This window comes from Gossypium arboreum, chromosome 5 (assembly GCF_025698485.1).
Source record: "Gossypium arboreum isolate Shixiya-1 chromosome 5, ASM2569848v2, whole genome shotgun sequence".
NCBI classification, from domain to species: Eukaryota; Viridiplantae; Streptophyta; class Magnoliopsida; order Malvales; family Malvaceae; genus Gossypium; species Gossypium arboreum.
The window spans coordinates 7,632,153-7,740,749 of NC_069074.1; the positions used below are offsets into that span (position 1 = coordinate 7,632,153).

The following is a 108,597-nucleotide window of genomic DNA, read 5'->3' on the forward strand; positions in this document are numbered from 1 at the left end:
TGGACACCTCGTAAAGAAAACTCCATGGTTAATGCGTCCCACGTGGCGAATACCAATTGGTAAGCCTCCAGTTCCTCGAGAAATGGGATTATTGCAGCTTTTGATCCAATAAGAAATATGCGGGTGATCAACATGGAGCTTCTGCGTAGGCTAAAAAAAAAAAAATTATGATTATATCGAAATTTATTATAATATCTCTTTAATTTATAAATAAAAATAATATATTTTAACATAATAAAACTCACATATTATTATATTGATGATAATATTTATATTAATTGAGTTATGATTTAATTAAATTTTTTATTAAATTAATTGATTATAAGTTATTTTGTGTGTGAATCAATAAAGTAATTATATAAATAGGCTTAGTAGTATATATTGCAGATTTTAATGATTTTTTTATATATTATAAATTTTGTTATCAATATAAAATATGAAAATTATTAAAAAGTTATATAAAATTATTTTTGGTAATATAAATTATAATTTTTTAATTAACAAATTTAATTTACAATCTTCTAATAACATTTTGAGTATTTTATTATAATAATGTTTCCTTTAGAAATTAGATTAAATAATTGATGGTTTTGTAATTGTTATTTAAGTAGATATTTTATTATCTATTATATAAATAATTTTGAACCAGTGACATCACATAATTAGTTTAAAATCTATTTATAGAATACATAAAATATTTTCTTAAATAACAATAACAATTATAAAATCATCAACTATTTACTTAAATTTTCCTTACGAATTTGTAATTAAATTTCAAAGTTTGTAAAATTATTAAAATTTTATAAAATGAGAATTATACAAATATTTATTTTACAATTTTTATAAAGTTGAGTTTTGATTATGTACAAATTTGTGTTTTTATTAAAAGTTTGAGTAAATATAGTAATTAGAAATTTATAGCAATAATCAGTGCTTTCAACTCATGTACAGAAGCAGACACAAGAATTTAATCTTCCCCCCAGAGTATTCACACTGTATTGCAGGTATTTTCCTTTGTTTTTAAAATTTTGGGGATAATAATTGAATCGACCAAAACACCCTGCATGCCGTTTCTATCCTATGCGGCCGTTGTAGTGAAACCTGCCATTCAGAACTTGAAATCTTTTTATTGATTTTTCTTAAAAACATTACACCATTAATAAATCAGCATGGGAGATATAAGATGATCGAAAAACAACTATCTAACTAAAGACTTTGTATACATATATATAAAAAAAAAATCTATGCAACTAAACCTTCGATGAATACCAAAACCTTAAAACATTTGATTTTTTTTATCTTTTGAGAAACTTTTGCAGATGAATTATACTTTGTATTTAATTTACATTTTCTATTTCACACTCGTGCTTTTGATGTTTTTAATTACCAGGATAACACTAAATTGGAATTGTAAATCGTAATTTGTACCAAATTTAAATTAAATTAAATTAAATTATATATATGGTGAGAAATAAGGGATTCCATGCTTTCGACCCAAAGATTTTATGTCAATTAATACTTAAACTTAAGATTAATTTTTTTACTATCACGCCACAAGTTTAGTTAATTAATAATTTTCTAACTTAATATAAACACAAAAACAGGCTATTTAATTATGTTAATTTAAAAATTAAAATCCATCTCGCTTTAATTTTAAAACAATAGAGATACATCAACTTTAGTTCAAATGAGTTAGCGATATATTGTTTTTCGATATCAATTGAAGATTTTGAAACCAGTATTGGGTCTAATTGATGGTTCGATTGATTTGATTATTTAAATATCTATTAAAACTGTAAAAATTTTAACTTTACCATTCAGTTGAAACGATATCTTTGTATACATTATATCTTTAAATTACTGAATGATATTTTTAAATTACTCATGCAGTTGACATTATATCTTTGTATACATGTTTTGATTTACTATCCTTTACCTATGCTGTTTGAAACGATAAGGAAGTTATCTATTATATCAAATAGATTATTTTTCTATAACAGAAGATTTAAAAACTCTAGTGCAAATTGGACATTTATTACAATAGGATTGCCATTGTTGAAAGTAACATTAACCATTAAGTATTAAAGATAGCGCAATTATTTAGTACGCAGGGGACTCAAGTTTTTTATTTAACAAATAGATTGAGATTTTTTATCCTAAAAAATGTTAGGACAATTTTAATTTTGAGGATATCAAAGAACGTCGGAAAAATACGTAACTCATACTTAAGGAGGGTGTACATAATCCGCAGCCGCAACAAATCCCATCTCCTTTCCTCGTTGTAGGGCAAATCTGTCATTTCAAAATTCCACATATTCACTTTTCCCCGACGTTCCGACAAATTTTGACTATTTTATTTTCTTAAAATAAAAAGCACAATTAACTTCTTTTAATTTGCTCACCAACCCCAAAAGCACAACCGCACATCATAGGTTTTCAACCCAAATCAGAGTTGTCAATTCCTAAAAGAAACACCAGCCACAAGATCATAAATTAATCCAACGGTTATTAATAATATACTAGAAGTCTAGAACCTTCCCCCCCTTACCTCTCGTTTATATCCCCCCTTCCATTCGAAGTGTGCTTGTGCTCAGCTCGTGCCATTTCGTGGTTTAAGGGATTTTTTTCATTCGTTTCTTCTCACGCTCGATTACCTTACGAAAAGGTTATTTTCGATTTGAGTTCGGATCTGAATTTTGAAACTTTTTAGATTTGATTTCAATGTTCTTCTGTTAATACGAATTTACTTTCATTTTAAAAAAACCCAGAGAAAATGACCAAGTGTTACCCAACTGTGAGCGAGGAATACCAGAAGTCAGTTGAAAAGGCCAAGAGGAAGCTCAGAGGTCTCATCGCTGAGAAGAACTGTGCTCCACTCATGCTCCGTTTAGCGTAAGCTTTTCTTTTCTAATCTGTCGTCTGATCTGCTTTTCTTATTCGAAGTTCTGAGATCGATTGTGTTGATGGATCGAACGTTAATGGTGGAGGACAGGTGGCACTCAGCTGGAACTTTTGATGTTAAGACCAAGACCGGAGGTCCATTCGGAACCATGAAGCATCCTGATGAGCTCGCACATGCTGCTAACAACGGCCTAGATATCGCCGTCAGACTTCTCGAGCCGATCAAGGAGCAGTTCCCTAACCTCACCTACGCTGACTTCTATCAGGTTTTAATTTTTGTCCATATTTTTCCTGATTTATTTATTTTATGTATGATTTGACTGATTTTGACTGGATTGTTTTTCGCGTGTTCGAATTATTTGTAGCTTGCTGGTGTCGTTGCCGTTGAGATTACTGGTGGACCTGAAATTCCCTTCCATCCCGGAAGAGAGGTCAGTCAACTTCTACAGTTCTACTGCGTCTTTATTTCTGTGACTGTTAAATTTAAGAAATGTTTATGCAAATTTTATATGCTTACGACTTGACCATGGAATCTGGCTTGACTCTTGAATGGAATTTTAAGTTAACAGTAATTGATCTAATTGAAATTATGTGTCTATTTTGCTTTTACAGAGGGGAATTGATATTTACATCTGAAAACTTGTGGGTTTACTTTGTAAAATCTTTTTAGACAGTTTCACTTTGTGAAATGGTTAGATGTATAGAAACAGATATAGACACAGTTGTTAGCTTCCATTGTTTCGAGCAAAAACTTAAGTAAAATTCAATCCTTGATGTTGTCGATGCTGCTACTCTATTTACCTACTATTTTTTTTTTTTGGTGACAAATTCCAGGACAAGCCTCACCCACCCCCTGAGGGCCGTCTTCCTGATGCTACCAAGGGTTTGTTGATACTTTTATTCTGAAATGCCTTCGTTACTATTGAGTATAAGATCAGTGGCTTTCATTTAGCGATGATTTTGGTTTAAACTCCATATAAATATCACGCAGGTTCTGATCACTTGAGGCAGGTGTTTAGTGCTCAAATGGGTCTCAGTGACCGGGACATTGTTGCTCTTTCTGGTGGCCACACTCTGGTATGTTGTTAACTTAAAACTCCCATGTTTCCTTCAGCTTGATATGTTATTTGTGTATTCCGTTAATGATATATATGTTTCTTCCTTGTCTTTGATATAGGGAAGGTGCCACAAGGAGAGGTCCGGGTTTGAGGGACCATGGACTACCAACCCTCTCATCTTTGACAACTCTTACTTCAAGTGAGTTTTAGAATTAATGGGTTATGCATTTTTCTCCATCCTTTTTGCAAATACAATCCCATTGAGTTGGTGCTAATTGGGATACACTTTGTAGGGAGCTTTTGTCGGGAGAGAAGGAAGGCCTTCTTCAGCTACCAACTGACAAAGTTCTCCTGTCAGATCCTGTTTTCCGTCCATTGGTTGAAAAATATGCTGCCGTATGCAACCCTTTGCTTCAGTCATCTCTTTCTGTCCACATCAATGGCTTGAGAATTTGATACAATCCCTTGCTGAGAAGTTGGATTTTATTTATTTATTTGGATGAATCTCCTGTGTTTGCAGGATGAGGATGCCTTCTTTGCTGACTACACCGAAGCTCACCTGAAGCTCTCTGAGCTAGGGTAATGTTTGAATTAAATTCATTTTAAACTTAAATTATGTTATACATGGTTTCAGTTTTCTCGTTACAGTACTGATGTTTACCGTTTTATGTTGCAGATTTGCTGATGCATAAGCTGATGGTTGCGGAATAGAATGAAGCCAACAACATTTGCCTTCACAAAATGAATGTATTGGGTTTTGTCATCTCTCAGTAGTTTATGGGCAGTTGTTGCTTGATGAATATGGGTATTTGCAGTTTTATTTTGTTGAACATGTTGAATTGAGTTTGTGGGAGATTTCGATGGACTAAAAAGCTCTTTCGTAATAAATAATATACAATTTATTCCATATAAGATTACCTATTTTGCCTCTTAATATTTTGCCTTTCGAGAGGTTGATGCTCGTATATGAATTGCTAAATTCATTGCTGCAGCCATGTAACCCTTCAGCAAATTCTCTGTTACTGCTTGACAATGCTGTTCTGTATGTAATGTTTGACCGAAAATGGATATTTAGTATTGATTAATCATCGCTCTCTTACTAATTTAAAGTGGTTTGGTCATGTATTGCAAAAAAAATTAGTTCGAGTTTGAACAACAAAAGAAAAAGATTCTAGCTCATGGTTGCACTTACTAGGATTGAGCCCTTCGGGAAAATACAGCTGGATTGACTTGATACTTGTAGTCGTAGATCTTTCTCATGCTATGTATACATAGATAATAACAAAACAATAAACAATTTAAAGGAAATTAACAAAACATTCTATTCTCTTCTCTCTTTTTTTCTTAAAATTATAAAAAAATTTATCCAAATAAGGAAAAAGGAAATTATTTTCCTTGCTTTCCTCCCTTTCCGTTCCTTATCCAAACATGGTATGCCAGGCAGGCTCAGCGGTAATCGGTCTGAGTTTGGACATCCTAAAATACTTGATTGATAACAGTGGCTTAGGTTTAATTTAGGCAATTACTACCCAGATGGCTAGACAGCAGGTCACCAATGAGATTGGTGTTTGTTTCACTCACAATTAAGGGAAGAACACGTGACCAAAATGTTGGTACTAATAGTTTAGTATTGGTTTGGATTTGAAAACAAACAATGTGAAGTTTAGTTACTACTCAAAACAATTACTTACTGTTTTTTTATTGAATACAATAATATTAGCTTGTAAATGTAAATTTTTTTCAATTTGGTCTCGAAATTTAGATTTGGTTAAAAATATTAAGATATAGCACTTTGATATTATTACCAACAATTTTTTTAAAAAAAATTGGAAAAAAAACTGCTAAACTTCAAAATTAATGTGGAAAAAATTTGAAGACAAAAATGGAAAAAATTGTTAAATTTCAGAATTAGTTTTAATCTTTCACAAGTTTTGACAAAAAGAAAAGAGTTGTCTGAGGGAAGGGAAGGAAGTAATAATATTTTGTAAATTCCGTACATCTCTTTGCTGCGTGGCACGGAAGGGATAGATTCGGGGTCAAAATTTGGGGCACTGTGTAATGTGTATCACCATTGAGGCGAGATATGAGACGTGTAGAAAAGTCTTTTTTTCCGAAAAGGTTATCATGCATGCATTGTAGCTACCTTTGATTTTTCTTGTTTAAACGTAGCTTTTTTTAAACTCCACAAAGTCTTCAAGGTAGGTGTAGTTATCAGGCGAGTAAGAGACCATTCACGCTACTCCATCAAATCTCAACCATAGATCTAGTGGCGGCTACAATCTCAGTCCTCTCGCGCTTTCCTTCCTCTTTCCTCCTAATACACGCCACCCTCCTTACTCTCTCACTCCAACACATCATTAACTTTTCTTCTCTCTCTTTTCTTTTTAATTTATAAAAAGCCCTTGCGTTTCTTTCAATTCCTCAACACATTAAAAAAAAGCAAGTCAACAGAATACAAAATGGCCAACGTTGCTCCGGGAAATGCCGGCGGTCACTTCGGAGATTTTCCGGCGTTTCATACCTACGGCGGTCAATTTATTCAGTACAGTATTTTTGGAAACTTATTTGAGATCACGTCTAAATATCGGCCTCCCATCATGCCAATCGGTCGTGGAGCCTACGGCATCGTCTGGTATGTTGCGAAATTAATTCTACTTTTTCTTTTACTTCATTCTTTTTCCTTTCGGTTTGATTATAGAACTTCTTTTTGTTTGTTTATATTTTTGGAATTTAAAGCTCGGTGTTGAATTCGGAGACGAATGAAATGGTAGCGGTAAAGAAAATCGCCAACGCTTTCGATAATCACATGGACGCTAAGCGTACGCTTCGTGAAATTAAGCTTCTCCGACATTTGGATCACGAGAATGTAAGCTTTTATCTGTTGTTTGAATCATATTACTTGTTAAGATGCTCTTGAGCTTCATAGGAAAAAAATCGATACCTTAATTCAAAAATCGATACCTTAATTCAAAATTTGACTAAGTCCTTTAAAGTGAAGTTGGAATCATATACAAGAATATTGAGCTTTAGTAGATTCAAAAGTGGCTAATGGTTTTGTGCACGATAACAGGTTATCGCAATTAGAGATGTCATTCCTCCGCCTTTGCGGAGAGATTTTAATGATGTCTACATTGCCCTGGAGCTCATGGATACCGATCTTCACCAAATAATTCGCTCCAATCAGAGTTTATCTGAGGAGCATTGTCAGGTATTACTCAAAGATGTAATGATGGCGTATAACTAAGTCTATTTTGATTGGATTTTGATTTTATTGTACGGTATGCAGTATTTCTTATATCAGCTTCTTCGAGGACTCAAGTACATTCATTCTGCAAATGTGATTCATAGAGATTTGAAACCCAGCAACCTCTTGCTGAATGCTAATTGTGATCTTAAGATTTGTGACTTTGGTCTCGCTCGACCTGCCTCCGAGAATGAGTTTATGACGGAATATGTTGTCACGAGATGGTATAGGGCACCAGAGATATTGCTGAACTCTTCGGACTACACGGCCGCCATAGATGTCTGGTCTGTTGGTTGCATTTTTATGGAGCTCATGAATAGAAAACCTTTGTTTCCTGGAAATGATCATGTACATCAAATGCGTTTGTTGACAGAGGTAAATTGAGATTTGAACAAGTATTGAATAGAGCTAGATATGCATAATTATGTGACCTTTATTTACAAGAATTGCAACAAGGGGAAAGGTTAATCAATGGAGAATCCATGAAATAATCTCCAACGCAAGATACATTTTACAGCTAATTGTCTAATTTGGATCCTATGCTGACTATACCTTTAATTGAAGTAGCATTTTACACTTCAGACAAAATACACTTATAGCTGAGGGTATCTAAGTTAGTATAGGTGGTATAGAATTTAAATTTGTGCTGCTTTCTTTCCATGTTATCTTTTTTGTTGTTTGGATGACTACTTACCATTGAACTTTTTGCTTTATAGCTGCTTGGCACTCCAACTGAATCTGATCTTGGGTTTCTTCAAAATGAGGACGCGAGAAGATACATCAGGCAGCTACCTGCATACCCTCGTCAACAGCTAGCTAATGTTTTCCCACATGTTAATCGGATGGCTCTTGATCTGATTGATAGAATGTTGACATTTGATCCAACCAGAAGAATTACTGGTGAGCGGCATTTACCGTCATGCTCTTTTGGGTTGTTGAATATAATGTATTAGCTAAAATTATATGATATTATTGGAGAATAATGTGAACCTGTTTGGTAATCATCATGGAAAAAAAATCACCTTCCTGTTTTGTGGTACTTTAATTTAGATTAGATATTGTACCGACTAAATTAAGCAGTTCCTTCATTTTTCTTACCTGGAAGTAATTTGTGTGTGGACAGTTGAAGAAGCATTGGCCCATCCTTATCTTGAAAGGTTACACGACATAGCTGATGAACCAGTTTGCCCTGAGCCATTTAATTTCGATTTTGAACAGCAACCATTGGGAGAAGAGCAGATGAAGGACATGATTTACCGGGAAGCCTTAGCTCTGAATCCAGATTATGCTCGATAACAAAATGGAGTTATCTTCTAAGTGCGCCACTCCAAGTAATCTTTGATGTAAGAGTGTGGTGGCTGATGATACATACCGACCAGAATATGCGGATGGGTTGACCGCCTTGATTTTAGCTTTCACGAGGTCAGTCCCTTGCAAGCCACAAGACTCTGTGCTTTCGCCATTTCTGATGTGTTGATATGTTATTTCTTTGACCTTGATTTTCTGAATGTATCACATGCATTATTTATTTGTTATTATTATTATTTTCTGATTGACTGTAACACGGGAAAAAGATCAATCCTGTTGTAAGAAATATAAAGTGGAAGTTTACATTATTTTGTATAAATTTGTCAATCAAATAGTATTTTGTAGTCAAATTGAATCCATGTTAAAGTCGAGTCATAGTTGAATATCATTGCCAATTGCCATCCAACATCCTCCGCTGTTTGTGGATGTAGTAAAAGAACAAGGCGGCCTTTAATTTAGTCTTTTGATTATTGATAGAACATCAACATCTGAATATACAAATATAGAACAGCTAAAAAGCACTGGAATCTAATTTGAAATTGGTGTATAATTTAATGAACTCAAAGTGTGAAACCACAAATATATGACTCTGTTTGCTAGCTTACAAAGCGTTTTCTCAGGTGCAGCAGATGACGTCATTGCTTGTGATTCGCGGCATGCATCATAGATTCATGAGTATGCTCCACATTTGATTGTCTTGGTAATTTTAACCGCAGGAAAGAGCATTTATATGATTGACTGATAAACGCCGTGGTTGGATTAGTATTAAAAAAAAGTGCTAAATTGCATCCAAGGTCACTAAATTATTAGTAAGATTACTTTTTGGTCACTCAACTTAAAAGTGTTACAAATGGTTCTTAAACTATTCAATAGTTTTCATCTAAGTCAATGGGCTATTAAAACTATTGTTGTATGGTATTCTCTATTTGCATCGGTTGCACCAATTCATAAAACAACTTTGAACGCCATGAATTTGTAAACTAAAATCCAAATAGCTTACTTCTCTAATCTCTGACATTAATTGTTAGATCGACTTGGATTTAAAGCATGTTCTTCTACTCACCAATGAGTACTAATCCACCATATTAATCATTGAAACATCACTTTGAGCTTGCTAGTAGGACTTTTAAAAAAACTTAACAATTCAGTAACTTAAATGAAAACTTTTGAATAGTCTAATGATAATTTTGTAATTTTTTAAAGTTGAGTGACTAAAATATAAACTTATTAATAGATTAGTAATCTTGGATGTAGTTTACCCTAAAAAAATTCCATTCTTTCGCCTTTACCAAACATTTAGGCTCCCTTCTATAAATAGTCAAATTGGCTCCTTTGAGATTAAAACTAACAACGATAGTGAAATTAACTATTGTAGTGATTGGTGAGATATGTTTGAACTCAAACGCAATGGTGACAGTAAAATGATAATAAAATTTACTATTAAATACATTAAATGAATATATATAATAAATTATCAAAATTTTAATTAAACGATAATAATTGAAATTTATTAATTTTTATATTAAAATTTTAAATTATTAAAAGAATTTGTATTACATTTATACTAAATATTATATAATCAAATCATATTATATTAAATTATATTAATATTAAAAATAAAACAAATAATATAAGAAAAACTAAAGAGTAAAAATAATTACTTCATTTATTGGATTTTCATGGATTCACTTGAGGGTATGTTAAAATAAATAGACAAAAACAAATTTTTTTGGGGGTTGGAGATAGAGGGGCTTGAACCCTCACGATTTTTTAAGTTGACGAATTTTACTTTTTACTTTCTATCTTTATTTTATTTGATTAATTAATTTTTCAAAAGATTTTTAGATTACGGAGTGTATAATTCGATTAATATTATTCAATTCGATTCTTTTTCAACTTAAAATCGATTTAAAATAATTTTTTATTTTTCATATAAATTAGTTTTGCATATAATATAAATAAAAAACGAGTTCAATTCATTTTTTGAGATAGTTTTTCATTAATATAACTAATTTTGTTTTATAAGTATATGTTAGAGCTTCAATATAAAAATTCCTTTACAAACAATCAACCATATTTTCCATTAAATCTCGCATTTTATCGGGTGGATATTTACATATAGTGAAATTTCACTACTAGATTGTTGATATGTAAACACTTTCATTTACCACTTCATTTCGGTTAAAAAAATAATTTCACATTTCAACACCTTACCAGTGCATTTTACATCCAGGAAGCCTAACTATTAAAAATTCTTGATTTCATATTTCGATCCCATTTTGTTATTAGACTTGTACTTTACGTAAGTTATAGATTTAGTATATGCACTTTAATTTGATCATTTTCAGTCCATAATTTTTAAATTTATTAAATTAAGATCTATTATTTTTAAAGTTTGATGTGTCAAACATATTATCACTTGTGTAATGCTATGTTTGCTTATTATTTTCATATATTACTCATAAAAAACCAGTTAATAAATTTAATGACGATTGTTTGCATTAAGATTAAAATTTGAAATTTAAAAATATAGCCACTAAAAATGATCCAGTTGATGAAACGTAGACTAAATCTATAACTTTAGCATAATACATTATTAATGATATAATTTAATCAAAAGAAATTTAACTGTTATCATTAAGTCATGATTAAAATTTCAAAACTGAAAAATACAAAAATAAAATTAATTAAATTAAAATATATATACTAAATCTGTAAATTACAAAAGTATAAATTCTAATGGTAGAATTTGACCTAATATTTCCAAATTCTTTTTATTTTGATAAACAAGTTGCATTGTGCTAATACTTAATAGTCAACCCTATTTGTTAGCAACAATTATTTCAGCTGCCATCACACGTGAACCAAAAAACAAATGAACCAATCACATCTGGATTAAGAATCTAAATATTAAATAAAGTATATAAGACACAAGGAAATGTTGTCTTTCATATGTCTTCATGTTTCATATTAAATTGTGATTAAATTTATTTTTCAATAAAATATTTCTAACACTTATTATGGACATATGCTGTTTATCTATTTTATGAATTCAACGATTATTTCAATTAAGAGTAAATTATATGATTAATTATAATTTTATAATTTTTATTGAAATAATAATATATTTAATCTTCAATATTTAATTTAATCTTAATTTTAAATAATTTAATAAATTTAATCTTCCGGATAATTTTACCTTTAAACGTGTATAATTAAATGAAACGAAAATTTGATTATTCATCCTAAAAACAGTTTACAACTAAACAAAACGAACAGTTTACAACTAAACAAAACGAAAAGCTCTAGAGAGAAATATTGTGTCTCCAAAATTCTAAATTGTTCTTTGTTATTGTTGGTTTCTGGTTTAATTTTTCCATTTTGTTATTGCTGTTTTCTAGCAAATTTTCCGAGGAAAAACAATTGGTAGTGGCAGCAAGGGTATGGTACATTTTTTTTTTTTAAAAATTTTGAAGCTATTCCTTAAAGCATAGAATAGTCATTCTTAAGTGGGATTTTTTTACAAAAATAATCCAAAAAAAATAATTAATTATTTAAATCGCTTATTTTTCTGATAAAATATGAAAATAACTCAAAATCTATAGTAAAAGTTGGTGGAGCTAAAGTGTTTGGCGCTACCAACATGCCATGTCAGCAATCTGCATTAAAAAAAAATCAATTTCTTGGTGGAACCATATAGAATGACGAACTTGTATAAATAATAATAAAATATTGTGATTTTTGAAAGTATGGGACTTAAACAATTTTACTTTTTTCTGGTGGAGCCAAATATATTGGCTCAACTAGATTCCAAGACACTAACCTGTTCTGCTTATTTGCCTATTGAAACAGCCTAAATTTTTTATTTTTATTTCATTCGTTACTTTTTCTTATTCTTTGTACTTTTTCATTTTTTGTTTTTCTTTTTAAGTTTTTTTATTTGTCCTTTATTTATTTATTTGTTTATTATTGTTTTTATAAAATTTGAAATGTACATTTTAAATGTTTTATAATATTATTTTTAAAATTTAAAATATTATTTTTTAACTATTAAGTTAAAAGGCAAAACTATTTCTTTTATAAATATTTACCCATTAAGTTAAAAGGCAAAACTATTATATTGTTTATTTAGCTAAATAATCTCGTACTTGCTCGCTAGTTAAATAACCAGTCCATGTAAAAGCAACATTGAGTATAAATAATAGGATTCGTTAATTTAACTAGAAATTTTTTAACTCGATTCTACTCAAACCGGTCGAATGCTCACCCCTAAGTGGGAGTATATATAAACGTTTTCTAGATAAGTGTTTTTCTATTAGCACTTGAGAACTAGGTCACATAGGTTTACTTGCATGTGTTGAAGTTCGATTCTTAGTCTATGTGTTGCTTCACAAAAGTGTAAAATAAGGGTAAAAAGATCTTTTTAGTTCTTTTCAAATTTGATATTAAAAAAATTCATCTCTTTAAGAAAAATAAAATGATTGAGTTTTTATCAATTTCAAAAGTGAACAGTTATGGACAATTAATATCAATACTTTTTTGGTCAATTTATTCTACTTTTGTTTGGAAAATAATAAATTTAGCCTTTAATCTTTATACATTCATCAATTTTTATAACTTTTAGATTTAAAAAAAATCATTGAATTTTTAGATTTAGGATCTAATAGACAAGATATGTAACCATTGAGGGCTAAATTTATTATTATACCAATCAAAAGTAAGAAAAATTGAGGAGACAATGAACATTGTTATTAATCCATGCTTAGTTGCTCACTTTCGAAATTGAAAGAAACTAAATTATCCCATTTTTTTTAGAGTGACCAATTTACTCAATGAGAAGGGATTATATGAAAATAGAATGTCACGTCATTGATATCCATTTCCAATAGTTTAATGTCACATCAACTTTTTTTTCTCTTGAATTTTAGCATTTCCCTCTTAAAAAAATCAAATCCAACTGAAAATATTGAAATTCAGGAGGAAAAAATTAATGTGACATTAAACTATTGAAAATGAATACAAATAATGTATCCTTTCTCTTTAATCAAGAGCAAATCAAATTTGAAAAAGATGGAAAAAATAATTTTATCAAAAAAAATAAAAGATGAAGAAACGAAATTCTCAAAATAAGATATATTCATATAGGAATTATTGAAATGGAAATAAAATCATTATTTTGTAAAGGAGTAGACACCCTATATAATAGTAACACTACTAAATATAAGGAACGCAATCTAATTTAATTATTGAAGTAAACCTAATTATCAATAATATTGATGTGAATATAAAAGAAAGTTTAATATTAAGGCTTCAAATCAAAACATTTGAACGAATGAAACCAATAATGGTTTAGCAATCAAATGGAAAATAATTCATGAATTTTCTGCAAATAAGTGTATTTAAAGTTAATACAAAATTTTCAACCACTAAAATTTAAAACCTCAAGTTGAAATTCATCAATGGTGGGTAGCATAGAATTTTGGAGTCCAAATTGATGTTATGGTTTTTATGTATTCTTTTTTATACTCATGTACATTGATTTTTTCCTTTTTGTTCTCCGCTTATATGTTTACTTTATTATTGTTGGTGTGTGGGGATAAAAATAAATTTATGAGAAATTAATGAAAGTTTTAAAATGTGTATTAATGTCATTTTTTTTAAGATTCTATTCGCCTCACCTATATTATGATGTGCAAAAGAGTTATTGGCAAATGAAGCCCAATGATTGCCTACGTTTTGCTATGATGAAAGCAGTCCACTAATCATTAAGCGGAGCATAATAAGGATATCAATTTATATATAGAATTTTTACCATGATCTTTTATAGAACAATTTAAGAATATAAAAGATGATGAAAAAATAAGAATTAGTAGTCATATATTTGATTTTGATAATCAATATGTTAGTAACAAATTAATAGAAGGCAATGTACTCTCTAAGTAGTTTGCCCAGTAGTATTATTCAAGATATTTAAAACAAATAAAAGTTCGGTTGGATCGATAAAATTAAAATTTTAGAAATTATGATAGTTTGTATTTAAATTTTATCATACATAGATTTAAATGGATTTTTATAGATTTTGTATAACATATAAAATGATATAAACAACTTTAATATAATATTGATTATTTTATAAATTTTTTTAATTATTTTCAACTGATTTGTTGTTGAATTAACTCGTAACACTTATCCAATCAAATTTACTTTTTTAGAAAAAAAAAACTCACAAAATGTAAAAGTTAAAAATTATTTAAAAAAAAAAAACCAACTTTAGATTCAAATATATAAATAGACTGCCAAACACAAAAGCATCTCAGATCCAAAACTCCAATGCCAAAATGTCATCCATGGAGTTGCAGCAGCCAACAGCTAGTGGTAGCAACAAGAATGGTGACCATGAATCACAGTCACAGATGTTAAGTCCTGGCCATAAACGTGGTGGTTGGTTCACCTTTTTCTTTGTTTCAGGTTTCTTTCTCTCTCTCTCTTAATTTCTCAATTTCAGACATGTCTAAAACAACCTTGTAATGAAAACGTGATCGTGTTGTGTCATGTCGTGTGTGTGTGTTTCTCTCTCTGTCACCAGCAACTTTGACAGGATTGATGATAGCTGGTTGGGGATGGCTGACGAATTTGATTGTGTATCTGATCGAGGAATTCAATGTTAAGAGCATTGATGCTACTCAGATAAGCAATGTAGTCAACGGTTCCATCAACTTGATACCAATTATCGGTGCTGTTTTGGCTGACTCTTTCCTCGGCTCTTTCCATGTCGTTTCAATCTCTTCACTCTTCTCTCTACTGGTCTGTATACCTCACTCATCCTTAACTCACAGATCTTAATCCCCTGTTCACTAAATTCGATTTCTAACGTCCATTTTAAACTTTTCCAGGGAATAATTGCTCTAACCTTAACAGCGACACTTAGTCACTTGAGACCACAACACTGTGGAACTGGTTCAACCTTGTGCCACACTCCATCGAAACTCCAATTAGCTGTTTTATACACGGGTATTGCTTTGGCATCAATAGGCCTGGGGGTGGTTCGTTTTACTTTAGCATCCTTGGGAGCCAATCAATTTGATAGTCCTGAAGATCAAGGAGTTTTCTTCAACTGGTTTTTCTTTATATTTTATTCTGCCTGTGTCGTAAGTTCTTTAGGCATCGTCTATGTTGAGGATAGTATTAGTTGGGGACTGGGATTTGGCATGTGTGCAGCTTTTAATTTTCTGGGCTTGGTTATCTTCTTCCTGGGAAACCGTTTCTACCGCCATGATAAGCCTCAAGGTAGCCCTTACACGAGTTTGGCTCGTGTGATTGTTGCTGCAATACGAAAGAGGAACGTCTTGGTTTCATCTGAAAGCAAGTATTATTATCATAAGATTAATGATGGAGCTAGTAAAGCCATCGCTGCAACACCTAAACGCAGCTTCAGGTGTGAACTTGATTATTCTTTTGATATAAGCATATAAAATTGCAGTATTTTTCCTGCCGATCGACAAATCATATTATTGCTTTTGTCAGAAGTATGCTCTTTTTCTTTGAATTGGACTCGGAAACTTAAATAGCAGGGCAACCTGATATTACGATAATGCACGATAACAGTCGGCGCCGTATCAAAAACACTTTCACCTACCACCCACAGTAACTTGAGGATTTGGAATCTTAGAAATTTCCTAACTTTTTATTTTCTTTGCATAAAGAAAACACAAAAATTGACTTTGGTATACTACTTTAACACTTAAAATAGCTTTTTGGATTTGAACCTCTAAAAATCCACCAAAAAGAAGACAATTATCATTTACTTAACCTAATTAAAATCCCTTAATTTCATTTCTGTAGGTTCTTGAACCGTGCAGCACTGATAACTGAAGGAGACATTAGTTCAGATGGATCCATAGCCAAGCCGTGGAATATAAGCTCAGTTCAACAAGTTGAAGACTTGAAAACTCTGATTAGGATTCTCCCATTATGGGCAAGCACAGTATTTTTAGCCACCCCTATTGTAATTCAGACCAACATGACAATTCTTCAAGCTCTAGCAATGGATCGTCACCTCGGCCCAAATTTCAAGATCCCCGCCGGTTCAATCACGGTCGTGGTTTTAATCTCCTCAGCCATCTTTATCGCCCTGTTTGACCGGTTTCTTTACTCCACCTGGCAGTCCCTGACCGGCCGCTCATTAACACCCTTACAAAGAATCGGAGCAGGCCATGTTTTCAACATCCTAAGCATGGCAATCTCCGCCCTGGTGGAGTCAAAGAGGCTAAATGTAGCCCATGATAACCACCTCCAAGACCACCAGGGCGGCGCCGCCGCCGTGGTGCCAATGCTCGCCTTATGGCTGTTTCCACAACTCATCGTAGTTGGGATGGGTGAAGCTTTCCACTTTCCGGGCAATGTTTCACTGTACTATCAAGAATTCCCTGTCTCAATGAAAAGCACAGCAACTTCCATGATTTCCATAGTCATCGGCGTCGCTTTCTATGTCAGCACTGCTGTGGTTGATCTGATAAGGAACGTTACCGGATGGTTGCCGGACGATATAAACGATGGAAGAGTAGACAATGTTTATTGGACTTTCGTTGTGTTGGGATTGCTTAATTATGGCTACTTTTTACTGTGTGCTAAGTTTTACAAGTATCAAAATCTCGAACAGGAAGCGGAAGCGAACACCCAGATTTGATCAGAACCTTTAATTCAATTTAAGTTTACTGTAGTTATAGGTGAATGTATGATTACGGATAAAATGAAAGGTTTAATTAATATAAGAAGAGGATAAAGATTTAATAACAAGGTGATTATTATGACTTAACTTCATATTGTACGTAAAACAGTGAATATTCATGTAAAAGTAAATTTTATTATATAATTTAATAATTTATAATAATTTAATAAATTTATTTTTATTTACATTTCATTTTTTATATAAATTTAATGAAACAACCATTAAATATTAAAATTATGATAAATGATATCTCTTTGCTTTATAAAAAAATTTATGTGCCCAATTAATAAATACTATTTAATAAAATAAACAAACATTAGAGTGTAAATTAAATTGAGATTATAATATAAGGCAATAATAGAAGAAATTATCTTAAAAGGTTTCGGTCATCCCACGCGTAATGTTTTCGTTCAATTTTTATATAATATGCTGAATATGATTGAAATTTTTCAACGAACAAATTATTTGAACTAAGAAATCTATATTATATTTAAATTACGTTTTAGTTACATATAATTATTTAACTATTAAAGTTTTTATTTTAAATATTTAAAATCAAAATTTTATAATTTATTACGTTATATTAAATAGTGATAAGCTAAACTGATAATTTTAAAAATTAGTATAATAATAAATTTAACTCTCAATTTTTACATATTATCAATTTAGTCATAATTATAAAATAAATAAATCTCAAAATTTAAAAATAATATTAATTTATCCTAATTTTAAAAATATATAAATATTTTAAAAATATAATAATAAATTTAAAATATATAATAATAATATTAAATAAAATAAAATCCCTCCCCCCACCGTCCCGTCTCCGTCCCCTAATTATATATCTCTCCTTTTCACGCGAAAACACCGCAGGTCTCTCATTTTCCCCCATTTTATTTTTCTTATCTTTCATTTAGCTTTCAAATTCTTCTATTTCTCAAATTGCATGCATTACTTTCCCATCTTCGAATATCTGTTTATGTTTTTAGAGCTCTTTACTCTGCCTTTCTGTTTTGCGTATTAAATGTGTTTATAACTCTTTGAAGTCAATTTGAGTTTAAGTTAGTTTGTGTTTAGAATTTGAATTTCTCATTTCTTGTGTTGCATGTCATTTTCTTTGAGTAGCATTTATTTATAAACCCATTTTCCAGTCTGGGTTTATGTCATATTTTTGTTATTTACTGGGAATTAATTCTTTTTTTTAAAAAAAAGAGTATTTGTTTTCCTGGGAATTCTATGGCATTCTCTCTTTGTTTGGTAGGTTTTGATTATATTAATGTTGTTTGAAAAACAAAACCCTGATGTGTATGGGTGTTTTTGGTGTGGGGTGGTGATTTTTATTTTATTTAATATTAATATTATTATACAATTTAAATTATTATTATATTTTTAAAAATATTTATATATATTTTTGAATTTTTAGAGTTAGAATTAAATTGAGGTTATATATAAATTTTGAGAGTTAATTTTAAAATTATGACTAAATTAATATAATATTTAAAAATTAAAAAAGGCTAAATTTGTTATATATCTATTTTTATTTTCATACCAATTTATAAATTATAATTTTAATGGGAGTAATTAAAATAAATGATCGAATATAAATATTTAAATTACAACTTTTTTTCTTATTTTAAAAGTTTAAAATGGATTTTTTTAATAATTAGATAAGTTTAGCCAAGATATTTTTGGTAAAATAGAATTATCTTCATTAATGGTGATGGATGCCAGCTGCTTTACTTGAAAGTTAAAAGACTTGATTCCTCCCCAAAATAAATTTTCGAGTTTTGAAAGCCTATGTCCACATCCTTTCTTTTATTTGCAAAAACCTTTTCAATTTCTCCTCTTTAGTGTCTCTTCAAAAAGATCTTTTCATAATCACTTTTAATTAAATTCCAAATATAAGCTAACAACAAAAATAAATGTAGCTAAAAAATAATAATTCACCTTTCACCAACCGGATCTCATTTTGGCGGCGACTGTGGCAGGAGAGGACTGTCAGCACAGAGGCTAAAGAGGAAAGAGCAACAACAACAAATCCTTAAATTACATTAGTGGTAATTTTTTTTTGTGTTATTGAAAAATTATAAAATAATTATTTAATTATTTGATTTTATCCTTTTATTTATCAGATATTAAATGGCTAGCAGGAGAATGATGTTTTAACTTTTAAAATTAATATAATATTAATTTTAATTCTCTAATATTATAAATTGTGTGAATTTAATCTTAATATTAAATTATTTAACTTACAATATTTACACATAGTATAATTTAATTTTTTGTTTTTGTTTTTGTTTTAGTGACTCTTTTACTTAAAAAGGTAAAAAAAGTTATATTTTTTTATTTTTTAAAATAACCCTTAATGCCAAAAACATAAAATAAAATTGTAAAAGAAAAATTAAATTATACAATGTGTAAATTTTGAGATTAATATTTTAGAATTAAGACTGAATTGACACAATATATATATGTTGAGAGTTAAAATTGTTATTATGTCATTTAAAAACTATCAAGTCATTTTTCTGTTGGTAATTTAATGTTTGATAAAAAATATTTTAAATAGTTAAGTAATATTTTATAAGATTAAATAATCAGAAAAATAATAATTATAATTAGATAATTAATATTTTTGTTTTGATATTTTAGTTTGGTCTCACTTTTAACTTTATTTTTAATTCATTTGGGGTAGGTGCTTCTTAAATGTTATTCGGCCGAAGGGCTTCCTCTTTATTATTATTATTATTTATTTTGAGCTAGCAAAATTAGTCTAAAAAGTATTTTAGACTAACTGATTTAATCTAATTTTAACAATTATAATATATATTTGTTATTTTACAATTAAATTATATTTGAATTATCATTTACTTATTAAATTTTAGTTTTCAAAATTGATAGAATATGAAAAGGAAAACATATATTTTTGTTTATAATTACAATTAAATTTTTAGTGTGTGAAGAAAAGGTTATACTAATTAATATAATAAAATAAATGATAATTTTGTTATAAAATTTTAATCCCATTCGAAACCTTTGATAATTTAAGAAAGGAATGATAATGACATTACATTTTATATAACAATATCTTGAGGATGTTTAAAATGTCGAGAATCTAAATATTAAAATAGGCGATAATGTAAAATTTCATCATAGTTGAACCATACCATTAATTATGTTATGAAATGGACATAAGAGTTGACAAGTACACATAGATAAAGCTGTTGAACATATTGATATTTATTTATTGTTTTATGAGATTTATTATTATTGATTTCTTCTTTAAATAAATTAAAAAATGGGTGTGAATGAAGGGCATAAAGATGGGCAAACTAAGACACCAGTTTAAGACAAAACAATGCTATTATAAGCTCCACCCAATTAAATAAATAAACAAAAAAATATTTTATATAGTGTCAGTTATTAGAACTCGATTACGAGGATTAGGTATAGATATTAAAATTTTTTTAAATTGAATATATTTAAAAATATTTGAAAAACCAATCATAATTGAGTAATTATGGCATAAAAATAAGAATAATATAAATTATATGTATTGGGAACCATAACAAAATTTTTAAAAATAAAAATAAAAATTGAGTTAATGGCATGAAAAACCTTTATATGTAAGAGTTTGTTGTAATGTGGTATATGTATTTTTAAAATGATTAATTTAAGACCTTTACTTTGTTTTCATTAACAATTCTGATTTAGAATCCTAACGTTATCTTTTCTTACTGACATGCCATTTCGTTCAATGAGGGGCCACCGCGTGGTTGTTTCTTGACTTTTGACCACCTAATTGAGATCTTTTTTAACAATTTTTCCTTCTTTTTTTTTCATACAAAATAAAACCTCAAGTTGAGATTAAGGGTTTTTTTTTTCTTTTTTTCTTTTTACTTCGATAATACAAAAAAAAAAAAAAAGATTTTAAGGGTAAATTGCACTAACAGTCGCTTAATTTTGATATAATTGACAAAACAGTCACTCTAATTTAATTCAGTCACTTAACTTTTAAAAAATAACAAATTAGTTCCTAACGTTATTGAAAAGTGACAAATCAATCACCCATTAATATCGTTCTGCATCCGACACATTGCAATTAATTTTTACAGGGATTTTAAGAAATGACATTTTCTACAATGTCCAAAATTGTAGCAATAACAGATAACTATTTATATCTTGTGCATCATGCTTGTCGCCTAATAAAGCTTACAATATAACATTGCTAATACTGTTGAATCCCAACTATACGAGCGGGCAACTGAAAATCTACCAATTTAGGCAAGTACATCATGTGGACGTTGTTGTTACATGAGTCTTGTGTGAGTACCCCCTATTATATACGTCTAAGCAACAGACATTTTCTCTCACTTAGAGACAGTATTGAGCCAAGAAAATTTTAAATTGGTAAATTTAACAGCATAATCACCCGGTGATCGTCCAAGCAACTGATAACAAAGCGACACAGGTTTGATTAGTTTACCTAAACCCATAACCGTAACACCATCAACCGAGAGTTCAGGTTACAATGCAATATCTTTTAAAATAATGGTGCACTCCCCATATGGTAAATGAAATGTGTGGGTCTTCGGACGCCACCTCTCAACTAAAGTTGATATCAAGTCGGCCTTGATGCGGACTTGAGCTGGTGTATTTTGTTGTACTGTAATTATTTTAACTGCTACATGCTGCTACCTTAATTTTCGGGCTTGATCCTAGGAGGGTTGACACAAGCACAAGCAATTTATGAGGCACGTTCAAAAGTTATAACAGCACCATATCTCTCTGCCTATAAATTGAAAGCCTGATAACAGCTCTTTAGCAATAGCCGTTAATGGCAAAAACCACCGAGTCCAAGCTAGTCCCTGCTGATATTGAAGCTCCTGAAATGCCAGATTCCATGACCAAAAAGGGTGGTTTCATCACCTTATTCTTCATTGCAGGTCTCTCTCTCTCTCTCTCTCTCTCACTCACTCTCTTAAGATATTCTAAGCTCCAGCCTACAGTTATGCATGTTACTTAAGATATTCTCAGACTTGAAATAGCATGTTACAGATTGGGACTAACATTTGTGTATTGTCGGGCACGCAATAAGCAGGGACACTATCGGGAGTGATGTTGTCTGGTTTCGGATGGTTAGCAAACCTGATCGTTTATCTGGTTCAGGAATTCAATGTGGAGAGCATTAATGCTTCTCAAATTGCCAACGTTGTTCATGGTTGCATAAACTTGCTTCCAATACTTGGAGCAATCATTGCTGATTCATTTTTGGGAAGTTTTCAGGTTGCTGCAATTTCTAGCTTTATCTCTTTGCTGGTAAACTTAATCTTGCTTTACATTTCATTCTTCTTAATCCTTGCCGGTCAAGTAACTTCATTGATCAAATTTAAACTTTTCTTTTTCAGGGGATGATTCTGCTGATTTTAACAGCAAAGCTTAGCTCTTTGAAACCTCCACCATGTGAGATTGGTTCAAGCTTCTGCAGAGCTCCATCTAAACTACAATATGTAATCCTGTATTTAAGTATAGCAACGGCGTCTGCAGGGTTAGGAGGAAGTCGATATACGCTAGCAACATTGGGAGCAAACCAACTTGATAAGCCTAAAGATAAAGAAACTTTCTTCAATTGGTTCTTTTTCACTGTTAATGTATCTAGCATAATAAGTTCCACTGCAATTGTCTACGTCGAGGACAGCATTAGCTGGGCTCTTGGATATACCATATGTTTTGCCGCTAATTTCATTGCTTTAGCTGTTTTCTTGGCCGGACAACGATTCTATCGATGTGACAAGCCTCAAGGGAGCCAGTTTACTGGTCCGCTTCGTGTTGTTGTCGCTGCTGTAAGGAAAAGGAAGGTCGCGCTCTCGTCAAGAAGTGAAGATTATTACCATGAACACTGTGAAACGAGTAAGGTTATGCCTGTAACAGCAAATCGGTGGTTCAGGTAAAAACTCATAATTTACAAATTCACATTTTTCATACGCAATTATTAGATCCATTAAAGCCTATACTTTCATGTAAGAAAAAAGTGAATAAAGGACAAATACTCCAATTAAAGCATTATCCCATGATATCGATGTCAACCTTAGGCTACTAAGACATTAATTGGCATGGTTTAGGAAGATTCTTCCATGATAATTTACAGAGTATGGGCATAAAAATCATGGTCGATCCTTATCCAAGATCATCTTTTTAAGTGTAACATCAATATGGGTAAGGAGGGTTTCCCATAACTCATTGTTTGATCACATGAAATACAATATGATTCGAAGGTCATGCACAAGAGGTATGATGATCTACCTTATTTTCTTCATATCACACGTAGAGATTTCAACATTGGGCCTTTTAAGTTGTAATCATTAGATGCATGACATATTAATATAGTGGTGAGCTTATGGCATGTGCTCTGGTCAACCCTTGTTCAAGAACTTGAACTCTTACTTTTAGTGAGTTTTGACACCACTTTTCAAAGAACTGCAGAAAGGACAAAAAACATTTCTTTTGAAGAAATAAGACATGAAATGAGTGGCTTAGAATGGCATTCAATAAGTTTTTTGAATTCAAATCTCAACTTGAAACTAATTAAGCTTTGGATGTAGGTTTTTGAACCGAGCAGCGATGAAAACCGAAGGAGACATCGATTCAGATGGATTAATTGCAAGACCATGGAAGCTATGCAGTTTAGAGCAAGTAGAAAATCTGAGAACTGTAATAAGACTTGTCCCAATATGGTCAAGTGGTATATTTCTTATAACCCCGGTAGCAATCCAATCCAGCATTGCAGTTACCCAAGCTCTATCTATGGATCGTCACCTTGGTTCCAATTTCAAGATCCCTGCAGCGTCAATTATAGTTGTGATCCTAGTATCCTCATCCTTCTTCGTAGCCCTGTTTGATCGTTTCGTATTTCCCACGTGGCAGAAGCTGACTGGCCGGCCTCTGACGTTGCTACAACGAATAGGAATAGGCCACGTGATCATTGTCATAAGCATGGCAATTTCAGCAATGGTGGAGTCAAAACGGCTCAAAACAATCCATGATAACAAGCTTGAAGCACTTCCTGGTGCCATAGTGCCTATGCCAGTCTGGTGGTTATTTCCTCAGCTTGTTGTGATTGGTATCGGTGATGCATTCCATTTTCCAGGACAAACTGCATTGTATTACCATGAATTCCCAGCCTCTTTGCGAAGCATCGCGACCGCCATGGTTTCTTTAGTTGTCGGCATTGCTTTCTATGTCAGTACAGCTCTTGTTGAACTAATCAGAAAACTTACAGGATGGTTGCCTGGAAACATAAATAGTGGAAGGCTAGATAATCTGTATTGGATCTTAGTTACAGCAGGGGCACTGAATTTTATGTACTTTTTGGTTTGTGCCAAGCTGTACAAGTGTCGAAATATTGAAAAGGAAGTGGAAACTAATTCCGGATTTGATATATAGTGGTGATGAAGAAACAAAGCTGGAAGGCCTAGTGTGTCTTATCCCCAAATCAACCTGTTAGAAATTTAAGACTTTCAATTCAAAAAAATCTCATGGTCATGGGAATATTGGAAGGTTTGGTTTAATAGATTAGAAAGATCTATGTAGAGCCAAATACCCTTTCATTTAGTGATGTTACATATTCAAAAAGAAGAAAATGACAAAAAGTCACCATTAAACTCAATTGGTTCATGTAATAATTGTAGCTAGCTTTAAGAGGTAACATCTTAATCCGGATTACTAACATATTTGCAATCTGTCCCTTTCTATCAGAAAAAAGAATAGGACAAAATTCCTTCATTTTATTAAAAATAACTTTTATGAAATATTTTTAAGAAATTTACCAAACAACAGAAAATATTTTATGGAGATTCATCTAAATACAAAAAATTAAATCATTTTCTAGAAATCATTTTCAGTGAAACAAACAGAGGATAAGACTAAAAGCATTTTCCTAATTCTGGAAGAAAGATGATGATTAATTTTGCACTAGAAATCTGTAAAGAGTGGTTCACCATCCGCTAGTCAAAATGAACAAAGAAAGATGGAAAAGTACCCATGGTTGACTGGCTGGAATCACTTGATAAAGTACCCACTTTCTTAATGCATTCTGATGCAATGTACCATTATTACGATTAAAAATGGGCTGTCCTAAGTTCATTATTGGCAAAGCCTAAGTTCATTATTGGCAAATGCTTTATTCTGTAGTTTAACTGTTTTGGGATATGTAGATAAATACTGACACTACTTTGAAATCATAATGGGATTGAAATATGGTAGGACCTTTTTTCTGCTGCTGTTTCCTCGTGTTTTCCACAATAACTCTATCGAAGTCCAATATCTTAAAGTCTACATATCAAAGTATTGCTTTGAAATTTAAGGGTGGAAAAAGTCATTTTCAGTCACCCCATTTGAATATTGCTTGTTAAAATTCACCTGTCAATCTACATACATACATACATACATACATGTATATAGGAGCACACTATCCCAGTAGTTCTAATCTTTACCATAGCTGAAAATGAGATTATATTGTTCCACCTAAGAACAAAAACAAAAGGGAACTCTAAAAGCCTTATCATTTATTGAATCGTGTTTTTCCCTGTTCATCCAACTTCCAATTTTGTAAAGCTCTGGAATTTCCAAGGCTGAACCACAAGCAGAGACTTTAAACATCAAAGAAGCGAAGGGAATGAGGGCTTTGATGTTGGGATGAGTAGCTTCCTTTCTCTGTTGATGGCAAGCCATCTTTCATTGATTGGAGATCCTAACTTAATCCTCCACCACTGCCGGTTGATGGTCAAAACAAAGTACCAACTATATGAAAAGTCTATCCACTCAAAAGTCCATGTTACAGATTTTTTTAACCATGTATGCCCCATCCCATGTTCATAAAAATCTCTTGTCAGGTGGGTTAACTAGGACAAGAATAACAGAAGACAGTTCCCAGCAAACGACACACTACTTGGTTAAATCACAACATCAGAATACTCTTAATTACAAAGGTAAACAGCTAGCATGCTTATAGCAAGATTTAAGAATTTTTCATGTTTTAACAAAATCGAATAAGGTCGATGCTTTTCTAGTTAGATAATCAAAAAATAACAGCATTTTGACCTTGGACTGCTTGATGAATAGCTTTCTGCCTCAGTAGGATAGATTTTAGTCTTTGCCAATGTACCTACATTTCTAATACCTATAAGCTCCTGTAGTCTATAACGGTGACTTCATCCTCAGGTGCATCTAGGTCTTGATAACTGCATAAATAAAACAAGGCAAGCTTTACAAACCTGACTGTGGAAGAGATAAAGAGAAACACTATAATACTAAAATAACATAGGAAATCTTCATCCAATTAATAGTAAATTGTTAAAACATAATGTAGTGTTCTCACGGCTTGGACTTCACACTCACATACTACTATACGGAAAGAAGCAAAGTAAATGAAAAATCGAAATACAGAAAATTGCATCTATTTTCTATCTTCCAAAACCATAAGTAACAGGAAACTGCTCAGAAATTGTGAATTCAAAGTAAAGCGGGGCAAGGAAAGGAACTTGTGAGCATATTTCAATGTCAATATAGATTTCAGAAGGTGAGGAACGGTGTTTTATATTTTGATTAGTTACAAGGAAACTAGAGTCATTTAGATATAAGCAAGTTCCCAACTACCATATTTTGGAAAAAAAAAAAAAAAAAACATTATAGGAAAAATATAGATGCCAACACTATATATAATTAAAATATATTTTGAACTAAAGAAATCACAACATTTAGAAACATGAACTGCACTCTCTAGTTCTGTATTCAAGTAGACAAGTATTAAGGCTACGAACTGCAAATAAAGCAGCTGCAATACATCCCAATTGCTTTCAAACAGTCTCAAGCAAGCTTACCTTCTTAAACGACGAGGATCCTGTTGAAAGCCAGGAGGCAAAAGAAAGGGGGCTGGTCCACTTAAATTAGGTCCAGGACGTCCCCCTCTAGTATTGCCTTCGTAAGAAGGACCACCCCGCTCTCTGAAGACCTGCATTGCAAGTTCAGGTGGAGCTGGAACAAAGGGGCCCAAAGGACTGCAATTACACACATATGAGACCTCAAGAAAATAATAAGCTCATTACAGCTACTTGTAGAACAGCATGAGACCTACCCAGCACCAGGAACAGGCATCAATACTGGCGGAGGTGCAATATCTGAAGAAAATGGAGCTGCAACATGCATCCCTTGACCACCAAAAGCATCAAACATTGGATCATCACGATTGCCCTCATCAGCACCATCCTTGTTGGATGGAAATTCACTTGATTGAGGGTTCTCAGATCTATCATATCTATCGCTACCATTTGCTCGATTATCACGTCCTCTACGAAAGCCACGTTCATCTTTCAAGCGATTTTCTAGCATTCTACGTCTTGGGGGCTTGTCCTTCTACAACAAGAAAAAAAGAAAGGTGAACAAATGAGGTTATAAAAGCAGAAACAGAGAACATAACATCAAAACAACAACAATTGTAGGATACCGGTAGAGATTGCTGCATAACAGGTGTCCCCCCAGGTGCATCTGGATCACTGTGAATGGAAACAGTGCATATTATACAGGGATCATTAAGATTAAAACAACAACAATAATATGTTGCATGTAAGACCACTTACTTCATGTAATTTTGGTAATAAAGCTCTTCACGAACTTTAGACGTTAGCTCCATCACAAGCTCTGGATGTTTAAGTTTAAGATGCTTGTGCACGAATTCTGCAGCATGGAAGAGCTTTGTGCAACCCTTAGCACCACATCCATACTTCCAACCATACTTTTCATCCCTAATCTTACGGACAAAAGGATTCAAAGCTTCAACAGCAGCAGCTTCTATTTTGTCTTTGGCAGTCATTAATTCCAAAGGATCTTGACCCCTCAATCTCTCTTGCCAGCGTGAGTCAAATTTCTTTTCCCACTCAGATCCGCTATTAGTAACATCAGAACTCTTTCCCTCTGGTCTCACATGCCTAAGACCCTTAGCTTCACTTGTTTCAATCATTCCATAATAATCCAAACCATGGACACGCCACAAGTAAGTTATAAGAGTATCAAGAAGCTCAACACCCTCCAGGCCTTTCACAGAATTCGAGCCACGTATAATAACCACCGGACCAGTCAAACTACCACGAGATTTATCTCTATTTACTTTGTCATTGTCGAACCCCCTTAATATGTTTTCCTCAATTCCTTTTTCAGAATCCAGTTTTCGTACAAGGCCCTGTGCTTGTTCAATGTCAATATGAATTCTTCTGGGATCAGAACTGATCGGGTGAGCCTTAGGAGCAACAGAAAGTATATCAGTTTCTTTTGCAGGTTCCTTACCATGCCGCCTTCTTTTGTCACCGATGTCAGTTTCATCTTCGGAAATAGGATCACTAGTTTGGCCTGATTTACTTGATGACAAGGGATTTACACCAGGATTTCTGCATCACAAATATAAATTAAAGGTTAGCTGGTGGAAATAAAATGCAGGGAGCCAGGTTGAATACACAACTAAAGTCAGTGAGCATGAATTTCCATCTTACAAGTCCAGTGTTCCACTCTGCAGATCAAGCAAAAAGTCCTTTGCAACTCTGCATACAAGTTCGTTCCTCCTAAAAAGATAAGACCAAAAGCATAACATAAAAAATAAAGAAGAAATCCAACAATCCCATGATAAATTGACACCAAATCATCAACACCACCACACAACAAAATGCAGGGCGGAGGGAGACCATTGGCTTACTAACAAATTCATGAACTGAAAAATATCATGAAATATGTAAGTACAACTAACCTTTCAATAACAGTGACCAAGTTTGTTGGATGATATTTGTCTCTCAACCTACATGCATAAGCAAGTTAAATTAGAACGATGAAGTGCACAAATAGGCAGGAATTCAGTAACCAATGTGAAGTACCATTCCTCGTCTTTGTGAGCATCAAAAAATGCTTGTTTTTGGGTTGATATATACTCTGACTTGTATTCTTGGTACCTTCACAGTAATAAATCAGAGTAACTTAATATTCCAATTTGTTTAAGCCACAAGTCACAAACAAGACAAACCAAACAGATGATATTACTTCTCATTCGTACCTACGCTCAGCTTCAGCTGGTAGTATATCATCCTCAAGCTCTTGAATGAATTGCTTGTATGACATCAATCCTTCTCTGAAAATATTACTTATCACGTCATGTTATCGTATAAGATAAATAAAGATCCAGCAATGAACTGATAAGAACAACTTTTGAAAGTCCCCTCAATTAAAAGAGAACGTGAATGGTGTCAACACTGCAACAAAAAGTACATGTCTGTAAAGAAGACAAAAAGCTAACCTTTGAGTACTCCTTGAATTGGAAGCATCACTATAACCACCAAGGCCAGAATCACAATCTGAAAAGGCAATATCACTGACAAACTAAAATAAAACAGCATGGATAGAAAACATAGATAAAAAGTTTGTTGCTGTTGCATTATACTATAATGCATCATCACAATATGGAATTTTAGAAGGAATCAATCTACTCAACAGAAAGTCATCCTTAACTGTAATTACGCATCATTTCATAGATTCCCAAAGTTACTTTGATGACATGCATTTCAATACTTTCCAAACCGACGCTGTAATCTGAAAAGGCAAGAAAGGACGCCTAATGCAAAAGACTAGTTTTTAGTTTTGCCCATTCTCAACAGCCAAATATCATAACTTGCCTTGTGAAAATGAGCTCTTCATAGAAGAAGAATTTGCTAGCTTCAAAAAAGAATTATATATAAAATTTAATTCTCTATATTATCAACACTAACCATAATATATCAAGATTTTATATTAACAACTAAAATGAAAAATTAACCGCAATAAACGTGAGTCTATAACCGGCATATAATGTTTTAAATTAAAGTGATAATATGTGCAAAAAAGACAAACTACAAAGTGGTCAAATCAAACTCAAAAGGGCTTCAAGATTACTCCAAGTGCAATAATTGAAATTTGAAACACTTAAGCAGTTTCTAGAAAGGACAACCTTGATAGCCACCAGAAGAGCGACCTGAGTACCAGCCATGAGGCCTTTCTTCAGGGTAACCAGGCCTTCCCATCATCTCACGATCATATCCACCACCATAGTCATGCCCAAACCTACACCATCAAAAGTGTTTTACAGCATGAGCAGAATCTGAGTATAAACCAAAACAGCCAAGTGAAAATAACTTATCATATAGGAAAGCATCATAGTTGATGACTAGAATGTGAACAAGGGTAGAATTCCAGAGTCAAAATAATTAGAGTCATGCACGGAAGATACACTGGATCCAGAGCAACATGAGGAAATTGAATCAATTATCCATTCATAGGTAGCACGGTTGAAAACAAAAAGTTGGTCTCAGATGTTTGTCCAGGCAGTCCAGAATTTTGCAATAACAGTGTAGCTTGCATTAGTAGGAAAAGGAAAGTCCAGTGCAACACCAAGGGATACTAGTGGCGTGTAAGCGTTTACAATAAGGAAATCAAATTGAGTCTCGCAAAAATAATACAAATTTATCAAGAAAACCAGCACAAACACTTGGAACACTCTTCATCAACCATAAATTTCAGTCCCTTTCCAAGAAAAAGCATGCTGCGCAACTACTTACTTGCTCAGTGAGTCATATTCAGTCTCCCATATTTAGGGTTCTTTTGCAGGTTCAGCAGTAGCCATTAGGATTTTGTAGCAGTGATTTGTATTCAAAATAGCCACATCATGGTCAAACAGCGTATACTTTACAAGACAATACCTAAACTACTGATTATATTCCGTGTTAATCCCATGTCTTGAATCTCAATCTTTCAGTTAAAGAATTTTCAAAGCTTAAATCAATCAACCAAAATACTAAGTTGAAACAAATCGGAAATAAGTTCATAAGACTTGAAAACATTAAGCAAAGAAAATCCCGAAGAAGTTAAAAAAACCAAAAGTATAAATGCCTATAGCTAAATTAAGCTGTGTTATTTTACATTCTAATTGTAATTAAATCTGAAAAAAGAAATAAAGGATCACCTTCTATCTCCAGGTCCAAATCTTCCTCTAGGGCTCCCTCTTCTCCCTTCGTATCCTCCATCCTCACGCCTAGACCTCTTATGAGGGGGCGACCTCCGCGGCGGAGGCGAGTGTCTTCTATCCCTATAACTCAACGGCGGTGGCGGGGGGCTAATGCTACTGCGCCTCTTGTAATCTCTCTCTCTGGGAGGCGGAGGCGGAGGCGGAGGAGAGCGGTTGCGATCGTAGTAGTCGCGGTCCCGTCTCTCACGCGAGTCCCGATCGCGGCGTCGAGGTGGAGGCGGCGATGGGGCAGAGGAGTTGGGATCGTCAGACGACGGAAGCTGTTTATTGTTATTATTGTTGTCTTTACGGTCGCCACCGCGACGGCGGTCGAAGGAATCGACCGGCATGTTTATGACTTCGGCCATGACGGGAGGTAGAACGAAACCCTAGAAAGATGAAAATATAGATAAAGGAAGTGGAGAAAATTAACTTTTCGGAGATTGAGGATGGAGAGCAGACCGAAGTCACGAATGAGTAGCCAACTGTAAGCAAAATTCAGTTATAACTGCCTTAGCTGATTGAAACTGAATTTGATCTCTAAGATTCGATTATTAAGTTCGCCGATTTTCAGTTTCACATCCCTCCTATTTGATTTGATGGGCCATTTAATTATAATTCTTTAAGACTTAATCCACGCTTTAGTCCTTAAAGTATATAATTTTTACATTTTAGTCTAAAAATTTTCTGGCACATTTTAGCTCTTAAGATTATTTGACGTTCTCAATTCAATCCCCAGTGATATTAAATATTATCGTATCAATCTTTTGGCCGTTAAAAAAACCAATTAAAATAATCCGTCATCATAAATTGCTACCTATCTTGCATCATAAAAATCATTAATTTAAAAAATTGTTAGAAATTTTTAAAAAATTTGTATTGAAAATTATTAATAAATTTAGGAAGAGCTTGCATAAGGGCATCAACAACTCTTTCTTTCTTCCTAGAGGTTTTCTTTTTGAACCCCCAAGCTCCTCCATCGCCCCTATTATCATGCGCCCTAAATCGTCGATAACTCCCACAAGCCAACCCTTAACCTGTGTGGGCCATGCCTTTAAGTTTATCTGGCCTTTATAGTTTTCAGCATCGACAATGACCAAGCCATAGGAACTTTTTTCTTTACAGGCAGTAAACCCAGATGTGGTTTAACCTTAAATCATTGACGGAAAAACATGAGCTTGCTTTTATAACGGTTGAATTGGATTACAGCAAGGTCATCCTCAAGATTGGGCTTGCCAATAAGCTTTAGAGAACTGGGTTCCTGCCATACCGTTGGGAAGAAGAAGACACCCAACTGATCTTTCACGAAAGTGTATCGGTTTTTCTATTGGTGCTAGTTATTTGGTTTGTGGTTGACAATTTGCACGCCAACACTTGTGTTGTTGGAAGCAATGGAGCCTCTATTGTCCTTGCTTGTTAGTTTTCCATTACCTTTTAAAAAAGCTAGAAAAAATACATTATCATTTTTATTTTTCATATTTTTAAAAATTTAAAATTTAATTTTTTTATGAATATCCTTATAAGTTCAGACGATATTTAATTTTCTTGACGCAATATTTTTTGTATCATTTGAAAATAACAACCTAATATGATATTATATATATGATAATATATTTTTAACATAAAATTTTGAAAATAATAGAATTTAACTTAACAAAACTTAATGGTCAACATTTGAAAAATATTTTCAAATTTTAAAAATATAATAAATAAAAATGACAAAATTAAATTTCATAAATTAAATCTCTAACTTACACATAGTAAAGGGATAATAGAAGAATTTGACCTAAAATTTATTTATTTATTTTTAGTTAAAATTGGTTTTGGGCCATAAGAGGTAATTTTCCTTGGCCCAACCCTAGAAACCTTCAGTCAGGCATCGATATATTGGTTTAGGTTTTAGGGTTTCTTCGCTTGTTGTGGTGAACCAGTTGTAGCTGCCGCTGTCACTTCCCCGCTCCCATCTCACCGAAGCTCTCCCATCGACGACAATGGTTGCCGCCAAGAAGACCGTAACCATCCCTTCCCGTTTTGTTTCTTTTGAATTTTCTGCACTTTTTTTATTCTTAATTTCCTGAAAATATGCTAATAAATGGATTTGTTTTTAATGGGGGTGTTTGACGAAATGCAGAAGAAGACTCATGAGAGCATTAACAACAGATTGGCTCTCGTTATGAAGAGTGGGAAATACACTTTGGGTTACAAAACTGTTCTCAAGTCTCTTAGAAGCTCCAAAGGTATTGGACAAATCTGCGTATTGGTTTGCGATTTCTAAAATTTTGAGCTACCGTATTGATGATTTGACTAGTTCCGGCGTTTTAATCCTCCTGATTTAGATGAAGAATGATTAGATTATTTTATGTTCATTGTTTGGTGGTGAATTGAAGTTGAATGCATTTCATCTTGGTTAAAAACTTAAAATGGTCTTTCTCTTGGATAAGGGCATGTGGGTTTTTGGTAGATTTATATATTCATTGGACTGCTTCATTCCCGTTGCTGATATAATGTTGATCAGTTGAGCTTTGAAAGCAGGTATTCATATGTAATTTTTCTAATGTTTTATAGGTAAGTTGATTATCATTGCCAACAACTGCCCTCCTCTTAGGAAGTCGGAGATTGAGTATTATGCCATGTTGTGCAAGGTTGGAGTTCACCACTACAATGGAAGTATGTTCCTTAACCTTTTGTTCTCGTGTTACATTCTTTAGCACATACTTGTATCATGATTTGAGTATTTGTCTCTTGGATTAATTTCATTTTTCACATTGAACTAAGCAGATTATTAATAAGATTAGTTCAGCTATGTTGCTCCAACATCCATATCTAAAGACTATTTCTGCATGAGTATTGGGTATGATTTTCCACTTACGAGAAAATCTTGGGAAAAATAGAGCTGATCTGTGTTAAGACAGATACCCATATTCAACACTGCCCCCTGAATCTGAATAATCCGTCCATTCTCTAGTTATTACGAACAAAGCTTGTATTTCTAGTGTTGCCGATAGAAGTGGTAGGATGAACAGATGATATGGCCCATTACATGTGTTCTTCATCTATGTATCTCAACTTATCTCAAGTTCTATATATAATGTTGTTGAAAGTTTTCTAGCAGTCATCATTTGTTTTAAAGAGTAATCCCCTTGACAAGGTTTTTTTTTTTTTTTTTGCAGACAACGTAGACTTGGGCACTGCTTGCGGCAAATACTTTAGAGTGTGCTGCCTCAGCATTATTGACCCTGGTATATATAAGAGTGTTGATAACATGTTGAATTTACGAATACATCTGTAGTTTCTGATTGTGGTAAATATCTTTTGTGTTTTTACAGGAGACTCTGATATTATAAAGAGCATGCCCGGTGATCACTAAGCTATGGGGGGATAACTTCCTAGGTGCTGATTTAGTTTCAATTTTTGGGTGTCTAAAAACATTGTTGATGTTAAAGACAAACTTATTCTGAAATTCAGAACTTTGTTTGTAGTGTTTGTGGGACAGAGATGTTATTGGCCCATGTATTAGTGAATTTTTGGAGTGGATTTCGTTTAAAAATCTTTCTTTCAACATTTTTTATGGTAGATTATAAATTAATGCTCCTTTAGAAAAGCTAAGAAGTTGAGGACGACATGGTAACTTGTGTGATGAAGTGAACATTTTTATTCTGAATATGGAAATATAATATACATAAATTTGATCCAATACCAAAAAGAAAAATATGACACTGATCAAAATGTTAAGTAAAAGTTAGAATAATGCGTTAAAGCAAAGGTTATTATTGTGAAGGAAAAAATCAAAAGAGGCGAAGGAGATGACAGTATTATAAGCTAATGAAGCTATGCGTTATTACTTTTCCCCATTATCGAGAAAACAATTTTCAGTTTTTACCACCATAAAATATAAACTCCGACTGTATGTTATTGGAAAATTTGAAGAGATTGGTGCCAATAGACTCCATCAATTTTCATTTCATTGTCAGATCTCTTCCTCAAAAGCTTCAGCTGACACCAAAACAACCCCCATTTCATTTATTTCTTCACCATTTCTCCACCCCCCAAAAAAAAAAAAAAACAAAAAATGTAAAACATATATCAATGATGTAATGTAGTTTAAGTGCTCTTTGGATCTAATCTAGTCACAGAGAATCCTGAATTCTTAAATCTCCATTCACTCTGAAACAAAAGTGTTCATGGAGGGTTTTGGCGCCGAAGATCTGTCCACAATAGGCGGCATAGCCACTGTTTCTCTTCTTCATTCTTTCATTCCCACCCATTGGCTTCCATTCTCCATCGTCGGCCGTGCCCAAAATTGGACCCTTTCTCGTACCCTTTTTGTCAGTAAGTCCCCTTCATCTAATTATTTATGCTTTCGATCTAATTCGCATATACTAATACCCAGAGTACAAAAAAATAAAGACCCCTTTATTTACAGTTTATAAATTTCTCTGTTCTTTATTTTTTGATATCTTAATTTTACCGTAATTAATGTCACGATCGATTCTAATATGTTGATTTGCAGTTGATTTGCTTTTCTGGGTTTCTTTAATTTTAGCAAAACTAAAATTGTTTAGACGATAGTTAAAAACAAGGGAATCGAATACTATTAAAAATTAAAACTACTTTTGGGCATTGCTTGATCGTTCTTTATCAATGTATTATTGTCTATGGCGCAGCCGCATTTGGAGCAGTTTTGCACGTAATATCCACTTCTCTTCTTGGTATAGCTGCAATAACTATGGCGAACACAATTGCTGGTGAAGAAACAGTGCATAAACTTGCTTCACTTTTGCTCATAGTTCTTGGTGGTAGCTATATATTGTTGTTTTTGTCTGGTAAGGGTGGACACAGTCATTCTCATAACCAACCCATGGAGAAAATGGCCGTCGCTGGCCTTGTCCTCGTTCCAGCATTGTCTCCTTGTGCAACCACTCTTCCTGTGTTCCTGGCTGTCGGAAATTCGTCTTCCATGATGGTACTTGCCATTATAGTGTTGCTATTCAGGTATATATGACAAACGACTTTGAAAATTTGAGAATGGCTTATTCAATTTGATTTTTATATATAAATAGTTAGTTGGCAGTTTAGTTGAAAGAGAGCTTATTTTCATGTGTTTCCAATTGGTATAGCATCTTCAGTTAACTATAGACTGGTGTTAACATCCAAGTACTTTGATGTATGTCTTCAACTTTTATCATGCATATTGATTTTAATCTTTTTCTTCTTTGGTAAATAAGCAAATGAGAGACAGTTTTGATCCTGTTACTATTTATGGTTTGCAGAAACCTAGAACTGCCAAGGGTATGGGGATAGAGACTGATCTGTGCTTACTATAAAGAACTGGCAGTAGAATGTTGAAAACCCTGTAGACCATTGAACTACTTTTAGACATGAATCATCTTATGTTTTTGTGCTAAGCCAGTTACTTTGTTTCTTGAAAACAAATTGCATGATTTTTTTTTTCTTTTACTAGGCACCATCATTTGTCTTGGACCTGAGATATTTGCATTATACGTATCTGTGTTTACAATAATTTTCTTCGACTGACTCAAGCTTCAACCTATAATCTACACTGAAATTCATAATATTAATTGGTAGCAATACCATTGTTCGTATAGAATTTTAATATTATGAGGAACTGATTTAAGTTAGGGTTTAAAACTAGCCACTAATTTGCCGGTATACTAATGTTCTGGCTAATTGGACAAGATAATGTATAGGTGCGTTGCATAGTCTGCTATAAGCTTATAACCCAGGCTTTACTGTAGATGGCTTAATTAAGGTGACATTGAGTTTGCAGCACAATAGCAGTGATGACCTCGCTGGTGGCTTCATCCTTCTATGGTGCTAGCCAGCTCAAGTTTCGCTGGGTGGAGCGATACGACAAAGTTCTCGTGGGTTCGGTGCTATGCTTGGTAGGGATCCTAACACTCATTTTTCACGATCATGATGGAGAGGAGGGCTTGCATGCACATCAGGTGCACAGGAAAGTTATTGGTCTTTGAGGACTGCAACATCCTGGAAGCTTATGTTTTGATTAGAGGATCCATCCCATCGTCCAATTTAAACAGTTCATTGTGCCGTAAGTGGATTACAAGATTGTTTTCTTGGTGCTAGCCAGTCTTGTATGTGTTTATGGTTATGGCCACTTTGCCATCAATGGTCGAGGTTGTTTTGTTCTTTGTCGGTTACTTACATGGACCAATCCTATAAATAGCCATTAAAATGCTAATTTGACTCGAACGATATGCAAATACAATGAGTTCTCTTCATTTATTTATCCTCTTTTTGTCAAGTCATTATTGGCCACTGTTTCTCAGACTTATGGTGAAGTTTCAATGGTTTTTTTTTTTTCAACCAAATAAATGCTATATAAGAAATTATAAGAAAAACATTCTAACTCGATATTTAAAAAAAAAATCTAAACTATTCTATATATCAGTTTTGAGTAAATTATTAAGTTAATGAAAGGACACGGTTTCTTCTGCTCATCAATTTGTCTGTAAGTGCAGCAGCCATGGTATCCAATGAAAAACGCACCCTCCCTTTAAGGGCATATAACAAGGGGTTTTAATTTTTTTTCATTAAAGAGAGAGAGTAAAAAAAAAGCGTCCTTTGAACAACATGGATAAAGCTGAAATAAATGAACAACAAACTTTTAATAAAATATGAAAGGAAAAAGAATAGTAAATTATGTATATAATTAAAGCTAACCCTTGGTTTCCTTCACTTAAAGTTGTTGAAAAGCATGATTTGTTTGATAAGTTTTTAAGGTAAACATGAATTATTTCATGTTTTCAAAGAGACAAAAGAAGTGGAAGACACGACATATTTTTTTATGTTTCCTAGCTATTTCTGTACATCTGCTTCTTCAGTAATAAATTTCTTTCTAGCTTTCTTTCAACAATTAAACATGACCCATCATTTGAAAACCTGTAAAATATTAATTGGTTTTATATTAAATAAACTCTTTTATAGTTGGGTCAGGTTCATATCACTTCACTTTTTAGGCTTCAACCTTATATTTCTTTAAAGTAATTCGGTTTTTTTTTTTAATAAATTTGAACGAGTTTTTTTTGGATCAGACCAATTAAGACTCCCATTTCTTTAAGGTTTATCAGTTTATACTCTCAATAGATTGTCAGTAGCAGCTAGTCAATACAAGCTGTTAGTTAAAAGTTATTATATAGTTGGTTCAGTTGTAACTATTTTCTATTCATTATAGTGTATTAAGGAGTTAATATTCTTGTATAAATAGTTACAGAGACTTTATTGTAAAGGGATCATCTTTGCATATTGATGATATTTTAATATCAGATATCTTTCTTCTTGTATGTTTAGGGTGTATCTTGATATGGTAACATTTTGATCTTGTTCCTTGTTTTGGAGGAAAGAAGGAAGTTTTCAACACTGAGTTTGATGGTCCAATGTTTGAAGTTTCTACTAATTGTTGTTCTTCAACTGAGAGTTGTAATCATTTTGACTTGTGGCATCGACATCTTAGCCATCCCTCTTTAAAAGTTTTAAGAACAGCTTTGCAATCTTGTAATATTCCTTGTCAAGTGAATAAAATTGATCAGTTGTGTGTTGCTTGTCAGTTTGGAAAGTCTCACAAGTTATCATTTCCCACTTCCAACGCTAGTTATCGCTCTCCTTTGAACTAGTTGTGTCAAGTGAATAATACATGGTCGTCAATTCCCTTACCTGCTGGCAAAAGGCCCATTGGCTGCAAATGGTTATTCGAGATCAAAAGACACTCTGGTGGATCTATTGATAGATATAAGGCAAGGCTAGTTGGAAAAGGGTATTCACAAGTGGCAAAATTCGATTTCCAGGATACATTCAGTCCCGTGGTGAAGTCAGTTACTGTTAGAGTTTTAATTTCTTTAATTGTCACGAGAGAATGGAAACTCAGGCAGGTTGATGTCAATAACGCTTTTTTAAATGGAGACTTACAAGAAGATGTTTTCATGGAACAACCTCCTGGGTATGAGCATCATCAAGATGGAGCAACATTGGTTTGTAAGCTACTAAAGGCTTTGTATGGGCTTAAACAAGCGCCACGTGCTTGGTTTGAGAAGCTCAAAGTCTACTTGCTTTCAGGAGGGTTTGTTGTGATCAAATCTGATCATCTTTATTCACTAAGATTGTAGGGACTAATGTAATTTATCTTTTAGTCTACGTCAATGATATTATCATCACTAGAAGCAATGAGTCTGCTGTTGAACAGGTTATACAACAACTCAATTCTGTGTTTGCTTTGGAAGACATGGGATTGTTGCACTATTTTTTAGGCATCGAAGTTTCCTATACTTCCTAGGGATTATATCTTTCTTCGCTCAAGTATATTGTAGATTTACTGCAGAAGAGTGGTATGGATCAAGCACACGAGTCACTATTATTCGACTAGAACTAGCATTTGCTGTTAACAAAATCTGTCAATTCATACATAAACCTTTGAATACTCATTTCAAGGCTTTAATGCATATCTTGTAATACTTATACCTGCTTGCGCTACTTCGCACTATGGTTTGTTTTTTAAACCTGCTCAACGCATGGCTATTACTGGTTTGGTTGATGTTAATTGGGAGTCTGATATTGATGACAGAAGTTATACAACAGGCTAATGTTTGTATCTTGGTGGTAATCCAGTCTCATGGTGCTCCAAGAAACAGCAGGTTGTCTCCCGAAGTACTGCAGAGGTTGAGTATCGGAGTGTGGCCTATGCCATTGCTGATGCCTTATGGCTTGAATCTTTGCTTGGAGAATTACAAGTTCAACTTGATGATCGAATCATTCTTTGGAGTGATAATTCTAGTATCGTTGCTGTGTTTGCAAATCCTGTTCTTCATTCTAAATTCAAGCATGTTGAGCTTAACTTATTTTTTATAAGTGAAAAGGTGGTTGCAGGCAAACTTTTTGTTGGTCAAGTTCCGACTCAGGACCAAGTTACAAACATTCTCACCAAAACCCTTATCTGCATCTTTCTTTCTTAAGTTTCGAGACAAGCTTGGTGTTTGTGTTATTCCTTTTATTTGAAGTGAGTTGTTTGGGAAGATGGGTGGAATGTTAAGGATAGTCAGTGGAAGTTAGTCAAGATAAGTTGTTAGTCAAAATTTTTATACAGTGGGTTCAATTTTAACTATTTACATATTATTGTATAAATAGCTACAGAGACTTTATTATAAAAAAGTAATCTTTGCATATTAATAATATTTTAATATCAAATATCTTTATTCTTGTATGTTTAGCGTATCTTGATACATATTGTTTTCACCTATAAATTAATTGATGAAATCAGAAACAAGGAGTAAAAAAAATGTATATTTATAGATCATTAATGGTGGATCAAAATTAAATGGAAGATTCTTCGGTGAAAGCAAAGCAAGCTAGCAAAGCTAGCAGTAAAATATTTCACCTACATAAAAACAAAGCAATACTGTCTTGGGATTAATCAAAAACTGTTCTAAGGTCAAAAGCAAACAACAAGGCACCAACTCAAGCAGCTATTACTTCAAACAATTCATTGCATGTTACTATGTTTTTTTTTTATGATTTAATTATCTGATCTTAAGAACTATTCAACACCCAGAAGCTCAAACCATTGTTCTGTTTTCTTACTTCTTTAGTGTTCTTCATTAAATGTGTCTGCAATTTACGACCACATTAAAAACAAGACCACCTAACACTTCGTTCTCACACACACAGACTCTCTCTCTCTCTCACCTCCCTTATCTCACTCTTCAACATGGTTTTTCTTCTCTCTGTCTCTGGTCTTTTTCTGCATCTTTGACCTTCTCGTTACTTAATATAACTTCCAATCACTACTCTGTGTTGTACTTTCTTTGCAACTTCCCAACCCACATAAAGCTCAAGATTCTCACTTTTAGCAACCCTTTTTTTTTCCACGGTTTGTATCTTCTTTACTAGTTGCTAAGCATTATCTTCTCGCTTCTCACTCTCAGCTCCTTGGTGTGATGTAGTGTCTTGTTATGAGCTTTTGAGCTTGTTTCACTTGATTTGGGTTTCTGTTTATCTCAATGGACATGGGTTTTGAACTTCATTCATTGGCTGCTTCGATTAGTTTAAAAAGGAAGCATCTTTGTAAGTATCCCATTGCTAAATTAGTTAAATTTTTTTCAGTGTTAAAACTATATCCATGTGTAGTCCTCTAGCTCATCCAAGCATTGCAACTTGCTGTAGAAGTTCTCTATATCTGTTATTGGTCCCATTCTGATATATTCTGAGATTTGTTGTGGGGTGGGCTTGGGGACTTCATTTGAAGGAATGCAGAGATTCAGTTCAGTAATTTTGTTGTTTCTGGTAGTGACTGCATTAGCACAATCTGATTTTGAAGCACTCTTAGAGCTCAAGAAGGGCATAGAGAAAGACCCTTCTGGTAAAGTCCTCGATTCATGGGACTCTAAGTCCTTGGCATCTGATGGGTGCCCCCGGAATTGGTTTGGCATCACCTGTAATGAAGGCCATGTGACTGCAATCACCCTAAACGGCTTGGGTTTGGTTGGAAACTTCAGTTTCCCTGTCATTGTTGGTCTTAAATTGCTTAGAAATTTGTCCATCTCAAGCAACCAGTTGACAGGGACCATCTCAAACATAGGCTCAATTCGTTCACTCCAATTTTTGGACCTCTCGGTTAATGCTTTTCATGGGGTTATACCATCAGGCATTGCCAATTTAAAAGATTTGGTTCTTCTGAATCTTTCTTCAAATAGTTTTGATGGCACATTTCCCTCTGGGTTTAGCAATCTTAAGAGGTTGAAATACTTAGATTTACGATCTAATGTATTTTCTGGGGATATCATGAAACTTTTGTCCCAATTGCAAAGTGTGGTGCATGTGGATTTGAGCAGCAATCAGTTATCTGGTTCACTGGACTTGGGAATTGGAACCTCCCATTTTATTTCTTCAATTCAGTATTTAAATATAAGCCAGAATTTGTTGGTTGGAGAGCTCTTTGCTCATGATGGAATGCCGTACTTTGACAGTTTAGAAGTGTTGGATGCCAGTAATAATCAGTTAGTGGGAACTATACCTTCCTTCAATTTCATAGTCTCTTTGAGGATTCTTCGGCTTGGGAGCAACCGCTTGTCAGGATCACTACCAGAAGCTCTTTTGCAAGAAAGCTCCATGATCTTATCTGAACTTGACCTCAGCCTTAATCAACTCAAAGGTATTCCCTTTTTAAACAGCCTAATGTAACTTTAGTGAGCAATTGTATCTGTTAGTGTATATCCTGCCACCCATTCCTAGTCTGCGTTGTATTTATATATTTCACCCTGCATTGCTAATTAAGTTTTGCTGTTTTTTTTATACGCTGCAATGACATTCCGGAGTGTTACATCATGCCTCTTTACATGTAGCATTTGCTTATTAAATAATATAAGACGCTCCCTGTTTTTCCAGATTTCCGAAAGTATTGTACTCTCCATAACTTTAACTAGACAGTGCTAGAAAATGCATGCTTTTTTTCTGGCTTGCCAAACCGAAAATGAAGTTTGTCTTGGATCACAAGATAAATGAAGCCATTACAATAAGTGTCTGAAAATATTATTAGGTTCTGTCTATCTATTTAGGATATGCAGTTCAAAGTCAATTGTACAAGGTTTCATATGCCAATTACTTTGGTCAGTGATTGCTGAAGCTATGATTTTCAATCTTGGCAGAACCTGCTGCCCCACTATATTATGTTTTCAAACACTCTTGTGATTATTTCTTACTCATGAAAATTTTTGCATCCGTGGTAGGGCCGGTGGGGAGTATAACCTCAACAACCCTAAAGAAGCTCAACATATCATCAAACAAACTCTCAGGGTCCTTGCCTTCTAGGATAGGGCACTGTGCTGTCATAGATCTCAGTAACAACCTGCTCTCAGGGGACTTGTCCAGAATCCAAGGTTGGGGGAATTATGTGGAAATTATTGAATTGAGTTCAAACTCACTAACCGGGTCCTTGCCGGACAAAACTTCTGAGTTTTTAAGGCTGACTGCCTTCAAGGTGTGTAACAATTCATTACAAGGTGTTCTCCCATCAATTTTAGCTACATACCCAGAACTGAAGGTCGTCGATCTTAGCCTCAACCGCCTTAATGGATCTCTCCTTCCAAGCTTCTTCATGTCAACAAAGTTGACTGATCTCAATCTCTCAAGCAATAACTTTACTGGTTCAATACCTCTTCAGGACATAAAGAACCTGCCTTCTGTAAGTTCTACTGGAAATTTGAGCCTGTTGACTCTTGATCTGTCTCATAACTCATTAACTGGCAACTTGCCCCCCGAAATAGCCAAGTTCCATAACCTGGAAATCCTTAACCTATCCGATAACAAACTTGAGGGCAGTATCCCTGATGGTCTTCCTAATGAACTGAAAGGATTCAATGTGTCTCTTAATAATTTCTCTGGTGCTATACCCAACAACTTGAGGGGGTTTCCTGATTCATCATTCCATCCAGGAAACTCCTTATTGAAATTTGGATCTTTTCCATTGTCACCGAAAGGTTCTTCCGACCTGAATTTGAAGCCTCACAGGTCTCAGATAAAACCTGTCACCAGAATTGTCTTGATTGTTGGCTTGGTTGGCGGTGCTGCTATAATAGCTCTTGTGTGTGTAATGATTTACTATAGGAACAACTGGCAGGAAACTAGGAGTGAGGGTTTGAAAAGAAATGTTGGTAAAGAAACCGTATGTCAAGGAGAGTATTCCCTTTCTCATACATCAGTACCTTACAGAAGCAAGGATACATCATCTTCCTCATTTAGCTTTCGCCAAGAACTTTTGTCATCGTCCAAAAAGAGCTCTGCATTTGATCATGGGAACAGTTCATTCATTTTAAATGACCCAAAATATCTTGGTCACCTTGAGTCCACGAGAAGAGATGAAGGATTGGCTTCACCAATGTCCATCTTGTCATCTTCAAATGCATCTCCATCTAAAGCTGAATTTCCATTTGAGAGTTCCAGTGCACTAAAGGTTCGTTCTCCTGATAAACTAGCTGGGGATCTGCATCTCTTTGATGGATCTCTGGCGTTAACAGCAGACGAACTTTCACGTGCTCCGGCTGAAGTTATTGGAAGGAGTTGCCATGGGACATTGTATAAAGCCACACTTGACTCGGGTAACGTATTGGCTATCAAATGGCTAAAGGAAGGGATAGCAAAAGGTAAAAAGGAATTCGCAAGGGAGGTAAAGAAACTCGGGTACATCAAACACCCAAACTTAGTTTCTCTTCAGGGTTATTACTGGGGTCCCAAGGAGCATGAGAAGTTGATCATATCAAATTATGTAAACGCACGATGTTTGGCCTTCTATCTTCAACGTAAGGTTCTGTTCATTGTGTGATTAAAGGCTTCCAAACTAGAAATTACTGCATTTTATATCTTTTGTAGCCTCTGGAGAAGGATTATGATGACAAAAAGCCAATATTTTGCCCCATTCTCCAGTATGCCTAGATTAGATGACAATTTCAGTGCTGGTCAAATTTTCGGGATCTGGATTTTTCATTCATACTGTGCATTGTTAATAAACAAAGAAAGAAACTGCCTCTATTATCGTAGTTTAGGTACTAGGGACTTTGAATCAAGTAATGCTGTTATAGAAATATAATCAATGAGTCTAAAGCTGGATTAGTAAGTGATATTATAAGCAATTATGAAGACAACTCCTAAATATATGCTAGATATTTGCTTATTTTATTGAAATGACTCTGTTTGAGTTAAACTAAAGCACTGTCTTGTTTTCACATTAAGGTCATTAGATCTTGTAGATTGAACTGTACGCAAGAATACCCTTACATAAGCCATTCTTTCTGCTTTTCTCATGGATAAATGATTTCTTTTAATATATACTTTTTTATCTTTGTCTCAAACTGCAGTGCGGTGCATATGTGGTGGAGTTTCTGTTTCACAATTAACTTCTTTTAATTTCTTCTGCAGAGACGGAGCCAAGAAAATTGCCACCCTTGTCCCTGGACGAACGGCTTAGGGTTGCTATAGATGTGGCTCGGTGTCTGAGCTACCTACACAATGAGAGAGCAATACCCCATGGCAACCTTAAGTCAACAAACATTTTACTAGAAACTCATAATTTGACTGCACGCCTCGCTGATTACAGTCTCCATCGGATACTGACATCAGCTGGCACAGCTGAACAAGTTCTGAATGCAGGTGCCCTTGGCTATCGGCCCCCTGAGTTTGCTAGCTCAAGTAAACCATGTCCATCCTTGAAAAGTGATGTGTATGCCTTTGGGGTCATATTGATGGAGCTTCTAACTGGAAAAAGTTCAGGAGAGATAGTTTCGGGGAGCACAGGTATGGTTGATCTAACCGATTGGGTGAGATTGTTAGCATCGGAAAACCGTGCCGATGACTGCTTTGATCCTATGATATTGGAAAGGGATAACATAGAACAAACACATAGAACACTCGACGCCATGCTACAAGTGGCACTGAGATGCATCCTACCTGCACAAGAGAGACCCGATATGAAATCAGTTTACGAAGATCTCTCGGTAATTGTGTTACAGAAAGGTAAACAAAAGGGGTTCTAACTATGTAGTTTAACTACTAACCCCACATTGATTGGTTCATTACTATCATAAGTTGAATTCATGTCTCGGATTGTTTTCTCTGGCTCGAAATTCGTACCGTAAATATCATTTTGGATAGGGTTAGTAGGAAGAAATAAAGTTTCATTGTAGATGGTGGGTTAACCATTCCTTTTTTAACCCTTGTCTATGAATGTAACTTTAGGTATAGATTTCATTGACTCATTCTGTGAAATATAACTATAAGCCTTCATATATATATATATAACTCTATGTTTTTTTACAAATTGAAACTATCCGTATCAAGCATGCAGGCATCAATGTTTGGTAGTCGAATGGACAATGAACAATTGAGAGAGTGATATTAAGCAAATCCTGGAACACCAATGTAGAAAATGGGTGGAGATGCTTTTTGCAGCCGGTGTTTGAACTTCCTAACCAGATTTACAGGGTCAAAAATGGTAGTCTAGATTCGGTTTCTATGGCAGCCATTGAAGGCCTGATGAAGAACATCATTCCAGGCTATCAGGTTTGAAAATGTTTGGGGGATTTTTGGATTTGTGGGACACTATTGTCCTCCAGGCTTTTTCACTTATTAAATCCAAGGCTTCATCATCATTTAGGTCCACAAAAGGGTTTCCAAATTAATTTGATAAGTCATAAACTCTGATTTATCCTGATAGCACCGTTAAATAAATCTGAACTAGAAAAGTTTTAAAAATAAGCTCTTACTTTTATAATTTAAATTTATTTTTCAAAATTAAAGAGCATTAATGTTATAAATCATGCCAAAAACAAAATAAGCATAGATTAAGTTTCTTCTAATTGTATAATTACCCACTTTCATTCAATTGCAACAAATATTTCATTTTCGGTGAAGAAAATTGAAATAAATAAAGAGTAATTATTTCATAAATGAATTTAAGAATTTTTAAATTATTTAATTATTATTTTATTATACTCTAAAATAAATGACATCAACCTGGATCCACTTGTAAAATTTTTTATTAGTGTATGAGATGAATATAATGTTAAAACTATACACATTATAATTTCTATAGTTTTGGTTTCATTTTCTTCATCTTTCAACATCAAATATTCAGAATAGACAAACCTAACCAAGCATATAAGAAATATTCTCCAACTGCTCCATTTTTATTTTTATTTTTATTGTAATCCGGCATTTGATTTTTTTTTTTTTAACAAACTAAGGTTTTGAAGTCTTTTTTGGGTCTTTCCTAAAATAATTAAAAGGAAAAAGAAAAGAAAATTGGCAATGAGTGTTAGCAAAATAGTTTTAAAGTTTATTAATATATTAATTATAGTAGTATTGTACTTGTCTATAATTATTGGACAAAAATATTAATTGATATGGTAATTTAAAAGAAAATTTAAAACGGAATGTTGAGCTTAACCGATTAATTCGTTTTTTGAAGATAGCTTCCATCAAATTTAAATTTCATTCTCAGCATTTTAATATTCCTTTAATTTTTTTTTTTTACCAATCAAATCAAGGAATGTCCCTGATTATTTAATTAATCAGATAAACCACCTCCCGACGAGGTGAATATTTGCTCCAAATGTTTCTTCAATATTGGAAAAAAAGTAAAATAAAATAGTGGGTGTATAATTACTTGTAAGAAGATTTCAAACTTGTGTGCAATAAAAAATAGGGCAACTTGTCTAGTTTACCAAGGCATGGACATTGGACAACCACTACAATTCAAGTTATGCTTTTAAACGTCCCAACTATTTTAGAAATATTTGTAAATTACTGCTCCTAACCACTGAGGTTAAAGACCTCAACTAATCGTTAATTTAAATGTCAAATCCGCCCTTTCACGTGTGAAAAGGTGGGGGCAGTCTATGTGTGATGGGATACCTGCAATTTGGCTATGAACTTAAGCCATTTGTTGTCAAAAGAATAACACACTTTTTTGTTTCATTTGTTGGAACTATTAACTTTTATGAATAAAATGAAATTTTTAAATATGAATACTTGTTTTTTAAAAGAATGACTTAATTTTTTTTGAAAATTATCTAATTTAAAAATATTTGGCTTTTTAATAAAATAATAGTTTTAAAGAGCTAAGTTGTATAGAATAAATTAAAAGACACAAATACCCTATCATATTTATTCAATAAATTATAAAAATTTAAATCGATCAAAATTGTTTAAAAAAATCACAAAGTTATTTGACATTAAAGGTTGTGTGATAATGAATGTATATATATATATATGCAAAATTAACTATTAAAATATCTATTTTGTATCAATTACATTAATTAGGTTTACATCTAGTTGAAATAAAAACTTGAAAATTTCATATTATCAATTTCTGTTTTAAATTAATCTATCTTCAAAAAAAAAAATAGCGGCCCCACCTAAAATACATCACTCTTTCAAAAATATTAATGGTTAATCTTATTTAAAGTAAATATTTTTAAGTATAAAATTAGCTCTTTTAAAACGGATGTCATTTTCAATCATATTTCACTTTCTTAACATAATAATTCTATTCAATCTCTCTCACTACAACTAGCTTTTTAACTCTAAATATATTTAATGTCAACAATTAACGCCATAAAATTATTATTTTGCTATATATATTACAATTTGAAGGACAGATTATAACAATTTTCTAATATCAAATTATTTTATGTATTTTTTATTATGCATAGAAATTAATATTTTCAAAGTTTAAAGTTTTTCCTTTTTAGCATTAAATAAATTAAATTAAGACGTATCTATAATGTGAGTGAAAATATTAATATAATATTAAATACAAATTGATATAAAAATCAAACATAATTTTAATTCAAACCTACTAAATTCTTATATTTTTATTTTTCTATATTTACTATTATATTTGTCAAAATAAATAAAAATAAATACCTTCAAGACATTATTTAATATTTTTAACTAGATTAAAATCTAGTTGATCTGTGTCACAAACTCAACTCCTTAATATATATATATATATATTAAAATTTTATCACATGTGTATGCATGTAAAAATTACGTATTAAAAAACATACGTATGATTAAAAATAACATATAATAAACAATAAAATGTATAGTTTGAAAATAGTTAATAATAACATATTAAATGTGTACAATATTAAAATAAAACATTAGATTAAATTGTAAGTAAAATGAAATTTAAACAAATAAATATATTAAATTAAGAATGCTAAATTGATACATTTCTTTAAAATGGTGTTGTAATCAATTCTAAGTTGGTGTCGAGTTAATTTGTGTTATCAACTAAATCGACAACATAATTAAATATATACAATTGAAGGAGTTAATAAAATGTGCATAATAAAATTAAATTGTATTTAAAAATCAAAATAAAATTTTAGTTAAATGATCAACTTAAAGTTTTACTAATAAGATTAATTTGGAATCAAATCTCACCATTTTTATATTTTTATTGGTTTTTAAATTAAAAAATGAAATATCTTTAAATAATATATATTTTTAAATATAAAAAATATTTTTATAATTTCGGCAGGAGACTTAAAAGTTTTAATAAAAAGTATAGATTATAAACAAACAAATAAAGAATTATGTGACTAAAAAGAAAACATTATATTTATCCCTCCACGATGAGAAAGAAAATTAGAAAAGGGGTCCAGTGCCAACTGGCCCACGTTCAATTCTCCCACACGGAGAAAGAATGAAAAGCAGCAGATAAGAACCAGAAATGAAGTAACACGAACGCCCCCAATCCACCCACCTGATGATTAGATGAAAATCAGACGCTGTTTCTTGACTCCTTCGCCCTCTTAATTAGCAAAAGTTAGAACCCTTTTTTTTCCTTCTTTGACATCCAAGTCTGAACTGTACTCCATCTTTTACTATTTCTTCTACCGTCCCTTAATCCATTTCATAATATATACTTAGGTGACAAATCAAATTCCCCATTAATTTGGCTATTCTATTTGTAAACTCTTCAGACCCTTTCTGGTATTATCCCTGTATCTCCACTTCTCTATAGCCAGCCAGCAGCATTCAAGAACGAAAACAAAAGCTTGTTTTCATTTCTCTTTGATCTCTGAAGAAACCCATCTTCTTGTTTTTCTGATCAAAGGTTATTAGTTTTAGCTTTCTTTTCAGGTACGTAATATGCTCTTAAAACCTTACAGCCTTTCCTTTCCTTTTCTTGCATGCATGCATATATATCACTCTTTTAAGATCAATCTCTAGCTAGTTATTTAAAGACGTGTTTGGTTCGATGGAATACTCGTTTCATTACGAGCTGATTTAAAGCAATATTACCGTTTAGTTTGCGCCTTCGCGGAACGTTTAATGGGAAAAAAAACCATTGATTTGTTTGTTTCTTTTGTGGAAAGTACATTGATGAATGTAGATGAATATGAATCTTTTAAATAACATTACAGTCAATTACTCGCTTGATTAGGACAAGTGAATTTTGTTCCTCCTTTAATTAAATCCCTTATTTCCCCCCGAAACGCGTAAACGTTGGTGTTTAAATACGCGTATCCAAGCTTTTGGTTTCTCAGTCTCAGGCATTCAAAACACTTAACTGCCGCTCTCGCGATTTTTTCCTCTTGTAGTGAATCACTGAGTTAAACTGCACGATGACTGAACGAGTCCACCCCGGCGATTCTCCGCCCACCTCCGGCGAACACTCGGTACCAAAACCAGCAACTTCATCCCCCGAGAAACCTGCGCCACAACCTGGAACTTACGTCATCCAAATTCCCAAGGACCAAGTCTACCGCGTCCCTCCCCCAGAGAACGCACGCCGCTATGCGCATCTATCCAAACGGAAGCCTCGTCGGAGCACCTGTCGCAGCTGCTGTTGCTGCTTGTTGACTACCATCCTCGCTCTCCTCCTTGCCGCCGCCATTGCTGCCGCTGTGATTTACTTCGTTTTCAAGCCCGAGTCTCCAAATTACTCCATCGAGAGCGTTGCCATAAAGGGATTCAACTTGACGTCACCATCGCCGCTCTCTCCTGAATTCGACGTCACCGTCCGAGCACGCAATCCCAACGATAAAATCGGTATTTACTACGAGAAAGGCAGCTCCGTTAAAGTTTACTACGATGGCATTAACCTGTGCAACGGTGCGTTGCCGGCTTTTTTCCAGCCAACGAATAATGTAACGTTGTTCAAAACTGCTTTAAAGGGCTCTGGAATTGAACTAAACAACGCAGTGCTCAGGACTCTTTCGGACCAGCAAAACAAAGGAGCGGTGCCGTTTAGTTTGAAGCTGAGAGCGCCAGTTAAGATTAAAGTTGGGTCCATTAAGACGTGGAAGATTACCGTTAAGGTGACGTGTAAGATAACGGTGGATAAGTTAACGGCGGCGTCCAAGGTTGTGTCAAACGATTGTGATTACGGAGTAGATCTTTGGTGATGATTGGAGTACAGTTGGTACAGTTGGAGTGTTTGGTTGCAGGGATAGTGCGTCATGAATATAATATTTTCCTTGTTTTGTGATTTTTACATCATAGTAGTGGTGTACATGAACATGATACAGATTTTCAAAAATATTTTTATATGATACGCTTCATTTAATCATTTTACGGTATTTTATTAATTATTAATTAATTTCTATTAATATATTTCCTTTTAAGATTTAATTTTGTACAACAATTCCAAAATAAAATCCAAATCAATGTAAAAAAAAAAAGTACTCCCATCACAGTAGAATTGATGATTTTCATCCACAAGAAAATCCGATTCCAAGGCCGTTTGTAACTTGGACTAGTTCAAACTTCAAAGGATTTGAAATAATAGGTTTGTGTTAAATAAAATGCCATTTTTTTTCTAAACGATTTAAAATATATTTAGGGGTGGTTGATTAAATGCATTAAATCATTGACCCAATAGTTTTTCCCATATAAAAAAAAGTCGCAATTTAAAATATAAAATTTAAATTTATTAAAATTGTTTCATGAATTAATTAAATTTAAATTTCATTAATTCAGTAATCATTATATATAAGATAAAATGCTTTGGATTTGGAAATAGAATTACATTATATACACACAGAAGTATATATAAGATAAAGAATGGGTCGTGCATGCGGACCACTTCAAAAGATTTTCTATAATATGTTCCATGACTTAATATAATATTGAATTATTGGTATTTGAATTAGTTTTCACGTAAAATTTATAGTGTAATGGCAGGGAAAAAACAGAAAGAAGATTTCAAATAAAATGGAGGGTGAAATCATCTTCTAATATCTAACCCAATGTTGTTATGAATGAGTTAAAAACAAAAGCAGTGTAATTAGAGACTTTTTGAAAGTGCTGGACATTCATTCTTAACCTTGGCTGAAATCTGGATAAGAAAATGATTATTTGCCCAAATAGAGCTCCTCCCCGTCCCTACTCCGGCAACGGCAGAACCACCGTCACCTCCCAACAGTTTTAGACATGCTTGATTATATTAAAATGTAACTACTGAATTATTAAATATACTTCTATAAACACATTTGAATACAAAAGCATAACACTCCAAGAATCCTTTCAATATATAAAAAAAAAAAATTTGAGTAATTATTATTTTTTAGGCCAATTCAGTTAATTCAATTGGTATAAGCATTGTTTTTAATATAGGAGAACGTGGGTTTAGGTGCACTAAAATATATTATCTTCTGATTTATGGGTTGAGAGAAACTATAGATAATTTTAAAAATTGTGTAAAAAAGAACAAATATTATGACAACGATTGTTAAAATAATTATCATTTTGAGGTGTGATTTTCATGATTCATATTATATATGAACAATAGGAATGAATATATAGAAAGATAAAAAGCTTGAGGGTAAAATTGGCAATAATAATGAGGATATATGTGGCAATGCTGATAAATAGTTGAATTCTTAGTTGATATAATAATGTTGATGTCATGATGCAATCATATTGTAATAAATAAAATTCAAAATTGTTGTCTTTTGAATTTCAGTAGTCTTCTAAAAATTGTGAATTTCACATTCGTCTTGTGAAATTCAAAATTAGATGTCAACATACATGTAAATACAAGCTTATAAAAGGAAGCAACATGCTAAGAGTAACAAAACCTCGAAAGACCTATGAACCTAATAAAACATATCTAAATTATGTTCTGACCATGTCCCATAAGTTGCGTCAGATCAGGTTTAAAATATTTATAAATGATTACAGCAAAATCTAATAATAACAACAACAATAATAATAATACTCTCAAAAAATTATTAATGCCCATGAAAGTTACATTGAAATGCTTATTTGTTTCCATGTTTGTTTTCTCTTCGAATGGAATTTGGCACTTTGCAGACTCCGAACTTCGCTAATAAATTAATAATAAATGAGTAAATTATTAAAATAATCTTTCTTTTTTCTACTTTTTGTATCATGTTACATTTTACTTACTTATGTTTAAAATGTTATATTTTAGTCACTTATGATATTATTTTATTACGAAATGGTTACTTTACTGTTAAGATCTGTTACCCCCAAATGACAATCCGACGTGATAGTTAAACCATAATATCTACTGTTAAAATGTTATTGTTTTAGTCACTTACATTATCGGTTTGAGCATGTCTTTTTTGTCTGTTACACATATAGCAAAACATGAAAAGATGAATTACCTTTTTGTAAAATAAAAAAAAATATATCTGAACCCAAAATTCAGGTAAAGAACAAAAAACTCATTACTTATTGTAATTCATGCTTGGACCATCCATTGAATCGATGCTTTGTTCTTTCATTTTAAATAAAAAATCCAATCGATTGATAGAGCACTCACTTTCATTTCTACTGTTTTGATTCAACAAATATGACTATGAAAATTGATGATTTTTTCAATCAAAATGAAAACGAAAACTTAAAAAAAAAAAAAAGAGACCAAGATTTTTTTTTTTCAATTCAAGGATTAAATTGATACACTAGTTTTGATTATTTCAAAAAGCTAAATTAACATTTTTCCTTTAATTAATTTAGAAATTTCTATTAATTAAATTTATTTAATTAAAAATTTTAATTAATTTATCTAGCCAGATATCTACATTGGCATTTAAAATCCATTTTAAATGTCATGTTGAATTGTCAGGCCCGTGACAGATTCTACCATAGAGGCCAACGATAGATAATAACTCCCCTCGAACACAGCTTACAACTTTCATCGTACTGTGCTTTCCAAAGAGCAATTTTTCTCAAAATCTCAAAAGGTGCTGAATTAGAATCCCATTCTAACTAAAGGATTCTTGTAGTTTCGAAGAATCCTGCTACAGGAAAACCAAGAATGGAGGGGGATAAGGAGGTAACATATCTTAACAATAGAGTGAGTATTTCGAAATAAACCGATAACTTAAATAATTAAAATGTAAATTAAAACAAATAAAAACATCTATTTTAATAGTTTTACCCATAATAAATTTACAAATAAACTGCTGGCATTTTCTTTCGAAGGAAAAGCACATATTTCTCTTGTTGTTATGCTTTTTATCCTGTCTCTTGTCTTTTACAATTATTACATTTGGCAAATGGCCGCGACACCATGACAAAAGAATCAATCTGTTACAGATAAATTGTCTGAATAATTTCAGAAACTTTTAAATCTTATCATCAATGCACCAGAAAATGGCATTTCCATTTTCATTAACTTCCATTCTAATTTAAGAATAAAGTACAATAACTCAATACTAAAATAAAATTCGTTACTTTTTTCCTTGAATCATTTATAAAGCTGGTTTGAATTGTATTGTATGATCCATTATTTCCTGCAATTTATCTTTTTATCATATCAAAGCCGCCATATATCTCAAACTGAAAGAAATATTTTTGAAAGAGAAGTCTATAAGTGTATACCTTAGATTAAAAATTAAGTCTTTATACGTACATATATGTTTATCTCTAAGTTATATTGAAATGGAGCTGCCTGCTGGGTTGCTTCAGTTCCATTTCAAGCAAAATAGATTGAGAAGAATATAAATAAATTATAATAATTATTAAGTCAAATAACCCCCCCCCCCCATGTGACCTGGTCATGTATTTCCCTTGTATGCAAGGAAAGGACTAAAATCCAAAATATCAAAGGGGAGATGAATTTTGCAGATAAAAGCTCAACTGCAACATTTATAAAAATAAAAAATAAAACCCAACAATGAAAGCAACACCACACCAAAGTGCCATCAAGGTTTGAATCATTATCCTTTTGCTTGAAATCTTTTCTCTTTTCCATTTGGGTAAAATGAACTCTTTTTATTGTGTGGTTTTTGTTTTTCCTGAAATGGGGGCCATCGAAATGATAAGTTCCAAACTTTTGAACGAAGCCAAGAAAACAGCTGACCCTACCACCAAACCCACACACGTGGCACACAACCACAACAGTTCCATTTCCATCTTCCATGTACGAGAAGATCCTATTCAACTTAACCATGTTCTTTGCATTAACTGCTGTGGGTCTAAAGCTCACATAAGATGAACAAGGAGGACTGGATTGCATAAAAAGACAACCAGTTACCATTCAACACTAATCTGTCAACTATGTACCCATTACAGGACAAAAAACACTCAGATTCGTACAAAACATGACAATGGTTGAAACTGATAAAAAGTTCAAAGAAAGAGTGAAAATGGAAGGGGAGGAATGAAGAGGAAAAAAAACCCAGAGATAATACATATAAACTTATTTATGAGACAGTAATATTCTATGTAAATCAGTTGCAAGATTATGGGACTTTTTGTTTTTATTGAAAGCCCATATGAAGACCTGATAAAACTTGCCAACTTCTAACAACTACAAGCATGAAGAAAAATACAACCACCAAGTAAAAAAAAAAAAACACAAGGTTTTTAGCTAATGCATGTGTCGGCAGGCCTTAGTGGGGTTTACTACTTGTGACCTGACCTTTGTCACTCAAAACCAGATTGAAACATCCTGCTTTGGCATGGTATCTACCCCAACAGCTTGTAGATCTTCCTTGTAATCAAAAGAAGCCAGATCGAATGGAGAACCAAACATCAACTGGAAGCTGTTGTTATTGTGGTTGGCCTCGAACGGAGAATTCAAACCCTTAAAACGGTCAAATTGACCTTCCCCTTGCATAAACATCTGATGATTACGAGGCATGCTGGACTCCTCGAAGAAATTCCCCTCCATCGTGACTCCTTGATGACCATTGAAGAATTCATCTTGTTGAGGTTGGCTTTTCGACTGGAGGAGATTTTGACCTTCAGTACCTGGATTGTTACCGGGATTCATGTTTTTGTTGCCTTGAATGTTGTTATCATATATTGACATGAGCTCACTGATCATTTTCTGTCCATCTTCTGGAACTCCGAGTCCTGATAGTTCATAGGGTGTTGGAGCAGATGTAATAGATGGTGCAGCTCGCTTGGATGGTGCAAAAGGTTGAGGGAAAATGACTGGTTTCACTTCATTCACGTTAAAATTTGAACCGCCAAACTGCGCAGAAGAGTTTCTGAAAGGACAAGTTAATTGATGATTGTCCCTGGCAGTCCTGTCATGAAAACCCAGGCGAAGTTCACTATAAGGGCACTGGAGGAACTCACAAGTGTAGATCTTGTGTTCCATCATGTTTAAATCATCGGATGGCTTCCTCTTTCGCATGAAATCCAAATTATTGACAACTCCCTTAATAGGATACGATTGTTGTTGGACAGCCCTCATTGTATCCATGCTGAAATTAGATGTATTGAGATGCCCGGGTTTGAGCTCTTGTACATCAAAGTTTGGCTCATCTTCAGCCCCTTCAACATCATACTCATTGCAGTCATTTATAACAAAAGACCCACTTCCTCCACCTGAGGACAAAGGTGGGCAGGAATCAGGGTAAAGCTCTCGTGCTAAGGCCTCCTCCTGGTTAATGATAGCGAGCCAAGTTGCACTCTCCTTTGCTGTCATCTTGTCCTGCAAGCACTTAGACTGCCTTACAAGCTTGCGAATCTTGGCAATATCAGGAGACATATGCTTGATTACTGCCGTGAGAACACCCACTTTCCAAGCCTTCTTCAAGTCATGAGGTTTCTTATAAGGAGGAGGACCTTGATCTTTGGGCAATCCCAGTTGTGGCCACCATTCCTCGTTGCCAGTAGGCCACCATGGTGGGGGAACACCTTTCTCCAAAGGAAACCGCCTCTGAGGGGGATCACAATGTTGCATCAGTGCAGACAAAAGAGAACCAAGAGTTGTATCTTGGAGTTCTTGTAAGGTGTGTGGCGTTGGCCCGATGTTGTTACAGCCATCATTCTTGCCAGGAATCGAATTATCAACCTGGTACTTTGCAATAGCAGCAGGACCATTACGATCAAACCGGACTTTATCCTTCCACCATTCTCGGAGATTGTCAGATGCTCCAGTTACCGGCTTTCCCTTTTCCGGAATAATCCCGTAAACAAAACCTTGAGCCTTGCAAACTTCCATCATCTTCAACATGTACTTCAATATTCCATCCTGTGCCCTCGACATCTTCTTTCTCCTCGCCTGCTCTTGGGACTGACGCTGTTTTGCGATATCAATCCCCTCCTTGCCCTTATGCTGCTCTTTAAGCCGTTTGAGACGCATTTTGTCCCTCCACAACCTCCTCTCAAGTTCATCAACATCAACCTCTTCATCAGTATAATCATCCTCGACAGTGGCCTCTGCTTCAATCTGTGAGACTGCAACATCTTTTTCCCCAAGCGGAGCACTGAAGAAATCCATATCCCCACACATAGTCATCTCATCGAACATCATCATTATTCCAAGATCTGATCGGATTCCAAGATAAGTCTAAAACTTGAGGGAATCTCAGTATCAGCAACACCACCTTTCCTTCTAGAAATAACCCAATAACTAAGGCTTAAGTTAACCTGCATATAAAAACAAATTGGTTAACAAAAACCATGCTAGGACTGTAAATTTTCCCGGACAAAAAAGCAGCATTTAAAAGCTGAACTGACACAGACAGTCTAAACATAAATTCACTGACGAAAATGGCTGACAATTCAGATCAGCCAAAACCACAAAAGCATAAACAAAGATGCTCAGTTCCTAAAACCTATGTAATACATAGATTATTTTTAGTAGTCCACAACCTAAATTTCTGTAGAAAATAAGAAAATTAAACAGAACAAACTAGCCTACAAATAATATCAGCTGGTCAGGTGCATCCTTTGCGGTTATCATGACATAGAAGAGACAAAAATACAAAATCTGATTCATAAATCTTAAATTAAGGGACAATCAGATAAAAATCAGATCTCCAATAAGAAGGAAGAAAACATCTTAAAATGAAGAAGTAACTGAAAATATAGAACCCAACTCAAATTCATTGGATCTGATACAACCAGTTCCTCAATTTTATTAATCAATAATAATAACAAACACTGTCATAGAAAGCAGAAAATCCCAAAGAGACATGCAGAACTTCAATTTGTTCAATCAATAAGAACATAATTTAAAAAAGTGGCAGAACCCGAAAAACCAGACAATCAAAACCTTTGGTTTAAAAATTAAAGCTCAACTTTACCGACAAACAATGAAAACCCCAATCAGGGAAAAAAACACAACCAAAAAAATCAAACAACTCTATGAATCAATAATGAGCCCAAAATAGAAATCAAGACTTCAAGTTTAAAAATCAACAATAAAGAAAAGCCCGTATCAGAAAAGTAGTAGAAAACTTCATAGAAGGTACTAAGATCAAGTAAGACAAATAGAGACCCACTCAAAACCAAGTCCAAATAGACTTACCAGGAAGGAAAAAAAAACACACACCCAGATTTTGGCTTATTCCCCAAAGCTCAAAGAAGTTAATTTTGAAACTAAGGAAAAAAAAAAAAAAAGAAGAGAAGAAATGGATGGATAGAGAGGGGAAGAATGGGGAAGAAAGAAAAGGAATATTTATCCCTTGGAGTTCTGCAAGATGTAACTTTTTAGTACCCCAAAAGAGAGAATTATTGAAGAGAGGGGAAGAAGTGAAGGGCGAGAGTTGGGGGGGGTGGCTGCCTGTCTCCCTGTTAGGTGATTGTGAAAGCATAGATAGATGAAAAGAGAGAGAGAGAAAGTGGGATGAACTGTTGGGGATTTGTAAAAGCAAAAAAAAATTCAATAAAAAAGGGTGTAATAAAACCAAGGTATGGGGAAGTGAGACTTTGGATTAAATAGTAAAGGAAAATGGAAAGTAGAGGGAAAAAAAAGAGAGGGAAATAAATGAAGTTCGGGTCAGGTTAATCCCATCTGATTCTTGGGATAGACGGTTTTTTTTTTCCTTTTTCTTCCCTTAAATTTAATAATAAATTTCCGTGTGAATTAATTAATTAAGATAATTTGAGAGGCTGGCTGACCGTGTTTCTTTCAGCAATTATAGGAAATTCATTCATGAGTGTTTTAATATACGTTTTATAATTATTATGTAATAATATTTTATGAATTTAATAACTATTTTTAGATTTTATTAAAATTAATATTATATTAAATTTCTGGTACATGAAAATTTTATTACATTTATAAAACTAATATTAATTAATATTAATTAATTTTCATAAAGATCTTTAAAAATAATAATATCTTTTTCAAATGCATTACAAAATATTTTATATCTTATTACAGCATATCAACGAAATGAAAATTTTATATAACAAATATAGTTATAAAATTGATAAAAAAAAAGACAAATGAGGCTTTTACTAAAATGATAAAATCAAGTTATTGACTATCATAGTATTTTAAATTCAAATATTATCATATATATGTATTTTTAGATTTTATATGAAAATTTCAAAACAAAATATCATCACAATAATATTTGTTACTTTATACAAAGTTGAAACTCGATTAATAGGTGACACTAACTCAATTAAGCACTTAAAAATAGTATAGATAATAGTTTTGAAATTATTTATCAAATATATCATGGATAAATCAAAAACTATATAAATTTTGATTCAATGTGTAAATCGATACATGAAGTTTGGTTTAGTCTAATTATAGACATAAAACTTTAATTGCATAATTGTGGTTTAAATGTATATATAAAACTTTTATTTTGATTCATCTATATATATTAAAATAAATAAAACATCAATTTATATTAATATTAGATAGGTGTAACTATTTTTCAAAAACATGTAAGCTTAAAATTAAAGATTATGTATTCACATTTGATTAATTTATATGATTTTAAAATTTATCCTAAAAAATAAAATATGAATGAAATATTATTTAATGTTCAGTTGTATGGAATTTGCATTTAATCTCATGTAATATACCACAGTAGCACATTTGTATAATTATTAAATAGAGAATACTTCTTTTAATATTTTAAGTAAAAAAGTTTACTGAAAAAAAAAAGCCGACATATTTAAAAACAAAAATATACATAAAGAAGATTTTGGTGGTACTAAAAAATAAATAAATAAATAAATACAACTTTAGTTTTAATATTGACTAAAAAAGTCGAAATTTTGAAATTTTTAACATTATGAATTAGATTAGATTTTAAACTTGACCACATGTGAATTATACAAAGGTTTTAGTAGTTGATTATATTGTAATTATAATTGTGAACAAAACTGTAACTTAAAAAGGAGTAATAAATAGAAAAGAAAAAAACTTGCCCATTATTCTCTCCACTTTAGGAGGAAGAGGAATATTATATAAATTTTAAAATTAATAAACAGTTGTATGGAAGAAAGTAAGAAACATTAGTTTTTGTTCGTACTCAAACTTAAAATAAAATAATAGTAAAGAGAATAAAATGATTGGACTACAAACAAATTAACACATATTTTAATCAACAGTGTCATTTTATTTCATCGCTTGTATAAAAAAACTAATAGTCTTGTGGACTAGTATTTCGACACGTAAACCATATGCGATGCCTTTTAATCTATTATTTTTCATGCGCAAAACCAAGCCCAAGATGAATGCTAAGCCGATAAGATCCATTAACTAATCAATTAGACAAACAGAATTTCGATGCTTTCTTATTATTATTTTAGTATCGTTTCGGACCTACTTTTCGTGTTGGGTAATTTTTTCTTTTTTTTTTTGGATTAAATTGTTAAAACATTCAGCTTCAAGCACATTTAAAATTAAGTTTCCATATTTTCAATTTGATTTAAATTTTAATTTTAGTCATTGGTATAAAAATTCTTCTTATGATATTTTAAAATTAAAAAAATATCATTTAATAGTGATATTACAAAAATTAATATTTTAATTATTTAAATTTAATAGATAATTTTAATGGTATTAACATTTCTTAAAAATATGCTAATATTTTAATTAAAATAAAATGTTTAGAATAATTAATGACAATATAAAAATTATGCACTAAATTACGTCAAAAATTGAAGCACAGAGATTAAATTTTAAATTTTAGGTATAATATAATAATCAAAACTAAAATTTGACCATTATTATATAATCCAAGCAAGGAGGTATCAAATTTAGAATTTAATCCCTATAATTTTTAGTTTTAAAATTCAATTCCATTTGTTAATACCATTAAAATTATTCAATTAAACTGGCTAGTCGACATGTTGAATTAAAAAAAGTCGCTTTGCAATCATGTAAAATCATGTAATGAAAATGACATTGCAATAAACTTCAATTTAATAAATAATTTTAATTTCTTAAAATTACATTATTATTTTAATCAAAATAAAATATTTAAACCAATTAATGATGTTATAAAAGTTGAGTCCCAAATTATGTAAAAGTTAAAATATAAAGATTAAATCTTAAATTCCAACCTAAAATAAGTCCCACAAGTGAAAATAAACCATGAATATATAAATTAAAAACTGGAAATGGCAATGAAAGAAAAACCAAATGACTCAACAGGTGTCACAATAAGGAATAGGGTACAATTAGGTTAATTATTAATTATTTTTACGTTAAGTTGTAGAGTAAATATTTAAATATTAAAATATATTTCAAGTCTTTGATGTATTTTTGAAATTTAGTATTTGTGTTAATATTTTTAGAAATTTAGTCTTTTTATTTTTAAATTTAAATTTTAAAATTTAATTATTAACACTATTAATTTTTTATTAAATTCGTTAATGTAATGTTTTGAAATTTAAAAAAATAATACTCGCTAATAGTCATATAATAAAAAATTACGTTATAATAGACTTGAATTTAACAAATGATTTAAATAGTATTAATAACTCTTAAAAGTTAGATAAGCATTTTACTCGGACTAAAGTATTTGAAGTAATCAATGACATTGTAATAAAATTGAGGTACCAAATTATATCAAAAAGTTGAAGTATAAGTATTGAATCTTAAATTTGAATTTAACACAAGGATCAAAATAGAAATTTGATCATTATTATATAAATTAAAATTTAAGTATAGCATAAGGACTAAAATTAAAATTTTATCATTTCTTATAAAATGCAAAAAGAAAAATGATAAAGCCTTCCATGTGTCAGCATGAGGAAGGTCAACCTTCCTTTTATATGTTATTAGTATGGTTGATGCTTTACTTTAGGTTAGTTATTTATTTAGCTATTATCTTATCATGTCAAAAAAGAAAAGGAAAACATTAGGTCGCCGTCAGTGAAATATAGGGATCAAAATTGAAATATAATCATAAAAAATTAGAGGTATTAGAATTAAAATTTAGCTATTATCTTCTTTATGTAAAAAAAAAAAGAAATTTGAGTGAAATATAAGGATCAAACTGAAATTTAACCATAAAAAATTATAGGATTAAAATTGAAATTTAACCATTATCTTATCAAAGAAAAAAGAAACATTGGACATGTGTCATTTGGGAAGGCCTAAGGCTATGGATTTGAGTGAAATATAACCAGTATTATCTGATTTAAAAAGAATATTGGACATGTGTTGTGTAAACACTACAACAAAATTGACTATTAACGGCGTTTTTTTTAGGCCTTTGACTGTGCTTTTAAATGTCGCAAAAAACGCCGCTTTTAAGCGCCGCAAAAAACGCCACTATAGATGGCGTCACTAAATTTTACAGCGGAAAAAACGCCGCTAAAGGTCATAAAATTTAAAAAAAAATAAAATATTATAAAAGTCATGAAAAATATAAAAAAATTTTAAAATTCATTATCAAAATATTGAGAAGAATAATGTCCATGATATAAATATAAAATGAAAGAATCAAATGAACAAGATCACCATGTAAAATGGAAGATATTTCTACAAACTAGTTATGATTCCTATACATGGTTAGAAATTTCACTGTAAACCAGAACCCTTTGGAGATGAATAGCTTTTCAATGTTTCTAGAACATCTATTGCTTTCGAACCAGTATTCTTTCAGCTATGGAATCTAATCTCGTCTCCATCCAGTTAATTATATCTTGTCCTATCTCTTCACGCTCTGGTTCAAAGAGCAGGTCGTGCAAGAAGCCCTCGTAATGCTTTATGTCTTTGACCTTGGAGGCTGCTTCGTTGTACAAATCCTGGGAAGTAAGAGGATCGGTGACTTTGTCTGCAGTTCCATGTAGAACAAAGAATGGGACTGTCACGAACTTGAAATTTCGCATTAAGTACGATGAAATGCACAATATCTCATGCCCTGTTCGGACCCTTATTGGATCAGAGTACTTGGCCAACATTGCGGCAGGGTCCCTTGAAACTGGGATGCCCCTCTTGTTAGCACCTTTAAACTGGAACTTGGGGACAACCAGAGAAAAAAGAGGTGCAAGAACCTGAACAAAGACACCATGTAAAAAAATTTGAACGGGGAAAATGATTTGATATATATCATACCTGTTTCAATCAGTATTGAAAACCCTAAACCACAACAAATCCCAGCAATAACTCTCTGGATTTATTTGCAGACATCTTTTGCTTTAAAGAATATTTTGGTAGACTTTTGGTATTTTAATAAAGATGAGCCAGGCATTTGCATAAAGGAGAGTGCCATTAAAGATTCTTATAAACCATTGATTGCTTATTGTTAAGTAACTTCTAACTTTTTAATCTTTTTCTTCAAGAAATAAACCTCTGAGAGATCAATACATCATGATTTAGCACAACTAAGAAACAAGAACAAGGAGCAAGTTACCGCAATAACGGGATGTGCTGGCTTAACATGTAAAGCTGGAGCTGTCATAACAATTCCCTCAGCATTTCTTCAATATAAGGATACGAAGTTGCCTGCGAATTTGGAACTTATTAATTTAAAAGTAACCAATACTTCAGGTACTTCAAATAATTGGTAGATGTTATACCTTTAAAACCACAGCACCACCAGTAGAATGACCAAAAAGGAACAAAGGCACACCTGGGTTTTCCGATTTTATTTTTTCCAAGAAAGCTTCCTTAAGAAAGAGAATAGACAAAGATTAGACTGCCAAGTTAAAGTTTTAGTCGTGTATAACCGACCAGTTGTCATGATGATCAGTAACCTTGGAATTGTTTACGATTTAAATGTTTAATTATTACAAGAGCATGTAAAAACCCGATCAAACATTTTAAAAAAGAACACCAGAATGGTTCAATCTCAAGGCACATCCTAGATACAGAAAAGACAAGGAGAACTTACAGTATCCGCAACCACATCATCAAGTGAAGGAACATATCCATGTAATCCATCACTTCCACCATGACCTATATAGCAAGAGAATTTATGTTTGCGAACCTAAACAACACTCAGTAAATTATAAATGTTCTTCTTGATCCTTTAACGAAAAGATTACCAAACCAGTTATCATGTCGTAATGATGAATATAGATATCGATATTACCTGAACAATACAAGCTTGAACAAGTCAAAATCAAAGAACAACCAAACCAGATCAAGTGAATCAGGCAATGCAGATGAAGCATATTCATATATAAGCTATATGTTCAGCTGTAGGCAAGTCCAACTAACTTAGAATGAATGAATTATTAAAAATTTTATTAAAAAAGTATATATAAAAAAAAAGAGTTTAAATGAACAGTTTGAATCAACAGAAAAGAAAAGCTATGATAATTTTGAAGACTTTCATGCCTAGATAAATTAAGTTGAAAATTTATAATTTGAAGGCAAAGTATTTCAAAGATTACTAAAAAGCATATCCTGTAACAACAAATGCTTCATCCAAAACAGTAAATCAAAATAATAAAGCACCAAACTTGTATACTGCCCACCATTATAAGTCACTAAAAGCAAGAAAAACAAAATTTTTTAATTCATGGAATTCACGAATGTTAACATCAGGCATGAGTTTAAAACTTTGCCTTCGGAAGGATGTTCAAAACCAGAATCCACAATAGATCGAAGCAGCTCCGGTTTTAGCAGAAAGTCTCTGAATCCCAAACTGTGAATTCCAACATACCCCCTACACCACATAAAAAAGAAATGAAACAAATTAAAATCAAATTGCTTTACACTAAAACTAGCATAAACTGGTAATAAATTGCTAAACTTTTTTTCCACCATAAACTGGTCTATTACGATCCTTAATCAGCTAATAACTTAAACAAGATTAAGCTTCAGCAGCACTTTTGATTTTTTTAGAACTAACATCATATGATATAGACAACATCTTTTACCTATTCATGATTCCTAATCATGAAAGTATAACTCTCCTACAGATTTATTTAATGGGATTTTTTACTCTCGAGTAATTTGAAGTTGGGAATAAGAGTTGTTAATTTCTTGACTAATACTTTCAAGCTCCAAACTGAGAAACAAGTTCTCTAATTTCTTACTGCAAATTCATGAGAAAAAGATTATCAACCACATAAATGCTACCTAGAATATCAAACACATTGAACAAGATGCCAATAAGCAAGGCTGACAATATTTGAATTGAAGAACTGGAGAAATTTGATAGCCAAGATAACAATGGACAAATATTTAACAATGGGTAAATAAAAATGGTATTTCCCTACATGAATACAAAGTCCTATTGCCTTTTGTACAATTCTCAGGGCTTTAACAATGGCATCTCTCAAATCAAATGGTTAATATTCTACATATCTCATTCAACAAAAAACAATAGAGTAGTAAAAACTAAAACTAACCCCAAAAGGTAAAAATAAGAAAAAGGGGAAAAAATGATACAAGAACATCAGAAAATGCACATCAGCAGCATAAATCCCTATTACATCAAATTCAGTCTTTTTTTTCTTTTTCTCTTCAGAAATCAGAGGACTTAAAGCAATTTCAAGCCATAAATATCATCATACACAACATCGGTTTCGGCTTTGGTTTCATTCGAGTGCTAATTAACTAAAACATAAAATGGGAGAAGCAAAAATAGAAATAAATAATATTTTATTGTTATTGAGTTCTTTTTTCTTAATGCTAGGTAATAATAAAGCTAAAATTAGGGGGAAATGTCAAACCAAGGACGTGGAGGATCCATTGAAGACAAGTTCAGGATGTCACTAGGGTTGCCACTGTGAGCTATGCCAATAACACCACTGCTACGAACCTCTACATCATCTTTGTGAAGGGAATCAAGGGCCGCCTCACAACGATTGTTGTCGGCTTGCATTGAAAACATGGTGGGGGTTATTGGAATACTGTTGATCGATTTATCCCCACTGAAGGCATCGCCATTCGGTTCTTCTTCTTCCCCACCCCCAACTCGCGAGTTGGCTCAGTGAACTTCGCAAAGTGTCCACTCAGTCGGTAAAGAACGAAACACCGAATTGACTCAATCGAAACAAAGAACCCAAAAAAACCAAAAGCAGAACGTTAAAACAATAGAGAAGTAAGGAAACCCAATAGATAAAACTCCAATAAAAAAAAAGGATCGAGACCGAGTTTGCACCAAGACTTTTGACTCATCTACAACTGAGTGGTGAGTAAGCAAAGAAAAAGAAGAAGGTGAAATAAAGATGGCCAGAAAATGCTGATTTTAAAAAATATTTAGGGAAATGTTTGCTTGTAGGTGAAAAGGAAAATGAGAAATGGGAAATTTGGGGGGAAATTTTCAGAGTAAAAGGAAAAACAATTAAGGACAAATGAGAAGAAGAGGGAATAATAAGCGGGTATTCAAAAATTATTGGTCTTTTGCGACGTTTTCATCAAAAACGCATCAACTTTTTGCGGGGTTTTTACTAAAACCGCCACTATTATTCAATTTTAATTTTTTTAATTTTTAACATTTTTTTTTCTTTTTTTTTTCTTTCAAAATTTTTGTGTTGAGTTTATCATTTTTAAATTTTTTTTTAATTTTGAATATTAAAATTTTAACTGAAATATGGATTAAAATATTAAATATTAAATATTAAGTTTTTAAGTTTTTAAGTTTTTATTTTTATTTTTAAATTTTAATTTTTTGAAGATTTTATAATTTTAAATTAACATATAAAATACAAAAGGAAACTTTAATAGATATAAAATGGAATCGATGAATTAAAAAATACAAAATGACAAAGCAATACAAGTATTATTCTTTTAAGTATAAATACATTAATATATTTTATATTGAATAAATATAAATATTTATGTATGCAATATAATTGTGTTAATAATTTACAATAACTGGATCAAATTAAAGTTCATGCATGTATACAATTGCACACTAAACCATTGTTTATGTATGCTTTTGGGATTTAATCCATTTTGATATATTTTTTTTAAAAAATCCAATATACACAAGTTAAGTAGTTCACCATATTTACCCGTAAACACTAATAATTAAACCCCAAATCCTAAACCATGAACCTTATAACCTAGACCATGAACATATATATATATACTTAATATCCATATGAAATTTATTTTTTAGATTTTAGGGTTTACAATTTAAGAGTTTATGATTTATGATTTATAGTTTAGGGTTTGAGATTTACGATCCATAATTTATGGGTTTAGAGATTAGTTTTAAGGCTTGAGGTTTAAATGTTTGGCTTTAGGGGTTGTAGTTTTAAGGGTTTATGATTTGAGACTTAGGGTCTGGTGTTTAAAGAGTTATTGATCATTGTTTATAGTTTTAGGGGTTTATGATTAGAGATTTAAGGTCTGGGGGTTAAAAGGTTGTTGATTTAAGGGGTTAAGGGTTAGGGTCTAGAGAAAGCCATAACATTGATTTTAACAGCTTCGTAACTTAATTAAATGAAAACTTCTAATTAAATAGTTTAGTTATCAAAGTGTAACTTTTCATGATTAAGTAACTAAAATGAAATTAACTTTCCCATAGCTTAGTGAATGGTGTAGTTAATTTATATTGTTTATAAAGTCGATTTTAGATACGATCAAAATAAAATCAAATTCAAAATAAAAATAAGACCTTATTTAATTTGTTATAATTTGGTCCTATACATAATAGATAAGTACCTATCCATATCAATCATTACTTTTTTATTTATTTTTCAATAAATAATTTGTTATAATTTTAAAATATTAAAATTAATATTATCTCTTTTATAATTATATAAGAGATTATTTAATATATAAATTAAAAATACTAAATAATCTAAATCCTAAACCCTTAACTATAGTATCCAAACCCTAAAACATAAAACATAAAACATAAACCATGAACCTTAAAGCCCAACCCTTAAACCCATAATCCATTAACCTTAAAATAGTTTAGATCCATAGCGGCGTTTTTAAAAAAGCACCGCTAAAACTCAAGCTATTGCGGCGTTTTCCACAAAGCGCCACTAATGCCACTAAAGCTCAAAATAAACGGTCCTAATCTTTTAGCGACGCTTTCTTAAAAACGCCGCTAATGCTCGATCTTTAGCGGCGCTTTTTTTAAAAACGCTGCTAATACTCAATTTGTTCGATTTTTAGTGACATTTTCTATTCAAACGCCGCTAAAAACCTGTATTGAAAGAAAGTGTTAGTACTTGGCCTTTTATACATAGTTGCATGGATGATTATTATATGAACTCATTAACCTAGTTCAGCTAGTTTGGTCCTTTGAAGAACATTTGCAGTGTTTGTTAACGGTGGATTATTCAAGGGTTAAATAGCCATTGATACCCATCACTACATTGGCTGGACTGGAGGATCCATTCACATTTCAGACTGCTTGGATTCTATACTGCCAAAATACAAAAATATGTGCTCTTAAAAGAAATTAGAATGTAGCATTGGTCATGTATATTGATGTGATTCTCTTGTATAGGAATAGAATGCTACAGCTTTCATTGATTTTATTTTAAGTCTAGATTTTTTTACTTTTTAATTGTAAATATATATATTTAAATAATTACAAAAATAGACCAATGTAAAGCATAAATTAGACTATAATTAATAAAATTTACACGTCACAATTATATATAATGATATTAAAAATTCAAAATTTGTGCCTCAACCTACAATTCCTTCTTCATTCTAAATTTTATAGGTTCAACTACAAATTCAATATCATTTTAGAACATAAAATGTAGTATAAAGCAACTGATATCCCTTGTGACAACTTTATATATTCTTCTCCCTTTTGGTTGTGGGGATATTTATATATATATATATATATATATATATTTGCCATTGCTTAACAGGAACCAAGTTACTTTGTCTTATGTACAATACATATGTATATGTGTGGACATCTGTTGAGTAATAACACTACTATTAGTCATGTTTTGCATAGTTTGAATAATTCCACCTAAAGGAAAGAAATTAGAGGGAACTACAACGAGAAAGAATGTATAATATCTGCCATGTCCGCTTAGAATGAAAAAAGTTTCTCATATTTACTAATATATTTTGAGTACAATGATAAAACACGTTACATTTTAAAAAAAGATATAGATTCAAAATTTAAAATATTATTGAAAAAACAATCATAAATTTTGAACATAAACAATAAAATAAACACAAAACATTAAAAATAAAAAATTTATCAATTTAACTCAAGAAAGAACTTCATTTTCATGTTATACACATATATATATATACAAATATATATATATATATATATATATATATATATTCATATATTCTTCTACACTAGATATAATAAGTGTGACTCTTTCATTCATGAGTCAAAAATACTATGCCGATTATAGAAAAACTCAAATTAAAATTACTATACTAAAATTGATTACAAATATTTAAAAGTTTTAAATTTTAATAAAAACAAAATCTAAAATAACAGCCAGTTAGTAAATTACTTTTTCTTTTCTCGAAATATGATTATTTTTAATTATTGATATAATACCATTTTATGTTTATATATTACATATTTAAATAATTATATTTACCCAGTATAAAAATAAATTGATATAATTACTTTTTTAATACATAATTAAATTAAAATTAAATTTTCAAACATAAATTTGAATCACAATCAAAATTTTATATGATAATTGAACCTAATCAAAATCATATATCAAATGACACATTAAATCAAGATTTTACTAGTTTGTCATAATTTATCTTTATTTTTAAGAAAATTATTATATGTATATGAAACAGAAAAATATATACATATTTTTTTGTCAAGATACTCTAGTATATATATTCTTTAGTGCCACGAAAACCAACGATGCACACCAGAAGGAAACTTGTCGCTACCGTTACATTCACCAATACTAGTCGTCTTCAACATTTTAGGAGTAGGGTAATTGAGTTACAGATGCTAATACAGTCGAGCTGGTATACAGATTTACATATTACTTCATGCGGATTCATATCTAGTTCAAAGCTTTATAGCGTCAACATGTCCTTTACGAGCAGTTTGTGTCATAGCTTGCAAGCCCCAGCAGCTCAGGACCTTCCAGTCGAGGATTTTTCTCAAAGCTATATACCATGGAAAAATAATGAAGATCAGTGACTTCGCACACGAAAAACAAAAGAAACGGAAATGCTAATAAACTTAACCCCCAGCAGGAAAGAAACAAAAGTATAGGTGAATCTAAATAATATAAATATTAGCAATGTACCCAATAAGACAAGCACAATGACAGAGTCCATCAAACTGTGCTTCCATCAAAGCCAGTTCAAGAAGAGATGATGTAGAAACCTATAGGCAGATTATCGATAATAAACACTTAAAAATGATAGAAGCTATACTCGCCCAAGACTCATCCCCGTGCACTATGGTGTAAAGGATATCAGAACACAGAAGATATTTCTGCAAAAGTGTCCATTAACAACCAAGACTGATAGCAGAACCATAGAGAAGGGCAGAAAGTCACAGCCAAGGACTATGCCTCAGCTTATCTATGCCGGTTACAAATTCACCTTAATCTTTTCCAGAGGGTTTAAATGACGCAGCTATTTAGTTTTGATTTTTAAAGATTCCTTGAGTAACTCTTGACCGTCAAAGTCTTTATAGTTTTACCTAAATAACAAAATTAACATTAGTATCACGTGTGCATGAAAAAAGAGTTAGAAATCCGGCTTAATCTTTAAGTAGGTTTTAAGGGCTGCACATATCATGACATCCTAGTAACAGATCATGAAATTTGAACAGACTGAAAGAAATAAAGAGAGAGCGAGAGAAGGTGTAATCTTACTTGTTCAAAGGAATGTGCTCAAACGGTCCACTGGTAGGAATCGTTCCACACAAGTCATTGTTTGAGACATCACTAGAATAAAAGAGGTAAAGTTTAAAAGACCATAAGTCTAAGGCTTCACAAAACAATCCATATAAGAGTCTTTTATGAAAATTAAGACTCCAAAAGTCACAATACTTACACAACTTTGAGGCTTGAAATACCGACAAGTTCCCTAGGGATAGGTCCAGTTAATTTGTTGTCATTAAGCCGTCTGTAAAATGAAAGAGTGAGAAACTAACAATTGAGGTTACAAAGATGTATAAACTAAACACCAAAAGAAAAGGGAGAGTTGAAATAACTAGAAAAAGTGTAATCACAGGTCACTCTTTGAACATTAGTACATAACCGTTAGTTGATGGCCATAATTTACTTAAGCCATGGTCTAATTATGCATGAAGAGATTAACATTTGGACGAGAGAACTCACAAAAATACAAGAGACTTCAATTTCCCTAGTGAAGGAGGAATGGTCCCTGAGATGTTGTTGTTATATAGGTCCAAACTAATGAGGCTCTTCAAGTTCCCAAGTTCAGTTGGGATGGTTCCCTGGATGTCATTTTTGTAAAGCTCCCTGCATGACCGAGAAATAGCTAGAAGTGAATAACAATGTCAGCATCAACAGTTTATATAATCAACAAGTGAAAAAATTATGCACAGATAATAAACACATGCAAATACGTTGGGAGCTCCAGAATCCAGATATTAGGGGCAGGATGGGACAAAGGTTAAAGGGGAAAAGAACATACAGATACTGCAAATGCTCAAGCTTCCCAAGCTCAGGTACCAAATGTCCAGACAGGTTGGAATTACCTAAATCTCTGCAAAAAGAAAGTTAAAAAATTACCAATTGAGATGACATGGCAAAATCCCACAATTCCAGAGGGAGGTAATTCTCTAAAGAAAAAAAATATAAGTACGCAAACGTACATAAACCTCTTTCTAATTTGAAAACTACAACTAAAATTGTTTCATCAAAACCAGCAACAAGTACCCACTTGTATATTTTTTATGTCACAAAGCACAAACCTGTTCTTCTCAAAGGGACATGCAGATTATACACAAAACTAGTAGATACCCTACTTCCATAAAAACAAACACTAAAAACATCTAATGATCCAAATTGAAGAATAGAAAAAAAAAAAAATTTAAACAACCGGGCAAGAAGAAGATCTTATGTTCCATAACAAAGGGAAAGGGAGATCAACATACATATATAGTTCTTATTCAGGCGGGCAATTGTGCTACTTCCATAGACTCAAACACGCATATGTTAAAGAAATTATGAAGTACTTCTGCTTATAACATCCAAACTCGACCATAGGCATAAAACCACTATTTTAAGATCTAAAGCATCAATTAAAAGATGATTCGTACGTTGCAATAAAGGGGACTATTGTGACAAATCTATCACTATTGCAGATAAAAATACTTTAGCATGCTCCATATTTGCCTTTTACAGTAAGTGCTAATAAGCAGAAATACAAGGTCACCCAATCCAACAGTTTTCTAGAGAATTTGCCCTTTTTCCCGTTAAAAAAGGGGGGAGGGGGGGAATCAACAAAAATAAATCAATTAACTCAATCCAAACCCAATTTAAATCGAGCAAATATACCCCCAAAATTACCAGCTTCAGATAATACGACAGTTTCTCAGCATCCATTTTACAAAATAGACATTAAATTCAATTATTTTAAGTTACCAATTCGCAAACGATCAAACAAGGAAACCAACATGTTATTACATGTCCCAGAAATGAGTTTAATTTAATTCTTTTACGTAAAAAAAGATAAATAAGTTAAAAAGAAAAGGAGAAAGAGGAATCAGCATACACTCGAGTGACTCGATTATTTTGGTTACAAGTGATGTGAAACCAAGTACAAGGATTAACAAGGTTCGGATCCCAGCTCTGGAGTATGTTATCTGGATCGGTCAAACTTTTTCTCAACGTGTAAAGAGCATCTCCTTCAGAGTTTCCAAAAACAGACGGAACCAGAGTTAGGGCTACAGAGAAAGCCCATAGCCAGATCGGTGCCGCCATGGATGATGATGATGTTAGGTTCAGCTGCTCTGTTAGGGCTGGTTTTTGATGATATTGCAAAAAGAGGAAGACAAAAGAGAAATTGATGAGAATGGAAGTGAAGGGGGGAGAAAGTAAGCTTTTTTAAAGATTCTTACCCACTACCACTTCTTCTACCAAATTTCCAAAGAGAATCGGCTTTGGGAATGGTAGAGCAAAACATGGCCTCTATTTTTATGTTCTTTTTTTCTTTTAAGTAGTAATAATATCAGCCTAAAAAACACTATTTGGAATTATTTTGTTTATTAAATTTGAAACTTTATATGAACATATTAATATTTTTTTAATATTTTAAAGGGATATCAGATATGCCATTGGTTTTCTAATCACTCAACTCTGTCACCAATTTTGCATTAATAAAGAATATCGAATCCATTGAAATCATTAATTTATAAAATAAAAATTAAATGCAACATTTGAATTTAGCGACGGTGGAAAAAGGAACCAAAGGAAAACGTTGGATTTGGGCTTGGGGTAAGTTGGTCTTTGGTTTGACTAAATTGATTAATTTTTGTCGTCGGCCAACTTTGCGTACATAACGTGCAACCACTAAAGTCTTGTGTTGACCGGACAATCCCGTGTCACCTTACGTCCACTTCGTTATCTTTACTTTTACTAACTTGAAACATTGGACGGAGTTCATATCACGAATAAATAGTAATTATTTATAATAATAATAAATCTTTTAGAGGAACCTTTATACTTTTTAATAATTTATATATTTTAAAATTAAATTGCTTAAACTGTTGTTATAAAATAAATAATTCAAAGAAAAATAAGGAAGCGGCAGAAATTCAATTTTTATTTTAAATTTATAAGATAATGTTTTATAAAAACAATTGTATGAGTCACTGAGTTAATTTTTTTGCAAAAAATTGATGTTTTAGTTCATGAAAAACTCCTAAATTGCATTTTGAATGGGTCTTCAACCAAAGTCTAACAAAAGGAAAACGGAAACCAAATCAAAGGGGTTAAAGGATAACTTTAGGTAGGTAAGTTTCCAACTTTTAATATAGGTGGGTGTCTAAATTCAAAATCTCATACTTAAAATACTATGGTTTTCATTACATTTGGAGATTTGGTTTGAGTAAAATTTTAAGGTTATAATTTACTCAATTTTTTTTTTTTGTATATTTTAATTTCAATTTATTATTTTTTTTCGATAATTTAGTTTATTTACTTTTCAAATATAAAATTTTAGGTCTATTTATTAATCTTGTTAAATATTTTTGTTTAAATTTGTTGATATAAAATTTTAAAAATAAATTCATTTGATATACATTTAACAAAAAAATAATATTGTAACGAGCCTAAATTTAATAAAAAATTTAACGGTGTTAACAATTCTTAAAAATTCACATAAACGTTTTAATTAAAATAAAATATTTAGACTAAGTAATGATGTTATAAAAATTGAGACGCAAATTATGTTAAAATTAAAATATATAGAAATCAAAATAAAATTTAACCATTCTTATAATTCAAAAAATAGAGAGATTAAAATTGAAACGACTTATAAAAATTATATAAAATTATAAAAATTCATACAAGCTTATAAAATTCTTAAAAATATAAAAATTATATTCTAAAATATAAAATATTAATATATATATAAATTATAAAAAAATTATTTATTGATTCCTTAATTTGAAAATTAAACCTCTACAATCAAAATGAACACATGACATCATACCAATCATTAAAGAACGAGAATACTTGTCAAAATATTTCATGTTGATATATACTCATTACAATAGTAAGATAATGACATTTTGTTTTATAGTATGTAATCGTACTGAAAATATTTACTTGTACAATACTCAGCGTACAATACTTAACGAACACTTTTCAACTTTTAAAGGTCCAACTATTGCATTGTACTTCAAATATTGTAGATAAAAAATTGTCAATAAAAGGATAGGACCCAACCAATAATTCTTTTTAATAATTTTTATAGTATGATATATATTTTTAATTCATTGGAATTTTTAATAAGCTTTTTAATAATATATTTTAAATATTTTAATAAAATTTTAATACAAATGAAAAAGCACATTATAATTGTGGGAGTGAAAATAGTTCACAAATATTTGGATCACACATTCAACCTCATGCCAATAAATTTCAAACCCACACAAGTTTTCCATTTAGCCAGTGATGTAATTCTATAAGTTTTTATGCTTTTTTTATTATAAATTTTAATAGTTTATATAAGTTTTAAAAAATTTATTGTTTTTAAGTTTTTAAGAATTTTATAATTACTTTACAGGTTTTATATTTTTATATATTTTTTGCAATTTTATAATATCATGTAAAATTTTATTTATTAATAATTTTATATTTTTTAATTATTTTATGAGGACAATAAAAGATTATATCAATGTTTGTCATGTGCCGCTATTTGATTAGTTCAAGATTGATTTTAACTAGTAAAAAATAGTAATTAATAATAAAAAGTTTAAATGATATATTTAATTATCAACAATTACTCAATTAGATGCAAATTAATTGGAATTTAAAAAAATAATTGCTTTTAATATCTATAAGTCAAAACTAAATTTAACCCATGACTAAAATATGCATTTCATTCCTACAAAATCTAGATATTTAGTTTAGCTACACTAGACAGAAGTTTTCAAATAATCAAGTCAAGATTAAATTTATATATCTGTGATTTCAATTTGAAAGAAAAATACAACTTATACTATATTCAGTAATTCAAATCACAAATTACTTCTTTCAAAAAGAATATCACAGTTGACTACATATTTGTTGTTGGAATGGTTTTGAGGAATCTGACCAGCTCCACCACATTGTTCCCCTACACATAATACGGTGGACCTTACCTTTCGAATATGTTCCACTCCCTTCCATAATTAGGGTCCATTTAGATAGTGGTGGGTTTAATATATTAATTTAAACCTATTTGAATATTTTAGTTATTTAGTGTATAGTTATATAAATTTACTATTGTAGTAAAATAAATAATTTAAAACCTTCAAATGAAAATAGTTAAAAAGTGAATTAAATATATGTTGTTACCGATGCATTGGTAATAATATATATATTTTTAAATCAAGGTGTTTAATTTTTTAATGTAAAATAACCAAAGAATGTGAATGTGAGGGACAAGATAATATAGGGAGCAAGGATATAAAAGGAAAAAAAAAAATACAGCAGTGTGGGTCTTAAATATTGACCGATGAATTCGGTGCGATGGAAATGAACTCCATCATGCCATCCAAGCTACTTGCTGCAACACATTTGACCCATAAAGCGCCCAAATCGTGTCACTTAGAAGGAAAGTCTAAATCCAAATGAAGCATAACAATTTTAGATAGGTATCATATAAAAATTTTACTGTGTTTGTATATTTAATTAAATCATAAACCTTTTTCTACATATTTTATATTTATATAAAATTTGATAAATTTTGTCTATTAATGTGAATAAATTAGTATTTCATATTATATCAATATCAATATCATTATTTAATATTGTTATTGTAATAGTATTAATTTTAATTGAGTTATGAATTCAGTTATGAATTTATTAAAAGTAGAATATTTTTATCGAACAATATATAAATACATACACAAAAATATTTGAAATCAAAATATTATAACTTTATTTCAATTTTATCATTTCAACTAAAGTAAAATATTTATTTTAACATTATCTTGTAAAGTTATTAAATAATTATCTTCGTGTGTAAAAACTAAAAAGTTTAAAACATATATTTATTCTGTAAAACACACACGTATATGTGTTATTGTTTTATAGTGTTGTGCTTTAATTTGTTTATTTTGAAAAATGAAATTTAATTAAGCAATGTTCGAATATCTATAAACTATATGTAAAACGAAGGTCAAAAACCTTCTCTGCTTACACGTGGTCTCTCGCTCTATTCTCTTTTTATTTTTCATTATAGATTAGTGGTTAAATTCAGTATTAATCGGACTAAACTGGTGATTTAATTTCAGTAATTTAATTTTATATTGTTATAATGTTATTTAGTCCAAATAGTTAATACCGTTATTTTTTATTAAAATATTATATAGTTACATATAGTTTGAGTAATGATGAATCTTAGAGGCTGGTAGGGCTTGGCCCCTTAAAAATAGGGAATTTTTATTTTAACTTTTTAAAATTTTTAAAATTTTATATTAGTAAAAGTAAAAGTACACCTTAACCTCTTAAAATGATAAATTTTTATTTAATTCTTTTAAAATTATATTTTTATTATAATAAAAATTACAATTTAATTTCGAACCCTTAAAAAAATTTTTGACTTCACCCCTGAATTTGAGTAGATTAAGAGTCATAAAAAACTTCATGACTTATCATGTCATTTGAGTTTGCTTTGCTCTCTCTCTCTTTTTTTTTTTGTTTTTTTTTTTACCATTATAAGACAATGATTAGATTTTAATTTTGCTTCTTATATTATGTTGAAACTTGAGATTTAATCTATATGTTTTAATTTTTTATATAATTTAGTTTATTTATTTTATAGCATCACTAGTTAGTCTAAATAATTAATATTATTAATTATTCGTAATTTTCTTAAAAACACTACAACTAAACAAATTTATAATGTCACGACAAATTTGAATAGGTGTTATTAGGAAGAAAAAAATCAATGTTTTTAACATTAGTTTTATGGTTACATAACTACGTTTTTGCTTTAAAGTGTCACTTCAAAAATTTAATATAAAATCTTAATACTAATGACTACTAGATTTAAATTTAAAATTTAAAAAGTAAAGGAACTAAGTTCCTGAAAATAAAAGTAAATGATAAATTCTAAATGTACAAAGTATGTAAAGACTTAGACTATAATTTAACATAATAAAATAATTAATTCAACACAAAGCGTGAAATAAAAGAAAATAAAGTAAGAATATATACTTGATTGTATTAAAAAAAGTGTAAATCAAAGTTAAATAGTACTTTTGATGTAATGGGAATTTCATAATTGCGGGAAGAATCTAAGAAAGAAAAATGAAGACGGTAAAGTTCAAATTGGTTTCAAACTTGGAACAAAATCATAGACTTCAATGAAGAATTTCCTCATTTTTCCCAGCACATGGAAACCATTGCAATAATCATTTCCATTCCAATTTAATAAAAATGTCTTTAAATAAGTCTATATATTTTTACCACATAATCCTTTACCTTTAATTTGTCTTAATTTTTTTTCAATTAAAAGTTTTAATAAAATAATATTACAAGTGAATAAGAGTCAAAATTTGATATAATGAATAATTTTAAACTCTAAATTAAATTAAATGAAAGGAAACGGTAATATGAAAATCTCCTGTCAAAGCTCTTGTATCAATCGGTAAAATCTCTCTTTTATTTAAGGAACAAACAAATGAGTGAATAGCAGCTGGAAATTAATAATAATAAAATCACACATTGGCTTTTTAAAAATGATAAAATTTTGTTTTAGTCTTTTAAAAATTATAAAGATATATACTATTAAAATAATAAAATTATTTTATTATTATTGTAAAATATATAATTTAATTGAATCCAATAATATTTTTCTTCGCTCTTGTGAACAGAACTCTATCAAACAATTAAAAATAAATAAATAAATACTGTAGATGGAGCAGTGAAATTTGATTTGAAAGCAGGAGGAATGAAATTTATGAAGCAGATGTAAAGGAAGAGGAAATGTGCTCCTTGTTTGGGTAGAAATTAAATAATAAAGTAGTACAGAAGAAATATGAAATGGGTTTGATTTGTAAATTTGGGAGGTGTTTTTGGTAGTTTAGTTCTTTTAAGTAGAAATGAAGTCGAAACGAGTTCAAAGGTAATGGTAAGTGAATATGAATCACATGGACATGGATGCATATAAAGTTCGTGAAATATTTTTAAAGTAGCCCATTTTAAGTGGTCCTGAGATAAATCAGCACTTGTAAGTTTATTTTGGTCTCGCATCACAATTAAAGCCCATGTTCCAAGATTGGCATTGCAACAATTTCCGGGGAAAAAAAAAAACCATACAGCCAGCCTTTCGATTAATTTTTTAAAATTAGTTCGCGATTAGGGTAAATATTGAGTGAGTTGAATTGACGAATCATATTTTAGTAATTTAATTTAATTTAAAATATTTTGAATAGAATTTAATAAAAAAATTTTGAGTCAAGTCGAATCGAGTTAACGAATAATATTATTTATACTCAATGTTGTATTTACATAGACTAATTATTTAACGAGTAGCGAAGTAAAAATTATTTAAATACATAATTAATATAATAGTTTTGTCTTTTAAGTAAACATTTATCAAAACGACGTAATTTTATTTTTTTGATTTGTATTTTCAAATAACTTGAATTGTGTTCCTAAAATTTTAATTTTTATTCGAATTGATCTAAATAACTTGATTAACTCAAATTATTTAATTCAAAAATTAAATTTTACATTTTTTTAAAATTAAATCAAATTTGATTTTCCTTTTTTTTGCAATTCTTTTCAAACTGTAATGAAGTCATTTTAAGGAATAAAATTTCAGTAAAAATTAAAACAAATTTAACACGGGGCTAAATTATATGTCATACTAAGAGCAGCAAAATTCTCATGAAACCTTTTATAGTATGTATAGATTAGATTAGAAAATTAAGATAGTGAACATTAAATTAGGTCTAACTTAATATTGAAATAAATATTTGTAATTAAAAATTAGTATTTTATTATATTAATATAATTTTCATTAAAATGTAGAAAAGTAAATAATAAAAAGAAAACACAAATATTTAGATATGTTGTCATTTTAAAATAAAATAAATTATATTTATTAAATAATAAGTCACAAAAGGTGTTCATGTGTTAAAAGAGTTAAACCTTTCAATAAAATTCAAGTGTTAAATATGAAATTATCACAAAACAATAAAAGAAATATATTAAAAGATTAAAATTAAAGAAAAATATTGTGAAATGTTTTGCAATTTAAATGAAATAAACTAATAAAATAAAAATAATAAAATAAAAATAAATTTTAAAAATATACTATTTATTATGTGATAACTTTTATCCACTTATAACTTTCAATGGTTTTCTACTGAAAGAAATTATCTACTTGTCACTTTCAATGTTTTTGAAAAATATCCTACGGTTTTAAATATTTGTTATTTTAAATAATTGTAATTAAATACTGAAAATATTAATTTTAATAAAATATCAAACTGATCCTAATTGAAATTGATCATTTACTTTTTATATCAAACTTAGGCCTTATTTAATAAATTATGAAAATTTAAATTATTTAATTCTTTATGTACATTTGATAATCCAAAATAAAATTATTTGATAAAATTTATTCTATAAAAATGTAGAAAAAATAGATAGATAAAACCTACTCACTCAATAAGAATAATAATATTTTACAATTGAAAACTGATTTATTTAGAATAAAATAAAGTATTCAAAAATTTAAGAATAAAATGTAGAGTAAATTAATTCATAATTTAAAATTTATATTCTTTCAAACAATTTAATTATATTTCCGAAAGACCACATCACAAGAACTATCACCTGTTTTGTTTTAGATGGGTTTGTTGAAACATAACTTTCACGCATTACAACTACTCTTTTTTTTTTTTTTTTTTTGGGGGGCGGCGTGGGGGCCGAATACAAATACTGAGTTTAATCTCGTTTACACACAATTTTTTCTTAACCTAACCTGATAAACTCCAATATCTATACCACTTAGGCCTTCCTTACAAGTCATCTAATTATGATTTAAAATTGGCCAACCAATTATAGATTTGTTTCTTTTTCAGTCATCCAATTAATTGAGATTTTTTTTATCCATTCTCGTTAATCATATTAACAGAAGGATGATGGGGTAGTTGAAATTTGATATAATAACAAATTTAGTTCTTAACTATTACATATTATATCGATTTAGTTATAATTTTAAAAATTAAACCTCAAAATTTATAAATAATCTTAATTTGATCCTAATTTTAAAAATTCAAAGAAATATATAAAATTACATAAATAATTTCAAAAACAATGTAATAATAAATTTAAAATATATAAAAATAAAAAGTTATTATTGACAATAAATTATAACAAATAAATTTTAAAAGTATATACAAATGCATAAATATTTTCAAAAATAATAATAAATTTAAATTTTATATTAATAATTATATTAATATTAAATAAATAAATCCTCCTCCGCTGTCCTTCCATTAATGAAATTAATTAAAATGGACTAAAAAAATTAAAAGCATATAAAAATACATAAATATTATATGTAAAAATTGAGGGATAAATTTGTTATTATACTGACTTTTCAGCTGACATGTCACCCTCTCGTTAGTGCAATTAACAAAAATGGACCTAAAGAATCTTGATTATTTAGGTGACCAATTTAAAAAATTTCATAATTGAGTGACAAAGAAAACAAATTTATAGCTAAGTGATCAAAAAAGGAAATGGCCCATAATTGGGTGACATGTGGTGTAGTTTACCCTTCTTTAACTTTTCTTTTTTTTTTTTTTTTTTTACATGAGAAGGTGATTGCCAAATAGAAATTATAATCCCTTTACATTTTAAATGACGCTTGTGCAATATCATTTGCTTCTTCTTTTTTTTTTTTTCTTTTTTTTAACATGAGAAGCTAATGGCCAAACATCAATTCTAATCCCTCTACTTTTTAGATTTATAAGAATAGTTAAATTCTAGATTTAATCCTATTTTTCACTCAATTTTGAAATTTAATCTTTATACTTTAATTTTAACATAAATTGGTATCTTAAATTTTATAATATCTTTAGTTAGTCTAAATACTTTATTCTAATAAAAATGGTGATGTAAATTTTAAAAATTGTTAACACTGTTAAAATTTTAATTAAATTCAAGTCCATTACAATGCCATTATTTGTTACATGTATATCAAGTGAGATTTTTTTTTTATTTCAAATGTTATGCCAACAAATTTAATAGAAAAATTTTAATAATGTTAAAAATGGACTTAAATTATTAGATTTGAAAAGTGGAGGGACTAAATCCTTGAAAATAGAAGTATAAGGATTAAACTCCAAATATACAAAGAGTACAAGAACTTTGAGCATACTACAATTTGTAATAACCTGATAGTCAGGGGTGTCAGAAAGTGAAGCTTGGGACTACATTCCGGTAAAACGAACTTGTAAATATTTTTATTAAATATTTACGAAGTTAATTTAGTAGCGAATTAAATTTTGTATAAGTAATTTTCATGAAATTAAGAGTTATTAAAGTACAATGACTAAATCTCAGATATATTAAAAGTTGAATTATAGATTAAAATAAATTAAAGGGGCTAAAGTAGGAATTATACCACTGCTCTTCTAAGTGGACGGTCATAATGTGGCATTCATGATATATTTTAATAATAATAGTGATAATAATAAAATTAGTAAAGAAGGAAAAGAAAAAGAAGAACACCCACACCTAGGGGGTTTGGAGTTCAAATTCAATATTAGTTAGTTAATTTAGTTACTTTTTTTATAAAATTTAGAATTTCGATATTTAAAATTACTCTACTCATACTATAATTATTAGCATTGTTTAATATTTTAGATCTTGTTATTGTTGAGTGGTTGAAGTATTAGGGTTAATTTGATAGATTTTGAAGTTAGAAGTGAAAAATATTAAATAGTGAAGTTATAAATCTATTACAATGTCATTATTTGTTACATGTATATTAAGTGAGTTTTTTTTAATTTCAAATGTCACACCAACAAATTAAATAAAAAATTTTAACAATATTAACAAATGGACTTAAATTATTAGATTTGAAAGGCGAATAACTAGATTCTTAAAATAGAAGTATAAGGATTAAATCCAAATTTACTGAATAATACAAAAATTAACTTTGAGCATACTACAACTTTTAAATTTTTACTCAATAATTTAGTAAAATAAATAAATAACTAACCAATGCAAAACATGGGTAATAACCATAATAATTTAATGTATAATTTTGGTACACCTCTTACTTCTTTTAGTAAGGGCATCTCATCGTCGCGCACAAATTATAACTCGAGCTCACAACGTGGGTGAAATACCCATAACCAATAAACCAAATATTTGTATTTTTAATGTCAATGTGTATTTAAAAAGTCACATAGTAATTGAATTTTAATGTAATTATTTGTATAATTTGATATTGATATAATTACTTCTAATTACACACTGTAACATGTGTTGAATAATCATTATAATTAGTGGGTACTGAAGAATCACTAATTATACTCAAATTCAATTAAACAATGGCTTTCCTTTCAAACATGTCCATGCAAGATTTAAGTTTAAAAGTTGATTTTATATAATAACAATAGTATTTTAAATTTAGAATGTATATTATTAAATATAATTATATGTTAATTTTACTATTTTCGTTTGAATAAATTAAAATTTTATTGATGAGAGATAATTTACTATAAACTTTACCTATTAAATAATTAACTAAATTCTATAATCTTTATTATTAATTATTGTTATATTTTAATTATTTGCGTTGTTTTTAATTTGTTAGAAGTTACTTTAGTATTTATTTGAATTAATTGTATTTTAAATACCATATTTATTATTAAAAATTTCAATCAGCTTTTATATTTTATTCTTTCTAACAAATTATTTCTTTTATATACATGTGTGCAAGCAATAAGTTAAATTGAATTTCTTTAAGGCTGAAAATGTGAAGAGTTTTATATTTTATTGTTAAACATATTAATTTAATAAATTTTAATTAGATTTTTAATGCTTTAACTGTAAATGTTTTTTTTTAATGTAAATATAAATATTTAATCTATATATCTATATATAATATATTTTCAACTCCTAAAGCAGCCTTAAGAGTTAATAAGAGCATTGTAGATATTTATATTAACATTCTTTTAAATTAGTTCATAAAAATTATTTATCAATTTAATTCGGCTCATGCAAAAATATAAAAAAATTAATAAACGGTAATATGTCAAAATGATTTATTATAAAAAATATTAGTTTTATTTAAAAGGATAAATACTAAAACTATACATAAACCGAGGTTTAATGTACAATTATATACATGAATTTAGGTTTTGTGTAATTTTATACATAAAATTTTGATTTGAACTCAATTCTTGTAAATTATTAACACAATTATCGATATAATATCATTTTATATTTATATATTTCATACATAAATAATTATATTTATCTAATATAAAAATAAATTGATTTATTTATTTTTTAAATGTGTATGGTTAAATTAAAATTAAAGTGTAACAGTCTAATTTTCAGTGGTGTCGGAACAGTGATTCGAGATCACTAAATCCGAAAGATGAGTAGGAAATATTATTAATTTAGTGAGTATAAGTTAAATGTGAAGTTAGGAAAAAATTTGAAATAGTGAATAGTGTACTAAAAATAAATATTAAAATAATTAGAATAAAAACTAGGTATCGAGACCTCGGGAATTTTAAATCGAGCCATAAATATTTTTATAAATATTTATGGAGTGTTAATAAGTTAGTATTAAAGATTCGTCAAGAAATTTTAAAGTTTTAATAGTTAATTGAACAAAAAGGACTAAATTGTATCAAATGCAAAATTGTGAGAAATGATTAAATAGCTTAAATGATAAAAGAAAGAGGATTTAAAAGGGAAATAGACCCAAGGTCTCTTTGGGCTGGACGGCAAGGGCATGAAATCAGCAAGAAAATAAGGAGAATTAAGGGCAAAATTGAAAAATTGCAAAATTTACTTAATAAAGCACTAAAGTGGAATTATCTAGATTTCTCTTTATTTTTCCGCATTCTCATCAGCAAAAACGCCATGGAAGAGTTCCCTTAAGCTGGTTTTTCATATTTTTACCTCAATTAAGTTCAATTCTTGATTATTTCTTAAAATTTTTGTGTTTTTGTGACTTTTACAATTAGGTCCACTTGTTGAATTCATTAGTTTTTGATTCTATGAAAGAATTTGAAAGTTTCTATGAATATGTTCTGGAAGTATATGATAATTTGGCATGGAATTAGAGCTTTAAATTGTTTATATGCTGATTTTATTGAAAGAATTGAATAGAAAGTGAATGTTTGGGACCTAATTGTAAAAGAGTTTGAAGTTAGAGTTTTATGTGGAAATTATGAATTTAAATAGTTATTAAAAAACTTATAATGTCTAGGAAAATTATTAATTGAGAAAATTATCTTAATTGAGGGGTTAATTGAGCAAAGATTAAATTGTATGAATTGTGAAATTTGGGGCAAAATAGAAATCAACATTTTGCACTAAAACTGTTTTGGACAGCAGCAGTAGTCTAACTTTGAAAAATCACCAAAAATTGTAAAAATGGAATTAGAGGATGAATAAAATATGAAATTAAAGCTTATTAAGTCTAGTTTCTTATAGAAGAAAATATGTAAGCAATGAAATTGTAAATCATGAGATATGATAAATTTTGTGAGACAATATCAGAATGATTTTGGGTTCCCCTATTCTGAATTTGTAAAATCATAAAAAAATTGGATAAAAATAATTAAGGGCTTAAATTTATATGTTTAGAATCCTGAATGAGTCTATTTTCAAGAGAAATAAACGAGAACATTATTCGAGTCCTGTACGATGAGATAATTAATTTTTAGTGAAGAAGGATCGGAACTGTCAGACAGCAGAACAGGGGAGACTTCAATGAATAAACTGTATTAATTGGCCCAACCAAAAATTATGAAATTTTTATGGTAAAACGGTACATGAGTCTAGTCTCAGGAAAAATTAGCGGATCTTAATTTGGAGTTTCGTAGCTTCAGATATAAATAATTTAGTAACTATGACACGGGTGGATAGCTTGAATATTCACATAAGTAATTAGTGAAAATTATGGATAAGGTTACTTACAAGTGTGTTATTTATACTAAGGATGTGGATGGAGAGGAGGAGGAGGAAAAATATATGAATGACTCATGTATAAATTGATCACATGCCCGATTATAATTGATAAGTGTTGGATTAGAAATGATATAATGTTTTATTTGGAATATTTATTATAAAATTATGATTATCGTTATAAGACAAAAATTGAACTTGTGAGTTTATATGGCTAAATTTTAGTGATTATTTGTTAATTTTATGAATTTCATGATGTGTTATTTCATATGTATTGATGATAAAATCGTGAATAATGTAAAAGCATTAAAATTGAATAAATGATCAAATTGAGCATTTCAGTTCAGTGACAAGATGAATTGAAGGAAAAGACCATGGTTGGACTATGGCAACAAGTGATAAGTGATAGCTTCGGCTACACTTATCTGATAAATGACAAATGATCAGTGAAAAATGGTAGCCAAAGCTACCTGATCAATGAATAGTGGTAGCTTCGGCTACAAGTGACAAGTGATTTTCATATAAGACCATATCTGGGATATGGCATCGGTGTGATATATACTACTGTATAAGACCATATCTGTGATATGACATCAGTGAGATATGTGATTCGTGTAAGACCATAGCTGGGCTATGGCATCGATATGTGATATGTGATTATGTGTAAGACCATAGCTAGGCTATGGCATCAATGTATGAATATGTGTAAGACCATAGCTGGGCTATGGCATCATTATGTGAAGTTGTGTAATACCATAGTTGAACTATGGCATCGAGAAAATGAAGTACTCAATTCCGTAAGACGTTCACTAATTTGACAAAGTTTGATAAGTGTTACATGGAATTATGGGATACATGGAAGTACAAGTTAATAAGATATGAGTATAGAACTTGGTTGATAAATGAATTCATTTGTAATTATATAATTGTTCATCTTGAATGTACTGTCCATATGTATTGATAATTCAAATGTTTTAATGAATAAAGTTCCAACATGGAATAAATTCAACACGAGACAAATAATTATAAAATTGAACTCAAAATTCATGAAAATGACGGTTATTGATATATGGAGACATGAGACATTGATATATGAATATGGAAAATGTTTGATAAATGTGTTTATTCATAATTGTGGAATTATATACCTCATGTGTACTATTTGCATAAAGATGATATTTCAAATACTTTGGTTATTTAAGCTTAAATATGAAATAGTATGAAATCAAGATAAGTTGTTATGAAATATATTTAGATTACGAGATATGGTGATATATGTTGTATGATTACATAACGTGAAATTGTGTATATATATGAGAAATTTAATGAGAATTGAACCCATACACGTTTTTTGTTATTTATATGAAGTGTACGACTGACAAGGGTGATGAAGTTATAAACAGAGAGTTACACGGGTTGAAAACACGGGCGTGTGACTCTCTAAAGTGTGAAAATTTTCTAAGTGTTGCAAAAGTTTCATATGTTTATGGTTTGGTCCCGAACCACCCTAAATGTATGTTTTGGGCCCCGTAGGTCCATATAAGGAATGTTAAACATATGTATGAAAGTTTTTAATTTAGAAGAAATTTTATGGCTGATTTTTACATGATTGATAATATTAAATTCGGTAATGCCTCGTACCCTATTCTAGGCTCGGAATACGGGTGGGGGTGTTACATAAAGTTTTAAGTATATACTTGAGCCACAATTAGAGTTTCATATGTATAATTACACAAAATTAAAGTTCATGTATAAAATTACACATTAAATCAAAGTTCACGATAATTTTAAAATTTAATCTTATTTAAAGATTAAGCTTTAAAATTTTAACTTCATTTACACAAAGTTAATTTAAATTTTAGTATTTCATTTTAATTATTCACGATTTATTTGTTATTTAATGTCCAATAATTTCATTTTTGGTCTAATTAATTGTTTTTTTTCCTTTTAATGATCTCTCTCTGTTTTATATATTTCCAATTATTTTCAAGCCATTGGAGTTAATAAGAGTACTCTTGATATTTCAAAACATATTAAGGGTATTCTTGATATTCCAAGTATATGAAATAATTTATGAAAATTTATTATATCACCAATTATTATTTAATTGTGATATATTTTAATTAATATTGTTTTATTGATGAGTAAATGATTTTATTTACATCAAAATAACTTTTTTTAATTTTTTGAGTTACATTTTAGTGTCTTTTAGTTTCTCTCAAATGTTACAATCTCTTTATTTGTGTATACATATGTAAACGATTTGTTTATTTAAATTATTCAATTATAAAATTTAACTTTATTCGAACTCAAATTCAAATTACTTATTTAAGTTAAATAGAATAACTCAATTCGATTAACTTAAAATTCAAAATTTTTAATTGAATCGAATTTTACTCAACTAATGATATTCTAATGAAATTCTTTGTTAAAGATAAATGTTGCATGCAGTTAAAACTGGTGCTATTTGTTTTGATATAATCACCAATAATAAATGAAAATTCAATAAAAATAATAAATGATGATGTACAAAAGATACTTTTAATAATTTTAGGATTAATAGAATAATTAAGTATTTAAAATTTAAAACCATTAAACTCCTCTAAAAAAGCTACGTAGTTCGTACAGGATAAATTTGGAAATAAAAAAATTCGTGTAGGATAATTACTACGTACCGAATTTCCTAAAATCCCTGAAATTATTGATTAAAACAAATGTATAAAATTCTAATATCATCCGCACGTGTCATCCAAATTGTGTCACAGCCATATCCACTATCACGGATTTAAAATCATTTAAACTCCTCACCATAACTCCGTGGTCCCCACACTACTTTTCCCTTTTTACCCCCAAGTGATCGTATGCAAGCAATCTCACCAATCAAAAAGATCAAATCAAAGCCGTCAATACTTGATCCAACGCTGTATGTTCGTCTATCTTCGATGATACACTCACTGCAACCAAATTCAATTTTTTATAAACAGAATTCGAAAAAAGTCGAAAATATTATATCAGATTTTCCTTCTCACATCATTGAGCATAAAAAGGCAATACATTAATTAAAAAATTATTTCTGTAACGTTTCCCTAAAAGGTTAATGCTATTTTATCTTGCATTTTATTTTATTAAAAAATTATAAAGGGATTTTCTAAATTAGGAAGATTAACATATTATAAATGCAAGGTTGAGAATAAATCAATAAAATACGAGCTAAAAAGAGATATTTTTGTTTGACTTTCCTTTTAATTCATATATTTCATATGGTATGATTCCTATTATAAGATATCTAGGCATTTAATAAAATATAAATTGTTTTTATAAATTTTGGTTAATGAAATTAATATGCGAGAAAAATAAGGAGTAAAACTCATTAACAATGGTAAACTTAGTAGTCTTTTTCAAAGGGCAAAGTGTTTTTTTTTTTTGGGGGGGGTATAATATTGCTCCGATTTAATTTATCTAGATATATTTCTAATTCTTACTGATCTAAAAGTGAGAGAGTGGACGGTGGAGATGTGGTAGAGTATGGTAATCGTGTAAGACCGCGAAGCAGAGGAGACGGTAACCACTAATAGAGGGACAGAAGAAGCGTTGGTCACTTGTGTATTTTAGTCTCTCTCAGCCTTTTAGTATTTAGAGGGAGAGGGAGTGAGCTAAAAAAGAAGAGAAAGAGGGTCGTAGAATTTTGCTGTCTCTTTGAGTTCCTTAGGGTTTCTTGTTTCAAATATATATTTTTTTTGTTTTTTCTCTTCGGATTTCAGGTATTTCCTCTGAAACCTTTTTATTTTGGTTTTTATTTTGGTTGCTTTTTTTTCATGGTTCTTTGATGTTTTTATTAGATTTTTTTTGGAGATTTTTGGGCTTTGTTCTTGCAATGCTGCTACAGTGCGTGTGATTTTTAAAGGTTTTTCTTCCTTTTTAAGTATGATCTGGGCTCCTTCTTCCTGTTTTTGTTCATGGATTTTTTTTTTCTGTTGAAGTTTACGTTTCTTTTTGGTTGATTTTTTTTGTTTTTCTTCTCTATTTTTTAAAAAAAACTGTAGAATGCTGTAGTTTTTAGGCAGCGTAAGCATGTTTTGTCACTTCAGTAGCTTTTCGTTAAATTTTTTTATATTATTTATATTTTGTTTTTTTTATGGTTTAGAAAAGCATTTTCTTGTCACTCTTCAGAGTTTTGACCAAACTTCTAAAAGCTGTTTAGTTTTTCCTTTATTTAGGTGGTTTTAAACCATGTTTACAAGTTCTTACTCTCTTTATTTACTCTTCCTTTGCAATTTCTAGCCTTTGCTGTCGCTTGATGTGCTAAAGGTACCAACTTTTCTGCATATCTGCTTTGAGTCCTACAATGCTGATGTATATTTGGTTAAAGTTATGATTTTTATGCAAAATATCAGTATATTTGTCCACTTTGTTATAGCCTTTCGTATTTGTGCATACATTAAAATGCCGTCATATTGTACCTGGGTTCAAGTTCATATTAAACGTTTCCATATTGTGTACTCTGAAGAAGGGAATCTTTGTCCTTCTATACCATTTGTGTTTATCTTTCTCTATTTTTGACTGGTGATACGCCTATATATAAATATATAATCTTTTTGGTAATAGGTCCTCCGATTTTTCAGGTCATGTTGTATTAGTTTATCGTTCGTTTAGTACACATGCCTTTCCTGTGCATGCATGTTGTTTTTCCTTGTTGAACGTTTCGTGAGAAGAAAAATTTCTTAATACTTGCTAATATTTAATTTCATTTTGGTTAGGTTATGGATTCGTTTGAGCAAGAGGGAAATGGGGCAGCGCTGGAATCCCTGCCTCCTCCGCCACCTGTGCCTCCTGATGTTGTTCCGATCAAAGCAGAATCGGATGCGAAGAAGATTGTACGACACCCTATGGCAAGGCGTGGTGTTGGAACTAAAGGGCAGAAGGTAACTATACTCACCAATCACTTCAAAGTGAGCGTGGGGAGTACTGATGGACAGTTCTACCATTACAGCGTACGTGATTGGATTTCTTCTCTCTGTGCTTTTGTTTCTAATTTTTTGTTAGTTGTTGCTTGGAAAACATTCATAATCGAGGAAGTACTTTGTATTCGGTTCAACAGGTTTCCCTTTCATATGAAGATGGTCGCCCTGTGGATGGTAAGGGTGTTGGAAGGAAAGTGATTGACAGATTGCATGAGACCTACAAAAATGATTTGGATGGAAAGAATTTTGCCTATGATGGTGAAAAAAGTTTATTTACTATAGGTCCGTTACCAAACAACAAGCTTGAGTTTACTGTTGTACTTGAGGATGTTGCACCTACCAGGTAGAAATGCACTTTTGATTTTTAGTGTCTATACTGGCCCAAGTCATTGTTATGTCAACTCTAACTTGGGAGTGCTATTATGTATAGAAACAATGGAAATGCAAGCCCTGATGGCCAGGACAGCCCAAATGGGCGTGAAAGAAAGAGATTAAGAAGACCGTATCATTCAAAGACCTTTAAAGTGGAGATTAGCTATGCTGCGAAGATACCCATGCAAGCAATTCAAAATGCTCTGCGTGGGCAGGAATCTGAAAACTCTCAAGAAGCACTGAGGGTGCTGGATATCATTTTAAGGCAGCATGCTGCTAAACAGTGAGTTCATATATGTGTCTGCATGTTTACTTTTTTTTTGAAATATTGAATTTTGGTCCTAGGTATCATGTTAATCTTGACATTACCTACTCCTTCTCAGGGGATGCCTCCTTGTTCGCCAATCTTTCTTTCAAGATAATCAGAACAACTTCACAGACATTGGAGGAGGTGTCCTTGGCTGTAGGGGTTTCCATTCAAGTTTCAGAGCCACTCAAGGAGGCCTTTCACTAAATATCGGTTTGGAATCTTCTCTCTCTCTCTCTCTCTCTCTCTCTCAGTACTTCTGCATTTTGTGCTGTGGTTATTGATTAATAACTCTTATATTTTATCTTTGTCAGATGTATCAACTACCATGATAATTCAACCTGGTCCGGTAGTTGATTTTTTACTTGCAAATCAGAATGCTAGAGATCCTTACTCTCTTGACTGGAACAAGGTAATAAATAACTGTTATTTTTGTAAATGTGGTTTGATTTCCTTTGCATCAATTATTAAATATTAATTTGAAATTGCTGGAAAACCCTGAATAGGCAAAACGGGTGCTGAAGAATCTGAGGATAAAAGTTAGTCCGTCTAATCAAGAGTACAAGATTACTGGCTTGAGTGAACAATTGTGCAAGGATCAGTTGTATGGCTTCCAAATTTTATTTCACTCCCTTTTGGTTGATTTATGCTAATTGACTCGTATTTTATTCTGAGCTTGCTGCTTGCATCTTTTGAGTAATTATTTGTTTTTGATGAGTTACTGTTCCCATGTTGTAGGTTCTCAATGAAGCAAAAAAATGCAAAAAATGAAAATGGTGAAGCTGAGACACTGGAGATTACTATTTATGATTATTTTGTTAACCATCGCAACATACAGTTGCGTTATTCTGCTGATTTGCCGTGTATTAATGTTGGGAAGCCTAAGAGGCCAACATATATTCCTATTGAGGTTATTGCCTGCACTGATTTGTTTTCGATTTGTTAAATTAGAAAAGTTTTGTAACTAATTCCTGTCTACTGTTGCTGTTCACCTGTGGCAATAATGCAGCTTTGCTCTTTGGTGTCTTTGCAACGCTACACTAAGGCACTATCCACTTTCCAAAGAGCTTCCCTGGTTGAAAAATCGAGGCAGAAACCTCAGGAAAGGATGAATGTTTTATCTAATGTAGGTCCTTTTTGGAAGCTTTTGAATTGCGTTGTTTCACTTATGCCAAAATTTAAGCGACACAAATGTTGAAAATTTATTTGCAGGTTTTACGTACCAGTAATTATGGTGCTGAACCAATGCTGAAATCTTGTGGTGTTAATATCAGCTCTAATTTCACCCAAGTGGATGGACGAATTCTGCCAGCACCAAGGGTAGGTGAATAATGTCCGTGTATTGTTCCTTGATTGAAGAAACTTTTGTGTTAGTTGTTTAGACTTGCATTTTATATTAGATCTTCATGCTAATTGAGTTCTCTTGATTACAGTTGAGAGTGGGCAATGGTGAAGATTTCTTTCCAAGGAATGGGCGTTGGAATTTTAACAACAAGGTCATTGCTCTTTCTGATTTTTCAGCCTTCTATCCTGCATTTGTTTTATCCATTTATTTCTTTAATAGTTTATGTATGCTTTCATAGAAATTGGTGGAGCCATCTAGGATTGAAAGATGGGCTGTTGTGAACTTCTCGGCTCCTCGTTGTGATCCAAACAACATTGCAAGGGATTTGATTCGTTGTGGAGAAATGAAAGGAATTGTAAGTCTGCATCCACTTGTTAATTTCTGTTATGTTTGCTTGTTGGCATAGGAATGGTTATAAAATTCAACTTGTTTGGTAAGTTCTTTCTGTTCTCTCTTTTTCAGCGTATTGATCCCCCATTTGATATATTCAATGAGATGAACCAGAATAGACGCCTTTCACCTGTGGTTAGAGTTGAAAAAATGTTTGAGCAGATACAATCTAAACTTCCTGGAGCTCCGCAGTTCCTTCTTTGTCTGCTTCCTGATAGGAAAAACTCTGATCTTTATGGTTGGCGGAATCTCTCTTTTCATACATTTTGTCTGCATGTTTATCTTGAAGTGTATTACTTGCATATAAAGTTCATTAAAATTTTCAAGGGCCATGGAAGCGGAAGAATCTTTCTGAGTATGGCATCGTGACTCAGTGTATGGCACCAGCTAGGGTGAACGATCAATACCTTACAAATCTTCTTCTGAAGATCAATGCTAAGGTTTGTTTACTGTTCCTATCAAATGGGTTCTTATTGCTTTAAGCTATTTTTATTGTTGCAGTTCTAACTTCTGTAATTATATCAGTAACTGTATCTTCCTCTTACTAAGTAAATCTGGTAATGTCTTATCTTTTTATTTTCTCACAGCTTGGAGGTCTGAATTCAATGCTAACTATTGAGCAAACACCTTCAATCCCTATGATTTCAAAGGTTCCAACTATCATCCTTGGAATGGATGTATCTCATGGTTCTCCTGGGCAGTCTGATGTGCCTTCAATAGCTGCGGTAGAGATCTTGTTTCTTATTGTTGTATTTCTTTTGTTTCCATCTATTGAATTAATAATGGCAGTCATTGAGGCTTAATTCAGAAGTCTTTCTGATATTCAAATTCTGCGAGTTCTTTTAATTGCATTTAATTGTAGGTGGTTAGCTCCAGGCAATGGCCATTGATTTCCCGCTATAGGGCATCAGTCCGTACACAGTCTCCGAAGCTTGAAATGATAGATTCTCTTTTCAAACCAGTTTCTGACAAAGGGGATGAGGGTATCATGAGGTGTGTTTGAATCATATAGTTCTTTGGCTTCTGAAGGGATAAATATTGGCCAAGAAAAAACTTGAATGACTAGTTTTTATTTTTTTGCAAAACATTTATGTTTTTGTATCCTTTTCTAATCTTCAATCCTTCTCTTGTTTCCTCTTGGAGTTTGGTATGGATTGTGTTGTAATAAGAATATTGTATATGTTTGCGTAGCTAACATGCTTTTCTTTTATTTCAGGGAGGCTCTCTTAGACTTTTATACAAGTTCAGGGAAGAGGAAGCCTGATCAGATCATTATTTTCAGGTTTCACTTTTTAAGATTTTTGTCTCACTCTTCAAAAATGACTATATATATGCTGAAGAATGCTTTTTTAGGGATATCAAGCCTATAGATTTTGCTGTTTGTCAGGATTTTCTATTGCTTATCTATCTTGATTTTTGTGCACTGTCATTATCTCTTGTTTGTTATTTCTTGTGAGCTAGTTTGTGGTTAATTTGCAGTTTCTGTTGAGTTTCACTGATATGCTTGTGCTGAAGTTTTTTACTTGCTCTTTACTTGGTTTAAATTAGGGATGGGGTTAGCGAGTCTCAGTTCAATCAAGTTTTGAACAAAGAACTTGATCAAGTTATTGAGGTATGCAGTAGTTCCTTTCAATCACTGGAACTGAAAATTTCATTGTTCTTAAATTTATTCAGAGCGAAGTTATTTTGGTAGTTCTAAAATGTTACCTCAAGATCTTTATCATTTGGATGATACAATTCTACTATAATAGGCTTGCAAGTTCCTTGACGAGAATTGGAACCCTAAGTTTGTGGTTATTGTTGCACAAAAAAACCATCATACCAAGTTTTTCCAGCAGGGATCTCCTGACAATGTTTTACCTGGTTAGGCTTACCCATTCTTTAGTAAATGTCATTTAGGACCACTGTTGTAGTGGTTAAAGCTTGTATTTTTTTTTATTGTGCAGGTACTGTAATTGACAACAAAGTATGCCATCCGAAGAACAATGATTTTTACCTTTGTGCTCATGCTGGAATGATAGTAAGTTTACTTATTTATGTTTCAGTTAATTGATGATTGATATTACAACTGTCAATTTTGCAGTTGTTGATAATTCATTATATGATTTGTGTTTGCTGTTCAGGGGACCACAAGGCCGACCCACTATCATGTTCTCTTAGACCAGGTTGGGTTTTCAGCTGATGATCTGCAGGAGCTTGTTCATTCTCTATCCTACGTGTAAGTACAGAATCAAGCGTACAGAAACAATTTATTTTTTTACAAATAGTTTAAGCTGTTTTCACTGTCACAATCTTTGTATTCTGTCTGTTGCAGGTATCAAAGGAGCACCACAGCCATATCTGTTGGTAAGTACAAGTATTGTTTCTGATATTTGCTTTGGGTTTTCCGTTTTCGATGCATAATTTTGTAGTGTCATTTCTTAAAGTACATTCTTTCCGATCTTTGCTTTGGGTTTTCTGTTTTTGATGCAGTGGCCCCTATTTGCTACGCTCATTTGGCAGCTTCACAGTTGGGGCAATTTATGAAGTTTGAGGATGCTTCAGAGACATCATCGAGCCATGGTGGGGTGACTGCTCCGGGAGCAATTTCTGTACCTCAGCTTCCCAGGTTGAAGGATAATGTCAGCAGCTCCATGTTCTTCTGCTGAAAACCGTTGAACCATGTTTTTGTATAGGGCTTTTGGATTTTGGCTACCAAAAACTATTTATGCTGCTTTTTCATGTCTTTAGACTTTTGGGTTGCAACACTCTTAGGTGTTCCGTATGTTATCTGAACTTATGAACGGTTGTCTAGCTAAGCTCACTTTTGCAGTGGCTTTTGTGGCTTTTTCCTGTTTGGTTTTATACTTTGATAAATACGGTCGATGGTTTGCTCTTTTGATTACTTTATAAGTTATTTTTTTCTAGTTTTTTTCATTAGTTGAGTTCATGAAACGAGCTCTGATTTCAAAGTACTGTACATTTTAAATTAAAACAAGATATAATAGAAAAGAAAAGCAATGCTTTCAAAGTTGTATACATGCAAAATTAAAACGAGGATCAACTTTGCTTGAAAATTTGAAATAGAGTTAACATTGTTGAGCAGAGACCCATTTGTGATTGGCAATGGTTGTAGTTTTGGACAAAGATGGCGACTTTCATTCTCTTGAAACAGTAGCCTCTGCCACTTAAGAAGTAGTATGGTTTTGGCATGGTGAGATTAAAAACGTCCCGTCCACCCTTTGTTATGTTGTTGATGAAGTTTTCTTCAATGCAATTGGGGTAACTTGTCTCGTTCACTTGCAGAACTCTATATGACTGCTTGTTGAATCCAAAGTCTACACTACGAACAAATGGAATTTTAACATCAAACAAAGAAAATTGATGGAAGGTTGATGGTAAGAAAGAACTGACAAAGCCAATCACCAACAAAGAACTACTCATGAATTGCCCAACCAGTGAAGTTAACATTTGGTTTCCATGAATATCTTCCGCCTCCAACCCTATGTAGAACTGACTCCCTGCTCTCTGTGTTTTCAACAGTTACCATCAGCAGCACCAGGCAGGCTAATTTTATCTGAATTCTCTTCACTTTCTCCACTCTTTCATAATCTTGTCTCTCTTTCAATGTCTATTTGTTTGATATCAAAGGCTAATGAACTCCCAACACATGCCATTTCACTTTCACATTCATATATATTTATAGATAATCATTCAACTCTCAAGAAATTGGTAGACAGTTATAAGAAGCACATTATAGCATGACCAGACTAACTAGCTCACAAATTTTGCATGGTTCAGTAATCACACCCATATTTGGTGAATATTGTGACTGTTTAGTAAGCAAAGGTTTTGCAGAATGATAGAAAACATAACAAGTGTTCCATACAAAAACATGGATTGAATGTTATTCCACCCTTTTCTCCCAGACTCCCACAATAATTTGCACTCAGTATGAGAATCATATGGTTATTTCTTGATAATAAAGCTAATGAACAACTCACATTACAGCACCTTTATTTCACATTGATATCTCTAATCGGAGACCTTTTAAGCTTTCATTATTGTTTCATTTGATTCTCCTAAAAAATCTTTGGGGCTAGCAATCGATTAAAAAAACGGATGCAACAGTATACTAATAACACTTATCTATATTCTGTTAAAGATAATCCGTGTTCAATGAATATCCGAATGAAAACATAATTTTGTAAGGGCTTCTATTTCTAGGGTTAATTTTTTTTAAATAAAATGATTATATATTCCTTTGAACAAGTACACTGATAGGGTTGCGACAATTTGACGGGGAAGTAGTTTTCGATGGAGAAAGTGACGGAGCTGGCGGTGACTGCAAAACGAAAGCCTCCGCTGAAATAATATGGCCTCATCTTTTTTCAGTTCAAACACATCTTGCCTACCTCTTGTTACATTTGTCCATCCCATTACATCTCTCATACCTGCATTTTAAAAATGAACCTACAAAGCCAATTCCCACATAGCGTCGGTGACTAGACCAATAGGAGAAATTGACAGGGGGTTCCCAGTTCCGGCAACTCCCTACAGCTATTTTACAAACTATATTTACATTTTAATTACAAATTTTGCATTTTAAAATTGGATTACTCATCATGTTATTAAATATTATTGCATCTTTCACATTATTAGTATTTTTATAAAATAAAATAAATTCAATAATTAATATACACAATTAAATTTGAATTTTCATAAAATTAGAAATTTAAATAGTTCAGTTTAATTATTTTTAATCTTTAAAAATAATTTAAATACACAAATTATTTTAAAAGTTCCACAAAAATAAAATTATATATTCCAAAAAATTGTAACTATTTTGTTTAATAATCTACTTATGTTTTGTAATTAATATTGATTTTTAATTTGAATTATAATTTTTTTTCATAAAATTAGAAATTTAGATAATCTGTTTTAGTTATTTTAATATTTAATAATAATTTAAATACACAACTTACATTTCATTTTCTAAACAGAATTTAAGTAAAATTTTATATACGATTTTACTTAAAATCTTAAACATGGAAAATTTTCTTTCATAAGAAATTTAAGTGTTTACAAATTTTAAAATTAAAATATGTTTAAATAGTGCGTTAAAATTTGAAATAACAGTTTTGACTCTAATTATATCATCAAAATTATTTTTTCCAATTTTAAACTTGTGAATGATATTTTGTCACTTGTTAAGTTTGAAAAATTGTTCCAAATTGAAACTATCGGATAAATCTAAAATTATGAACATATATCATTGCTATTAATAAGAAAATTCAGGAATTAATACAGGTAAGATGTTCATATGTTTAAAAAAGATAATAATTATACTATTTTTAAACGAATATTTCAAAATTCAATAGCAAAGTTAATACAAAATAATAATGTTTAAACTTAAATCACATTCTTATTCATTTATAATTATTTTAAACCCGTTTATAATTTTTAAATTTAAATATATTTTTAAATATGAATTTCGAATTTTTCAATTGTTATGTTTAAACTTCTTTTATCATATTAAATAAATAAATTTAAATAGAAAATAATATAATACGTTTTCGTTAATAAATAAAATCAACCTATTTATCACACCAGATTTTAATTATTAAATATTTATAAATTATACTATATAGGTTTAGTCAAACAAACTCGCTCTTCAATTAGTTCTATAGAGTAACAGAGTAGCTCCATATTTATTATTAAAATATTAATAAAATTACTTAATTTACCAAAAACCTAGTTTTATTTTACCTTAACCAATCTGTATTTCATGAAAATCATGAAACAGATCAACTCTTATTTGGAATTAAGTTCAGGATTAATTCGAAACCCAAGGTTTTGGGCCTAAGTTTTTGATGTCTTGAATTTCAAGTTCAAATCTAACACAAAAAATATCACCATAGAAGATAGAACGCAATTGAAGCTGTAAACTTGAGATGAAAGACAAAGAATTACAGTGTAACTTTAAAATTTTAATCTCTTATTTGTTCAATTTTCACAGTTTCTACAACTAAATTTTTTTTGAAGGTTTTCCAGTTTCCCCGTATGTACATCAATGGGGGTGGGGAGTGAGCTAAAAATGATTAAAAAAAGAATTTAGGAATCAAAAATGCAGAACATCAGCAGTGAGCAGCCGCGTGGAGATGTCCGATTCCCCCAATGTACAATATACAAAAGCCATCTCTCCTCAGCAGTCAATGGAAAAGATATATATATAAAGAGAGAGAGAGAGACCACCCCTCTATGATCCAGTCATCAAAATTGGGATTCAACGGCTTAATGGCTGTCATCTCTTGTGCCAGCATTCCTTTCTTTGGCACGGAAATCTTCCAAGCCCCGGTATTCTTCCCCGAGTAACCTATCCAATTCAGGATGTTTCTTTAAGGGCTCTCCCTGGTCTCGGAAGTGATGGAAAGCCCTGTACAACATCATATTTCTAAATTCAGAAAATGATGAAGTGGAAATACTATTGCAGCAAGAAAATTGTAAACTAATCCTTATATTTCCTAGAGAATAATGATAATGATAAGGGGAGAAGGTAAGTACCAGTATTTTTCAAGGCCATAAAGATTGCCTTTATGATAGAAATCAAGGGTAAGTTGCTCAAAATCCTTATAAAGATCATCTCGATATTTCTTCTCCAAACCATAGCTGCAAAAGAAGGGCAGAACTTTATGAGTATTATATGTATAGGAAAGGAAGCAGTAAAATCCACGCCTCTTAAGGTTAAAAGAAAAATATGCAGTGAAAAGGACAAAACTAAAACTAAAAAGGGTTAAAACAAAAGAGAATCAAAACTTCAGATGTGCTTCCAACAGCCACGAAAGTGGGCATAATTACCAACGTTACCTATAAAATCTGAAAAGACACTCTAACCCATAATTGTAGTTAGCAGCAGCATCTTCAAGAGCAAGTTTCCGGAACTCATTATACATTGAAGGGACAAACATGTCCCTAAGGAAATATGACCAAAACCTGTACAGCGAATTCATTTCCTGCATATGAAACCAATGGGCACCATAAGACTAACAGTTCTATTTTTATACATCTAGAGAAATGAATGTAAAGGAAACCTAGAGATCTTGAAAAACAAAAAAAGAATGCAAATACACACAAGCAATACACCGGATTTATATTGGTATGCAATAGAGAATGAAGAGCAAGAGATGATATTAAGCAAAAGAAAGACCAATAATATTTCTGAACTATATGTGCATCTAAGGGGGCAAGCCAACATTGACAAAAATAAATTCAGGGTTTCGTTCATCCTCTGTTCAGGCACACTGTATTCAGTTTTCTATTAGAAAGTGAAAGTAGGAAAAGAAAACAGACAACCCTCGTAACTAAGACAACTGATAAAAAGTTAACTTAGAAAGTTCAAGTATAAAGCGCACCTCACTGCAACCAATTCCCAGCTTCTTCCTGTCATTCAGGCAGCGCTTATGAAACTTTAGGTACCTGAATGTGACAACGACAGATTAGCCAATTTTACTTTGCAAGTGCAAGCACAAATACATAAATATATCTGAGAAAAAATACACCACCCCTTACTTCTGTTGCTTAAAACCATTTTCTTCTAACAGCTTATGACTTGGATGCTGAAAAGGCGGAAATGACTTTGGCAGGGAACCAACTGGTGGACTGCTAGAAAGAGTTCCATGCGGAGAACAGCTCAACTTCAAAGATGGCCTAGGGCTGGAAAAATTTGAAACTTAGAAGCATTACTTTAAAGTCTAGTAAATAGAATATTGGATTTCGTTATATGTGAAACCTGTACCTATATTCTAGCACTAAAAGCAAGAAAAGAACTTCATTTAGTCACGATATTCAAGATGAAGACAAGGTCACCAAGAACTAACCCATAACTATCAGGAGGAGTAGAACCAAAGAAATATCCAACTGAATTAGTTGGTGGACTTTCTGATATTATCGCAATTGAATTACGACCAGTTCCATGATTCTTTGTATTGCTGGAGAAAAATCTTTGCTTATGGAATGCATGTTGCTTGGAGAAGCCTTTATTTTGCTTCCTCCGAGAACTAAGTACAACAGACTCTTCAAGACTACTGCACCCAACAGCAATTTCACCTGTCTTGGGAATTGATACTCCTGGGGCATCCCTTGGAGACCTCGAAGTTCCATCTTTATTATCACAAATAGAGATATTCTTTCTACGACTAACTCCTTTAGTTTTTAGCTCCTGCCAACGAACAGCCAAGTTCAAATAATATAAAAGAAAGGAACACCAAAAAGAAATTTATACATATGTGCCATAACATAGCGTCAAAAACTAATAAGGTAAGGCTAGTGCTTCCACCTGTTCATAGAAGTAAAGACCATCATTTATCACAGCAGCAAGCTCACTGGATATGCTCTTTGAATCTTTTGCATCAGCTTTGGATCCATCACCTGCCCCGCTATTCTGCACATCAGACAGAGTACATAGCAGTTACAAATAAGAATAAGAAAAGGACAGGAGTGGATTGCAATGTCCTCTCTTCAAACCTCTGGTTTCTCATTTCAAAAAAGGGAAAATGTTCCTAGATTCTAAATCATCGTTGAAGTCGAAAAAATGATTATCTTTAAATTTGTTCAGAAAGATCAATGTCCTTTTGAATCAAGTTTATTCATGCAAATGCTTCATAAATGTAATGCCCATGATGAAATAACTGATTTAAATGAAGTAAAAGTTCATATATATTTAATTGGAAAGTAAAGCCTGACACTCATACCATTTTCAAATGAAACCAAACAATCAACGTGATACTATTGAAATATCATGATATCATACCAGCTATCATAAATTGCTAAGTTAGTACATAATGAGAGTATTACAATGATCCAATCTTTAAATATTAAATGTAAAAAACCTAAAAATAATAAGGCAAAAAGAGAACCCATGTAAAGCATAATTTCATTACCTGGGTAACAATCACAAGTCTCTGAACATCCTGATCATCAACAACCATCTCATCATCTTCATCATCCATTCTAAAATATATATAAAAAAAGCAACTCAATATTCAATGGAACATCAATTTATAAGTGTTTAAATACGCCTTCATACAGGAAGTAAAAAATTTTCTAGCTCAACAATAAGACATGACATGTCAATTGAATACCAAGATAATCACCTGTTATGTGCTGAATGAGTCTTTGTTTTCTGCTCAAGTTCTAGCTCTTCATCCAGCATAAATGTTTGGGTGAAATCATTTGACAGGTCAGCAACATTTTCTACTGTTGCATCAAATAGTCCCACTCTTTCAGTTCCATCGTTGGTGAACCTTACAGGATCAACTACTTGTGATTGCTCCACATCTGAGAATTCAGTGTGGGAATCAGAAATTTTTTTCCTATTCAAGTCAGCATTTCCACCAGAAAATGCTTGTTTCTCACTGTTTAATAGAACTTGCAGAGCGGCAAGTTTTCTGTTACTTTTTCGGGATACTTCTACTGGATATCCCTCAAGTGAAACATTTTCTTCAGTGTACCTTGAATTATCTTCTTTCACATTACCATTTCCACATGAATCAGTAACATCCTCTACAAGTTGGCACTGAGTAGGTAGAGCTTTCTGGGACAATGCTGTCTTTGAACTAGCAGGAACCCACTTAGACCACTCATCACGTCTCCGTATCTTATCACCCTATAATAACAGTTAACAAGTAAAGACAAGGCCATAAAAGCAAATAATAGCACCAGAAAACTAAATTCCTAGCCAATGTAACCACAACAATTACACCATAAAAAAGCTTGATCCTATGCTCAAAATTAAACCTCTGGCCTGTTTTCCAGCTTGCACGCATACAATCCAAAATCAAATTTCAAATAGTGATGAGCAAGAAAGAGATAAAAGGCTAACCTGTACTTCTATAGTAGAAGAAACCAGCAGTGCATCAAGGATAAATTGTATGTCCGTACTCATTCTTTTAACCTGCAACTCAGAATGTTAAATCACAAATAATTTAATCTAATACTTCTCAAGCTGCAAAAAAATTCTAATTCAATCAGCTAATGATGCAGCAACCATTAATAAAACAGAAATTCTGTGCTATACTTCCATTAACATTACATATGCCTTCAACATACCCTTTTAAAATCTGCAATTTTGTAGATTGGAACCCATCCTAGATCATCCATCAAGGAAATCAGGTAATGGTCATTTCGAAGATTTGCATCGCTGCAAAATAAAGGAATGAGGTCAACAAGTCATACAAACATACCCACATTATATATCAATTGCAAAAACAAATGATTTATTACAATAAATCAAAAGTTTATACTTTGGCTTCCCAATGGATGGGGAAGTTACATTATGTATGAAACTCATACCAAAAATCTAAAATATGATTTGCTATTTCAAAGCTCACAATAGCATGCAATCAATACAGCTTGCAGGTTGACAACAGTTTAAGCGGATAGTACATAATCAATTTCTGATGAGATCTCTAGTTCTTCAAAGGCCCCATAAATAACATGTGTACACAAACAGACTCAAAAATGCAAACATTTATGTAAGGGATGGACTGATCATTTTCACCAACCAAGAGATAAATTGAGATACCTAAAAATACCAACACTGGCAATGGTACATAGATCAGAAAGGAGTAAAAGAGTAATTAGTAGAGATTCTAGACAGTGGCATCAGCAGTGAAGAAAAAAAAAAACACAGGAAAAATTATTAAAAAATAAAGAACAAAAAGACCCCTTACCTGAAATAGTATTCAATCTGTTTCACTATATTGGCCCTCAAAGTTACTGTCTCGGGAGGGAACATGGCAGTCCCTGGATTCATAGGGTATGGAACAAAGCGTGGAGGATGCGGTCCCCTTATGGAGCCTGGAGGAGCAACAGGCATGTAGTATACAGCCCCTTGAAGGTAGACATAAGAAATTTCAAACAGAATTCATTTGTCAAAGGCATAACATAGCTCAAACAAGAAGAAAGGCAGTATCAACTGGGTGGCTGACATGCAGGGCTTACCTTGCCAGCAGACATAATTGGCAGAGAATAAAACATGCTATAATATTTTAAATTAAGGCAATTTTCATGAGGATTGAGTTATTACCAGGGAAATTTGGACCAACCATGAACCCTGGAGCAGGACCAAAGAATGGAGGTCTAGCAAAAGGCCTGGGTCCCATACCCTGTGGCATGTTAATAGGTTCCCTAGGATTAAATGTCCGTTGATGATTCCACCCAGGATTCAAATGTCCAGTTTCTTGCATGTTGGGCCTTCTATTAGAGAAGTTGGCAGGATATGCATTGGAGTCTCCTCGTGGAGGAGGCTGCATATTTCTGCTAGCATCAATACCTTGAACTGGGGGGCCAAAGGCATTCTTTGTTGTCTCAGAACCAGATTTTACCAGCTGAGGATCAATGCCAGGAAAAGGTCCAGGGACAGGTTGGTAACCATACCCAGGAACTGCCATGTGCTGTGGAGGAGGCACCATAGGATGAAAAACAGGTGGTGGAATTGGGGGTTGATAATAAGGTAAGGTAACAGGAAACTGGGGTCCAGCATTAGGGTAGCGCTTAGACCCTGACTTCTGATGACGTGCTGATGAATGTTTATGAGAAGCATTGGTGTTTCTGGGCCCATTTGGTTTTTGCTGACCAACTGCTCCCTGCAAGACCAAAATCAATGCGAAGACATACTTAACTTGAGCTACACTAAGATAACAACTTACTCCTTTCTCTTTTTTTTCTTTTCCCCTTTTGTCTTAAATGCTAGGATTAAAGACAGAGAAGTATAGAGACAGAGACAGCTAAATTACGAGGGGATTCACTAACAGAGAAATTACATTCCATATTACAAAATTTTATCTGAGATTATGTTTCAATTCTTCCTGTTATTTGAAAACAATTCCTACAATAATATTGTTAACATTGGAAAAAGGGGAGGGAAATCGGACGTAGATGTCGCAAAATACAGCTTACTCTATCTGAAATTTTTTTATTTGCATAAATTGATCAAAGAATAGATACCAGAAAAGTCTTAGGCCATTTGTTCTCAACATACATTCTGAGAAAAAAAAGCATTGCTTGTTCGATAAAGAATCTAAAATAAAATAAAAAGTTGGTCTTTCATGTTGTCCATTTGAAATGAATTTTAGAAAAATCAACTCAAATTACACTATATATTTTCAACTTTATCCAATTTTTACACTCTAAAAATTTATCGATCGCCTATTAAAGAAAAACACCCCAAAAAGAAAAGCAATGACTAACCTGTTCAAGTGATGGAGCTGGAGCAGACCCATCGGCAACAAGCGAAGCATTGTCATGTGGTTGTTGGGTCCCACCAAGGTCAGGCCAAGATTTGGTCCCCATAACAGGAGCATCAGCCACTTTCTGAGCATCAATCATCGGAGTCTTCCATGGTGATTTGACCTCCTTAGGATCATACCCTGCTTCATTCTCAGCCATCACCATAATCTCTCAACAGCCGCCAAAAAAAACTCAACAAATCAAAAACAATCAAGAGACCAAAACCCAGAGTTCTGATAGTGGTATTCGTGATAATGAAATAGGAGAAAGAAGTCGGGTATTGGAAGATCAGGGTTTTGATGGCTATTCAGGAGTGAACTATGGTGAGAGGGTGCGTGGCGAAGTTTGAGAATGATTTGGAGTCTGCAGAGAGAAGCCAAAGTTTGCAAAAGCGGGTACCAAGGAGGCAGCGTAAAGCCGTGTGTACTTGCGTTTGTTTCGCTTCTTTAACGCTTCTTTTATTTATATCAAATAAAAGACCGATCGTACCTACAATTACTATCGAAGTGGGTTTCTGATTGTTTTGGATCTGTCATATCAAAAACCCTAGGTTAGATCTGTAATGTCAAAAACCCTAGATTATATTTTTTATTTTTGAACTTCTTAAATGGGCCGGATTAAAAAAAATTTCCATGTTTTACTTTAATTAGAGTTTTGTTGTAATCGTGATGGCTTAGTAAGTTGTGTACCAAAAAAAAAACAATCCTATTTATCTAACTCTAAATTATATATTTAATGTGTATATAAAATAATAATAAATTAAATTAATTTTAATATAAAATAAGTAATGTAAATAAAATATACTCAAATTTTAAATAAAAGCCTCAATTACTCAAAGAGAATCATGTTTAATAACAAATTAAAAATCATGCTTCCATATGTTTTAAAATATATTTTATCACAATTAAGAAAAATAAATACACATACACAGTAAATTTAATTATTTTAACTAAATAAAAAACACATATAATATTATTAATAATTAAAATCCTACAACATTGAAATGAATTTTAAATTAAATGAGGATGAAATTGAACTAGTTAAAACTTAATTAGTATCAAACCGCACAAGAAATAAAATGAAATGGATAAAAAGGAATTACACCATCCACCTTTTAATATAAAAGATGTTTTTTTTTTTATTTTATATCTTTACGAAATAAAACTTTTAAAAAAGTTCTTTTCTCCACTTTTGCTCTTCAATCTATAAATTAGGTGATCGGAAAATTCAAAGCCTCGTTGAAAAAGTTAAAATTTTTTATATTGCGATGAGCTTGTCTAGATTCCGACGAACTTTTTCTTTTAAAAAAATTCTGATTTTTGTAAAAAAAATCTTCTTTTTTTCTCATCTCAAATCAAAAACTCATTAAGCTTTTGGATCAAAACTCAAACTTTATTTTAAAAAAAAGAGAAATACCTTTTATATTTTAGGGAAAGTCTGCTTCTAAAATTTGTTTTCTAAATAGTAAACATGCATGTATTTTCCAAAAAAAAAAAATCCTTGATGATTGATGAAGCTTGGATTTCTTATTTTTGGTTGAGTGTTTTCTAGATTTACCCGTTTCCTTTGTTTTTCCTTTGAATCTTTTATTTTAAAAATAAAAATATTTCATTACAATTCTTAATTAACTTGAAACTAAAAAATTATTTTTGAAATAAATTTTAAAACTTAATATCTTTTATTGGTTTTCATTGATACTGTTTTTAATATTAGTTACCAAATGTTTTAATGAAATACTGACTTAAAATATTTAATAATTACAATACCTAGTAATTAAGTCAACATTAGACAAAGCACATTGCAATTTTAAGTTTTTTTTGGTAATCCATTATTTATTTATTATTTATCTATTTAACCTTATGGTTTTTTTGAAGAAAATATATGACATAACCGTGGAATTAATGTTAGTTTAATTAGATAAATTAGCACGATGACTACAACCCTAATTAAAACTCATAATCAATTTGAACCTGTAAACGAAAAAATGAGATTCACGTAAAATTTAAAACTAACCACAAATTTCAGATATTAGGCAATAATAACTAAAACTATAGTTTATACATATTCTGAATCGAACCCAATAACATAATAAGATACAATTATTTTAAATGAGAAATTAAATTAATAATTCATTTACCATTTTTAATTGAAGTTTATTTCAAAATTTAAAGTATTTTAAATTAAAATTTTCATGTATTTTACTTCAAATTTATCACTTCAAAACTCAATTTTAAAATTGACAAAAATTAACTATACCATGTGTCAATAAAATAAACCTTCACGTCAATTAAAAACTTAAAACTTTGTAATATATACCATAGCTATATATAATTTAAAAGAAAAACTTACATATGTACTCACAAATACATTAAATCTTATTTTTAGTCTATTAGTTGCATTTAATCGGATTTTAAAGATAAACAAATTTGCTAACAATAATCACAAACCTAAAAATCTCCAAGAAATTATTACTGATAACCTATAAAACTAAAATAAATATATAAATATATAGATAATCACAAATCGGATTTAATATCTTTATTTTGATATAGTTAAAAACATGAAACTTTGTATAATTTTAATTCAATTATGCACATTAAAAAATAAATATATCAAAATTTTTATATAAAATAAATATAATTATTTATGTATGTAATATATAAACATAAAATAATATTTATTAATAATTATATTAATTTGTGAAAATTAAATTAAATTAAATAAAATTTC

At 31.3% G+C, this 108,597-nt stretch overlaps 14 protein-coding genes and 1 pseudogene across 23 annotated transcripts; 9 read left to right on the forward strand and 6 right to left on the reverse strand.

Moving 5' to 3' along the window:
- Positions 1-2,580: 2,580 nt before the first annotated feature.
- LOC108453402 (L-ascorbate peroxidase 2, cytosolic) lies at positions 2,581-4,871 on the forward strand. Its single transcript, XM_017751480.2, has 10 exons — positions 2,581-2,665; positions 2,769-2,892; positions 2,993-3,167; positions 3,267-3,332; positions 3,736-3,784; positions 3,893-3,978; positions 4,079-4,158; positions 4,253-4,355; positions 4,480-4,538; positions 4,636-4,871. Exons 2-10 carry the CDS (start codon positions 2,774-2,776, stop codon positions 4,649-4,651), a joined length of 753 nt encoding a protein of 250 aa, XP_017606969.1. The 5' UTR covers positions 2,581-2,665; positions 2,769-2,773; the 3' UTR covers positions 4,652-4,871.
- A 1,240-nt stretch (positions 4,872-6,111) lies between these two features.
- On the forward strand, positions 6,112-9,416 carry LOC108450183 (mitogen-activated protein kinase 3-like). Of its 4 annotated transcripts, none has more exons than XR_008283329.1 (7): positions 6,158-6,591; positions 6,696-6,825; positions 7,030-7,167; positions 7,246-7,578; positions 7,920-8,103; positions 8,327-8,625; positions 9,132-9,416. XR_008283329.1 is itself a non-coding variant. In XM_017747692.2 (6 exons), the coding sequence occupies exons 1-6, from the start codon at positions 6,419-6,421 to the stop codon at positions 8,497-8,499; spliced, it is 1,131 nt and encodes a 376-aa protein (XP_017603181.1). In that variant the 5' UTR covers positions 6,112-6,418; the 3' UTR covers positions 8,500-8,861. The 4 variants fall into 4 exon arrangements, 1 of the variants encoding a protein (XP_017603181.1); XR_008283331.1 differs by having other exon boundaries at positions 9,138-9,416; XR_008283330.1 differs by having other exon boundaries at positions 9,141-9,416.
- Positions 9,417-14,799: 5,383 nt separating this feature from the next.
- Positions 14,800-17,307, forward strand: LOC108450607 (protein NRT1/ PTR FAMILY 2.7-like). The gene is made up of 4 exons (XM_017748305.2): positions 14,800-14,979; positions 15,098-15,315; positions 15,405-15,946; positions 16,354-17,307. Exons 1-4 carry the CDS (start codon positions 14,850-14,852, stop codon positions 17,195-17,197), a joined length of 1,734 nt encoding a protein of 577 aa, XP_017603794.1. The 5' UTR covers positions 14,800-14,849; the 3' UTR covers positions 17,198-17,307.
- Positions 17,308-21,950: 4,643 nt separating this feature from the next.
- On the forward strand, positions 21,951-24,833 carry LOC108452009 (protein NRT1/ PTR FAMILY 2.7-like). 2 transcript variants are annotated; one of them, XM_017749736.2, is made up of 4 exons: positions 21,951-22,182; positions 22,338-22,555; positions 22,645-23,183; positions 23,839-24,833. In XM_017749736.2, the coding sequence occupies exons 1-4, from the start codon at positions 22,074-22,076 to the stop codon at positions 24,677-24,679; spliced, it is 1,707 nt and encodes a 568-aa protein (XP_017605225.1). In that variant the 5' UTR covers positions 21,951-22,073; the 3' UTR covers positions 24,680-24,833. The 2 variants fall into 2 exon arrangements, with proteins under 2 accessions (XP_017605225.1, XP_052884782.1); XM_053028822.1 differs by having other exon boundaries at positions 22,338-22,522.
- A 749-nt stretch (positions 24,834-25,582) lies between these two features.
- Positions 25,583-32,734, reverse strand: LOC108453675 (serrate RNA effector molecule). The gene is made up of 13 exons (XM_053028241.1): positions 31,770-32,734; positions 31,266-31,696; positions 30,255-30,367; positions 29,568-29,625; positions 29,328-29,402; positions 29,152-29,226; positions 29,028-29,075; positions 28,777-28,845; positions 27,871-28,674; positions 27,738-27,786; positions 27,369-27,646; positions 27,115-27,291; positions 25,583-26,475 (listed from the first exon to the last, which is right to left on the reverse strand). The coding sequence occupies exons 2-13, from the start codon at positions 31,673-31,675 to the stop codon at positions 26,415-26,417; spliced, it is 2,217 nt and encodes a 738-aa protein (XP_052884201.1). The 5' UTR covers positions 31,676-31,696; positions 31,770-32,734; the 3' UTR covers positions 25,583-26,414.
- A 435-nt stretch (positions 32,735-33,169) lies between these two features.
- Positions 33,170-34,854, forward strand: LOC108453771 (60S ribosomal protein L30). The gene is made up of 5 exons (XM_017752062.2): positions 33,170-33,319; positions 33,439-33,544; positions 33,873-33,974; positions 34,478-34,546; positions 34,634-34,854. Exons 1-5 carry the CDS (start codon positions 33,299-33,301, stop codon positions 34,672-34,674), a joined length of 339 nt encoding a protein of 112 aa, XP_017607551.1. The 5' UTR covers positions 33,170-33,298; the 3' UTR covers positions 34,675-34,854.
- A 283-nt stretch (positions 34,855-35,137) lies between these two features.
- LOC108453770 (uncharacterized) lies at positions 35,138-37,571 on the forward strand. Its single transcript, XM_017752061.2, has 3 exons — positions 35,138-35,636; positions 35,972-36,299; positions 37,096-37,571. The coding sequence occupies exons 1-3, from the start codon at positions 35,489-35,491 to the stop codon at positions 37,298-37,300; spliced, it is 681 nt and encodes a 226-aa protein (XP_017607550.1). The 5' UTR covers positions 35,138-35,488; the 3' UTR covers positions 37,301-37,571.
- Positions 37,572-40,608: 3,037 nt separating this feature from the next.
- On the forward strand, positions 40,609-46,143 carry LOC108450204 (probable inactive receptor kinase At5g10020). The gene is made up of 4 exons (XM_053029126.1): positions 40,609-41,399; positions 41,623-42,486; positions 43,061-44,629; positions 45,246-46,143. The coding sequence occupies exons 1-4, from the start codon at positions 41,336-41,338 to the stop codon at positions 45,857-45,859; spliced, it is 3,111 nt and encodes a 1,036-aa protein (XP_052885086.1). The 5' UTR covers positions 40,609-41,335; the 3' UTR covers positions 45,860-46,143.
- Positions 46,144-50,350: 4,207 nt separating this feature from the next.
- On the forward strand, positions 50,351-51,411 carry LOC108452155 (NDR1/HIN1-like protein 13). The gene has a single exon (XM_017749911.2). The coding sequence runs from the start codon at positions 50,465-50,467 to the stop codon at positions 51,245-51,247; it is 783 nt and encodes a 260-aa protein (XP_017605400.1). The 5' UTR covers positions 50,351-50,464; the 3' UTR covers positions 51,248-51,411.
- Positions 51,412-55,323: 3,912 nt separating this feature from the next.
- On the reverse strand, positions 55,324-59,100 carry LOC108453110 (protein ETHYLENE INSENSITIVE 3). Of its 4 annotated transcripts, none has more exons than XM_017751038.2 (2): positions 58,582-59,100; positions 55,324-57,698 (listed from the first exon to the last, which is right to left on the reverse strand). In XM_017751038.2, the coding sequence occupies exon 2, from the start codon at positions 57,583-57,585 to the stop codon at positions 55,744-55,746; it is 1,842 nt and encodes a 613-aa protein (XP_017606527.1). In that variant the 5' UTR covers positions 57,586-57,698; positions 58,582-59,100; the 3' UTR covers positions 55,324-55,743. The 4 variants fall into 4 exon arrangements, with proteins under 4 accessions (XP_017606527.1, XP_052883858.1, XP_052883859.1 ...); XM_053027898.1 differs by lacking the exon at positions 58,582-59,100 and adding an exon at positions 58,358-58,535; XM_053027899.1 differs by lacking the exon at positions 58,582-59,100 and adding an exon at positions 58,327-58,535.
- Positions 59,101-62,897: 3,797 nt separating this feature from the next.
- On the reverse strand, positions 62,898-66,823 carry LOC108450699 (uncharacterized; annotated as a pseudogene).
- Positions 66,824-70,131: 3,308 nt separating this feature from the next.
- On the reverse strand, positions 70,132-73,715 carry LOC108489967 (leucine-rich repeat protein 1-like). 2 transcript variants are annotated; one of them, XM_017794738.2, is made up of 7 exons: positions 73,454-73,607; positions 73,108-73,354; positions 72,025-72,096; positions 71,706-71,849; positions 71,419-71,490; positions 71,238-71,309; positions 70,132-70,518 (listed from the first exon to the last, which is right to left on the reverse strand). In XM_017794738.2, the coding sequence occupies exons 2-7, from the start codon at positions 73,314-73,316 to the stop codon at positions 70,446-70,448; spliced, it is 642 nt and encodes a 213-aa protein (XP_017650227.1). In that variant the 5' UTR covers positions 73,317-73,354; positions 73,454-73,607; the 3' UTR covers positions 70,132-70,445. The 2 variants fall into 2 exon arrangements, with proteins under 2 accessions (XP_017650227.1, XP_052884349.1); XM_053028389.1 differs by having other exon boundaries at positions 73,108-73,715.
- Positions 73,716-89,592: 15,877 nt separating this feature from the next.
- On the forward strand, positions 89,593-96,516 carry LOC108453230 (protein argonaute 4). Its single transcript, XM_017751220.2, has 23 exons — positions 89,593-89,986; positions 90,983-91,216; positions 91,324-91,529; positions 91,617-91,841; positions 91,942-92,078; positions 92,180-92,277; positions 92,372-92,469; positions 92,604-92,775; positions 92,875-92,991; positions 93,078-93,185; positions 93,299-93,361; positions 93,449-93,565; positions 93,673-93,838; positions 93,928-94,040; positions 94,188-94,325; positions 94,463-94,593; positions 94,817-94,882; positions 95,149-95,212; positions 95,352-95,463; positions 95,547-95,620; positions 95,724-95,818; positions 95,915-95,946; positions 96,073-96,516. Exons 2-23 carry the CDS (start codon positions 90,986-90,988, stop codon positions 96,246-96,248), a joined length of 2,739 nt encoding a protein of 912 aa, XP_017606709.1. The 5' UTR covers positions 89,593-89,986; positions 90,983-90,985; the 3' UTR covers positions 96,249-96,516.
- A 123-nt stretch (positions 96,517-96,639) lies between these two features.
- Positions 96,640-97,174, reverse strand: LOC108453231 (lamin-like protein). Its single transcript, XM_017751221.2, is given in 2 exon segments — positions 96,640-96,917; positions 96,994-97,174. Coding segments are annotated over 2 exon segments (414 nt in total). The 5' UTR covers positions 97,130-97,174.
- A 2,374-nt stretch (positions 97,175-99,548) lies between these two features.
- On the reverse strand, positions 99,549-106,501 carry LOC108453571 (la-related protein 1A-like). Of its 2 annotated transcripts, XM_017751746.2 has the most exons (15): positions 105,829-106,501; positions 104,666-105,224; positions 104,310-104,469; positions 103,687-103,777; positions 103,460-103,531; positions 103,114-103,243; positions 102,732-102,915; positions 102,519-102,588; positions 101,915-102,019; positions 101,457-101,797; positions 101,149-101,292; positions 100,992-101,055; positions 100,447-100,592; positions 100,144-100,248; positions 99,549-100,015 (listed from the first exon to the last, which is right to left on the reverse strand). In XM_017751746.2, the coding sequence occupies exons 1-15, from the start codon at positions 106,030-106,032 to the stop codon at positions 99,874-99,876; spliced, it is 2,517 nt and encodes an 838-aa protein (XP_017607235.1). In that variant the 5' UTR covers positions 106,033-106,501; the 3' UTR covers positions 99,549-99,873. The 2 variants fall into 2 exon arrangements, with proteins under 2 accessions (XP_017607235.1, XP_017607232.1); XM_017751743.2 differs by having other exon boundaries at positions 102,732-103,243.
- Between the last annotated feature and the right edge of the window lie 2,096 nt (positions 106,502-108,597).

Coding starts and splice junctions, on each gene's coding strand:
- LOC108453402 (XM_017751480.2), top strand. CDS start 2,774: ATGACCAAGTGTTACCCAACTGTGAGCGAGGAATACCAGAAGTCAGTT. Junction 2,893..2,992: donor CCACTCATGCTCCGTTTAGC/GTAAGCTTTTCT, acceptor GGTGGAGGACAG/GTGGCACTCAGCTGGAACTT. Junction 4,159..4,252: donor TTTGACAACTCTTACTTCAA/GTGAGTTTTAGA, acceptor TACACTTTGTAG/GGAGCTTTTGTCGGGAGAGA.
- LOC108450183 (XM_017747692.2), top strand. CDS start 6,419: ATGGCCAACGTTGCTCCGGGAAATGCCGGCGGTCACTTCGGAGATTTT. Junction 6,592..6,695: donor GGAGCCTACGGCATCGTCTG/GTATGTTGCGAA, acceptor TGGAATTTAAAG/CTCGGTGTTGAATTCGGAGA. Junction 8,104..8,326: donor TCCAACCAGAAGAATTACTG/GTGAGCGGCATT, acceptor GTGTGTGGACAG/TTGAAGAAGCATTGGCCCAT.
- LOC108450607 (XM_017748305.2), top strand. CDS start 14,850: ATGTCATCCATGGAGTTGCAGCAGCCAACAGCTAGTGGTAGCAACAAG. Junction 15,316..15,404: donor CTTCACTCTTCTCTCTACTG/GTCTGTATACCT, acceptor AAACTTTTCCAG/GGAATAATTGCTCTAACCTT. Junction 15,947..16,353: donor ACACCTAAACGCAGCTTCAG/GTGTGAACTTGA, acceptor TCATTTCTGTAG/GTTCTTGAACCGTGCAGCAC.
- LOC108452009 (XM_017749736.2), top strand. CDS start 22,074: ATGGCAAAAACCACCGAGTCCAAGCTAGTCCCTGCTGATATTGAAGCT. Junction 22,183..22,337: donor CACCTTATTCTTCATTGCAG/GTCTCTCTCTCT, acceptor CGCAATAAGCAG/GGACACTATCGGGAGTGATG. Junction 23,184..23,838: donor ACAGCAAATCGGTGGTTCAG/GTAAAAACTCAT, acceptor CTTTGGATGTAG/GTTTTTGAACCGAGCAGCGA.
- LOC108453675 (XM_053028241.1), bottom strand. CDS start 31,675: ATGGCCGAAGTCATAAACATGCCGGTCGATTCCTTCGACCGCCGTCGC. Junction 30,368..31,265: donor TTTGGACCTGGAGATAGAAG/GTGATCCTTTAT, acceptor TTGATGGTGTAG/GTTTGGGCATGACTATGGTG. Junction 29,076..29,151: donor GCTCACAAAGACGAGGAATG/GTACTTCACATT, acceptor TTATGCATGTAG/GTTGAGAGACAAATATCATC.
- LOC108453771 (XM_017752062.2), top strand. CDS start 33,299: ATGGTTGCCGCCAAGAAGACC. Junction 33,320..33,438: donor TGGTTGCCGCCAAGAAGACC/GTAACCATCCCT, acceptor GACGAAATGCAG/AAGAAGACTCATGAGAGCAT. Junction 33,545..33,872: donor GTCTCTTAGAAGCTCCAAAG/GTATTGGACAAA, acceptor AATGTTTTATAG/GTAAGTTGATTATCATTGCC.
- LOC108453770 (XM_017752061.2), top strand. CDS start 35,489: ATGGAGGGTTTTGGCGCCGAAGATCTGTCCACAATAGGCGGCATAGCC. Junction 35,637..35,971: donor TTCTCGTACCCTTTTTGTCA/GTAAGTCCCCTT, acceptor TCTATGGCGCAG/CCGCATTTGGAGCAGTTTTG. Junction 36,300..37,095: donor ATTATAGTGTTGCTATTCAG/GTATATATGACA, acceptor TTGAGTTTGCAG/CACAATAGCAGTGATGACCT.
- LOC108450204 (XM_053029126.1), top strand. CDS start 41,336: ATGGACATGGGTTTTGAACTTCATTCATTGGCTGCTTCGATTAGTTTA. Junction 42,487..43,060: donor CAGCCTTAATCAACTCAAAG/GTATTCCCTTTT, acceptor CATCCGTGGTAG/GGCCGGTGGGGAGTATAACC. Junction 44,630..45,245: donor TTTGGCCTTCTATCTTCAAC/GTAAGGTTCTGT, acceptor TTTCTTCTGCAG/AGACGGAGCCAAGAAAATTG.
- LOC108452155 (XM_017749911.2), top strand. CDS start 50,465: ATGACTGAACGAGTCCACCCCGGCGATTCTCCGCCCACCTCCGGCGAA.
- LOC108453110 (XM_017751038.2), bottom strand. CDS start 57,585: ATGATGATGTTCGATGAGATGACTATGTGTGGGGATATGGATTTCTTC.
- LOC108489967 (XM_053028389.1), bottom strand. CDS start 73,316: ATGGCGGCACCGATCTGGCTATGGGCTTTCTCTGTAGCCCTAACTCTG. Junction 71,850..72,024: donor CTTGAGCATTTGCAGTATCT/GTATGTTCTTTT, acceptor TCGGTCATGCAG/GGAGCTTTACAAAAATGACA. Junction 71,310..71,418: donor ATTTCAAGCCTCAAAGTTGT/GTAAGTATTGTG, acceptor CTTTTATTCTAG/TGATGTCTCAAACAATGACT.
- LOC108453230 (XM_017751220.2), top strand. CDS start 90,986: ATGGATTCGTTTGAGCAAGAGGGAAATGGGGCAGCGCTGGAATCCCTG. Junction 91,530..91,616: donor GAGGATGTTGCACCTACCAG/GTAGAAATGCAC, acceptor TATTATGTATAG/AAACAATGGAAATGCAAGCC. Junction 95,213..95,351: donor AACTTGATCAAGTTATTGAG/GTATGCAGTAGT, acceptor CTACTATAATAG/GCTTGCAAGTTCCTTGACGA.
- LOC108453571 (XM_017751743.2), bottom strand. CDS start 106,032: ATGGTGATGGCTGAGAATGAAGCAGGGTATGATCCTAAGGAGGTCAAA. Junction 102,020..102,518: donor GACTTGTGATTGTTACCCAG/GTAATGAAATTA, acceptor TCTGATGTGCAG/AATAGCGGGGCAGGTGATGG. Junction 100,249..100,446: donor TGTCTTTTCAGATTTTATAG/GTAACGTTGGTA, acceptor CTTCTTTTGCAG/CTATGGTTTGGAGAAGAAAT.